General features: G+C 43.0%; 1 protein-coding gene across 1 annotated transcript; it reads right to left on the bottom strand.

Annotated features, from left to right (window-relative positions):
• Positions 1-46,247: 46,247 nt before the first annotated feature.
• On the bottom strand, positions 46,248-143,451 carry LOC126094471 (probable cytochrome P450 6a13). Its single transcript, XM_049908860.1, has 9 exons — positions 143,377-143,451; positions 124,103-124,306; positions 109,968-110,156; positions 92,318-92,442; positions 86,090-86,297; positions 63,207-63,373; positions 56,424-56,645; positions 53,343-53,603; positions 46,248-46,578 (listed from the first exon to the last, which is right to left on the bottom strand). Exons 2-9 carry the CDS (start codon positions 124,297-124,299, stop codon positions 46,409-46,411), a joined length of 1,539 nt encoding a protein of 512 aa, XP_049764817.1. The 5' UTR covers positions 124,300-124,306; positions 143,377-143,451; the 3' UTR covers positions 46,248-46,408.
• Between the last annotated feature and the right edge of the window lie 728 nt (positions 143,452-144,179).

Below are 144,179 nucleotides of genomic sequence, written 5' to 3'. Positions count from 1 at the left end.
ACAGCCTTATTTTGAAACAACGATACAGTTTCTGTGTCTGGCTCGAGATCGAATCTGGTCCGGTTATCCGAGACAAGGGCGGAATGAAACACCACTGTTTCGAAGCAGTGAACCACAGCCGTTCCGAAACACTGAAACAGTTCCACGTATCGATACACTGTATCGAAACATAGAAACAGTGGCCAAGTCTAGTGTAGAACGTTGTGTTGTACAGTTTGTGAATTTCGAGACGGCGGAGTTAGAGAAGTAACGCATGTGCATTAAATTTTGCGTTAAACTCAAGAGAACCTTTATGGAGAGACATCATATGATGCAGGAAGCCTAGGGTGATTAGTGCTTAAGCCATACTCTTTGTTACGAATGGTTCACACTGTTCAAAAAATGGCTGGACGGAAGTTAAAGATGACCGTCGTTCAGGACGCCCTTCGACGTCACCAACGACGCTCATGTCAGGAACGTCAAATAACTTCTAAGTGCCAATAGAATACTGACTGTCCGAGAGATTGCAGAAGAATGCAACACTTCAGTTGTTTCATATCATGAAATCCTGACACAGCATCTTAGAATGCAGCGTGTTGCCGCCAAGTTTGTCCCACGGATGATGAGTCAAGACGAGAAAGACCTTCGCCTCACAATCTGTGAAGAGCTTTTCGATAGCGCAAATGAGAACGAGATGTTCCTTAAGAGAATAATAACTGATGATCAGACGTGGGTCTACTGTTATGATATTGAGACCAAAGTTCAGTCTTCATAACGGGTCGGGAAATGTTCTACACGATCAGAAAAAGTTCATCAGGCCAAGTCAAATGTCAAAGCAATGCTGATAGTTTTCTTTGGCTTTGTAGGATTAGTTAATAATTAATTAGTGCCACAGGGACAAACTGTTAATTGATGATACTATCGGGACGTGTTGCGATGCCTGCGACAAAATGAGAAGGAAAAACGGCCTGAAATGTGGCGAGGCAATTCATAGCTCTTGCATCACGACAACGCACCCGCACATTCATCCCTATTGGTGCGTGACTATTGCACAAAAAACGAAATCATTGTGCTGCCTCATCTTCCGTACTCTCCAATGCGGACTTTTTTTTACGAGGCGTGTTTTTTAAGGACGGTACGTTTGAACATAAGTACACAACGAAAGGTTATTTCAAAAAAGTAAATTTATTTTCTGAAAGTACATACTTCACTCTGTTTTTCGACATAGTTGCCAAGTTTGTTCAAACTTGTATTATACCTCTCACAAATTTTAAAATTCCCTCTACATAAAAACTTGCCGCCAGCTCCAATAACCAAGAGTTCACTGCCGGTTTGACGTCGTCATTATTGGAACGGTTGCCACTGAGGTGTTGTTTGAGGTGGAGGAACAGATGGTAATAGCTCGGCGCAAGATGGGGACTGTAGGGTGGGTGGTCTACAACTTCCCAGCCAAAATTGTCAAATTGCGGGTCTGACCTGCAGTGTGAGGTCTTGCATTGTCATGGAGAAAGACGATTCCCTTTGTCAGCATGGCGCTTCTTTTGTTTTGAATCGCTCTGCGTAGCTTTCTCAGGGTTTGGCAGTATGCTTCTGCATTGGTAGTGGTTTCTCGTTGCATGAAGTCGACCAACAAAACACTATGCCTATCCCAAAACACCGACGCCATGATTTTGCGCTGGGACAGAGTCTGTTTGGCCTTCACCTTTATAGGCGAGTGTGTATGTCTCCATTCCATGCTATGTTGCTTCTATTCGGGCGTGCTATGCGAAACCAATGTCTCGTCTCCAGTTACGATCTGACTCAAGAAGCCGTCACCTTCTTCGTGATAGGAAGTCAAGAACTTCATCGCACACTCAAATCTTTAGTTTTTGTGGTCCTCTGTTAGCCGTTTCGGGACCCAACGGGAGCACAGTTCCCTAAACTTTAGGTATTCAGAAACAATGCTATAAAGCACTGATCTCGGCACGTCAGGAAATTCGTTTGAGAGACCTGTTATTGTGAAGTGCCTGTTCTCACGATTCCTCGCTTCAACTGAAGCCACCATATCGTCTGTAATCAAAGAAGAGCGACCGGAGCGGTCCTCATCCTAGACGTTGTCACGGCCATCTTTGATTTCTCGTACCCACTTACGCACTTTGCTTTCACTCATAACAATATCACCGTACATCTGTCGATGAATTTCTGCAGCAGGATTATTTGTTTTCGCAACCATTTACGCTTTCTGTGGACTCCTGAAATAAATGTTCAAAATGATTTTCTTAGAAGGCATTCAGTACGATTTCGGAGGGTGTTTTATGCTTACCACCGACTTCAAACATGTGTTTTCGCCAGCTTATCGAGAACAAATTGAAGTCACCACCATCAGTAATTGTTTGACACTCAAGTCATCTTCGAACTGTTCAGCAACTGTTTCATCTAACCCGGGGTTGTCAAGTATAATCTCCACCCATACTAACTCACAAGAACTATCTACTTCAATTTCACTACAAGGAAAACTACTTCTGACGGCAGTAAACAGTCCACCACAACTGTATTTAATTCATCTTTTATGAACATGTTTTGGTCCGTTACAAAAATTTTGGCTTAAGTCGTTCCCGGCTTTAGCCAGCTATCAGTAACTGTAACGATTTGAGATTCAATAATCTGTATTAGCGCTTGGTGCTCTGGTTATTTTGCAACACCGCCACGACAATTTACAACTACAATAACTATTGAACCTGTGTCAACCTATCCCTGTGGTCGTCCTGCACTCTTTGAAACTGAAGCCAATTGAGTATTTTCTCGAAACCCTTGAGCCTAAAAAACCGCCCAGTTCCCTCTCCACACAGCCCCCGCTACGCGTTTAGCTGCTTCTTTTGCGTAGTGGAATCCTGACTTCCTCAGCGCAACCTGGAAACCCACCAAGTCGAGGAATTGCCACTTACACGGTCGCGGAATCGTTTGAGTCTCTGATTCAGACCCTCCACTTGGCTCTGTACCAAAGGACCACCGTCGATTCTGACGATGATGCTGCAGATGGTGAGCTCTGCCTTCATCTTGCAAGCAAGACTGGCAGTCTTTACTACTCCAGCTAGCGCCCCGAAATCAGAGAGACACTCTTCTGATCCAAAAGGACACACATCGTTAGTACCGACATAAGCATCCAGAAGCAGTCATTTCACATCTGGAACGACTCCTCCCGGTATGCGCTCAGAGTGCAAACTGGATGCCTAACCCTCCTTCACTGCCATATCCCTAAAGGCTCCATTACGTGCCTACCTTTGGAGTTCCCAGCTACCAGTAATACTACCATCTGCAAATGCGCAGACTACATAGAGCGAGTGGAATGCTCCGAAACAGGACGAGCGATTTCATCTGATGCAGGAACTTCGTCAGGCACATATAGCACCCGCAACCTGTTCTTCAGATAAGCCAGTGAAGCCCTCTGTTCAGCCACTCGGTAAGTCTTCCACTAATGGCCACACCTTGGAGCGACCTCCCACTCGACCACCGTTGAGGAATCAATCTCAGTGTGTACAGTATCCGGGATGACCAAAGTAGTCAACGGATCGGGGGACAGATGGATCGTGCTGGACCTTCGCTTCGTCTGCGTTCCCACAGTGATGCCCATTGGCAATAGCCTCCAGCTGCGTGATCGAAGCCTACATTGCCTGGAGCCGTTAGCGAAGGGTCACCAACACTGCAGTCACAATTTTTACCTATACTGAAGAAGGCCTGATAAGTATTCAGACATGCACGAAATATAGTTGAAGCTAAACAACACTGTCCAACTGTGAAGTAAGTCGCTTTTTATGAGAAGTTACTCACAGTACTCTGAAGAGTTGCTGTGAGAGCTGTCGCTAGACTGTTATGTGATTTTGGTGAATAATTATTACATTTTGATTTCGTTTTGTTTACATATAAAAATGCCCAGAAAATGGACGAATCTTTCTCAGTATACTAGAGGGGCTAAAAGACTGAAGTCTATGTGGTCTCAATAATCCGATAGTGAGACGAGACTTGCTGCGGCTCGAGAACATCAGGCTTCTAATTCGTTCTTTGGAAATTTCTTAAACAAGGAGGGGAACGGGCTTACTAGTCTTGAATATGTACTCTCTGAATTTTAACAGCAAACATGTCCTTGACCAACTACGTCTCTCTTGTAGCCTCTGCCACATGAGGTTGTTGAGTATGTACTCTCTGAATTTTAACAGCAAACATGTCCATGATCAACTACGTCTCTCTTGTAGCCTCTGCCACATGAGGTTGTTGAGCTCTTGCACTTAAACGAACAATAATAAAACGCACCGCACTTCTCTGAATCATCTCTATCTGCTAAATTAAACGTCGTAACGGTCCCAGACTGATGAAAAATACTCGAAAATTGGTGCAACGAGAGTTTTGTAAGCCACTTGATTTAGTGGTACATTACATTTTCTTAGGACTTGTCTACTGTCTTTCATGGTGGCATCTGCCTTTTATATCATTATTTTTATATGGTCATCGCGCTTTAGGTTGCTCCAGTCAGATATTAGCACATATTTTACAGGCGTTAGTTTCCAATGGTTTGTTTCCCGTAATATGATCGAAAATTAGTGTGTCATTTCACCTAGTTTTGTGAAATACCGTACAATTTCGATCACACTATTGGAAATAAATTGTTGGTAACAACTTGACCCTGCGTGTATCATCGATCCTCTGCAACTATTCCTGCATGTATTATAATTTAATGGCATTTCAGTCTTCCTATGGACAAGTGCATCACTGCAAATGGCATCTTGGGACTTCTGGGGCTGTTTATTAGATCATATACGTACTGAAAAAGAAAGTAAAACACTCAGAAAACGTGATAAAATGTCAGGATATCTTAGAACACGTACAGAACATCGGTAGGTATGAAAGTGAGTAGAGTCTAGTTTTCTGTAACAGGTAGAACTGCCACCACAGAACATTAGTGTTGTTATCAAGTCTGGTGGGTTATGCTAGTGTGAAGAGCGTGAGACGTTGAGTGATCACTGTGAAGAGCACGAAGTTGCCGCAAACTCGTGCGGCGCAGTGTTATCAGCACATGATAGAGTTTGAAAGGGGCCTCATTGCGGATCGCCATTAGGTTGAATCTTGCACTATCCAGATTAGAAATAGGATGTAACAGTGTTCCGATGTTGGACTGCTTGGGAAAGTGAGGACTGGCATATCATCAAGGTTCCAGTCGACTAGGCCTGACGACCGTAATGAAGGATTGTTGTCCACCAACGACGTTTTATCCCCTCCACACCTATGCTTACACCCGAGAACAAGTAATGGATTCCCTACTACGCTGTGTCATCCCACACCTCTGATCGAAGACTAGCAGTAGCCGGACTATAGAATTACCGTCCCATGCGTGGGCTACTGTTAGGACCGCAATACAAATGGATGCGTTTGGTGTGGTGCCGTGATCAGGAAGCACCGACTGCTGTTGAACAGCGTTTCAGCGTTTCAACGTGTCCAGTGATGAATTACAGTTCTGTACTATCCTGGCTGTTCATCATCGGTGAATATGGCGACTTAGGGAGAGGTCACATTGTTCCATTGTTTTGGAGAGACACAGCAGTGTTACACATGGCATCATACTTTGGGAAGCCATAGGGTACGACGTCAGGAGATGGCTGGTAGTGACTGAGGCCTCTCTGATGGCCCAACCGTAGACCAGAGGCATCCTGTATCCTCTCAACAGGGCAATGATCGTCCACACATGAAACATGTCTCTATGACCTGTCTGCTTGGTGCTGAGGTACTCACTTGACCAGTAAGACCACAGACATGTTCCCAACAGAACGTTTGTCGCACCAGCTCTAACGTAACTCCGCCCCAGTGCCAGATCCAGGATATTAAAGAGCAGTTACAGTAGTTGTGGACCATATTGCCTCAAGACAGGATACAACGGCTATTTATACTCTTCCCAATCGAATTGGCGCATACGTCCACGCCAGAGGGGGTGAAACGTCATTATGATGCTTAGGCCTATACTGACAAGTTACAAGGGGCGTTCAATAAGTAATGCTACACTTTTTTTTCTCGGCCAGTTTGGGGCGAAAAATCCGTAATTTTTTGTGGGGCATGGTTCAATATTCCTGCTTTAGCGCATATAGTTTCACGAAGTTCCAACAGATGGCGCACTACGTAGTCTTCAGAATGGTGTCTCTAACGAAGGTGCGTTCCAAGCGGAGACCTCTCATTGAGTTGATTTTGGCAGAAAATCAGAGCATCGCAGACAGTCATAGGCGATTGCAGAATGTCTACTGAGACTGGCAGTGAATAAAACCACGATGATCCAATGGGTGAGGAGTCTGTCATCATCGCAACAAGGTCGCGCAGACCTGTCCGATCTCCCACGTGCCGGCTGGTCGCACACGGCTGAGTCTCCTGCAATGTTGGAACGTGCGAACATCTCATTAGAGGTGATCGACGGATCACAAACACCTCGCTACACAACTGCACGTCTCCGTTGGCAGTGCGGTACACTTGTCCACCAGTTGTGGTACTCAAAGGTATGTGCCCACTCGGTTCCTCGACATCCAACACGCGACCATAAAGAGCGACAAAGGACCATCTGTGCGGAAGTGGTTGCGCTTTACGAGGCTGGTGGTGACAATTTTTTGCCGAACATTGTCGCCAACGACGAAAAGTTGGTTCATCACTTCAAACGAGGAGCAAAACGGCAATGCGTGGAGTCACGCCACATCACATCTCCTCCGAACCAAAAGTTCAAAGCTGTACCCACAGCCGGTAAATTCATGGAGATTGTCTTTTGGGACTCTGAAGGCGTTATTCTGATTGATGTCCTTCCTCACAGTACAACGACTAACTCTGAAGTGTATCGTGCTACGCTCAGGAAACTGAAGAAGTGATTGGCCATGTTCGCCGCCACAAAAATACAAACGAATTCCTTCTTCTCCATGAAACACGAGGCCACACCCAAGAGGAGCTAACAAAATTTCATTGGATCGTTATCCTCATCTCGCATCTTCTAATTTCCATCTGTTCAGCCCAATGAAGGATGCGCTCCTTGGGGCGGTTACTGACGTAACAAGACGTTGAATCCGACGTCACCTGTAGAGTGGAAACCTAGTATTTGTAAATTAGATTCGATTTTGCAGTCGTTGAAACATCTCGAAACATGGAGGTTAATTGTTTCCTCCACTCCTTCTCGATGCTTCACCTGCCTTGTCACACAGTGTACTTTACCACAGATCATGTTCCACAGATCAACAACGGCTAGACGTTAGTGACGCAGCTCGAAGGGGATGTAGACGAAATCACTTAGTAAGGTGTACTAGCAGTAAGTACAAATTAATGGCAGTGCAGTGACTGGCTGGGCATACCACAGTTACCCTTTAGTTCCGAAATTAAGACTGTGTACTCTGTTAGTGAATGATTAAATGTTTGTTGGCGACTTGTAATCTAACAAAACAATACGTACTTAGACGTACATCTACATCTACATGCCTATTCTGCAATTCACACTTACATGTATTGTATGGTATTCATCGAACCACTTGCACAGTACTTTTCTACAGTTTCACTCTCGAACAAAAAATGGTTCAAATGGCTCTGAGCACTATGGGACTTAACTTCGGAGGTTATCAGTCCCCTAGAACTTAGAACTACTTAAACCTACCTAACCTAAGGACATTACACACATCCAGGCCCGAGGCAGGATTCGAAACTGCGACCGTAGCGGTCGCGCGGTTCCAGGCTGAAGCGCCTAGAACCGCTCGGCCACTCCGGTCGGCCACTCTCGAACAGCCGGCAGGAAAACCGAAGACTTGAATGTCACTGTGGGAGCTCCAGCTTCTCTTATTTTATTACGAAGGTCATTTGTCTCTGCGTAGATGGGGGTCAACAGAATATTTTCGCGCTCAGACGAGAAAGTTGGAGATTGAAATTTTGTGAAAAGATTTCGCTGCATCGAAAAACGCCTTTTTTTTTTTTAATGACTACCACCCCAACTCGCCTATCATATCCTCTATTTCACGATAATACAAAATGAGCTGCCCTTCTTTTGACTTTCTGGATGTCCTCAGTCAATTCTAACTGGTAAGGATCCCATACCACACTACAATACTCTCGCAGAGGACAGTAAGCATCCTCTTTAGTGGATTTGTTGCGTCTTCTAAGTATTCTGCCAATAAAACGCAGTCTTCGGTTCGCCTTCCTCACAACAATATCTGTGTTATCGTTCCAATTGAAGTTGTTCGTAATGGAACTGATATCCTTTAGATCTGTACTATTAAGTGAAACTGCAGTCACCTCTCTTTCCCGTTCCTAACCACCCAATTCTACCCCCACCGTTCCCGTCGCACAATGGAAGCGATGTTATTATTTTCATGTTTCACCTGCTGTTTCAGATGGAGCCAGACAATTTTGTGGGATTTAGATCGAGTGAGTTAGTGACCCACTCATGGTCCAATAGGGTGCCTGAGTTTTCGGCAAACCAAGTACTTATGTGTGCTGCCTTGTCAACACGGCTGTTCTAATGATGGAAGATGGGAATGTGTATTCAATATTCATCATTTAGATGTAGAAGAAAGGGCAGTTGACTCTCGAGAATGTTGAAATAAACAACCAAGTTCATGATCACATGACTGAGTGGGCTCCGGTCCTGTAAGAAAAATACCCCCAAATCACAACAGAAGCACTCCTGATCAGTAGAAAGGAGATGAGCAGTCCAATAGTAAATGTTCTGCTAAAATCTTAATCTAATCATCTGCTCTGTATAACAGCAAAACTATTTTCATGATTGCACAGCTACGAGACTCACATATACATGTTACGAACACGCACAGGACTAACTCTGCTTCTCCATGACCCATTCTTCGCAGTCAATGATACGCTTTTATTTCCGTTTTTTTCTTTTTGGCCTTCTGCTCTGCTACACCATATAACCTTATACACTTATAGTCCAGAACATTATGACTACCTACTTAAGAGTCGGAATGTCCACGTTTGGCACGGATAACAGCGGCGACTCGTCGTGGCATGGGAGCAATTAGACATTGGTAGGTCGCTGAAGGGAGCTGGTACCACATCTGCACACACAGGTCACCCAATTACCGTAAATTCCGGGGAGGAAGGAGATGAGCTCTGACGCTAGGTTCAATCACACCCTAGGGATGTTCGATAGGGTTCAAAACTAGCGAGATGCGGGGCCAGCACATCAATTGTAGCTCGCCACTGTGTTCCTCGAACCATACCGTAACACTCCCGGCCTTGTGCCGTGTTGCATTATCTTACTGAAAACTGCCACTACCGTCGGGAAAAATAATCGTTATGAAGGGGTGTACGTGGTCAACAACCAGTATAGGATTCTCCTTGTCCGTCATTGTGCCTTGCACGCGCTCCAACCAAGGATGCTCACTAAATGTTCCCCAGCGCATAATGGAGCCACCGTCCGCTTGTGTGCGTGCGGCAGTACAGGTGTGAAGGAACTGTTCCCTGGAAGAAGACAAATTCGCGGCCTCCCATCGGTATGATGAAGAATGTATCGGGATTCATCAGACCGTGCAATGCTCTGCCACTGCACCACTTCCTCTACTGATGGTCAAGTGGCCGTTTTACTCGTAGTTACCATGTTGTGGTTTTAACAGTGGCAGATGCAAGTTCAGTGCTGATGGTTACGTGCCCATTTCAGTCGTAGTTGTCAACATCGTGGTGTTGACATTGGCATGTGTATGGGTCGTCGGCTGCGGAGGCCATCTTTAGCAGTGTCCGGTGCACTGTGTGTTCAGACACACTTGTACTCTGCCAAGCATTAAAGTCTTAGTTCCGCCACAGTTCGCCACCTGTCCTGTTTTACCAGTCTGTCCAGCCTACAGCGTCAGACATCTGTAACGAGGAGTGGTCGCCCAACCCCACTACGTCTGTACGTTGTTTCGCCGCCACGTGTTGAAGACACTAACACAGCACTCCTCGAACGCCCGACAAGTCGTGTAGATCCCGAAATGCTCGTGCGGAGCTCCTGGCCATCACAATCTGCCCTCGGTCAAACACAGATACATCGCGCACCTTCCCCATTCTACACACCGACCGCACGCATGAAGAATGTATCGGGATTCATCAGACCGTGCAATGCTCTGCCACTGCACCACTTCCTCTACTGATGGTCAAGTGGCCGTTTTAGTCGTAGTTACCATGTGCCAGGTGACGCTGCTATCTCCTGGTCGAGTTTATATCGATAATAGTTCGGCAGTCATGAAGTACTGGGTGATCAGTGTATGCTTTTCTAATTGTCTGTTATTTAACCTGAAGTCTATAGCGAGCCAGACTCTGTGAAAATAAGAGAAAATTACGTTTTATCTCAAAGAAATATTACATGTGGGGGAGCACGGTGCTTACAAGGGCAGCAAGCTACTAGAAAGGTGTTCGTAATTAAATATCTCACGAGAGAGGTTTGCCGTACCTGTCCTCATAAACAGTTCTGGAGAAGTCAGTGACGCGAAATCTGTCGGCTGTCAGTGTGAGTAAGTCAATTATAATCTCTGCAGTCCCTCGTTGTAGCATTCCAATCAAGCCGTTCCAAGTCTGGTTCTCGTCCTCGTAGCCTGGTACTTGTTCTGGGTATGCTGCCATCTTATACCTGCAACAATTAGGCAACATGTAAAGTTTGTGATATCTCGAATATTAAAGGATACTACTCAAAAATGGCTCAAATGGCTCTGAGCACTATGGGACTTAACAGCGGAGGTCACCAGTCTCCTAGAACTTAGAACGACTTAAAACTAACTAATCTAAGGACATCACACACATCCATGTCCGAGGCAGGATTCGAACCTGTGACCGTAGAGGTCGCGCGGTTCCAGACTGAAGCGCCTAGACCCGCTCGGTCACTCCGGCCGGCAAAGGATACTACTGTTCGTAATATGGACAGGATTATTCATGCAGATATGCCAGGATTATAAACTGATAGGCGGAAACATCGTTACAAGAATGACAGCTTCTTGTATGAAGCAGACAATTTGCGGATCACAGTACATTGACACGTAAGGACTTGCTTAAGGCCTCAGTGTTCTACGAAACGTGCTAAACATCCTTGCCTACCAAGAATGTTTCTCGAACGATATGTTGGAGAGAACGATGAATGATTACTGGATTGCGTCTTACATGTTACACGTCACTTGGAAACGGATGATTATGGCTTCTTTGTCCAAGAGACCCTGTCTTTCCTAGTTCTTATGCCGTCGTAGATGCTCCGGTGCTTTTCATGATTTAGTTTATTTGATCACTTTATTTAACTTTGTGGTCAGATGCCATCAATGTGGCCACATTTTTCAGCTAACTTCAGAGAGGGAAATCGCTAGAACCGTCTGTCTGTGGATTGTGTATACTTTTCCCCATGTGTTATCGTATTTTAGATGTTTGTGCATCGTATTTTCTGAGAGGGGGATTGGAGATCAGCCCTGTATTTGCATGATAAATGGTCGAAAACTGCCTCAAAAGTGCAGGTTGACCGGCGTACCGCAACAACGATCGTCAATCCTACATCCGATTTCGATCCGGGTCTGGCTCACCATGTGTTGCAAGCTAGCCCGTGGCACATGAATAAGAGCAGATCAGGTCCCACTACATTACTGCACGATGTTATTCAATCCATCTAGCGCAAAATTATAATGTACCTGGCACGAAATCGACTGGAAACTTCCTTTTTGACTTCTACCTACTCTGGATCACGAGAACATTAGATTGTTTGCTGGCATAGGGTTCATCGAATCACCTTCACAATTCTCTGTTATTCCAATCTCGTATAGCCCGCGTAAAGAACGAACTCCTATATCTTTCCCTACGAGCTCTGATTTCCCTTATTTTATCATGGTGATCGTTTCTCCCTATGTAGGTCGGTGTCAACAAACTGTTTTCGCATTCACAGGAGAAAGTTGGTGACTGGAACTTCGTGAGAAGATTGTGCAGCAACGAAAAACGCCTTTGTTTTGATGATGTCCACGCCAAATCCTGTATCATTTCATTGACACTCTCTCCCCTATTTCGCGGTAATACAAAACGTGCTGCACTTCTTTGAACTATTTCGATGTACTGCGTCAATCCTATCTGGTAAGAATCCCACATTGCGCAGCAGTATTCTAAAAGAGAACGGACAAGTGTAGTGTAGGCAGTCTCTTCAGTAGATCTGTTACATTTTCTAAGTGTTCTGGCAATAAAACGCAGTCTTCGGTTAGCCTTCCCCACAACATTTTCTGTGTGTTCCTTTCAATTTAAGTTGTTCGTAGTGGTAATTCGTAGGTATTTAGTTGAATTTACGGCCTTTAGATTCGACTGATTCACCGTGTAACAGAAGTTTAACGGGTTCCTTTTAGCACTCATGTGGATGACCTCAGAATTTTCATTATTTAGGGTCAATTGGCAATTTTCGTACCATACGTATACCTTTTCTAAATCGGTTTCAACTTGTGATGATCTTATGATGACTATAAGTCGATAAAGACAGCGTCATCTGCAAACAACCTAAGACGGCTGCTCAGATTGTCTCCCAAATCTTTTATATAGATGAGGAACAGCAAAGGGCATATAATACTACCTTGGAGAACGCCAGAAATCGCTTCCTTTATACTCGATGACTTTCCATCGGTTACTACGAACTGTGACCTCTCTGACAGGCCGGCCGGAGTGGCCGAGCGGTTAAAGACGCTACAGTCTGGAACCGCACGACCGCTACGGTCGCAGGTTCGAATCCTGCCTCGGGCATGGATGTGTGTGATGTCCTTAGGTTAGTTAGGTTTAAGTAGTTCTAAGTTCTAGGGGACTTATGACCACAGCAGTTGAGTCCCATAGTGCTCAGAGCCATTTGAACCATTTGAACCTCTCTGACAGGAAGTTACGAATCCAGTCACATAACTGAGACGATATTCCACAAGCGTGCAATTTCACTACAAACCGCTTGTGCGGTACAGTGTCACAGGCCTTCCGGAAATCCAGAAATACGGAATCGATCTGAAATCCCTTGTCAATAGCACTCAACACTTCATGTGAATAAAGAGAAAGTTGTTTCACAGGAACGATGTTTTCTAAATCCATGTTGACTATGTGACTTCTTGTCCCAGAATCTCTTCATTCTGAGGTTCCTCCTCCATTCTCCTGTTCAGATTACTTGGTCTTTATACACTAATTTCCTGTAACTCCCTGAATTTTTCAACCTTCTTCGAAATACCTCTTTATCCTAGATATCTTTCCAACTGATGTCAACTTCGTTACTTATTTCCTCAACCTTATGTCCATTCGCCTTTAGTGTGGTGATGTGGTTAAAGATTTTCTTTGTCACTTTCCATTCGCTCTTTGTGAAACAGTGCTCGTAAGATTTCAACTGTCTCTTGCGTATAGTGTCCGTGATCTTCTCCACCGGGTTATACAGACCTCGATTTTTCTTTTTCTTCCATGTATCAGACATTTCTTTTTGCGGTCAGAGGATCTTCCTTAAATTTTTTCTTTCTTTCTTCGCTAATTGTTCCATTTCTCCTTTTTTTATTCAGTATCAGGCACTCTAAATTGTAAATTGCTTATGTCTTAAGTGGTATAGTGAAAAGACGTTTTCGGCTTGACAGTCCTCATTATTTTGATGTGAAACTTTAATTAAGCATCGACTAAAATCGTGTGAGCTGATCAAATTTATTTTTATTCGAGCTGCAATTCAGTAACAGTGGTCGTAGAAGTCAAACCGTATTTTTCTTCTCTGCGCATGTAATTGCAGGTCTTCCTCGACTCGCTTGTGAGGAGAGGATTCTACGAAACTGACCTGGCGTTGAGAAACTGAGGTAATCCCCCGCGCTGTGTAAACCGGCAGCGCTAGGTGAAGCCCTCACCCACGCCATCTCGACACCAGACAGTTATGCCGCAGGACGACTGCATTGTTTGAGTTCTGGCGACGGGCTGATGCCTCGTAGCTAAATTCTTTTCCCTTGGGCTTTTTTAGGATGCAGAACGCAAAACAAGAATGCAGCAAAAAGCTTAAAAAACGGTGTCCATGGACACACGACTGAGCAACTGAATGGAGAGTTTACAGCAAGATGTTTTCTCTTGAAAGCGTTGCCTCTATCCCAGGGAGATGGAAGACAGATTGTATACCGATTAGGTTCCTTTCAGATTACGCTGATACAATAGCTCCCTACTTAGCAATCATATACAACCGCTCGCTCACCGATAGATCTGTACCTACAGATTGGAAAATTGCGCAGGTCGCACCAGTGTTTAAGAAGGGTAGTAGGAGTAGCCCATCGAACTACAGACCTAATATCATTGACGTCGGTTTGCAGTAGGGTTTTGGAGCATATAATGTATTCAAACTTTATTAATCACCTCGAAGGGAACAATCTATTGATACGTAATCAGCATGGTTTCAGAAAACATCGTTCTTGTGCAACTCAGCTAGCTCTTTATTCGCACGAAGTAATGGCCGCTATCGACAGGGGATCTCAAGTTGATTCCGTATTTCTAGATTTCCGGAAAGCTTTTGACACTGTTCCTCACAAGCGACTTCTAATCATGCTGCGGCCTATGGGGTATCGTCTCAGTTGTGAGACTGGATTCGTGATTTCCTATCAGGAAGGTCGCAGTTCGTGGTAACAGACGGCAAATCATCGAGTAAAACTGAAGCGATATCAGGTGTTCCACAGGGAAGCGTCCTGGGACCTTTGCTGTTCCTGATCTGTATAAATGACCTGGGTGACAATCTGAGCAGTTCTCTTAGGTTGTTCGCAGATGATGCTGTAATTTACCGTCTAGGTCATCCGAAGACCAGTATCAGTTGCAAAGCAATTTAGAAAAGATTGCTGTATGGTGTGGCAGGTGGCAGTTAACGCTTAATAACGAAAAGTGTGAGGTGATCCACATGAGTTCCAAAAGAAATCCGTTGGAATTCGATTACTCGATAAATAGTACAATTCTCAAGGCTGTCAATTCAACTAAGTACCTGGGTGTTAAAATTACGAACAACTTCAGTTGGAAAGACCACACAGATAATATTGTGGGGAAGGCGAGCCAAAGGTTGCGTTTCATTGGCAGGACACTTAAAAGATGCAACAAGTCCACTAAAGAGACAGCTTACACTGCACTCGTTCGTCCTCTGTTAGAATATTGCTGCGTGGAGTGGGATCCTTACCAGATGGGAGTGACGGAGGCATCGAAAGGGTGCAAAAAAGGGCAGCTCGTTTTGTATTATCACGTAACAGGGGAGAGAGTGTGGCAGATATGATACGCGAGTTGGGATGGAAGTCATTAAAGCAAAGACGTTTTTCGTCGCGGCGAGATCTATTTACGAAATTTCAGTCACCAACTTTCTCTTCCGAATTAGAAAATATTTTGTTGAGCCCAACCTACATAGGTAGGAATGAACATCAAAATAAAATAAGAGAAATCAGACCTCGAACAGAAAAGTTTAGGCGTTCGTTTTATCCGCGCGCTGTTCGGGAGTGGAATGGTAGAGAGATAGTATGATTGTGGTTCGATGAACCCTCTGCCAAGCACTTAAATGTGAATTGCAGAGTAATCATGTAGATGTAGATATAGAGGGCCCATTTAAACAGACCGCTCTCGTTGTCTCTCCCGAAAACAACAAAATTTTGTCACACTATTTTTTTCGCCACTTGGTGAAAGCGTGCAACATACAGACGCCAAAAGTTTGGTGTGATGGCAGATTACTTCCTTTTCCCGCGTACAAGAGAGCAGCACATTGGGTGTTCTTAATATAGACCACAGATTAACGGAATCAATAAGTGACCCCGCTATGGTGCCAGTCGGCAACCATTATGTTCCGAGGAGCTGAATGTTACATCCTCGCTGCTAATGATAAATGGGTGGAATCTGGCCAGAGGGCTCTGTCGCTGTAGGAATCTGGACAGGCAAGCAAAAAATTAGTTGACACAAGTACATTTTAAATAAATGTATTTCACTCAGCTAACTTGTGGCAGCCATGGATAGCTTTAAGCCAAGGCCCGACACTGGGGTGTGTCTGTATACACTGAATGTTTGCTGCTAGAGCCAACTATCAACAACTCGGTGTAACTTTCGTCTCCAACCAGCAACTCGGAACCAATCTCGAACGAGAGAACGATGCCCAGGTGCCTGCTGCTTATAACAACTTCCCGGCGGCCTTCATTGATCGGCGGCCTTGAGGTTCTCCATTGGTCAGGTCATCCTATTGGTTGGCGATGTTCAAAGCGCCATTTGAGGCGCCCGCAGGAATTTTCATCGAAGCGCCGGCTCCCGTAGAATCGATACGCCACGATACTAAGCAAGCGATGATGGAGCTTCTTGAATGCAGAATTCTCAAGACAGAACGCCAGGAAACCAGTCGACTGGAGATCGTTTTTGTAGGAGTAAAACAGCAATACTTTTACGCCATTGGCTAGCAACGAACGATTTTTTTTTTCATTTGTGGACAATCGTAGGAGGGACGCAGTTCTTCTCGGACAGTCTTTCTCTTCACCTCTTTTTTGGCACGGAGTGCACACTTTCTGCTTTCCAACTTCGGCTGCAGTAAGCAGTGTTGACTTTGCGACCGGAGTGCACACTTTCCGCTTTCCAACTTCGGCTGCAGTAAACAGTGTTGACTTTGCGACTTCTGACTGCTTCAGTGGGCACGTGAACTGTTAGACGAGTTCTGGCGACATCCATCTACGTAATATATAGCTGCTCGGCCACGTTCGGCAACTATGGTGAGAATATCTGGCTTGTTAGTATGGAACGAAGTTTGGAATTTTTCACCATTTTATTAAATTTAAAAAATGGCTCTGAGCACTATGGGACTTAATATCTGAGGTCATCAGTCCCCTAGAACTTAGAACTACTTAAACCTAACTAACCTAAGGACATCACACACATCCATGCCCGAGGCAGGATTCGAACCTGCGACCGTAGCAGTCACGCGGCTCCGGACTGAGCGCCTAGAACCGCTAGACCACCGCGGCCGGCAGTTAGTGAATATCCTTATACTGAATCATGGAAAAGTCGATACCTAAGAGTTAGCGCTTTTCATGAAAAACTTAACTTTATTCCCTCAAGCACCTGAGTTTTGTGGAGAGATCTGTCTCTCAGTGGCCCATCTGATGCAGGTCACGGAACCATGCCAGAGGGGAGGTTCGGCACAACTGGCATTCAAAGTAGGAGGTTGTTCTTTTGCTATATTCGTTCTGTACTAACCTGTACGTTATTACTATCTTTCTGGCTCGTCCTTTGTTTACTTATCAAGCCCATTCATATGGATCAATTCACCAAGTTGCCTGATTATATCCCTTCTCTTGATTTTTCCAAACCATGTATTCAGACGAGTTTCTCCATCGTTTTGTACTCCATGTATTTTATTTTTTTCTTAGATCATGAATTCTGTTTTTCCTGCTATCCACTGCAGGTTTTCGATCATTATCAGAGCTTATTCCCTATCACCTGTTAACAACATGAAATCATCCACTTTCAAACCCTGCTTCTTTGGAACTAAACAGATTCCTTCTACTCATTCTTTCATGGCTACCTTCCATTTTCTCATTATCTTTTCAAGAAACATGTTAAACAAAATGAGCAATTGTCCACGCCATATCTAACTCCTGTCTTAATCTTCAAGTGCTCTGAAATTTCCTAATCTAATTTTACGTTGGAGATGGCTTCAATTAGCGTTTGATTTATAATTGCCCAAAGTTTGCACCGGTTCCGAATTCTTCCAGAACACAGAACAGCTTCTGCTTGTCGATCGTGCCATATGATTTTTCAAAGTCAACGAACACAACTAAAGTAGTTCTGCCTCTTATTAAACTTACTCTGAGAATGGTTTTCAAACAGAAAATCTCTTCCACAAAGGATCGTCCTTTTCTGAAGTCTCCTTGGTATTCCGCTGTTTGTCTCCTATTATATTTAATAAGACATTGGAAAATATTTTGTAGAGAGTTGGAAGTGACGAAATTAGACAGTAGTTGTTTGGAATTTTGCAGTCTCCATTCATACGGAGTGGGTGTATAAAGGCTAATTTCCAGGCAGCGTGTATTGTATCTTTTCCTCAGGTATCATGGATCACATGATGTAAGTTTTCTATTGCTTGTCCGCTCCAAGTTTAAACATCTCCTCTACTATTCCGTCCTCTCTAGTCTCTTTTTTTGTTTTTTTATTTCTTCGCTGAATTAATTAGTTCCACGAGGCTCGGTGGTTTTGACTGTGCATTTACATTTGATTGTCTTATGATGTTTACTCTCTTCAGCAGTTCCTCACAGTTCAGAAGAGTGCTAAAACAGTCGGCTTAAAGTTGCATTCTTCCTTGTTACTTAATGCTAAAGGACAGCCCTGCATTTTGAAACAAAGACTTGTGGGTTGATACTGTTGTAGATCTTCCTTGAAGGTTCTATAAAATTCCCTGTAGTTATTTTTCTTGAAGTCTTCCGCTAGATTTTCTAAATGATTTTGTCATACTTTCTTTTTTTCCTCTAATAATCTTTGTAGTACTTTTTCTTTAATTACAGAAGTCTACGTTTTCTCTCAGAGTGGTTTGAGTACCACCTTTTACAAGCATTTAATTTCTTACCTAGGGCATCATCACACATTTTGTTACACCTTTCGTGTTTCTGATGATGATGATGATGTTTGGTTTGTGGGGCGCTCAACTGCGTGGTTATCAGCGCCCGTACAATTATCCAATCTTTGCTCAGTCCAATTTCGCCACTTTCCTGGATGATGATGAAATGATGAGGACAACACAAACACCCAGTCATCTCGAGGCAGGTGAAAATCCCTGACCCCGCCGGGAATCGAACCCGGGACCCCGGGCTCGGGAAGCGAGATTCGTGTTTCTCTTTGCTTCTTCTTTCCTCTAGGTTTCCAACTGCTTTCGCTTCCTCCCAGCTATTGACCTTCAACAGCGATAGATCCTCTTGGTAAATCTTATTGTTTTGTTTCAGAGTTTGTGTATCGATCCTTTTCTTTTTAGGTCTATTCGGCTGATACTTTACGTTAATTTTCGAAAGATAATGGTCAGAATCGATGTTCAGAATTTTTCTCATTTTCACTTTCAAATTCTCACTTCTATTGTTGCTTGTTATTGCAAAATTGTCTATCTCAAAGTTTCCTATCGATGAATTTGGGCGTGTACACGTTTTTTTTTTTTTTTTCTTATTTGTTAGTGCTCTGAAACGAGTACATGTAAGTTTCAAATTGAAATATTTTCAAAAGGCGATTAATGTTTCCCCGCTTCTGTTCGTTCAAGTATGTGCAGAATACTCTACAATATTTCTTTGCAACGTCTTTTCCTTGGCCATCTGTACATTAAAGTCTCCAACCAAAATTTTCACGGATTTTGGATGTTTAATTTCCGAGTGTTTCTGAGAAATATTCTGATTCCTCAGGATTCCTTCTCTCCCGACACGCTAGTTGCCTCATTTTGTCAACCTCATTTGGGAATGGTCGCCTCTTCTGACAATTTCGCTGAATTAATGATCTTTATCTACAACTTCACTACCGTTTACATCTTCACTGTAATCGTGGTAAGGAGCCATGACGGGTACTTAAATTTGGACCTAGGTGAACCAAGGTTTTTTGACGAGGTTTTACACTTAGATCACTCCTCCTTCGTCCTGGATTGTGTTTTAAAGATGGAAAAAAATATTTTATCATCGTTGCGTTAAATGAAATTTCAATCACTCCTTGTAGATGTTTCAATATTCTTATTTATTGTACCCAGCAGAGGGTTACTTGGGCTAGTGGAATCTCTTGCTGATTTTCGCTCCCTTGTTAATTCTTTGTTTAGTGTTAGGGTGCCAGATTTGATTGGGTACATTCTATTTTAAACTTTAGAATTCTGGGCTAAGACTGATTATTGTGCGTTATTTTGTTTTCCTTTTACTGTTGTGTAAATACACTGATCAGCCAAAACGTTATGGTCACGGTCCTACTATCTACATAAACCCACCTGGCGAGGAATGACGGATAGCCAGACACACGCACTGTGCATGTAGTATTAGTGAGCTTGCTGTCCGTGTGTAGAATGGGGAGGGCTCACAATCTATCTGAGTTTGACGGAGGGCAAATTGTGATAGCCCGGAGGCTCAGCACGAGCCTTTTGGAAACTTGTGTCCGGGGAGTGCTGTGGTGAATGTCTTCAACACCTGGCGAAACCAAGCGAAACTACGTCCAAATGTCTTAGAGTTGGGCGTCCACCGCTCCTCGCAGTTATAGGACATCACAAGCTGGGTAGACTTGTAAAAAGCACAGGCGACGAACTGTGGCGTGACTAACAGCAGAGTGTAATGCTGAGAGGAGTACATGTGTGCCTGAGTACACAGTGCACTGAACAACCCTGACGATGGGCCTCTGCAGCCGCTATGAAAGCATTTAAAAAAATCATGACTCAACCGCCAAGAGCAGCTAATAAATATTTCTTTATTCACAAACAGTTTCCCTCTTAAGATCATCAGGTATCTTGAAATTTATAACAGCTTGAATGACAATATTGAAACTATAGAACCAAGTAGCATAAAAGCCATCTAATATCACTGCTATCAGGTAGTAAAAAATTACATTACCTTGTAAACAATAAAATGTACCAAATGCTGTTAACCTTCACTCTACATATATAGTCAGGTTGCAACATTTCGTGATAGAAAGCAATTTTTGTGACCAGATTCATCCATTGCGACCTGTACTATATGAAGCGATTACATCTTCCACGATGACAATACACCAACCCACATTACCTTAAGGATGTAAGATTTGTTTCATGAGATAGTCTATGTAATAATATCCTACAGTGTGCAAAAATCGCTCAAATTGAACATCATCAAAAACATGTGTCTTCTGTTAGATATATAATTAAGGGCTCGTTACCCTCCGCAACATTTTCTAAGACATTGCAAGACAACCTTTTGAAGAACGGTATGGATTTTCAGTTTCCACCATATTTTGGGTTTCCTTCCTTACAATTACGAGGGTCACTCCAAAAGAAATGCGCACTATCTTTTCTAAAAATAGTTTTCATTCTGCATGTGTGAAAGTTTTAACAGTGTGTAGATACATCCTTCCCGCTTGTATTCAAACTTAGTTCAACCTGTTCCCGTGAATGGCGCCGTCACAGCATGTCTTCAAGGTGGCTACTACACTTGACGTTCGTCAGAAGCAACGTTCTGTCATAGAATTCCTGTGCTGTGAAAACGAGACAGTGGGAAACATCCACAAGACGTTGAAAAAGGTGTATGGAGATGCTGCTGTCGATCACAGTACAGTTAGTCGGTGGGCAAGCAGGTTACGTGATGAAAGCGGGCACGGCAATATTGAGGATTGCCCTCGCAGCGGCAGGCCTCGTACTGCACACACTCCAGACAATGTGCAGAGAGTTAGCGAAATGGTGACTGCTGACAGACGCATCACAGTGAACGAATTGTCACGCTACGTTGGGATAGGGGAAGGAAGTGTTTACAGAATACTGAAAGTGTTGGCGTTAAAAAAGGTTTGTGCCAAGTGGGTTCACAGGATGTTGACAGTGGCTCACAAATAAACAAGAAAAACGGTATGCAGCGAACTTTTGGAACAGTACGAGAATGGTGGACATGAATTTTTTGTAAGAATTGTGACAGGTGATGAAACATAGCTCCATCATTTTTCACCAGAGACGAAGAAGCAATCAATGGAGTGGCATCATGCAAATTCACCTAAGAAAAAAAAATTCAAAACCATACCTTCTGCTGTAAAAGTTGTGGCTACGGTGTTTTTCGCTTCCAAAGGACTCTTGCTTGTGGACATCATGCCAAGTGGAACCACCATTAATTCTGATGCATATGTGACGACACTGAAGAAACTCCAAGCTCGACTGAGTCGTGTTGGACCACATCGGCAAAAGTAGGATGTTTTGCTGTTGCAGGACAATGCACGGCCACATATCAGTCAAAAAACCATGGAAGCGATCACAAAACTCGGGTGGACAACACTGAAACACCCGCTTTACAGTCCTGACCTGGCTCCATGTGACTATCATCTCTTTGGGAAACTGAAAGACTCTCTTTGTGGAACAAGGTTTGAAGATCATCGCTCCTTTGTGCACGCTGCCAAACAATGGCTCAAACAGGTTGGTTCAGAATTTTACTGTATACAGGCGCTGGTTCCAAGATGGTGTAAGGTAGTTGAGAGGAATGGAAATTATGTGGAGAAATGAAAATAATATTCCTAAACGATATATGTACACACTGTAAAACTTTCAAACATGTAGAATAAAAGATGGATTTTAAAAAAGTAGTGTGCATTTCTTTTGGAGTGACCCTCGTAGGTGCGCGTTCCTAGTCTTTTTCTATCCAGCTGCTGTTATTCCATTCCATACAGAGTGTCTCATACCTTCTGGGTCAAACTGAAACGGGTGATAGTGAGTCCACAACAGATTATACACTGAAGCGCCAAAGACACTGATATAGGGACACGTGTTCAGAGATATCTAAACAGGCAGAATACGGGGCTGTGGTCGGCGACGCCTATATGACAACAAGTGTCTGGTGCAGCTGTTGGATCGGTTACTGCTGCTACAATGGCAGGTGTTTGAACGAGGTGTTATAGTCGGCGAACGAGCGATGGGACACAGCATCTCCGAGGTAGCGATTGAGACGTGGTAAAAATTGCTGTTTTGAAGAGCGCGCCGCTGCGCGTACTGTGAAGCAGTCGCCCTCCGTTTCTGGCGGTGGCGCCGCTGTGGCAATCGCAGCTTTCGTGTCTCCCTCTGGTGGGAAAGGGGAAAGGTTGCCTGTTCACGTACATTTAAGAGGCGCTATGAGCTCGCCAGTTGGCCAGTCTGGTTCAGTCAGATTGCTAGTCTGTCTCTCGTCCGAATTTGTGGGGCAGTTAGTGTCTGTCTGTCGTCCGGAGTGTTAGTATGTCTTTCGTTCGGATCAAACTTTAAAGCCCGATAAATGAAAGTCTTTCTACACCGTCAGTAAGAGAACTCAGCGAGTGGTCGCCCGGTCGGGGCTTAGTTCCTGCATCTGAGTCTGCGCGTTAGGCCGCCAGTCTTCTCGAGTTGCTCAGGCAATGGTCATTGGCGGTTGTGTCGATCGGTTGGTCGGTCGCGCACTGAGACACAAGATGACTTGTCCGCCTTGAGCGTCGGCACAGGTGAGGTCGCCACGTGAATCTAGTGGGCCGCGCCGTATAGCGAGGGGTAGTGGCTTCGGGACCGACACGAGAGTAACAGGATTCAACCCACGACATCAGTCTGGCCGGTGCGACCCGCGACGCCGTGAGACGGGAGATCGGCGCGCCTTCCTGCGTCCGTTGAAGCGGCTGGCAGCGGACGGAGCGGGAGAGCGATTTGGGGGTGCTGCGCCAGGGCTTCTCCAGAAATCGCAGTTTATTAGAAGTTAAGTGATTGGGGATATGTTGTTTCATTTACTTGTTAAATTCTGCTTGTTTTCTTGGTGAGGTCACCAGCCGCTTTGTTATGGGGTCGTCCCACCATTCTTTTCCATTTGCCCACCCGCGGGAAGGTGGTTATTTATGCATTGGGTGGTCTGTTTTTCCCTTGTGGAGTAGGGGCGGGTTAGAGCAACCTGCGGTTCGGGTTGTTCGGTAATCTCCCTATCAAACTGCCGTACGTTAATAGCTGCCTCTGTCATGTTTGTCGAATTTGGTGTGTTAACGAATTTATTGCTTGGAGTGTAACGGCCTAATTCCTGAAATATGTTTTTATCTTGCCTATCATCTTGAGAGGCGGTATATGTGTACTGTAGAGCATGTTAACTCGTTTGGCCAACCTTGTATAATTTTACATAAGATTGCATTTCATGGGCTTTTATTTAAATGGTCATTTTAGTATATAAAATCGCCACCCTTCCACCGTAAGACTTTTCTTAGAAGTTAAAATCAAGTTGCACCTTCGGTGGCAAGTTGATCTTTTAATTTTAGTGTTTTATACCATTTCCATCCCTCCTACGGGGTGCATAGTTTGTGTGCTTGTGTGAATTGTTAAAACTTTTACTTTAAGGTAATCTGATTGTTGCAGATTTGCACCAGTGTAGTCGTTCAGAGGTTGTTGTGAGCGGTCGTGACTACGGCCGTGTCAAAAGGGAACGGCAAGGTTCTCAGCCCGAAAGCTCAAACACTTAAAAATTTGTTTCTTTCTGCCTCTGAATAAATTGTAACTTGGTATTTAGAGGGTGCTTTCTGCTTATAATTTTAAATCTGTTTCTTAAAAAAAAAAGCTTTTAGGAATAAAATTCCCATTTGTTAAAAACAATTTGATTTTGATTTCATCACTTACACCCTGGCAACTACTTCCACGCTCACATAGTGTGATTAAATGTGTTAATGTTCTTGATGAATCGCTAGTAAATTAAATAAATTTTAATAATATTGTTTGAAATTAAATCCACGGTTCAGCGATGAAATGGGGTATTTCCCGTACGACCGTTTAACGAGTTTACCGTGGATATCGGGAATCCGGTAAAATATGAAATCTCCGACGTCGCGGCCGGAAAAAGAGCCTGCAAGAAAGGGACCAACGACTAAGAGAATTGTTCAACGTGACAGAAGTGCAACCATTCCGCAAATTGCCATAGATTTCAATGCTAGGCCATCAACAAGTGTCAGCGTGCAAACCATTCGATGAAACATCATTGATATGGGCTTTCGGAGCCGAAGGCCCAGTCGTGTACCCTTGATTTCTCCACGACACTAAGCTTTACGCCTCGCCTGGGCCCATCAACACCGACTTTGTGCTGTTGATGACAGGAAATATGTTGTCTGGTTGGACGAGTCTTTTTTCAAATTGTAATAGCGGATGGACGTGTACGGGTATGGAGACAACCCCATGAATCCATGGACGCTGCATTTCAACAGGGGACTGTTAAAGCTGATGGAGACTCTGTAATGATGTGGGACGTGTGCAGTTGGAGTGATTTGGTACCCCTGATACGTCTAGATACGACTCTGACAATTGACACGTACGGAAGCATCCTGTCTGATCACCTGCATCCATTCATGTCCGTTGTGCATTCAGACTAAGAAAGTGCTATGCGTGCGGTCGTCACATAACACCTTTACTATGAGCTACATTTTGTTCATTATGCTGCTTGGTGATCACGGGTGTATGCTGTTTATCATCAACTGCCTGTTCCAATGTACAACAGACAACCGGGATCTCTGCAAGAATGGCAAAACTTCGTGCGCTCTTTCAATACATGCATTAAGACTGCCGGTCGTCGATATGAACAGTTACTTTGAGCCACTTGTTGTGTGTGTCCATGACACAATAAATATGCTTCTGACCATTGGTTCCTTACCTCAATATAATCTGTTGTGAACCCACTATCACATGTTTCAATCTGACCCAGATGGTTTGAGGTGCCCTTTATACACCTAGAATTATACCTAAATAAGACGTATAAGGTGAAATATTTTGTCAGTTGAGTTATTCATTACATACGTGCTGTTGGCGAGGCTTGTCAATATTTTCAGCACTTTCTCTGACAGATGGATGTTTGCGGAGACAAAAGACACGACCTAGAAAAATAAGTTTGTAATGTACCAGTTATACAAGACCTTTACAGGTGACGCATCTCACAAGTAATCTCACCTGGAATGAGCGGCCGTCCAGACTTGTTCGTCTGCTGTAGAGGTGGCTGTTGAGCGCGCGCAGTCCTTGTTGAGCATTCCAGGTTCCAAACAGCGACGTCACTAGGGGAGAGTTTTCGTCCACCTTGTAAACTTCGTTTATTTCAAAGTCCCTTCCAACGGACTGTACAATGTAAAAAATGCAATTGAACTGGAGGTGGATGTTCTTGAACTCCTTGTCGATGTTGGTATTATCGTCTTCAAACAGTAGCCATTTTGAATTACAAAACCTTTCATTTCTTGACAGCTGAAAGTGGAATATAAAGATGTGATGCATCTATAACATTACTTGTAGTGACGATGGAGACATTTAGTATGTATTTTAATTCGGTGATCACCGTAATATAGATCACTGCCTTTTTTCGTAATTATGTAAATTATAACATACAGATTACTCAATCGTGAACAAATGAGTCGTATTTGTGTAAAGAACTGTTGTAAACAAGTAGAAATGTGAAATTAGTTCGGATTATAGAACACACTAGGCTAAACTTCAGGAGGAGAATCAGTGAACACGTTAATGCTCAAGGAGCACGAAAATCTAAATTAGTACAAAAAAAGGACGTAGATGATGATCTCACTATTAGCGAACTTCAACATTTTCAGGGAGGAGACAGCAGTCGTAATGTAATTTATTAAAATTTTTTAAATATAAAAACTTTCAGTTCCTAGACCGCAATTTTCAGTATACAATTAAAGCACGATGACTTTTTTGTACAATCATCTTCAGATCGCTCAAATCGTAAAAATGCAGTGAACATGCATTGAAAAACATCAACAGTAGCAGTAGTCGTGCAACGAAATGTATTGGTGGTTATGGGCCAGCATGTAGTTAAAAACTTCATCGTTAGTGAGCCAGGTTGTGATCCATGATGTCGCAAGATGACGGTAATAAAGAAGGAAAATTGCAAGATGCATTGCAAAAAACATTTACCTATGCAACTAGACATATTCCTTATTTTTTTACCGTTATATTGCAAGATTACGGTTTACCATCTGGCTGAGGATGAGGTTTTTAATTTCATACTGTCCTAGCCTTGTTGGCACATAATACGAATACATTTCATTGCATGACTTCTGTTAATGATGACTTTTCAGTGCATGTTCACCGCTTTTTACGATTTGAATGATCTGAAAATGGTTGCAGGAAACAGCCGAAACTAGTCATTGTGCTTTAATCACATGCTGAGAACTGCAGTGTAGGCATTAAAGGATTTTTATGATAACAATTTTTATTTAATAACTCATTTTACTATGTTGCTGGAGTTAGTAGCAGATGTTAGAGAACCACAACATGTACTGGGTGATCAAAAAGTCAGTATAAATTTGAAAAATTAATAAACCTCGGAATAATGTAGATAGAGAGGTAAAAATTGACACACATGCTTGGAATGACATGGGGTTTTATTAGAACCAAGAAAAACACCCCATATTGCTAGACGCGTGAAAGATCTCTTGTGCGCGTCGTTTGGTGATGATCGTGTGCTCTGCCGCCACTTTCGTCATGCTTGGTCTCCCAGTTCCCCAGATCTCAGTCCTTGCGATTATTGGCTTTGGAGTTACCTGAAGTTGCAAGTGTACCGTGATCGACCGACATCTCTAGGGATGCTGAAAGACAGCATCCGACGCCAATGCCTCACTATAACTCCGGACATGCTTTACAGTGCTGTTCACAACATTATTCCTCGACTACAGCTATTGTTGAGGAATGATGGTGGACATATTGAGCATTTCCTGTAAAGAACATCATCTTTGCTTTGCCTTACTTTTTTATGCTAATTATTGCTATTCTGATCAGATGAAGCGCCATCTGTCGGACATTTTTTGAACGTTTGTATTTTTTTCGTTATAATAAAACCCCATGTCATTCCAAGCATGTGTGTCAATTTGTACCTCTCTATCTACATTATTCCGTGATTTATTCAATTTCCAAATTTATACTGACTTTTTGATCACCCGGTACTTTACAAAATAATGTTAAAGCATCACACGTTCAAAGTAAAATAGACTTCAATAGTCACAACTATTTCTATAATCTCTCCGAAAAATATTATTTTTCGTAGATCCAAGCGTTCTGTTGAATTCCTCTCTTGTTTCAGGAAACAACTGCGTTTGTTGTAGAGTGCACGCTGCTGATTATATAAATTGTGTGTTTCTTTTATACACTGTGATGGCTTTGGTCTATACACACCCGTTTTTAGCAGGTACGTGTACCTAATTCTTGTGAATGACAAATTCGATTTCTTCAGAATAAAGAGCTGTAAATAAGCCATCCAAAATTCCTCAGTAATAATAGAAATCATTGTACTCTGAACCAAACAACCAGTTTAACAGAACAAACATTCACTTTTAAAACCTAGAACATGAGAATGAAGATACAGGCTTCAATAAAGCGAGATGAGGCGCGTGCCTCACATTAACTTGCTGTGTACACCACAGTTGTGTTTCAGCCTGTATCAGTGCAAGCACTATTTTATTTGAGTCAGTGAACACAGCTATTAACTCCACTGTAAGTATTCTTTCTGCCGTGGCATCCTTCGTGCTCACATGCAGTTTGAATCCGTGGCACTCTATGTAGCACATGTGAACCGCTTACAATACTTTTACAGTATAGATAAAAAAGGTGAATAACACCAGTTTGATGCAATGCATCTCCTGACATGTATTTATGATTTCTTGATGTAGGTATATTTGCTTATTATATACGTGCAGAAGTGAAGTATGACGCAAAGGAAAAGAGGGCGACGGCTTGTTGGTCTTGGATATGTTCCCTTTCTGCAGCACACTGGATTTTTAAATTAATTTTAGGGTTGCGTTACTTTTTTTGAAATAAAACTCTACATATAAACGTCTTTTATTCTAATAAAGATTGTTTGTACATATTTATGAATAATATTGGAGGTTTTGCATGGTTGCATTACTCAGTTATCTTCACCACGAGATGTCGTTGTTGTCGGCCATGATGTGACTGAATTCCAAAACTGTATCTTCTGTTGAGGAATACAGAACAAAATTTGACGCCATCCATTTTTTTGTTATTTATGGGGAGTACAGATTTGTAGGCTTTCTTTAAAGGGAGTTCCAAAGGTTGTACAGCTTTTCTCAGCCTAAAAGTGCCCATCGTCAAGCCAGCAATATTCATGTTGCACATAATACTGTGCAACATGCAGATAAAAACGTCATCTCATGGTATTCTGAATTAGTGAGACTCCTTTTCATGTGTCTAGGAAAGACGTTACCACTCGAATCATCGCTCAGGCAGGTTCTTTTATAAAATTCAGGCCGCCAAGTACCAATAAAAGAATCCACCTTCATTTGAGCAACGAAAAACTTGTTACCGTTCTTTGAGGAATGTTGTACCAACACAGTAACGTTATATACGGTGAAGTATCTTTTTTCCTCCTTTCGCCAACAGGTTCCGGACTAGTTCCCTATCTGTATCAAACGAAAAATTTACGGCGTTACCAGACCAGTTTTATTATGCAAACAGGTTTCCTTTTTGCAGTGAATAATGTATTGATCCACTCAGAACTATAATCGTTAAAAAAACGGAAATTTATAAATTTTGGACTAGTTGCCTTGTTACAATAAGCGATTTACTTATACACGATTTCTTAACAAACTACGAGGGTTGGAACTTTAATAGTGGCAACTATTTATTTACAGCTGGCACAAAGTAGATACGTATTTCAAAGTTTTACTGACCTTCAAAGTAGTCACCAGCATTGAGTATAACTCGTTGCCAGCTATGTGGAAGTCGTAGGATACTCTTAGTAGTGCCAGCTGTGTTGACAGTCTATTGCCCGACGAATTTATAGCAGTTCCGAAGCGAATGCCGTGAAGTGTTTCCTTCAGTTTAGAAATCGAGTTGAATTGTTCATTTTTGGGACAAAACCTACGACCAGCTTAGAGACAGAAGTGATGACACTTTCCGGAGGACCTGACCATCATTTTGCAGGACAATGCTCAAGCACGTACAGTGCAAACTGTTACTGATTTGTTTAACTGATGGGGCTTCTAAGTGCTATACCACCTACTGCACTCCCCTTACTTAAGCTCTCGTGAGTTCAATTCGATTTCTAAACTGAAAGAAACACTTCATTCGCTTCAGAACTGCTACAAATACGTCGGGCAATAGACCGCGCCGCTCGAACTGTCAACACAACTAGCACTGCTATGAGTATCCTACGACTTCCACATCGCTAGCAACGGGTTATACACAATGCTGGTGGCTACTTTGAAGGTCAGTAAAACTTTGAAACACGTATCTATTTTGCACAAGCTGTAAATAAATAGTTGCCACTATTAAAGTTCCAACCCTCGTATAAAGTGGACGCAAGCATATAAGGGTTTCTTACTTGTGACTTGTATCTGTTCTGTGACGTGGTATCGAATATTTGTAAGTACATGAACGCTAATTTTCCTTTATATAGGGGCCTGAGGATGGTACATTGTACCATCGAAACTGGCCGCAAATAATTAAAAACTAGTATATAAAGTTCAAGGTATTTTCATTATTCCACATAAATAAAACAGCCGCTGTCCCAGTATCAACCACGAAATGGATGTACGGATAGTTCTGAGTTCGTTGTTCGTTCCATTGTTGTCCCAGAAGTTTTTTTCATGATTACAAATATTCATAAGGCATAAAATATGATATTTAGACAAATACTTCTTTATCTTGAATTGCATACGGCATATTCAAGTTTTTGTGTGCATATATACAGGGTTATTACAAATGATTGAAGCGATTTCACAGCTCTACAATTAATTTAATATTTGAGATATTTTCAAAATGCTTTGCACACACATACAAAAACTCAAAAAGTTTTTTTAGGCATTCACAAATGTTCGATATGTGCCCCTTTAGTCATTCGGCAGACATCAAGCCGATTATCAAGTTCCTCCCACACTCGGCGCAGCATGTCCCCATCAATGAGTTCGAAAGCATCGTTGATGCGAGCTCGCAGTTCTGGCACGTTTCTTGGTAGAGGAGGTTTAAACACTGAATCTTTCACATAACCTCACAGAAAGAAATCGCATGGGGTTAAGTCGGGGAGAGCGTGGAGGCCATGACATGAATTGCTGATCATGATCTCCACCACGACCGATCCATCGGTTTTCCAATCTCCTGTTTAAGAAATGCCGAACATCATGATGGAAGTGCGGTGGAGCACCATCCTGTTGAAAGATGAAGTCGGCGCTGTCGGTCTCCAGTTGTGGCATGAGCCAATTTTCCGCGGGCTACGCGTGAAACTTGCCCGCACGTGTTCAACCGTTTCTTCGCTCACTGCAGGCCGACCCGTTGATTTCCCCTTACAGAGGCATCCAGAAGCTTTAAACTGCGCATACAATCGCCGAATGGAGTTAGCAATCGGTGGATCTTTGTTGAACTTCGTCCTGAAGTGTCGTTGCACTGTTATGACTGACTGATGTGAGTGCATTTCAAGCACGACATACGCTTTCTCGGCTCCTGTCCCCATTTTGTCTCGCTGCGCTCTCGAGCGCTCTGACGGCAGAAACCTGAAGTGCGGCTGCAGCCGAACAAAACTTTATGAGTTTTTCTACGTATCTATAGCGTGTCGTGACCATATGTCAATGAATGGAGCTACAGTGAATTTATGAAATCGCTTCAATCATTTGTAATAGCCCTGTACTTACTGTTACTTCTTGTGTTACAGGACCTAGTGACGAACCAACAGCGGAATCAGACACAGTTTGAGAACAACGTGTACTCAAACCAGAAGAAAGCCCAATGAGTCCTCTGGCCTCACGAGACACGGCGACGAGAAACAGTCCAGAGAAACTTCCAGATGGCATGTCATAGCCAGTCACCGCATGTTAAAAGTATCAGGATGTGGTACACGAAGTTTAAGGAAACAGGGAGCGTCTGTGATCTCCCTAGAAGAGGAAGGCCTGGACCTAGTGCGCAGACAGTTCAGGCAGTAAGAGATGCCTTCGTGAGAAGTCCCAAGAAGTCAGTCCGCAAAGTCTCACGTGAGTTGCAGATACCGAAGACATCGGCGCACCGCATCCTACAAAGTCAATTTCTTTTCCATTCGTAGCCGTCCGCAGTGGCCGAGCGGTTCTAGGCACTTCAGTATGGAACCGCGCGACCGCTACGGTCGCAGGTTCGAATCCTGCCTCGGGCATGGACGTGTGTGATGTCCTTAGGTTAGTTAGGTTTTAGTAGTTCTAAGTTCTAGGGGACTGATGACCTCAGATGTTAAGTCCCATAGTGCTCAGAGCCATTTGAATCATTTTTCCATTCGTACAAAGTCCAGATCGTGAAGGCCCTCCAGCCAGCAGATTACAGGGATCGTTATGACTCTGCTGTTGCCATGATGGCTGAGATTGAGAATGCTGATGACTGTCTGAAACGCATCCTTTCATCAGATCAGACGACATTTCATTTGAAAGGTGTTGTCAACAGATCTGAGGGTCCGAGTATCCGGATGCCGTGTCTGGGTCCACCAGATATACCCCTAAATTAAACGTTTGGTGCGGTCTGAACCGAAATAAAATCACAGGACCTATTTTATTCAGTGAAACGACAGTCACAGAAAATACCTATGTTGATATGTTGCAGTTCCTTGTTGTGACACAGTTTGAGGACATTTAGGAATCAATTTTCCATCGAGGTGGTGCCCCACCTCGTTGGGGGTTAGATGTTTATGCCTATTTGGTTACAACCTACCTGGGAAGGTGGATCGGGCGCGGCGGTCCCATCAACTGGCCTCCACGATCACCGTTGGAATTTTTCATTAGGGGTTATGTCAAGAGCCAGGTACACCAAACAGAAGTGAACGATATTGCGGGATTACGATGTAGAATTACTGACGTCGTAACATCCATCTCTTACGAGCTATTAACTAACACGTCGGTGGATCTGGAATATAACATGGATATCCTTCGGACAACGAAAGGAGCACATGTCGAATTTTATTGTGTGTGTGTGTGTGTGTGTGTACAAAAACTTGAATATGTTATCTGCATTTCAAGATAAAATATATGCATCTATCTGTCATATTTTTTGTCTTATGCATGTTTGTAACCAGGGAAAGACTTCTGCGACACCCTGTATGTCCTGATGTGTTATATTACATGTTAGCAGATGGTAGACAATCGCTTTATGCCGTAATTGCAATAGCAGATGAAAACTTGTACAGCCACGAGTAGAGACTGACGCTCTTTAAATGCTAGTGTAGTGGTTTCGGTAAGAGCGGACTCATCTTACGCGACTGAGCCACGCCAGATCAGCAGCACCAGGGACGACAACCAGCGCTCCGCCTCTGTCACACGAGATATTGCTGACGTCACTGGCTGCTGACAGCGGCGTCCAGGTAGAGTGTAGCGTTCGAAAGGCGTGGACAACCTGCTGCTCCTTCCACAGTGACAACCCTGAAAGGAAAGTGACCTAAATATTCCTCCAACACCAGAGCACTGAGATTTATGCAACGTATGCTGACCAGTAGCCTCAACCACGCGCCTTTGTGATGTGATTTTAATTTAAGGGTCCCTCCATTTGTATCTACAACATGCCAGCTTGTCTGTTTCAGTGAACCTGGTTTTCGTGTAGAGGTAAAGGACGTGAAGTAAAATTACTTCTTCTTGCATGAGACACATGTATTACTGTTTAGCTCGAGCAACGAAGCGTCAACAGGGAAAATAGTAAATGGAGATATTCTTAAAATTAACTGCTTTTGCATGAATAGGTTATTTTAGACTTTGAAAAAAAGAAAAGAAAAAGAAAAGCAGTTCATAGAAATTTGCATTGTAAGGAATGCTCCACCTCCAATGTTACGCACCAAAAAAAAATAATTAACAGGGGCAACATTTTTAAGTTTGAGTGTGTTTATTGACGAACACAAATCGCAAAAGCCATATAGTAGATCTGCTGAAACGTTAGGTTAGCTACTCTTACCATAAGAATAGTTTTCATCTTTGGGACGTATAAATCATGAGAATATTTGCAGACCGGTATTTTCATGTCCTACGGGATAACATTCTCTGGCTACACCTCACTTAGGAAAAACTATTAATTGAGCAATATAAAGCAATTTTAACTGCATTTGATGTTTACACTTGCTTATCACGCAGACATCTGTCTAAGCAACTAGAATATTAACCACAGCTAGTCAGAAGATACGCTCACTGACAAAAATTTCTTCGCAACAATTTATTATAGCTTGAGAGAAATAGAGGTATTAACAAATACAGTATTAGGAGAAAAAGGATTTGCACTTCCATCTAGAGAATCTAACTTTGGCACAAAAAAGTAGTGAAATACACACACATAAAACTCCTTAACATAAAAAAAAGTTATGACAGGCAACAGAAGCGTTTTTAAATACGGAGTAAAGTTGTTTCTCCTTAAGCACTTCTTCTACATTGAGATGACAATAGTCGTGGGATACCTCATAACGTTGTGTTGGACCCCCTTTTTCTGGCGTAGTTGAACAACTCGATGTGACATGGACTCAAAAAGTAGTTGGGAGCCCCCTACAGAAATAGCGAGCCATGCTGCCTCTATAGCCGTCCATAATTGCGAGCCGGCCGTAGTGGCCGAGCGGTTCTAGGCGCTACAGTCTGGAGCCGCGCAACCGCTACTGTCGCAGGTTCGAATCCTGGCTCGGGCATGGATGTGTGTGATGTCCTTAGGGTCTGGAGCAGCGCGACCGCTACGGTCGCAGGTTCGAATCCTGCCTCGGGCATGGATGTGTGTGATGTCCTTAATTAGGTTTAAGTACACTCCTGGAAATTGAAATAAGAACACCGTGAATTCATTGTCCCAGGAAGGGGAAACTTTATTGACACATTCCTGGGGTCAGATACATCACATAATCACACTGACAGAACCACAGGCACATAGACACAGGCAACAGAGCATGCACAATGTCGGCACCAGTACAGTGTATATCCACCTTTCGCAGCAATGCAGGCTGCTATTCTCCCATGGAGACGATCGTAGAGATGCTGGATGTAGTCCTGTGGAACGGCTTGCCATGCCATTTCCACCTGGCGCCTCAGTTGGACCAGCGTTCGTGCTGGACGTGCAGACCGCGTGAGACGACGCTTCATCCAGTCCCAAACATGCTCAATGGGGGACAGATCCGGAGATCTTGCTGGCCAGGGTAGTTGACTTACACCTTCTAGAGCACGTTGGGTGGCACGAGATACATGCGGACGTGCATTGTCCTGTTGGAACAGCAAGTTCCCTTGCCGGTCTAGGAATGGTAGAACGATGGGTTCGATGACGGTTTGGATGTACCGTGCACTATTCAGTGTCCCCTCGACAATCACCAGTGGTGTATGGCCAGTGTAGGAGATCGCTACCCACACCATGATGCCGGGTGTTGGCCCTGTGTGCCTCGGTCGTATGCAGTCCTGATTGTGGCGCTCACCTGCACGGCGCCAAACACGCATACGACCATCATTGGCACCAAGGCAGAAGCGACTCTCATCGCTGAAGACGACACGTCTCCATTCGTCCCTCCATTCACGCCTGTCGCGACACCACTGGAGGCGGGCTGCACGATGTTGGGGCGTGAGCGGAAGACGGCCTAACGGTGTGCGGGACCGTAGCCCAGCTTCATGGAGACGGTTGCGAATGGTCCTCGCCGATACCCCAGGAGCAACAGTGTCCCTAATTTGCTGGGAAGTGGCGGTGCGGTCCCCTACGGCACTGCGTAGGATCCTACGGTCTTGGCGTGCATCCGTGCGTCGCTGCGGTCCGGTCCCAGGTCGACGGGCACGTGCACCTTCCGCCGACCACTGGCGACAACATCGATGTACTGTGGAGACCTCACGCCCCACGTGTTGAGCAATTCGGCGGTACGTCCACCCGGCCTCCCGCATGCCCACTATACGCCCTCGCTCAAAGTCCGTCAACTGCACATACGGTTCACGTCCACGCTGTCGCGGCATGCTACCAGTGTTAAAGACTGCGATGGAGCTCCGTATGCCACGGCAAACTGGCTGACACTGACGGCGGCGGTGCACAAATGCTGCGCAGCTAGCGCCATTCGACGGCCAACACCGCGGTTCCTGGTATGTCCGCTGTGCCGTGCGTGTGATCATTGCTTGTACAGCCCTCTCGCAGTGTCCGGAGCAAGTATGGTGGGTCTGACACACCGGTGTCAATGTGTTCTTTTTTCCATTTCCAGGAGTGTAGTTCTGAATTCTAGGGGACTGATGACCTCAGAAGTTAAGTCCCATAGTGCTCGGAGCCATTTGAACCATAATTGCGAACGTGTTGCCGGTGCTGAATTTTGTGCACGAACTGAGCTCTTGATTATGCCCCATAAATGTTCGATGGGTCTCACGTCGGGCGACTGGGTGGCCAAATAATTCGTTCGAATTGTCCAGAATGTTTTGACATGGCGCATTGTGATCCATAAAAATTCTATCGTTTGGGAATGGCTGCAAATGGTCTTCAGCAGCCGATGATCGGTTCAGTCCATTCAATGTAAACACATCGCATACCATTATGGAGCCACCGCCAGCTTGCACAGTGCCTTGTTGATAATTTGGGTCCATGGCTTCGTGGAGTGTGCGCCATACTCGAACCCTACCATCAGCTCTTAGCAAGTGAAATAGGCACTCATCTGACCAAGCCTTAGTTTTCCAGTCGTCTAGACTCCAATCGATATGGTCACGATCCTAGGAGAGGCGCTGCAGGTGATGTTGTGCTGTTAGGAAAGACACTCGTGTCGGTCGTCTTCTACTAGAGCCTATTAACGTTACATTTCGCCACACTGTCCTAACAGGTACGTTCGTCTTGTGTCCAACATTGATTTCTGCTGTTATTTCAAGCAGTGTTGCTTGTCTGTTAGCACTTAAAACTCGAAGCAAACGCCGTTGCTCTTGGTCGTTACGTGAAGGCCGTGAGCCGCTGCGTTCTCTGTGCTGAGAGGCAATGCCTGAAATCTTGACACTGTAGAAAACGGAATATTGAATTCCCTAATGACTGCCGGCCGGAGTGGCCGAGAGGTTCTAGGCGCTTCAGCGTGGAACCTCACGACCGCTACGGTCGCAGGTTCGAATTCTGCCTCGGTCATGGATGTGTGTGATGTCCTTAGGTTAGCTAGGTTGAAGTAGTTCTTAGTTCAAGGGGACTGATGACCTCAGCTGTTAAGTCCCATAGTGCTCAGAGCCATTTGAACCATTTTGAACCCTAACGATTTCCGAAATGGAATGTCCCATAAGTCTAGCTCCAGCTACCATTCCACGTTCAAAGTCTGTTAATTCCCGCCTTTTCACAAGAATCACCTGAATACAAATGACAGCCCCGCCAAAGCGCTGCCTTTTTAAGCCTGTGAACGCGATACTGCCGCCAGCTGTATGTGTGCATATCGCTATTCCACGACATTTATCACCGCAGTGTGCATCTTAAAGGAGTCCTCCAACAGTAATAAGTAGTCAGTTATAAACCTGCGAATGGTTATCATCTCTGGATTGCACTTTGTGCTTGGTTTTCAAACAGTGCTGGTTAAAAGACTAAGAGTGCTCCTACGTAATTCCAGACACAGGAATCTTTTTAGTGGCACCTATACAATGGCGACCTTGTGGGTTAAGATATGCTTTGAGAAACTGGACATCACTTCTTCATTGTACCGAAACTCGAAGAAAACAAGTGTAAATGTATACCACACGTTTACCTACTTCATCCATTAAAGTAATGCCAGTGAATGTACACTGATATTTTCTGCTCATTGTAATCACGTTTATGGTTAAAAACAAATTTGCTTGTCACAACCTAGTTTGGAACATATTCCATATCTGTCTTAACTGTTACCATATTTTCAACAAAAATGCTTGTATTCCTATTATTGTATAAAAGTGCTTTTTATCTACAGTGTCAGTGAATTAACCCATTACTGGCAAAAACTCTATCAGTTCATTTTTTGCAAACTTTTGTACATAAATACGTTACATTGAGTGATTAATTTAATAAAAAGTTGTTTTCAAAATTTTCAGCTTATTAGAACAAAAACTACAGACCGTCCCATTTTGGGGACATTGACCAAATGCGCTATCCAAATTCACAACCTTATTCTCCATGCATAATATTGTAAGAAACAACACAAACAATGAATGTTTTAATATTATTGAATGTCTATTCAGTATGAAATGAAGCAAAACACTTGTCGTGTACACCAACATTGCACCTATCACAGATTTTTGTTGTTTTTTCCTTGCAAAAAAAAAATGGTTCAAATGGCTCTGAGCACTATGGGACTCAACTGCTGAGGTCATTAGTCCCCTAGAACTTAGAACTAGTTAAACCTAACTAACCTAAGGACATCACACACATCCATGCCCGAGGCAGGATTCGAACCTGCGACCGTAGCGGTCTCGCGGTTCCAGACTGCAGCGCCAGAACCGTGCGGCCACTTCGGCCGGCTTTTTTCTTGCAATAAGCACTTCTCTTCTGTGTTTTACTCTCTTCTGTGTTTTACTTGGCACAATGAAATGATTTCCTGGATCTAGTCGTACATCTGTGCTCACCCGTCCTTCCATCAATTTGCTTTCTTGTGGTCCTCTGCGTTTTGGTACTGGTTCTGTTTTCTTCGGTAGGTAAAACATCACTATTCTCTGTCGGACATCCAAAAGTGAGAGCTTCTCTCTAAAGAACGGGTTACATCTTGTACAACAGACTCATTGTTCAATACATTTTCGTCAATGTCTTCTTCATCTGTTATTACATCTGCATCGAGTGGAATAATCGCCAATTCTACGTCATCATCTTCATCGTCACTCTCTTGATGGTTCGCTAGTTCTGCTAGAATTTCTTCAAGTGTAAGTCCACGCAACATGTTTGTATCCTATTGGAATCTTAAAATTCGAATATAACATGAAAAAAAGCAGATATGAAGAAAGTAAAATGCAGTTCTTCTCTGTACAATACGTGTATACAAGAATAGGGCACATGAACAATAAATGATTGTGTAACATGCCATTGTCCCATTATTGGGACGCATAAAATATATCGATATTGCACTTACTTGAAAAAATCTGAAGTATACTTAATCTTACATGGATATCCATATGTTCATAACAAACACGCCCAGACAACTAAGTCACAGCTCATTGTCGTCCAGGAACTACCAGCAGACATACAGTGCTGCCAAGTGCGAGAACAAAAAATCGGCAATTTATAACTTTCCTGACGTGAAGTACTTAGAAAAAAGTTATTTATTTTACATTTACAGGCATTACAGCAGTTAGTTGAACCTACACGTGCAACAATAGAGGCTAAAAGCTCCATTGCTTAGGTAGAAATAAGTAAAATATACGCGTCCCATAAAGGGACAATGGCCAGTAATGGGTTAAAAATACATAAATAGTAAAACGTAACAAATATTGCCCATTATGGAAGTTGTGGCCAAAACTTAGTTCCTCAAAAAGTTAGTCGTCAACTAAATGCACTGGTTCAGGAGTATGGCAGAAATCCTATGCCAGTTTTTCGACAACATCCTAAAGGAAGTGCCTTCCTCCACACCTTCAGTCAGAGCTGATCTTTTTAACTGTATCGTGAGGATGAATGTGAGGAGCACTTTTGTAATGTAATGTTCTCTCCCTGTAGAAGAGTGTAGGATAAATGATGGGTGCCGAAACATAGTCTGCAGCACCAAGGTGGCCAGAGCTTTCAATTCTTATCCGATGAGCAAGTAAGGGCAACCTTGTTACATGCCTTCACTTCATGAAATGCTACTGAGAAGTTTGAGATTGCACATTGGCTTACAATGTGGTGATGCCAGTCCATTTCGCGAAAATTCAAATGATTTGGAGTATTCTGCCACAATAAAATTTGGTATCAAGTAACCCCGTGTGAAGCGATTTGGTAGCAGCGTACCTGAGCCATCTCGGTTATAGAGATATTTAACGGTAGTATATCTAGCTGTCACTTGAGAACATGTGTGGTTGTAGCCTTTCCAGTCGGATAACGTCATCCATGTAGTGAACAATTTCAGCAATCTGACTGATTCTGTTTTCGGATGTCACTGACGACATAGTCTATGGATTAGACCTTATACAATGGTGGTTATTAAAATTATAACAGCTGAAAGAGTAGGAAAGACGCAAATTTTCTTATCGCTTGTGTGCAGTAGAGTAGAAAGAATACGTAATTAAATTTGTAAGTGATTTGAGAGTTTTGCATTAATCAATTATTCTGCGGAAAACAGTGAATCGTGGACTGCGGGAAAAATGAAGAGTGTAACTGTTCTGTTTGTTTCATTTTGTATAGAGGATTCCTATTCTTAACTTTCATGTGTGTATGTATTGTAATCTGAACGGTCTCTCAACTGAACAATGCAAGTGATATGCTTACGTAAATGCTATCTGATGAAATGAGTCGCCAAACTGTGTAATTGTATTCCTTTCAACCTTTTCTAAAAATAATTAGAAAACGTACAACTGAATACTAACGAAGCTGTCATGTGAAACTCTGTATTGTGCAGTGCAGTGCAGTAAACCATACTGACACGCACGACGTCAGAGAACGTGTCTTGTAGTTCTAATGCACAGAACCAACAGAATAAAAACGCTGTACAAAATTACAAAGGGAATTTTCAAATAATAAACGCTCAGAATTCCTCTGTTAAAATACCCTGCAAATTTATCTATGCAGACTGGCTAAGTAAAATACCGACCATTAAACGACTAACACGTAAACATGTGACACCCCACTATGAGAGCAAGAATGTCTGACAAAGAAATAAGATCAGAATTTAATTTTAACCTAATTGAACTGGTGCTCAAATGCTTTCGTGATTTACCTTGTGGTAACGGAAATTCTGAACTACTCGAAAGTTGTGAGTCTAAGAATGCAGCGCAGCAATAAACCAGCTAAAGGAAACCTTGCCCAAGTGCTGTGCAAGGAAAAGCAACTATGCTAAGTACGTCATAGTTATAGCTTGAATAACTGTTTTCCGCTAAGTAAAACTGTAATAAGGATATGGTGAAAGAAACTGAACCTACTGAATGATACAGAAGAGGTTAGCATCCAAAAACTGTATTGTGGGACTGACTTGTATCTATTACACCAATCTTCACAAAATTCACTTGTTATATAAAAATATAACCCTGTCATGCAATTCGTTAATGAAATGGTAAAGGGATATAACGCTGAGTCCAAAGCCTTTGAGCAGATACTTTTGCTTAATATCGTCTCGATAGTCGAACTAACAGACCGAAATCAATACAAAAATGATACTGATTCTCTTTCTCAGACTCATTAAGCACGAGCAAGCAATTCAGCGACAACATTAACTGAATATCTTCACACTTCTAAAATCAATCTTTACGAAACCTTATTTCCAAAAACCAACATCCCCGTGTTTGCATCTCTGTGTGCCGCTAATTATTCCCAGACTGCTCACCAGCGTGACCGAAACCAGACTATCTCACTCAATATTCCTCGAATGCTACATAGGCAACGAGAGACTACAGACAACCAAACATCATACTGCTTGTACTAAGAACCTCTGTGGCATAACATATCAACTATTAAAGATTTCCGTTTGGAAAATATACAGTGTACAATTCACTGAATAAAAAGAGATCTCATTTCGCTCTCAACGAATACTAAAAATAAGCTAGAAACCTTGCAGAAGAGAATGGAAGCGTTTGAGATGTAATGCTGTAGAAGAATATTGAAGATTAAGTGGGTATAAGATAAGCAATGAAGAATCAACGAAGAAACGGAGGTACAGAAAATACTGAGAAGTAAAAGGGAGATGATGATAGGACTAATGTTAAGACATCAGGAAGTAACTTCCTTGGTACTACAGGGAGTTGTAGAATGTAAAAGCTCTAAATGAGGATGGAGACTGGAATACATTCAGGAAATTATTTATGACGTATGGGATCTGAAAAATGGCCAGTTTGAGAGTCTTTTCGTCCACACAAACAGTAAGACGTCTGGAGCACCACACGTTTACTACTTCTATAAGGGCATTGCCGTGTGGTACACATAGCTCATCAGTAACAATATATTCTGCATAGTTATCAGACCAGTAACTACGGTTTATTCATCGTCAAATTTTCATTTACTCACATACATCTTTCCCTGTTTCCTACCACAAAATTGTCTGTGGTGACGTTACTCAGTATCAGATATTCGTCAGACAAGATGGCAAAAGTGTACAGTTGGATGATGTAGGAAATCCAGTGAGTAGTTTACGGAAGTGAATTGATATTCGCGGACAGACTCAAGTACCTACATACAGCAGGAGTTAACACTTACCATACACACAAATGGCACAGGATTGGTATTTTACTTGTGTAACACATTATTGTCGAGCGAGAATACCAGCAGGTTAATTGAAAGAAAGACATACGAAGTAGGTCTTACCATCCGTGTGATTCTGTGGTGAGAAGGAAAGGTATACGCAACTGCAATGGAACTTTTTAACAAAATCGGTCAGAATTAACGATTTTTCTTGAATGTTGAGATGTCTGCTGCGAGTTCCACATGTTTTAGAACAACACTGAGCCATTACTAGTAAAATGGTCACCAACTGAAATGATTTCATCGTGCCAAATTTCTTCGCGGTACTTCCTTCTGAACAAAGTAGATACTGTATGTGTGATACAGCATAATAATCTCCAACTTTTCGCTTTGTTGAGTCCTGCTCCTGTTTTATAGTTGTGGATACTGTAAGAATTTCTAGAGTTGGCGTGTAGTTAACGGTATGCGCGAATAGAAAGTAGCAATATAGGTCTGCCAGCTGTTGTCTAGATGAAGTATTCAAATATAAGCAGGTCCTGAGAGGCCACTGTCAACTGTGACGCCTTACAGTTAAGAGCTTTCATGTCCATACGTGTTATGGCAGCTTGCGTTGTTTCAATATAGTCTCAAAGCGCCGCTATACGTCTTGAACTGTGCTGAGTCAACAAGTAAACACTGTTATATCGCCAAAGGGCACTGGCTTGCATCACTGCCAGCCCATAGAAACTGCTGATAATGGGATAAAGACAGTGCTCCAAACATCCCATAATTGCTATTCCTTTATATGTCGTTACTGGGCTCTTCTCCTCCATTATAAACTTTCGTCTTGCTTCTGTCTTCAAATTCTTGTGAATGGGTAGCACCGACACGAAACACACTGGAGCTAATATCCATTCACTACTATTGATGCGGCATGTTGGTACCGTACACAGTTCGATCGGTGCCCTTTAAAATAACGAAAGAACAAATTTACAGGGTGACTCAACTTATGGGTTTTATGCAACACGCTTCAGAAATATTCATATTCTCACTCGAATGTGCAGACTGTTTCACCCACAGAAAAAATTAACAGAACGTTTTTGTAGGAAATTTAATGTAGTCAAATTTTGTACTGAGTTAAATTTCCTACTGAGTTAAATTTCCTACAAAAAGGCATACACCTGAAAACAAGGTTTTCGACAGGTTGCAGTATGAACAAAAGTCGCAATGTATTACAAAATCAATATTATGTTACGTGGACGTCTTCGACTTTGCGTTTTATAAACTCTGTGCCTCTAGTGTCGTTCAATAGCAAGACTGGTACGCCGTGTTTTTGGATGCTGTAATCATCACATGTCTATCTATTAGCTACAAATTATTTTACATCACTACATATGACACAGGTGTGGTGATTTTGTTGTAGCCTATGTCTGTGAGGTTAGGAGACAGTGTTTTGCCTGTAAAATTACTGTAAAACAGTATTCAAAAATTTTTGTTCCTTCGTCATTTATTCTATGAAAGTACCCATTAATTACATGTGGTGTAAATATCAGTTCCAATATATGAAATATATAGCACTAAACAGAAGCAATAACAACGGTCGCACTTCCACAGAGCTACGTCAATAACGAAATCGTACATGGATGTACTGATAACATGCTGAACTGGAAAATAAATGCACTGCCTGACAAAAAATGAAGCATCCAGTAGGGGAGGAAGGAAAGAAAATGAAACTTTACGGATTGAGAGAATATTTGTTGTAATTTTGGCGATTACAAAATCGTGTCAGATTAACAACGAACTGGGCGGTATAAGTCCACGTGTCAGAATGACGTTCCATCCCCTCTGGCCTGGGTGTAAGCACTGATTCGTTTTGGAAGGGTTTCATAAAGTCTTTGTCGATTCTGCTGGGGCAGTCTGGTCCACAGCTATTGTATCTTGACACCCCAGTACTGTCACTGTGACAGTGAATGTCGGAGCTGGTCCCAAGCATGTTTTATTGGCGACAGTTCTGGGGATCTTGTTGGCCACAGATGTACCTCAACATCACACAGACAGTTCACGAAGAGGCGTTCTATGTTTGGAGGAGCTTTAACTTACTCGAAAGTGTCACCACGATTTTGTCACATTAGAGGTAGAGCTGGAGCATTGACATACGAGGGTGGCCCAGAAAACAAAATGGTTCAAATGGCTCTGAGTACTATGGGACTTAACATCTGAGGTCATCAGTCCCCTTGAACTTAGAACTAGTTGAACCTAACTAACCTAAGGACATCACACACATCCATGCCCGAGGCAGGATTCGAACCTGCGACCGTAGCAGTCGCGCGGTTCCGGACTGAAGCGCCTAGAACCGCTCGGCTACCGAGGCCGGCCCCAGAACATAATGCACCGCATTTTTTTCTCAGCCGAAAACATTGCTACGAATGGGAAACGTTACATATGTATTATCTGAAGTCTCCTGAGTGAGTGCGCCAAGTTTCCGTCACTTCCGACAGATAGCGTAGCTGCAGGATGGTTTCAAAGTGGCGTCTGTAGGTGATGTACGTTACAAGCAACGTGCCGTCATTGAATTTCTCACTGCAGAGAAAGAAACTGCGGGGAATATTCACAAACCCTTGTGCTAAGTCTATGGAGCACCTGCTGTCGACATAACTACAGTCAGTCACTTGGCATGGAAGGTGAGGTCATCAGAAGTCGGTTCGGCGGAACACGATTTGCAGAGGTCGGAGAGGCCATCGACGGCTGTCAGACCTGACATGTTGCAGCGAGCTGATATTGTCATTCGCAAGGACAGACGTACTATGACTCGGCAGTTGGTGCTGCATCTGTCAATCAGCAAAGGAAGTGTGGATGCAATTTTCCGCACTCTCGGATATTCAAAAGTGTGTGCAAGATGGGTCCCGCGGTATCTAACGGTGGATCACAAAGCGCACAGAAAAAACATTTCTCTTGAGTTTTTGCAACGTTTTGAAGCTCAGGGGTAGGGGGGGAGGGGGGGGGGAGAGCTTCTTGTCCCGGATTGTGACAGGTGATGAAACCTGGGTTCACCATTTTGAGCCCAAAACAAAACGACAGTCGATGGAATTGCGACATTCCCACACCCTCCGGAAGAAAAAATTCAAAGCAACTGCTTCCGCCATTAAGGTCATGATCACCGTGTTCTAAGCCACGAGGCGGTACCATTAATTCAGAAACATATGTCAACATATTAGCAAAACTCAAGACGCGCTTCCAGCGACTTCGGCGCCACAGCAACCCAGGAGATGTTTTGCTGCAACACGATAACGCTCGGCCCAACGCAAGTCCGAGTACTGCTGGACACATCGCAAAACGGGGTTGGACAGTGTTGCCCCATCCACCCTATGGCCCTGACGTAGCCCCCTCGGACTTACACTTGTTCGGGCCATTAAAGGATGCCATTCGCGGAAGACATTTTGAGGACGGTGAGGAAGTGATTCACACAGTGAAGCACTGGCTCCACCACGAGGACAAGGATTGAAACCTACAGGGCACAAACGTCCTTGTTTCGCGCTGGAAGAAGGCCACAGAACGGGATGGAGATTACGAGGAAAAATAGCGTGTGTAGATAAAACACCATTCTTTCGAGTGTATAATTCTCATTTCTTTCAATAAAGAATTGTTCAAGGGAAAATGCTGTGCATTACTTTCTGGGCAACCCTCGTATGAATATCTTTTGCGTTATGGAAAGCAGACAGGTCTCTAGTATTTTTGGTTCAAATGGCTCTGAGCACTATGGGACTCAACTGCTGTGGTCATAAGTCCCCTAGAACTTAGAACTACTTAAACCTAACTAACCTAAGGACAGCACACAACACCCAGCCATCACGAGGCAGAGAAAATCCCTGACCCCGCCGGAAATCGAACCCGGGCGTGGGAAGCGAGAACGCTACCGCACGACCACGAGATGCGGGCATCTAGTATTTTTGTACACCGAATATCGTATTATAGGCGAAGCACAGTTTCATATTTTTTATGCTGTCTTCCACAGTTTGTGATGCCAGTGAAGGTCCACGAAAGTTCATATGAGCTTAGAAAGACACCTTCGCACTTCTTTCACGATCAGAGTAACGCCATTTTGTTAACATTTGTACAGAAATAGCCGGCTGGGGTGGCCGAGCGGTTCTAGGCGCTACAGTTGGAACCGCGCGACCGCTACGGTCGCAGGTTCGAATCCTGCCCCGGGCATGGATGTGTGTGATGTCCTTAGGCTAGTTAAGTTTAAGTAGTTCTAAGTAGAGGACTGATGACCTCAGATGTTAAGTCACACAGTCCTTAGAGCCATTTTTTGAACAAACGACTAGAAGGTACGTATGTCCACGACAGTTGTAGATTTTGGGTCTATTTTATTAGTATGTGGTCGAATGAACGCCTTTTAAAATGAGCTACGGGTAGGTCTCAGGGATATGATCACAAGTAGGTCTCAGGGTAATGAATTTTTAAACGATATGGTTTATCAGAGTTTTATTTATTAAGATTGTGTATTTGAATTACAAACTAGTTAACAATTGGATTTTTAAACTTGTCTGCGATTAAATAAAAATCCTTGTAACATTTATAAGAAAGACGCGTTCCATCTTCCACGCGTCGTCAACGGTGAGGAATGAGTCAGTGGTGCAGTGGTTTGAAGTTGAGCCACAGCCCGTCCTTGCAGAGCCGGAGGAGTGACACAGGATTGAGCCTGACGGTCTTCGGGGTGCGCGCACTGCAGCGGATCTCCGTGTTGAGCACGATGGCAGCCACGCCCATCTTCACCTGCGACAGCGCGAACCGCTGACCTGTCATAAAGAGAAAAGTCCCTGTGACTGTGTTGTCCAGCAAGTATCGAAAAGCTTCAGTCGTAAGTGAACAACTATTTCGTGACTACAGCGCGTCCAGCGAAGGAGCCTCTGATTTCAAAATTAAATACTTCGAAAACTAACATGGCAATTGTCCAGTCCGACATGCCGAAACCTGCCCTGAAATTTTTCACGTAGAAAGAGAATACCGAAAGAAATTCACTGTCAAAACTTTAGCTGCTAAGGCGTACTTCAAGTATTTGTGAAAAAAAAAAAAAAGTAAACACACTCATTTTTGCTATATGAAGAACCGTTTATAGCAGCAGTTTGTACAGCCCTTGCTACCCAGCACGTGAATCGGTGACTAAGCAGACGCAGCTGTAAAAAGGCAACGTGGTGCCGCGTAACGCTAAATCCAAAGTGCGCACACGCTAACTTTACGCTCTTAAACCATACCAAAATTTTCTCAGCTTATTAATTTTTTGAGTGACTTACAATTCATATTGTCAGTTAAATTGTTGCAGATGTAATTGTTACCAACAGAAGAGAGAAAATCAAGGCAGTGTATAATTTAGTTCATTCCCAAACGACTTTCATCAGTCGGACCTTAATTTCTTGACATTAAATATTTTACAATCATTCCTGTAGCACAATCCTTCAGATAACTCTTCAATACTGCATATTTTGCTAACAATGAAACAGTTTCTTGCTTATTCCCTGTAGTCGTCACAAAAATACCAAGTGCCTATTGGATGACGAAAACCAGGCACACGTGATAAAAGAAAAATGGATGCATTAAGGCACTTCACAGTAATTGCTAGTTTTATTTAGACAGAATTGGGATGGAGTGAGAAATAGTCGTGGCCATTGTTCTGCATATTGTGCTGCATACCAGGTACACTTGATCAAATTAGTAAATCGTGGAGATGCAAACCGACAATGCACGAAAGACAGTGTAACAATACTGCTCCGTTGATAAACGTGAAATCATAAAGAACTATTGGAAAATTGACTGTCTGATAATTTCCCGAAAAATGCTTTACGCTGTCGAAACTTCTTTATAGAGAGGCTGAATCACGCTATTTGTTCCGGATAGAGTCCGAATTATGTTAACAGTCTTTCTGCCGTCCAAAAGACAGAGGTCAAAGAGTCCAACAAAAGTAGTGAACTGTTTTTTTTTTGTTTTTTTTGTTGAATTGTTGAAGCCGGTAAAAAGACGTTTTGGGTGATATTCTGAAAATTTTTCTCGCCCATTTTTTCAGATTTTACTACGTCGACTACAAAATTTTTGCCACTAACCAGACCTTTTTATAAATTTTTTGGCCCTGATTTGCTTTGAGGTACCTGAAGACACGTACAAAGCTGCAAAAACAGTAATCCACTGATACGATCACTGGTATTGTTATATACGAATACGTCATAACATTCACCGACTGCAGATGCGACTCTGTATTTTTCCTCTCAAAACGATTAAGTGCACGAAAGCTGACTTGCTTCATACACAGCAAGAAACTTCGAATTCTTGCATAGTATTAGCTTCTACAATATTAGCTATTATTCTATAGTATTAGTTATTAATGGCGTCTTTTATTTATAATTTATAAAAATCTTATATTTATATACTTCATAATTTTCTGTGTAATTTCCTGAATCTGTTTAACAAGTTGAGGAAGCCTGTACATCAGTGATGTTCATCTTACTTACAATTCAGGAGACTGAGTCTCGTACACCTCCTTCAGCAATGGTGGATTGACTCTTACGAACTGTTCTAAACCTTTCAAATAGTTTTTCTTTCAAACTTCTGCGAGTTTCATTTTGGTGCATAATTTGTATATGATGCAAACCTTTCTCCCATTTATACAGTTCACGATCAGATTTTACTAAACGAAACTGACTTTGAACACTGCCTTACTTTAAGCGTTTACTCCCAAATTCACTTAATCAAAAAATGTACAGCGTTATCTTTGTCAGTGAAAACTGTTATTGCGCATGTTTCCTTTGGACTAGGGAGATACTGTGGTTTTGTTCTGGACTATAATTAGTACAGCCATAATTGTTTGAACAACAATTCATAAAATCGTTCAAGCTACTTCCGGTTTCTTCTACTGTTTCCATAGTTTTTAACGAAATATCGACATCATTCGAATGAATGTCCTAAAAATTAACTAGTAAGTAACATGCAAGTAGGTCTTCAGGAGAAGTAGGCGATTTCGGTTGTATACCACCTTCTTTGTATTTCTTGTAAGTTTGGAAACCTCAAACATTAACTGGATTCCATATTACTTGGAGCTCTGAAACCTGTACAAAGAGAGATGTTACTAGTATTTATATACGAAGAAGCAAAAAAAAAAAAATTCAGCTTTATTGCCATTTTTAACACTTAATGATACCACTAAGGCAGCCGATAATTGTTATGGATATACAGTGAGTTGCCGATTCGAGCGAATAAGAACTTGTAAGGTGCCCGCAATTCCTTACCAAATGATAAACACGTCTTTGCCTCAAACAATCGATGGTAGTCAATGACGACTGTCAAGCGCCATTGGCGCTAAATAAGTGAAGTTTAAGCGGGTTTTCGAGTTTGGGGTCCATCGTTTTTGACTCTCACCAAAGCTTTACCGACTCGTGACAAATTATAACCCCCACAATCTTTTATAAAGGTTTACAGTGTGGCGTATATTCGCGTTCTCGTCAACCTCGCCGGCCACCCACTTGAATGACAGTGTGGATTGTGTGTGTTAATCATTGTTACAGCAAGTGATGCAGTACCAAAAATACTGCACTGTGATGAGATTAACCGTAACTAGAAGAGTGAGACGAGAGTAGTGTCTGCCTCAAAATTGTGTTTAATCAGAATGTATCAGTCAAACAGAGTAAAACTTCCTGGCACTGGTTATTGGAACACCCTTTATCATTGTGTTGTTGAGCAGCCACATCCTGATTACAAACAACTCCCGAAGCTTCTAGATCCGATTAGCACTTATCTATTAGGTCACAGTCACATCAAAATTAAAGTCTGTCTGCTATTTTGGTTTGTAACAAACTACGTCGTATTTAATGGGAGTGTTGCAGAATGTGAACAATTGTGTGGGAAAAATTATCAATGGAAACTGAAATTCGCTTTACAAATTACGATCGTATTGTGCCGTATTATCTGGTTACAGATGTGCCTCAGCTAGGGGTATGAGCCTGCCGTGATGCTCTGTCTGCTACGGCTACGTCAGGGGTATATATTTCTCTATCCTGCTGGCTAGCTTCGAACCTGGCAATTTGCAACATTAAAAAAATACTTTCGTGCTGTCTTAGCGATTAAAATTGTGACATTTCTCTCTTTCAGTATATTTTCCGTGTATAAAAATTTCATGGCAGGTTTCGACATGTTGGACTGGACAGGTCCCTTGTCATATCGACAGACAAGTACATCAAAAAGTATGTTTATTGTAAAGCTGTAAGAATTTGATTGAGTAGTTATGTAGAAATTTCGAAATAGTTTGAAGAGCTGCTAACAGATGGCATTTTATGCTGTGCACCTTGTACAGGATCGTCGTGCATTATTAAACTTGTCCTCTGCAAAAAGTCTTTGCAATCACATCACAATCTTTTCAAAATGTCCAGCATTCACAGTATGGGGATGACGCAAAAGAACTACGAATTAGCCATCAAATCCGTTTAAGGTTGTCTAACATGGGACGGTTCGGTAGACCGTGTCTTTCAATGTGCCCACGAATAATAGTGACAAGCAGTCAGACTGGGCGAATTTGGAGGCCAGTCAATCCCTACGCCAGTAAATTTGCAGTGATCCAACACAGTGACTCTATTCATCAAGAAAGAGGAACAACTGTTTGGTGCAACTTTGTTTGGACCCATTTTGCACGAACCACTCGGTGCCTGCAACGAGCAGTCTTCCCAGAAACACGTCACAAACTTTACGGCCTGATGTTTCCCGCAAAGTCATGCTGCCCCACTAAGGGGCTTCACCTGTTAGTGTAGACTATTCGTTTTGCGTCCACACTTCAACACCTGACCTTACGCCTAGGAGAAAATAAGCATTAATGGCTTGCCCTCCCCCCCCCCCCTCCCATATACTTGGAGGTATTAACCAACTTAAAAATTATAATAATAATTATTAGTCTGCAGATGACTTAAATACCGATGTAATGTTCTTCTGTACACTGTTCTCAGTCAACAACAGAAATATCTGCACTTATACCCATTACATCCCATATAAAAATACATACCATATATGAAGGGAAAACGCTGTTGTCAAATATCTCGAAAAGTTCTTGACCTATTTACTTCAAAATTTTAGAAAATAATCGAATAAACAGTTAGACGGAAATAGGCTGTGCAATGAATAGGTTTTCTGTTAAAACTGCCTGCGAGAAAGAGAATGTACTGTGCTGTGAACATGTACAACTTATCTGCGCGGAGTGGCCGCGCGGTTACAGGCGTCATGTCACGAACTGCGCTGCCCCTCCCACCAGAGGTTCGAACCCTCACTCGGGTATGGGTGTGTGTTGTCCTTAGAGTAAGTTAGTTTAAGCAGTGCGTAAGTCTACGGACCGATGACCTCAGCAGTTTGGTCCCTTAGGAATTCACATGCACACAATGTACAACTTAGTTTTATTTCTCATAGTTAGTTTGAACTGTGATAGCAGGATACTTAAATCATTAGGTAAATTGTTTCTTCTACATATATTCTTTCTCCTTATATACAGGGTGATTCAAAAAGAATACCACAACTTTAAAAATGTGTATTTAATGAAAGAAACATAATATAACCTTCTGTTATACATCATTACAAAGAGTATTTAAAAAGGTTTTTTTTTCACTCAAAAACAAGTTCAGAGATGTTCAATATGGCCCCCTCCAGACACTCGAGCAATATCAACCCGATACTCCAACTCGTTCCACACTCTCTGTAGCATATCAGGCGTAACAGTTTGGATAGCTGCTGTTATTTCTCGTTTCAAATCATCAATGGTGGCTGGGAGAGGTGGCGGAAACACCATATCCTTAACCTACCCCCATAAGAAAAAATCGCAGGGGGTAAGATCAGGGCTTCTTGGAGGCCAGTGATGAAGTGCTCTGTCACGGGCTGCCTGGCGGCCGATCCATCGCCTCGGGTAGTTGACGTTCAGGTTTCATAACTAACCTTTTTCGTAGGACTCTCCATACAGTTGATTGAGGAATTTGCAGCTCTCTGCTAGCTCTGCGAGTCGATTTTCCTGGGCTGCGAACAAATGCTTGCTGGATGCGTGCTACATTTTCATCACTCGTTCTCGGCCGTCCAGAACTTTTCCCTTTGCACAAACACCCATTCTCTGTAAACTGTTTATACCAACGTTTAATACACCACCTATCAGGAGGTTTAACACCATACTTCGGTCGAAATGCACGCTGAACAACTGTCGTCGATTCACTTCTGCCGTACTCAATAACACAAAAAGCTTTCTGTTGAGCGGTCGCCATCTTAGCATCAACTGACGCTGACGCCTAGTCAACAGCGCCTCAAGCGAACAAATGTACAACTAAATGAAACTTTATAGCTCCCTTAATTCGCCGACAGATAGTGCTTAGCTCTGCCTTTTGTCGTTGCAGAGTTTTAAATTTCTAAAGTTGTGGTATTCTTTTTGAATCACCCTGTATAATTTGAAACAAAAATTGCATTCACACCAAAGTGCTGTTTTATTTTCTTTCTCACAGTCAGTTTTAATACAAAACAGGAAATTTGTATTTATGTTATGTTATGTTATGTTAACCGGGGACCTAGAAACGCCGGAGAGGCTCCGTCCCCGCAGCACCGCAGTGGTCCGCAGCCCCACGACGACTACCACAGCCCACTTCACCCCTCCGCCGCCCCACACCGAACCCAGGGTTACTGTGCGGTTCGGCCCCTGGTGGACCCCCCTGGGAACGTCTCACACCAGACGAGTGTAGCCCCTATGTTTGCGTGGTAGAGTAACGGTGGTGTAAGCGTACGTGGAGAACTTGTTTGCGCAGCAATCGCCGACATAGTGTAGCTGAGGCGGAATAAGGGGAACCAGCCCGCATTCGCCGAGGCAGATGGAAAAACGGCCTAAAAACCATCCACAGACTGGCCGGCTCACCGGACCTCGACAAAAATCCGCCTGCCGGATTCGTGCCAGGGACCGGCGCTCCTTCCCGCCCAGAAAGCCGTGCGCTAGACCGCACGGCCAATCGGGCGGACGATTTTTATTTATGGTTTATCACCCTACGATTAGAATACTACTACAGAATCTGAATGACACGAAAGTTTGTAACCCTACATGTTAACAGATTAAAACTACGTGAAATACTGTCCCTGAAGCTACTGTCCTCACAAATCCAGTAGTTACAGGGGTCTCTCTCTGATCCGCATGTACCAATGATCCCAACCATTTTATCCTCCTATTTTAATCTACTGCAGTTTCCTATCAAGATTTTGTTTGCTGTAAGAATAAACAAGGCTCGAGATCAGAGAGGAGGGAGAGGAGATAGACAGAGAAGAGGATGAGGAAATGTACATAGAGGGGGAGGAGGAGGAGTGGCCAAAGAGAGAGTGGGAAGTAGGAAATTAGTACATACATCCAATTCCAATTCATATTTAGGACCTGAGACGCATTGCCGGCTTCCCTATTACCAGACAGGTTCTAAGGTTGCCAGATATATGCCTGCCTGCAAATCATATTTTACCCATTTCCCTTACATACACCGTTCTCGCACAGCAGCCGCCATATTTAAGGGTAGCTCCGACTACTTACCAATGCATGCCCGGGGTCCTGCCCCGAAAGCCATGTAGGCCAGCTTGGCTGTGCGATCTTTGTTGTCGGGCGAGAAGCGCTCTGGGTCGAACACGTGTGGGTTGGGGAAATACTGCGGGTCGGCGTGTATGGAGCTTATGGGGAGGACCACTGCCGTGCCAGGCGAAATCGACACCGTCTGTCCCGTGGGCGCCGTCAGATTGTATGGGGCAGTGCAGATTTTCTCCAGTGGGGCGAACGGTGTGTGCAGTCTCAGGGACTCTGGAACAGCAGGCGGAACCACAGTTGATTACTGTGTACCATCAAGTATTTTTCCAGATTTGCATTGTGCAGTGTTCTCATTTACACTGATGGAACTGTACACAGTTACACCATGAACATCTTGACCGAATGCTACAAAACCCATACTCCAGTGTTGCAGTGCATGTGGGACAAAAATCAAAGTAGTGCCATACTAAAGGATTGAGCTTGGTGGGGAAGAAATCGTGCATCTCCGTTCTAGGCAATGTCCTATGGAGCTAGTTTGCTATTGCTTTCCTCCGACCTGTTATGACATGTCAAGTGTGTGTGCCGTGTAGATGACTGTGGAGTGCTTGTATATTGCAGTGTTGGGTTTGTGTTACGAATAAAGGAAGGGGAGAGGGTGAAACCTGGTGCCAGCATAGACTATAAGCCTCTTGAATAGCATCAAGGGGGTCACCAAGCTTAACGTCACCATCCGAAGGACAGGTCAGAATCAACAAACACATGCCTTCACTTCATTAGCCACCGCAAAGAGAATTGGAATTTAATCCAGGAAATTGGGCCAAAGTCTGACGATCAGAAACTCTACAGCATCACACCTCCTTCCATTTGATGTAAAGGCAAAGGGCAGCAGTACATGGCGTAGCCAGGGCTCACCCAATCCCTTACTAGACATGGTCAACATTGCTTAACTTCGATGATCTGACGAAACAGCTGTATTCAGTGAGGCAAGTAGAGAAAATAACCCATTCCAAAAGATGAAGAAGGATATGATTATCTGATAGCTGTAGTGTGTGCCTAATGTTGCTGGAACTTTGCAGACAGAGACTGCAGCATAGCATGTCCAGAAGATGACCACGTGCTGGTTGTTGTCATCTTTTGGATTTTGAGAAAGGTTTACTCATTGGGATGAGGGACAAGGAATCATCATACTGACAGATCACACAGAGAACTGGCTGTAGTGCAGTGACAGGACAGAGAATGCTAACAAGAAGGTTTCAGGGCTATAGTGTAGCATAAAGATAAGGGTCCGGTCCTTCAAGAGCGTCTACATAGCGAAAAGATTGTGTGGTTGTTCGACTGGCTCTGATGAATAAACACATGACAAAAGCTAAAATTGAGGCAGAGGTTAACTGCAGAGCTCCACCACGAACCTTTGAGAAGAAATAACTGGAAACTGAGTTGAGGTGTAGAGTTGTTATGCAACGTTTAACGCTGACAACAAAAACGTTGAGTGTCAATGTATGGTATTCAAAGATGATTCGCGCTCTTGTCTGTGGAGGTCAGATCGATGCCAGTGTGTCCACAGACAGGTCGGATGAAGCAGCTGTTCTCGAGACCCCTACTGCTCCTTCTCCTGAAATCAGTGGGAGGAGAGCTATTGAGTACGACAACAAGACTTTTTCTGCAATAGTCGAAGAGAGAGAGAATGGTCGCCAGTAAATGGCGACCGCGGTAAATCCTGTTTTGTATCCTGCATGACCTAGGTACCAAACAGAATATTCCAGCAGGACAATGCTAGACCCGCACACTGCAGTTCACACGAAAACACTTTGAGGAGTGTATGGATCCGGGATTGGCTTTTAAGGTCCCCTCATTTGTCACCTACAGCTGACCGGGGTGCCATGGGACGACATACCCTTCTTTCTTACCAGCCTCAAGCCAGCAGACATCATGAAATGGCACAGCATCCGTTTCAGGCATAGTAAGAAGTATTTCAAAATGACGTTCAGAAGCTGTTTCATTCCAAGCCACAGCATCCGTTTCAGGCATAGTAAGAAGTATTTCAAAATGACGTTCAGAAGCTGTTTCATTCCAAGCCACAACATACATATATTCGTGCTCATTGGGGTCTCACATCACAGGGATGTTGATGCTGGACATCAGTTCCGAATGAAATGAATGTTTAATTTTTTAATACTCATTATGTAATGAACATTTCCATAAAGTTTGATAATGATTCATGACGTAATATTTTCATTGCAGTCGAGAAGCCAGTCATTGTACTGATAGTGGACAGAAACGAACCCAAATACCTTCCTATCACGTGCAGTCCTGTTCCCCACCACTCCCCTCAGCCGCCCACTTCAAATAAAACAAACTCACTCACAGAATCAACTGGCTGTAGGCCTGCAGGTCAGTGGCTTGATCATAAGGGTACTTGCTGGAGATGAGTATCTAAATATGAGTGGTAATGTGGTTCGCAGTTTCGATGTGGCACAATTGATCATCACTTAGTTTTTTGGGAAAGTACTATGTAGATGAATTAGTGTGAAACACTTACTGTTCACTATAATTGATTAGCCAATCGTAGTAGGACCTCAAGAAGACTGTGGAAGTTTCAACAAGTTCACGAAGAAAGAGAAGAAACAAAACTGACATCCACTAAACCCCAAGGAATTGCTAGCATATGGAGAGTGACAGACTCGATGAAGGCAAGATATCTGATGAACTTACAAATGTTAATTTTAATGTTACACAGGAGTCCACAAATTTTTGACTGGATATCAATGGGCTAAATAGCCCAGTATTACTGCGTGACGATTACGTTGTCCCATCGATAGCTTTAACTAAAAGGAAATTTGTCGAGTCACAGAGTTGATTTCACTATCATCAAACGAAAGCTCTTACTGCAATTACACCAGAATCAGCAATTATTATTTACAGTGCTATGTCTCCTGAGGGTGACAATTTTTTTGTGCGGTGTGTTTATCATGTTCACTGAAGAAAAGGGTTATTATTGCATGAATAAACCATTACTTAAGAAGCTTCTTTTGCTCTGATAGTAGTATGTTGCAGCGTTTTAGTGACAGTAAACGAGATGCGCTCCTCGCCCACCTGAGACAACCATGTCGAGGTAGGAGGCCTCGTTGATGACGTCATAGCCGAGCTGGCCGCCATGCTTGTTCACCGCCTCCTGCAGCTCGCGACGCAGCCGCTGTTGGATGTCTGGGTGGAGCGCCAGCTCGTACAGCATGTAGGACATCCCTGTGGAGCTAGTGTGGATGCCGTCAGCCACGAACGTCATCACCTGCGCCGCGATGTCCAGGTCCGTAAAGACTGTGTAACAATAGGAGACATTTTCTGACTCCAGAACTGACTTTCGTGTTAGTGGTCTCACTGGAGGTAACAAGTCTGTTTAATGTTACTGTGTTCTTACCAAAATTTTAGTTTCTCTCTCGTTATTGAGTTTATCAGACAAAGTTTCCTATAAAATCTGTATGCTGTCTTGCATCCCTACACAACTGCTCAACAAGAAATCTACAATCTTTAATAAATCTACAATTGTTACAAATACAGTGAGATGCATAGCCACCACGATAATTGATTAACTCAACAAAGCGACGGCCACAGACATACTGGCATCCACATTTTTGAGACTCTATACTCTAAGAAAAAACGAAAGCATAGGTGTCCCACTCATAAATGGCCCATGGAAAAGTGTTATAAAAATTTTGGTGAAGGAGAATATGAAACGAAATATGTACGTGACATACCTTTGTGGTTGAGAAATGAGGGGGCAGAACTAGAGACACTGGAAGTAAGCCACCTCCATGTGGGCACGCAGTTCAATATGGCGCTATATGTTCGTGGACGTAGCTGCCAGATTATTTGATTTCACGGCGGATGTTCTCATGGAACTCGTTGACTAGGAAGCATTTGTGAAATGTGGCAACACTGAGGTTCTGAGATTTTGTGGGCAACGCTGACAATCGTGTCTTTACCTCACACACCCTTTCTTCTGATAACTGCGGGCGCCTCCCGCCGTGCAGATCTAAGAATGTTTTCTTTATCTCCATCTTCGTCACCGAGTCTTGAATCTAGTATTTAAATGGTTTATGTCGATCACCGAGTCGCTGACATGGCTTAAGGGAACAACTTACCCAACATTGTTTCACCAAGAAAGATTCGCTCCTCCACAGAACACCGATAAAACGGCAGAATGAAACATCAATGTACGAAGCAAATCGCACAGAACGCCATGAACAGTAAACCAAGCTACTCTAAACACGATACCTACTCGTAGCTTGCAGAATGTCGCTGTCGCCACATTCCACAGATGCTGCTACGATGACAATTTATATGAGAACATCCTCCGTGAAATCCAGTACTCCGGTAGCAACAGTCACAAACACGTAGCACCGTGTTGAACTGTGAATACAGGCGGAGGGAGGTCACTTCCAGCACCTTTTGTAATGTACCTACATTTCTCAGCCATGAAGGTATGTCATTTACAAATTTGGTTTCAAATCCTCTTTTATTAAGGTTTTTATAACACTTTTCCCAGGGCCTTTCACGAGTGGGACACCCTGCACTGAGTCTGTGCTTTATAACCTGCTCTAAAAAGCTTTACACCAACTGTATATCTGCTAAAGTCTATACGAGGTGCATTCAAGTTCTAAGGCCTCCGATTTTTTTTCTCCAGTCTGGAAAGAGATAGAAACATTCACATTGTTTTAAAATGAGGCCGCATTCATTGTCAATACGTCCCAGAGATGGCAGCACCATACGGCAGATGGAATTTTACCGCCAGCGGCGAGAATGAGAACTGTTTTAAATACTTAAAATGGCGACGTTTTCCTTACTTGAACAGCATGCAATCATTCGTTTTCTGAATTTGCGTGGTGTGAAACCAATTGAAATTCATCGACAGTTGAAGGAGACATGTGGTGATGGAGTTATGGATGTGTCGAAAGTGCGTTCGTGCATGTGACAGTTTAATGAAGGCAGAACATCATGTGACAACAAACCGAAACAACCTCGGGCTCGCACAAGCCGGTCTGACGACATGATCGAGAAAGTGGAGAGAGTTGTTTTGAGGGATCGCCAAATGACTGTTGAACAGATCGCCTCCAGAGTTGGCATTTCTGTGGGTTCTGTGCACACAATCCTGCATGAAGACCTGAAAATGCGAAAAGTGTCATCCAGGTGGGTGTCACGAATGCTGACGGATGACTACATGGCTGCCCGTGTGGCATGTTGCCAAGCAATGTTGACACGCAACAACAGCATGAATGGGACTTTCTTTTCGTCGGTTGTGACAATGGATGAGACGTGGATGCCATTTTTCAATCCAGAAACAAAGTGCCAGTCAGCTCAATGGAAGCACACAGATTCACCGCCACCAAAAAAATTTCGGGTAACCGCCAGTGCTGAAAAAATGATGGTGTCCATGTTCTGGGACAGCGAGGGCGTAATCCTTACCCATTGCGTTCCAAAGGGCACTATGGTAACAGGTGCATCCTACGAAAATGTTTTGAAGAACAAATTCCTTCCTGCACTGCAACAAAAACGTCCGGGAAGGGCTGCGCGTGTGCTGTTGCACCAAGACAACGCACCCGCACATCGAGCTAACGTTACGCAACAGTTTCTGCGTGATAACAACTTTGAAGTGATTCCTCATGCTCCCTACTCACCTGACCTGGCTCCTAGTGACTTTTGGCTTTTTCCAACAATGAAAGACACTCTCTGTGGCCGCACATTCACCAGACGTGCTGCTATTGCCTCAGCGATTTTCCAGTGGTCAAAACAGACTCCTAAAGAAGCCTTCGCCGCTGCCATGGAATCATGGCGTCAGCGTTGTGAAAAATGTGTACGTCTGCAGAGCGATTACGTCGAGAAGTAACGCCAGTTTCATCGATTTTGGGTGGGTAGTTAATTAGAAAAAAAATCGGAGGCCTTAGAACTTGAATGCACCTCGTATATTTAGATTAAAGAGGAGCAGAGAATGAAATAATAAGTACCATGAAACAAAAAATAATGAAGTGGACTTCTGTATGAAATGAATATAAAACAAAAATCAAAATAAAGACAGTCTCTTCGAATGTACACATCTGTGAAATAAACGTCTGCTACTGGGTAAATCAACACTGTGGTATTAATCCTGTGAATTGCAGATTAAGCCTGTTCCGTCCTGTGATGGCAGCCTCCTCAGGTCACGCAGTGTGTGAGGAGGGTTCCTGCGAAGATGTTGGCCCCAAGAATGATTATGTAAGTAGACATCGCTGTCCGTTCCAATTATCTGGTTCCTGCCTCCTGGAGGAAGGTGTGCACGAAGTGAGTGCGGTGTCCTCGTGCATTGTCGAATTCAACGACGGGTACAGCACTTGAAATGTTTATGGATTTGGACAATAGGGTGAAGGATTCTGTCTCAACACAGTACATCAAACTATCCTCAGTGGCGACCGGACAAGTTGGATATCCCTGTTAACACAAAATATGACTGACCAAGCTCTATAGTTAATTTATGGGACTGTAGACCATAAATGTCCATTTTTACCTAGCCGCCTCCACTTCCATCTACGGTCAGATAAATCCTCTTCTTGTTGTGACGCGTACAAGACATAATTGATCCAAGTTCTCTTGCAGGTGATCCAGTGTGCACTGTGCCCGCATCACATTGCTGGGTGTTTTTTTACTGTTGAGTGTAATGGACAATAAACGCCAAATTGATTGTGTGGAGGTATTTGCGTACTGCCTAGGTAGGTATAATTCTCATATCTTGTGGTTACCACACCCCACTCTCGCCCACAGCTCTTGCAATTACGAACGAAAATGAAATGAGCTTGCCCCAGTTTGTGGGTGCGGTAAACGTCAACAGGCTTCTGGTAATTTAAACCTATCCAGTATTTGATCATCTAAGACATCGGCAGTATTCTTACTTGTAGGGAATCCACACTTGTTCGATAGTGGGAAACGTGGGAGGATATCACAGCTCTAATAAGAGAGAAATAAGGAGTAACAAGAAATTAATGCATTTTCAAATTAGTATTAAGCAAAACACACTTCTAGAATGAAGGCTTTCACGGCAGGTGTTGTCATCACTTAACACTTCCGGGCTGAAATGCCGTGGCACATACATAAGGCTCTCCCCTGACGTTTTGCCTTCGACTGCGGAAGGTATCCGCCGAGGACAATCGGCGAACTGCCACAATATTTCGCTGAGGGCAGGCATCAGTGATATTACGCAACGAAAAACGCCACAGAGCACATGTACTGAAACCGAGTACACAGACAAAGCTGGAGTGTTGCCAAACACATGAGAAGGCAAGGACCAAAGCATAGCTGCTGAGACGTTGGAGATGACACTGTCTTTCCGCCAACAGAGATTGCCTACTTTGGGTCAGTTCCAGTCGTCGAAAAGCTGGTGCCTCCTTTATCCTCATACATCCAAATGAAGAAAAACGACCGTTTAAACCTACTCCTGGTTTAAACGGTTGCTGTCATTTTAAATATACTACCAACTCCTCCCGAAATGATGGCAGCCGCAATCTGTTTTCAGATTTTGGTCCTTCAGTAGGTTGGGAATCATTACGTGATAAAGTCTTTTTTTCTAGGAAATTTCGTCAAAGGTCTAATTCGTGATTAAATTTCCAAGGAATTTGAAATAAAAATGGTAGGGAAAACATGGATGCTTTGGTGGGCTGTTTATTAGCAAAGATACTGAATCTATCGTCTGACTGCTCAGAAAGTTCTCGCCTCTGAGTTAGTAAAACCAACTTGTAGTAATTTAAGACGAACGAGTGCAATACTCGTTGTCACAGGACAACAGTAAAAGTAAATCGTACTAATGCAGCACGAGCAAGTGGAATGCTCGTTGCTTGCACAAAACAATGAGTAAATTATCCCTCTATATGGCCTCTGTGCACAGCGGCAACATCAACACAGTGAACCAATTGGATAAACAGCAGGTTATATTTATTTTTACCCGGTCGGCTTTTCAGAACAAGTTGTAGAAGAAGTTAAAGAACCCTGAAAACTAAACCAAGAGTGAGACTCACAGTTATTTGTTTGTTCTACTGACATATAAATCACAGTGACATTAACAGAGCAAAGGTCTATACAACTCATTAATCAAATTACAAAATGATGCTAACATTGTGGGGTGGTATGGACGACTGTATGGAATACACGGAACAGAATCTACGTATCTGGGCAGCTCCTGAAATTACATTACAACAAGAAGCCACAAATTACAACCAAAGTAAGCAACACAAGTTGCGCGGCAAAGTAAGCAAGAAATGAGCTTCAAAATTGGCTCTGAGCACTATGGGACTCAACTTCTGAGGTTATTAGTCCACTAGAACTTAGAAGTAGTTAAACCTAACTAACCTAAGGACATCACACACATCCATGGCCGAGGCAGGACTCGAACCTGCGACCGTAGCGGTCTCGCGGTTCCAGACTGCAGCGCCTAGAACCACACGGCCACTTCGGCCGGCGAAATGAGCTTCACAGAATATGGATCACACTGTCACAGCTACAACATTTACATTATCCTAAACACTTGTGTGCTCCAGTCAGCATGAGACAGCTGCCAAATATAATCCTCTCTCTAAGATGGCCTGAAGCAGAATGCCCAGACACTATGTTCACAGCCCTACTTTCAAAAAACTCTGTATGGAGGGAACGACTCCATGCTGCTGCCATTGTGATGGGTGAGAAATGTTGTTAAATTTACAAAAAAGCAGGGGCAAGCGCACGTAAGTTCCCTCGGGACTGGGTATTAATGATTGGTAAACTTTACGTCCCAAAAAATGCTGTCCAGAGCGATGCAGTACTATTGCTTGAACTAAATGTTTAGAGAGAATGTAAGTGATTCTCGCACACTGCTTGGACCACGCTGTGGCGTCTAACTCTCTGAAGTACATGCAGAAAGGCGGAAACGCCGTGCTCAATTATTCTCTGCAGACTGTGATGCGGCCACAGCATTCATTGACCACAGGGGTTGCAGGTGACTGCCTGGCATTCGATAACTGTGGAGCAGGTCACTTCCCAGATCCCACGAAACTGCCCGTATCTCCAGAGAGGGCCTTCTTGACGTAATGAAATACACGGACTGTCATCTGCCAACAAAAGAGGCGGCAGAGACGTTTCCGAGGTCACATCATCCCTGCGTGGCATGTGTAAAGCTGCCTTTCTAATATTCTCACTAAAATGACTGAAGTAGTGGCAGAAAATGAATTAATATCGCGTAGAGATATGTGACAGTAACATTACAGCTCAGTACAGTAACGTTACAGCTCCTTTTTTGCTTGCGGCATTGCGTGGCCGTCCTCACAAGCGTCTCACCACTTGGCGGTTCTGGGAAGGTCTGTTGTGTGTCCAAAACGCCATTTCACTATTCTATTGCATTATTTGTGGGATAGTTAGAAGCCATATTCTGTAGAATGGAGACATCAGCTGATTTATTGACTGCAAGGTCACCACTTTGACACAGATCTTCAATGGTTTACCTCTTAAGATAGTGAATGAATCTTCGAATGGTTTAACAGTGGTCTACGTCTATTTGGTGGGCGACTTTTTTGGTGACAACAAAGGCACATCATTTGATTCACTATTGAAAACATAGTGCGCCTTACGGAATTGGTCTGAGAATGTGGGTATGCATAGGTGGTCATAGATGACATCTTACGGTGTAAATAATATTGGGAAAGACGTTACCGATGAAAAAGACAAATGGAAATTATGCATGTGAGTAGTGCAAAACACTTTAGATACATTTAGTTAAGTTCCAGGAATGAGTTACGTAAAACATAGCCTTGCCCTACTTCACCACGCGTGGGTGGTAAGCTAGTGCCACTGTAGTTGAGGAAGACGCGTGTCCTTGGCGTTACTCACATGCCTTGCCAGCGAGCTCCTGCCCCGCGCCGTCCAGGTAGCCCTTGGTCTTGAGGTCGACCAGCATCTGCAGGTAGTCGTTGCGGTAGACACCCTCGTGCTGCCGCTGCGCCACAGTCCGGGACACTACGTCACACAGGAAGTTGTGCACCTCCAGCGGCAGAATTCTGTAGCACAACACCACCAGGAATACTTGAGCAGTCCCCACATGGAACGAAGAACGTGGCGTCTTGACGCTGAATTTCACGTAACGTAGCATTTTTGAGCGTCAACAGATCAACGTCGGATTTTCTAAATGTGCTATTGAACTCGAACTTAAGTGGTGCAAGATCGTTTTCTACATTACTGATCGAACCAAGTAGGTGCTACATCAGAAGACACCAATACCTCGTCCCCATCACTGATTCCTTTAAGAATCAAACTCCTATGTATAAAACAACTAGTTACGTAATGAAATGATAGCCTACTAGTTGCACGTAAGAAATGTATTGTCTTGACTGGTTTTGCGCATTTAGTGCCAGTCTTCAGAAGGTTATGCCTATCGCATTATTTGCGAATGTCAATAATAATGTGCATACAGCTAAATGCCATGGTCCTAAAAATACACTCCTGGAAATTGAAATAAGAACACCGTGAATTCATTGTCCCAGGAAGGGGAAACTTTATTGGCACATTCCTGGGGTCAGATACATCACGTGATCACACTGACAGAACCACAGGCACATAGACACAGGCAACAGAGCATGCACAATGTCGGCACTAGTACAGTGAATATCCACCTTTCGCAGCAATGCAGGCTGCTATTCTCCCATGGAGACGATCGTAGAGATGCTGGATGTAGTCCTGTGGAACGGCTTGCCATGCCATTTCCACCTGGCGCCTCAGTTGGACCAGCGTTCGTGCTGGACGTGCAGACCGCGTGAGACGACGCTTCATCCAGTCCCAAACATGCTCAATGGGGGACAGATCCGGAGATCTTGCTGGCCAGGGTAGTTGACTTACACCTTCTAGAGCACGTTGGGTGGCACGGGATACATGCGGACGTGCATTGTCCTGTTGGAACAGCAAGTTCCCTTGCCGGTCCAGGAATGGTAGAACGATGGGTTCGATGACGGTTTGGATGTACCGTGCACTATTCAGTGTCCCTCGACGATCACCAGTGGTGTACGGCCAGTGTAGGAGATCGCTCCCCACCCCATGATGCCGGGTGTTGGCCCTGTGTGCCTCGGTCGTATGCAGTCCTGATTGTGGCGCTCACCTGCACGGCGCCAAACACGCATACGACCATCATTGGCACCAAGGCAGAAGCGACTCTCATCGCTGAAGACGACACGTCTCCATTCGTCCCTCCATTCACGCCTGTCGCGACACCACTGGAGGCGGGCTGCACGATGTTGGGGCGTGAGCGGAAGACGGCCTAACGGTGTGCGGGACCGTAGCCCAGCTTCATGGAGACGGTTGCGAATGGTCCTCGCCGATACCCCAGGAGCAACAGTGTCCCTAATTTGCTGGGAAGTGGCGGTGCGGTCCCCTACGGCACTGCGTAGGATCCTACGGTCTTGGCGTGCATCCGTGCGTCGCTGCGGTCCGGTCCCAGGTCGACGGGCACGTGCACCTTCCGCCGACCACTGGCGACAACATCGATGTACTGTGGAGACCTCACGCCCCACGTGTTGAGCAATTCGGCGGTACGTCCACCCGGCCTCCCGCATGCCCACTATACGCCCTCGCTCAAAGTCCGTCAACTGCACATACGGTTCACGTTACGCTGTCGCGGCATGCTACCAGTGTTGAAGACTGCAATGGAGCTCCGTATGCCACGGCAAACTGGCTGACACTGACGGCGGCGGTGCACAAATGCTGCGCAGCTAGCGCCATTCGATGGCCAACACCGCGGTTCCTGGTGTGTCCGCTGTGCCGTGCGTGTGATCATTGCTTGTACAGCCCTCTCGCAGTGTCCGGAGCAAGTATGGTGGGTCTGACACACCGGTGTCAATGTGTTCTTTTTTCCATTTCCAGGAGTGTATATGCAGGACCAATAAGTATTACTCATTGCTCCTGCATATGTATTTCATTATACACTGAAGAGCCAAAGAAAATGGTGCACCTGCCTAATATCGTGTAGGGCCACCGTGAGCACACAGAAGTGCCGCAACACGACATGACATGGACTCGACTAATATCTGAAGTAGTGCTGGAGGGAACAGCCACCTCGAATCCTGCAGGGCTGTCCATAAACCCATAAGAGTACGAGGGGGTGGAGATCTCTTCTGAACAGCACGCTGCAAGGCATCCCAGATATGCTCAATAATGTTCATGTCTGAGGAGTTGGGTGGCCAGCGGAAGTGTTTAAACTCAGAAGAGTGTTCCTGGAGCCACTCTGTAGCAATGCATGGCTGTGTTAGAAGCCGCCATGTTGTTGAGCAAGCTGGGTGACCTTGAAACGGACTTAGTCGCTGACGAGGCTGCCGCGCAGGATCGCGCTCCGGTTTTATCTGAGCGCGATCCGCTGCTAAAAAGCACTTCCGCTGCGGCAACGCCCTTCCGGCGCTGCGCTGATTGGCTGGGCAGCGCTTATCAGTAGCAACTTCCGCCAGCAGTGCTCGTGAGGCAACAGCATGCTCATTCGACTCGAGGCAGCCGCACAGTACACACAGCCATGCCTTACCGCGGCAGCAGAAGAAGATACAGAAGCAGGATGAGACTGCCAGTATACAAGAATGTTGATACGTTTGATATTACTCCAAAGCCAACTGCATAAACTCAACTACTTGGAGCACCAACTACTTTTGTAGGATGTAAGATTATTTTTTCGTGTACAACTACAGAGGTTGTCAGTGGTAATTCATGGTTGACGATTGCCATATTACGAGGAGGAGAGACATGCCTTGGAGGACTTGAGAGCTATAACGAGAGGGATATTATAGCTTTTCGTACCATGTCAATTGGTGTACTTCCAAATAAGAGTTATGGTACCTGTATTCTTACATCAGAACGTGTGGGGGTGTCGCATTGTTGTGCTGGAATTGCCTACGTCTGCCGAAATGCACAATGGACATGAATGGATGCAAGTGATCAGACAGGATGCATACGTACGTGTCACCAGTCAGAGTAGTATCTAGACGTATCAAGGGTCCCACATTACTCCAACTGTGCACGCCCCACACCGTTACAGATCCTCCACCAGCTGGACAGTTCCCTGCTGACATGTGGGGTCCATGGATTCCCGAGGTTGTCTCCGTACCCGTACCCGTCCATCTGATCGATGCAGTTTGAAACGAGACTCGTTCTACCAGGAAACATGTTTCCAGTCAGGCTCCAAAAGCCCATATGATGATGTTTCGTTGAATGGTTCGCACGCTGACACTTGTTGATGGCCCAGTAATGAAATCTGCAGCAATTCGTGGACGGGTTGCACTTCTGTCACTTTGACCGATTCTCTTCCGTCATCGTTGGTCCCGTTCCTGTACGATCTGTCTCCGGCCACAGCGATGTCGTAGATTTGATGATTTGCCGGATTCCTGATATTCATGGTACACTCATGAAATGGTCATATGGGGAAATCCCCACTTCATAGTTACCTCGGAGATGCTGTTCCCTTCGCTCGTGCGCCAAATATAACACAACATTAAAACGCACATTAATCTTGATAACCTGCCATTATAGCAGCAGTTACCGATCTATCGACTGCGCCAGACACTTGTTGTCTTTTATAGGCACTGTTGACCGCAGTGCCGTATTGTGCCTGTTTATAAATCTCTGTATTTGAATACGCATACCTATACCAGTTTCTTTGGCGCTTCAGTGCATAATACTACAGTTGCTGAAGATGGGCAGGGAACATCTAGTTAGCTAGTTCTGACGCGTCTGAACATTTGTGACGTGATATCTCCTGAACTATGTGTCTTACAATAATATGCACAGCTTGACATTTGCTAAGGAAGAACTGAGACTTGGTAAGAACAACTGTCAATTGCTGTGGAATAAGCGACAATGGTTATGGAACAGCCAACCAACGATAGTAAAAGGAGTTGTAGAGGCGGAAAGTATTAACTGCAGCGAACTCTGTGCACGAACGTTCTGTACGCATTCGACAGTTGATACTGTACGGTATCTGACGAAGGTTGTTGTGGAACTGAAGCCCGTCAAAGTGTTACTATTGTGACCACAGTTTTGGCTGTGTCCAAAAAGGTCATCTCACGATTAAGAAAGACGCGGAAGGTGGAAACGATATACATAAGCATTCTGGACATCCTTTGCTGCCCACAACTCCGCTAGAGGATCGATACGTAGCCATAGTGGTGTAAAGGAAAAGACATCTCAGTTGCAGACTATGAAACCGCTACCTGTATACCTGTCTCTAAGCTAAACATTTTGCGGCACTAAAATCAAGCTGGTTTGTATGCTTAGAAGCCTGTTAAATGTAGCCAACTTCACACTAGCCACCATCGAGAAAGAATTCGTTGGTGTAGGGAACATGCTGGTTACGGTCAGCAACCGTGGTCCAGAGTGATGTTCTCCGACGAATCGTCTTTCACTGTGGCAAGTGATTCTGGCCACCAGTTAGTGTGGACAGAGTGTGAGTGAGTGAGAGAGAGAGAGAGAGAGAGAGAACACTTTACCCGTCGCAGAATGTTCATCAAAGTCGTCTATATGGTCTAGGTTTAATGGTGTGAGCAGGCATTATATAAAACGGTCGAACACCGCTGCGTATCTTTTCGCGAGATACCATTACAGCACAGCGATATTGCATTCTGATCATGTCCATCTATTTAGGGGTGCGGTAGGTCCCGACTTTCTGTTTATGGATGACAATATCCGCCGGCACAGAACCGCTGAACTGGGAAGTGAAGATATTGAGCTTATTGAACGGCTTGTATACTTCCCGGGACCGAAACTCTATAGGGCGTGCCAGGGATGCTCTTTGCAGACGTGTTTCCTTACGAACACTCCTTCCCTGAAACGTGCAAGAACTGAAAACCGCGTTGAGGGAGGAGTGGTACAGTACCCCCAAGTTATCCTCAACAGTTTAGTAGCCATGTAGAACAAAAGGTGCAAATTTTCCACTAGTGACCGAGAAGGGCATATTCATTTCTGAGAGTCCGATATCGACTTTTATATTGCGAGTCTGACCTTTGTCACACATGAACTTTATTTCTGTCTGTTCTCCTTCTTTTCCATGTGGTGACATCTGTACCATTTTCCCTGTAAATACGCTGTAAAATGCATTGCGAATAGAATTGGTAGTAAAGAAGTAATAAATTAAAAGTCATGCCTGATACTGACGTTTTCATTCATGAATCGTGAAGCTGTGGTAAGCCTCCTCGCATTATATTGTGAGAAAAGGTCTCGAAAAGGTTTGAAACTATGTGTAATACTTGTTCTAATTCACACTGGATGATTATAGTCTCGGCAGGTTGCGAGCCGTGAGTTTAAGAGGAACGCACAATTTCTAACTTTGATACTTGACTTATAGTGTTTAATCTTTAACATAAGTATACAGCGTGTTTCAAAGAGAATATACATATTTCGAATGCATGTATTTATTAAACTTTAAGACATACGAATGTGAAACTTTACACACATATTTACGAACCTCTCAAGTTCAGATAACAGATGTTCAATATATCCTCCGTCAGCGACATGAACGATATCACATCGATACTCAAATTCCTCCCATACTCTGACAAGCATGTGCTTCGTATAGATCTGGTTCCTCAACTTTTCCAGGCTCTGTAGGAGTGGTGGTACATAAACGTTGTCTTTAACGAAATTCCACGGGAAAAAGTAAGACGGCGTCAAATCCGGTGACCGCGAAACCCAGCTGAGACACGCTGAAGTCGCCAGCTCCGTTACAACCAATCCAACGGTTCGGTAGAGTTTCATTCAGATATTCACTCTCTTGGCGTCTCCAGTGAGGAGGTACCCCGTCTTGTTATTATTTATTTAACCTGATCAGATTAGGGCCATCAGGCCCTCTCTTACATCGGACCAGTGTTTCACACATGCAGCATTTCACACATCAGAGTTACATCATGACAATACTTTAAATAAGAAAATTAGATTACTCTAGTCACAATATGAATAAAGTATAATGACTAATACCTAATAAAGTAAGTACTGGCAGTATTTTTACAACAGGTGCTATACATACAAATTATGATAAAAGTAATAATAGTAACAGTAAAAAAATTAAATAATAATGATAAACATGAGAAAAATCGGCAATAGTAATGAAGATTTGTGCAGATGTACATTAATATCTTGGTGTGTAAAGTAGATATTTACTAGTATAGCGAGTTTTGGGGGAGGGAGACTTAAGGGGGGGGGGGGGGGGAAAGAGGGAAGTAATGAGGTGAAGTGCATTCGAGTACAAAGGAAAGCATTACTGTTGCTTAAGTAGATACGTCATTAACTGTTTTTTGAAGCTGGACATGTTTTTAAGTTCTCTAACATACCGAGGGAGGTTATTCCAGAGTCGGGTTCCCGCTACTGTAAAGGACTTGGAGAAGGCGACTGAGCGATGCAGTGGAACAGAGAGGATTTTATTATGATCGGAACGTGTGTTTCTGTCATGTTGTTCAGACATAAGCCTTAAGGACGAGGAGAGATATGAGGGACAGTGTACATTTATAAGGCAGTAGATGAGACAGAGTGTATGGAAATCTCTGCGTTTGTCTGCACGCAGCCAGGACAATTTTGCATATGCTTGTAAAGGACACATATTAAGCACTTTCTGTTAAGGGATTTGATCTCTATGAACATATATTCCTCTTGTTTATCTACATTGTTGTCGGATGTGTGTAGTTCAGTAGGTGACAAATCAGAGCGTATGTACGCCCCTACTCCGCCCCCTCGTCTGTTGCATCTGTCGTGCCTGAGGAAGATATAGCCATCTAGGTTTACGGAATTTGTAGGAATACTTGGTTTCAGCCAAGTCTCTGACAAAAGTATTACGTGTATATCAGTAGTCTGAAATATATATTTGAACTCGTCGAAGTGAGCTGGCAGAGATTGGACATTTGCATGTGCAATAAGCAGCTTGGTGCGTTCGGGTGTTGATTTCCCGAGGAGACTGCCGACAGATGTTGGCGTGTCGTGGTTAGCGATGACAAGAGGGTCTGGCATGTGGAGTGCGGAAGGCGTGTGAAGGAGAGGGGGTGAGGGAGTGTCCTCCCAGTTCTGAGCAGGGAGAGTGGCCGAGAGTGGGAGGGGGTGGGTCCCCGGGGAGGCAACTTGAACTGCGGCCAAGGTCAGCGAGGTCTGCAACGGTTCTGGAGGTAGCCGTGGGCCGGCAGGGGAAGGAATTTCGCTAAACACAACGGGAGTAATCTGCACGAAACGGTAGAGTGTGATATTAATTGCATTTATGAGGATAACAACTAAAGTATGATGGTGGGTTGCTAATTAAAGATGGAAGTGAGACTACCTTATGTAATAATTAACAAAATTACATGAGAAAACAATTATAGATTAAAATAGTTATGTGGAGAAACGAAAAGTTGATAATACAAATAATAACAAAATTACATTAGAAAGCAATTAGAGATAAAAAATAGTTATGTGGAGAAACGAAAAATTTGATAATACATTAGTTAAGTTATGGTTGACAGTGTAAACAATATAAACATACAGGTTAGTGGCAGCAAGATTAAACTGATTTAGCTTCTAAAGCAAAGGCTTTCGAGTTTCTGTCAGAAACAGCAAAGAATCTGGAAGAGCAGTTGCACGGAATGAACAGTGTCTTGAAAGGAGGATATAAGATGAACATCAACAAAAGCAAAACGAGGATAATGGATTGTAGTCGAATTAAGTCGGATGATGCTGAGGGAATCAGATTAGGAAATGAGACACCTAAAGTAGTAGATGAGTTTTGCTTTTTGGGGAGCAAAATAACTGATGATGGTCGAAGTAGAGAAGATATAAAATGCAGACTGGCAATGGCAAGGAAAGCGTTTCTACAGAATAGAAATGTGCTAACATCTAGTATAGATTTAAGTGTCAGGAAGTCGTTTCTGAAAGTATTTGTATGGAGCGTAGCCATGTATGGAAGTGAAACATGGACGATAACTAGTTTGGACAAGAAGAGAATAGAAGCTTTCGAAATGTGGTGCTATAGAAGAATGCTGAAGATTAGATGGGTAGATCACATAACTAATGATGAAGCATTGAATAGAATTGGGGAGAAGAGGAGTTTGTGGCACAACTTGACTAGAAGAAGGGATTGGTTGGTAGGACATGTTATGAGGCAGCAAGGGATCACCAATTTAGTATTGGAGGGCAGCGTGGAGGGTAAAAATCGTAGAGGGAGACCAAGAGATGAATACACTAAGCAGATTCAGAAGAATTTAGGTTGCAGTAGGTACGGGGAAATGAAGAAGCTTGCACAGGATAGAGTAGCATGGAGAGTTGCATCAAACAAGTCTCTGGACTGAAGACCACAACAAAAACAGTGTTTATGTCTCTATCTGCTTCCAGACCTGAGGGAAAAAACTCGGAAACCTCAGAGCTTGAAAGCACCTCTATTATATGATACAAGAACGTACTAATGAAGGCAAGATGACATTAAACGTCTATCTAAAGCTCAGTGATTTTATTATGATATTTTATTAACTTGTAGGAAAGAGACAAATTAGTGATCAAAAGTGCCGCCGTATCCCTGACTGCAGTGGTATCGGTGGGAATAACTCGCTCCTGAACTTTTGCTTAACCAATTGCCGTGTGGATCTCCACTTGATATTTAGGAATGAAGAGTTCGTTTCAAATGAACGTGGAAGGTTTAGAGAGCAACAAAAGAAATGTGTAAGCATTTACCAAGTCGGTAATAATGTTTTACTGTTATCCAGATTTAGGTACTCGTGTTTGACGGTTCCCCAATATTATTCGGTGTTTTCTCCGTCCTTCTCAAACAATACCTAAGCAATTTACTCTGCTAATTAAAGCGTGTATATTTTCGCAATCAGCATCTGTGTGACTACCGTGCCAGATGAATACAAATTCTGTTGAAGTCTCAGGTCACGTTGGGAAGCATCATAGCTTCCGTAAAAGTTGATTCTAAAGGAGCCGAGAATCAAAAATGGTAATTTTTTTATATGAACGATTCGGTGATTACGAGAACGTGTCGCACATACGAACGCAGTTTGGCATCAAATACACAAAAGTTCTTGCATTTCAAACACTTGATAACCATCTACTCAATACTTTTCGAAGACAGATTTCTTTTAGACCAAAAGGTAAATATATTTCATTCCTATATGCGACTCATCTTTTGATATTAGTGATCAGGGTATACATGTCACTACAAAGGAGCTGCAGGAGAAATACCGAGCGCTGGAGGGAAGTACTATTTTAAACTGAAACCTTCGCTCACACTTTTTCTTAATATTAAGTGGAGGACCTCGAACCCACACACTGAAACGCTTACGTTTCATATGTATTCATTACCAGCGATGGCAAGGCATGACAGAATCTCTGACCAGAGAGTTATTTATCGTTGCTAGTCTGCGCTTGACCGCGCGAAAGTTCAGTTCGAGAGCAGTAGCGCGCGGGAGACGTAGTTGTGTGTGAGGAGTCGGCGGGCGTCGACGTGGGTCTCTGGTCACGGTTCTGGACGAGGTATATTGTTATAGAAGGTAATGAAGCAGCATTGCGCTCAGCTAATAACATATGTTAATTGTAATTAATTTGTTCAAGAATTGCCCCAATAATAATTTTCTTTTAAAGTAATTGTTTTAAACAAAAGATTCATTTCAAGTCAAGTAATACTTCCTATGCATTCCCTCCAAGAATTAAAATTAAACATGGGCCAACATTGCACGGAGCTGTGCCGAAAAACAAGAGCAGATATTGATGGAGTTTACTGATGTAAGAATTTTGGTTTTTGTGATCAGGTTTAATTGTTGCACAGGGGTGAGGGTCAGCGCCGCTGCCCTTATAAAATTTGTCAGGTTTAATTATTTGTGTTCAGATGTTACAGTGAGTTCATGGTTCATTGTTTAATTAACATTATTGAGGATTTTACGAGCAATGTTCATTTCTTAACGTTAATTCTGTTTGGGAGTTTAGATTTTTAGTTCATTCACATTGACTTCTTATTTTTGCGGGGAGGTTACACTTGGCTCATTTTTATTATTCACTTTTGTGGGAAGACACCATATGGCACACGTTTACATTATCCATTGCCATTTAATTTCACACGGGGAGGTTACACTTGGCGACATTCGAACCAGGATCGTATTTCCTTGTGAATCTTTTGAGAAGTAGTCAGATATCTGCTCTTATTTACTTAATATAATTAGCATTTGGCGCAACGCTTTTACTAATTTTGTGACTTTCTTTCACAGATCATCGGCAATTCGTTGCTCTTTGTTGTATTTGTGTTTGTTGCTTTTTGCATTGTGCTTATTTCATTTGTGATTAATTTTTTTTGAGAAAAATGCCGCGAAAAACTGTTAATAGTACATCGCGAGGTAAAATGAGTGAAATAACCGACTTAAACAACTTGACCGATAGTACTCGCGACATGCAGTGTAATGATGACAATCATCCATTTTCAGACAATCAGTGCGTACCGACCACTAATAATGATTTTTATCTTAGTGATGAACAGACGAATTCAATTGTGTCCTCTGTTAATTTGACGTTAATTGATGACGCAGGGCGTTCTGTTGTAATGAGCGCTGCCGAGCTCAACACAAGCGGTGTGCAAAATTTAAGTAATGAACAGACAAATTTGTCTAATGAAAATGAACAGTGTAATCAGAGTGCGTCGGATTTATTTAATTCCGAGGTAGGGACTAACAGTGCACATCCGATTAGCAAACCTTTTCAATTATCACAGAATATCCAGATGGATACACAAAACGTGACAATTTCAGATACACCATCACCCAGCACAGAGAATAGAAATGTTAATTTTGGCTCGGATCAATTTATGACAGTGTTGCTACAATTTAGGGAAGAATTCAAACAATAGAGTGAAAAACAAGACAACCTTAGTAAAAAATTAGACAACAATTCCAAACAACTTAAAGAAGATCTCAAACAACTGCTTAATGAAAATAACGAAAATCTCAAACAACAGCTTAATCAAAAATTAGACAACAATTCCAAACAACTTAGTGAACAGATTAGAGCCGTTGCCGCGCAGTGTCATGATACTAAAGAACAATTACGTGAAGATATTGAGGCTTGCGCTAGGAAAAGTAGTGAGGAAATTAGATATGTTGCTCAATAATTAAGGGATATGCAAACCGCTGCAACAGAATCAGTTAGTATCGAAATTAGTGCAGTCGGCAATCAATGCTCTGAAAAAGCAACACAGTTACGCGACGAGTTTAAAGTAATGACAGCAGAACTTTCGCGCGCACTGGATGCAAAAGTAGACGAGAAATTCGAACAACAGAACAGTCAAATTGACGAACGTTTTAATCTTCTCCTACAAAACAGTGATACGCGTTTCCGCAAATTTATACAGGATCAAAATAAAGTAAAACGTCAAGTCATGGAAACAATCACTGCACAGAGACAAGAAGATAAACGTAAAATGTTTGCGAAGGCAAAAACATACGTAGATAACAATATTGCTACAATGTCCGACGAAATTAATACCATCAAGCGGTTGAACACAGAATTACGTGATGAAATTTCCGATCTTAAATCGAAAACAGATACACACACAGTATATTTTCAAACAGTGACCGACAGACTCGGACAATTAGAACTAACACAGGATTTCGATGTCGTCAAAGCTGACGTTAAAAAATTGATCGAAACCACACGTAAATTACAAAAACAGATTAATGCTTCTGACACTAAGAACGATGATCAGGTAAAAATACTGACTGAAAAATGTGATGAATTGGCCAGTCGTATTGATATTACTGAAAGTAATAATGACAGAAAATCGGACGATACTGCACCGATTTTGTTTAAGCAAACACCTGAATTCCAAAATTTACTGCAGACAATCAATGAGATCGATTCGTCTAATAACGCATTGCGTAGAAAATTGTCAAGTTTACAGCAAGAGGTAACAGAGATAAAAAAATTTTTTCAGTTAATAACACATCACAGCAGACGCCACTTTGCGAACATTTGTCAGACTGACGCAGCGCGTATAATTTAGGTAATCTACAGAGAGTATGTGAGTTAGATTCCGAACAGTCACAGTCAAACAGATTCTCATACAATCCTGAACCTGTTCCGACATACAGAGACGATAATTTTGATTACAAACATTTTCTATCAGTGAGAAAATTTAAAGTATTTAATAATGACAGAGCACAGGTATACGCTTTGAACCGTATACGGCAATTTGTTTTTGTGTTTTCAATAGCATTGCCTATAATGCAGTAACTGGCATTAGTATGGATACAGCAATTTATTTCTGAATTTTTACCGCTATTGCCTGTAACACAAAAACTGAAGTTTATTTGCAGCGCGTAACAAACCTCAGGGGATTCATTACGCTTTAATGAATATGTGCCGTAGCGTGCATAGGGCCCCGAGCCGTAGTAGTGCTGTTTCATCTTTAGTTTTCTGCACTGCTGCCTTCTATTCTACTATCCTTTATTTCTATCAAAACAGCTCTTCAACTATCGCTCTATCTAGGATTAAGAAACGTATAAAAAAAACCCGATACGACAAATTTTACCGAAGTGACAGTTCTATTTAGACACTCCCGAAATGACAACTGTCGCCATAACTTTAATAACAGACAAAAAAAAAATTTTTAAATCATCAGTATGTGTAAAATTATCTGCAATAGCGAACGTATTTTGGCAACATTAGAGGTTTTTCTCCGCAACAGCATCAAAACCAGCCGGTTAGCATAACTAACCAACAATGTAGTCTACAAGGTCAACCAAGCTTTAATGTTTCGCCGCGTGCACGTATAGTCTCAGCTCCAACAAATAGTAACGCACAGCAACGAGGGAATCAGTACGTACAGAAAACACACTATTTCAATTCCTATCGCAATGCGCCGTATAGAAATGACTATCATGACAGACGTAAAAATAATGAGCACAATTTTCAGCGTACATTTAATAACAGTCGATCTTATCAGCAGCAAGAACATCAGCAACAACATATTATCATGAATGTACCAGACAGTAGATATCATCCAGAACGTAATATGTCAGGAAGAAATAATAGAACAGTACAAATAGTTGAAATGCCACAGCATCCTCCTGAAAATAATAACACGTCTGTTAGAGTTTGACTAGATACAGTACAGGTTGCATATTCCAGTAACGTAAGCAATATTTTTGACACACAGAATCTTGTTCACGAAAATGTTATTTGAAACATGCTTTGTTGAATGCACCACTTTTATCTTACCCAGATCTTACCAGAAATTTTTCCATTGCCACCGACAGTTATATCACCGCTTTAGGCGTACATATTTTTCAGGAAATTGAAGAAAATGGCTCTACAGTAATTAAAAACATCGCATTTGCAAGTCGCATTCTATCACCTACTGAACGTAATTATTCTGTCACAGAACTGGAAACATTGTGTTGTTTGGGCTTTCACGAGATTTCGGCACTTTCTTTATGGAAGACATACCACCGTTTACACAGACCATAGAGCAATACAATTTTTACTTTCGGCTAAATTTACACACGACAGATTAAGTAGATGGAAACTTTATTTACAGGAATTTAATTTTACAATTGTTCATATTCCCGGCACACAAAGTATTGTAGCAGACACACTATCTTGTTCTCTCGGCAACAATCAGCAAGACATCGCAACCAACTTCTGCAAAGCAAATTTCAGCGTCATGTACATTCAACAAGTTGCATTTGAAAATTTTATTTCGTCGTCATTGCAGGACATAGCACAAGAGCAGAGTAAAGACAACGTATGGAAAGAAATTAAACACCTTTGGCAAGACAGGAATAATGTTACCATTAGAAACCATTACATTATACGGCATAATATTCTGTTTCGCTGCTCTCACCCTGACAGCAACAATTGGTTATTATGCATTCCTGACGAACTTGTTAACAAATTAATCTGGTACACTCATTTAAGTTACGCACATTACGGAGCCAGAAAATGTTTTCTTATACTGAGACAGAACTGTTATTTTACGAACATGGAGAAACGTATTCGACGAGTTTTAGCGTCATGTAAAATCTGCCAGAAAGCTAAGTCAGACACAACTTCACATATTTCTCCATTACATCCCATTATACCTGTTAAATTGAGACATATGGCAGCTGTAGACATTTTTGGTCCAATTCCCAGAACTAATAGAGGTTATTGCTACATCTTTGTCGCTGTTGAACTCACTTCAAAATTTGTTACCTTCACTCCGTTACGCAAAGCTACTGCTAAAACTGTTTCGAAAGCATTCGTAAAACATTTTTTATTTCATGTAGGGCATATGTTGAAAGTAATTTCCGACAATGGACCACAGTTTCGATCTGCTATATGGACACGTATGTTACGAGCTAGAAACATTTCTCCGATATATATATCCAGGTACCATGCTTCTTCGAACCCTTGTGAACGATTAATGAAAGAAATTGGTAAACTGTGTAGAATATACTGCCATAAAAGACATATTGATTGGGACACACACATACACTCGTTCCAGGATGTAATGAATTCCATACCAAATGAATCCACTATGCTATCTCCGTCTGTTATACTGAAAAATGTTGAAGAACCTAACAAAATTAAAGAATTAGTAAACTTTCCTACATCTCGTCGACTATGACACCATGAAATAATTGACATTGCGCTGAACAACATCAAACGTGCCGCAGAGCGCCGGAGAAGACAACATAAACAGGTTTGTACACGCCGAGACTTTCACGTTGGACAGAAGATATTAGTACGTACACACTATTTATCCAACAGAGGAAAGAGTAGATGCAGTAAGTTTGAGGTTCTATACGCAGGTCCATATCGGATTCGCAGCATTCCTCACCCCAATGTTGTACACGTCGAAACTGTGAGAACCAGAAAATCGAAAGGAAACTACCACTGGTCAAACGTCAAACATTTTATTGAATGAAGATACTTTATGGTTTAACATGCTATAATGCCATTTGCTAATTTTATGATCACTTACGCAATTATATTCACATGACTACTTACTGATGATTATCGTATGTTTTCTTAGCAAGTTCCCGGCAAGGTAAGGTTAGCAGGTCGCTTTTCTTGTCGTTACACATCAGACCGTGCATATTTTTCCAGATAAACTTACGTATCTTATGAATGATTATGCAATTTTATCTAGTGACATATTAATTTTATTAAATTATCTCTCCATTAAAGTCTTCAATTCTCGCCTCTATTAACTACACAACATACAAGCTGAACACAAAGAAGGTCACATTTCTTGTCATCATTTTTTTATGTATGTATGATTGTTTTCCTGTTTTGTTTGTATGCACTATGAAATATTTAAGATATAACAAACACCAGTTGACTTTAACATTTTTGCCCTATGCTATCTCAACATCGTGACTATTTTACATTTTTTTGCTGCTACATTGTGATACACGGTGTACATTTTTGCCTCTGAACACTATGTTTTTGACATATTAAGTTTTCTGTCATGTTATGCTGTATGCTTAATTATGTTACCATAAACCAGTCATTATTTAGTGAGTATATGATTTAAATGCAAGACATTAATCTTTGTTCATCATTTTCAGAAAGAAATAACGTATAAAGGAAATAAATTAAACATAAATGGGAATTTCACCTACGGAATAAACGAAAGAAGATGCAAAAACCTTATGAGGAAGAGTAAATGGATCAGAATTAACAAGCATTAACAAGAATATACTATACACATCGTAGAATAGCAGTCTTAATTAATTTTTTCTTTCAGAATACGAGGCGATTGATGCGGGCTGTCAGACAGAACTACACATCTTAGTTTTAGTGATGAATTATGCTAGAGATAAGGAATAGTTGTATAATGAGTAATGAAGTGATTTTTTGCAGATGATAATCAATGCTGATGAATAATGATGAAGAATATGCTACTATGGATAATGAAGTTTTTCTTTACAGGTGATGATGATAATGGAGTTATGATAATATAGATAATGAAGTGATGGATAATGAATTTTTTTCTTTACAGATGAGGATGATGTTGAAGTTTATGTATTTATGCTATGTAGTTATTTAAGTATTTGTTGCAATTCGTTTTGACAGTATGTGTTATATTGCATAGTAGGGTGACTGAAGGTTTTGGAAAGGACAGCTAGGGAACACATTTTATACACGTTTCACTACCTGTTAATTCGAAGTTCACTACTTTTCAGCATAATATGCGTTTCTTCTTTCAGCTCAATAATCCATTTTGTATTTTTTCCAGGAGAAGCTTTTCATGATACTTACTAAACCTGTTACTTATTAAACGTGTTCTAGTACTTGCATTTTTTTTACCCAGTTGTGCCTATCATTTATGAATGTGATCACATATACTCTATTTGTTTCATAACCTTGCTACAGCTGACTCATGACGAATGATGTTACACATCTTCATTTGCAGCAATAACTCAAAAGCAAACAAAGTAATTACCAGTCCCAAATAATGCTACTAGTTTAAGAGAGTTATGAATAATACTGATCAGCTCTGAATAGTATGTCACTTCAATAATGACTTCAAAGAATAATACCAAAAAAAATGCCACTGTTTATTATAATAAGATTACTTATAATGCCTGTGATTACTAATTGTGTATAATGCTATGCCAATAATTAACTCGTTTTGAATAATGACTTGTGTAGAATAAAAGAAAAAAGGAAAAAATGCTTTGTAACTGGCCAATGAATGCCACTGATTATTGTAATAAGATGGCCGATGAGTGCCAATGATTAGTATGACCAAATGAATTTTGTAATACTATAATGACTTCTGATGGTAATTAGGCAATGAGTGCCAATGTTCTCTGTAAATGATTTGTAATTAAGCAATGAATGCCAATGTTCTCTGTAAATGACTTCTGATGATAATTAGGCAATGAGTGCCAATGTTGTCTGTAAATGGTTTGTAATTAGGCAATGAATGGTTCTCTGTAAATGACTTGTGATAGTTTGCAATTAGGCCATGAGTGCCAATATTCTCTGTAAAACGACGCATGAATATTATTCTGTAATATTACATACATGGTACAGAAATGTTCAATAACTAGGCAATGAGTGCCACCAACTACTAATGTAATTCTCAGTGAAGACTAGTATGTAACTTAGTGTCCTTCACCTTCTTGCCTAACTACCCTGAATTACTGCAATATCCGTTTGTCCTGTATATCCTCTAGATCATGGGGCACTATATTTGGTTTTGCACTAATTCTACGTTGGTGTACCTTACAAGAACGTGGTGTTGACACGACATGCTGTCCACCACTGTAAGCGATGGAGATGTTATTATGGTCCCACTGTTTGGTGTACCTAATGTACTGCTAAAATGATAACATGGAATATTACTACGACATTTCAGTGTCTTGGCTACGCTGATAAATACTTCTGGGAAAAGAACTGCAGATTGTTTCACTTGGTGTTGTGCTACAGTAGAAAGATATGGACTTTCAGTGCAGCTGCGTGCAACCTTAAGTGCTACAACCTTCCCTTTCCTATCGTAATTCTTGAAATATAGTGAAAATCATTTTTTTGCTAATATGTTCTGAACTTCAGTACATGTGCACTAATGTCATTTGTCAAGAGATTTGTACTCATTATGTCCATTTGTTGCGAAGACTTTGAAGAATTTTTCAGTGCATGTGCACTTATGTCATGTGTTAATATGTTTTGTGCTGAACGTCAGTAAGTGTTCACTTTTGTCATTTATCAATATGATTTGTATATACATTTTTCTGATTTTCTGATACGTTCTGTACTCATTGTATATATATATATTTGTCATTGTCTAATATGTTTTGTACTTGGTGCATGTGCACCATATTTACTTCATGCTCTACATCTGAATATTCTCTAATTGTAAAGTAAATTAATTAAGAAAAAATTTGTTGCTCATGGCAAGTCCAAATGACTCACCATCGCTGCCAAATTTTTGCCCCCCCCAGTGGAGGGTTATGAAACGCGTACGTTTCATATGTATTCATTACCAGCGATGGCGAGGAATGACAGAATCTCTGACCAGAGAGTTATTTATCGTTGCTAGTCTGCGCTTGACCGCGCGAGAGTTCAGTTCGAGAGCAGTAGCGCGCGGGAGTCGTAGTTGTGTGTGAGGAGTCGGCGGGCGTCGACGTGTGTCTCTGGTCACGGTTCTGGACGAGGTATATTGTTATAGAAGGTAATGAAGCAGCATTGCGCTCAGCTAATAACATATGTTAATTGTAATTAATTTGTTCAAGAATTGCCCCAATAATAATTTTCTTTTAAAGTAATTGTTTTAAACAAAAGATTCATTTCAAGTCAAGTAATACTTCCTATGCATTCCCTCCAAGAATTAAAATTAAACATGGGCCAGCATTGCACGGAGCTGTGCCGAAAAACAAGAGCAGATATTGATGGAGTTTACTGATGTAAGAATTTTGGTTTTTGTGTTCAGGTTTAATTGTTGCACAGGGGTGAGGGTCAGCGCCGCTGCCTTTATAAAATTTGTCAGGTTTAATTATTTGTGTTCAGATGTTACAGTGAGTTCATGGTTCATTGTTTAATTAACATTATTGAGGATTTTACGAGCAATGTTCATTTCTTAGCGTTAATTCTGTTTGGGAGTTTAGATTTTTAGTTCATTCACATTGACTTCTTATTTTTGCGGGGAGGTTACACTTGGCTCATTTTTATTATTCACTTTTGTGGGAAGACACCATATGGCACACGTTTACATTATCCATTGCCATTTAATTTCACACGGGGAGGTTACAACACGCATGATGACCATTCAAAAAGATCTATCACAATCTATGATTTGCTTAGTATCTAAAACGAATTTCTTTGAAAATGTAGCGATTTATTCTCGCCTGGTTTGTTAACCAATTGTAACTTAAAGAGAAGTGTCATGAGTGGCGAATTTTGAATAAAACCTACATGTTTCTCTTGTTGCCATATTACAATATCCTTCTTTTGCCAAAACGCAGCTACGTTTACACAGTCTCATCTCACTTACGTGTTGTACAGACACAATTGTGACAGAATTCTGAAACTGTGGTTTATTAAGTTTATTGAGTGAGGAACTGAGGAAACGCTAAGTCAGTATCTGATGAAAAAGAACACCCTCGGTACAAATTAAACGTGTAAGTCGTCACCTGCGTTGTTCCAAAACCCATAGCATTCCTCATTTCAACAGACATCGATGGCCCTTCATCGCCTTTTATCGAAAAACTCAGTGGTTGGTGGAGTAACACGGTAGGTAATTAAGTTTTTCGTGATAACTATATGGCAAAATACTCTCCTATTTGCATGCTATCATTTACTAAAATCTCATTTCGATATCTCAAACCGTTCTTGAAATATTAGAAATACGTTGACTAATTCACTCTGGCTTTATCAATGGCAAATCACAAATGAGTGTTCTACATCAAATGAGTCATCTCGAGATTGGCGACAGACAGAGATCTCCATCCAATTCTAAAGAAGAATTCAGTATGTTAGCTGAATTTCATACGTAGCAACATATTATGTAACATCCACCAAACACAAAATCATCGCGACCCCTATTTTTCATTGTACACTTTTTTAGAATTTCGCGCAGTATCTTACTTCCACAGAAATATCACAACTATGACCATTAACGAAATGATGGGCCCATCATCATCAACCTGACATACAAAGCTATAAGTAAGGCAAAAATGAATTTATTTTACTGAATAGTTTCTGTAAAATCGTTCGAGAAAGATTGCAGGGCGTGCCCCGATTCTGTCATTGCCGACAGGACGAAAGGTAGGAAACATTCATGCCATTCGCTTCTGAACAAACGAATGAACTCGCCCAGCGCTTTTGACGAAAACTGGCCACTGCGCCAACGATGACAGAGAAACCAAGTGTTCCAGGCTCTGTTAGCTGGAGTCATGTGTAAGACATGAACGGGTTGGCTCGCTGTTAGTAGCACTACACGTTTCGGTGTAGACAATGCTGAATGAGATCTTATTTGTTCACCAAGTACGTAAATACTAATGTACCGTGACTCTGCGTACAATGCACAGCAGATTGCGTAAAAATGAAGTTGTTTTAATATGTATAGTATACAAATTTTGTTGTCTGTTTCAACTTTGTTAACTGCTTGAATAGCGTGTGATTCAATGGTCGAACATTTATTTAGAGAGCCATTCAGAAACTAAGGCCCGATCGGTCGCGAAATGGAAACCAATGACTTATCTGCAACGCTTAGCTGCACCTTCCGGCTGCTTCTCTACATAATCGCCGCTCCGACACAGACATTTGGTGTAGCATTGTAGCAACTTTCCAATACACTCGACATAGAAGACAGCCGCCTCTGTTTTCCACCAGTTATCTACGCTGGTCAACAGCTCGTTGTCTGTGCCAAAATGTTGTCTTCACAGCCAGCGGATCGAGTGAACAGAGATGAAACTCAGGGGAAGTCCATTACGGGCTGTATTGTGGGTGACAAAGCACTTCCGATCGAAAACACTGCAGGAGCATCTTCATTGCCCAGCAGAATGCGGCCAAGAATTGTCGTGAAGAAGGAAACGCACGACAGTTATGCTCGCTGCATGACATCAGGTGAAATCTCTTTCCAGGCCCTCATACCTGGCGAGAGACACTGTTTTCTAGGCACCTTTACGTGCTTACTGTGAGCTCGGAGCTGAAAAGAGGGATGTGATTCGGTCGACGGGCATACTAGAAAACTGTCCAAGACAGACATGTATGCAAGCTTCTTCGGATTTTCACCGTGGTTTCCATTTTGCATCCAATCGGACCTTATTTTCCGAACAGCCCTCGTATATCAGTTTAAAAGGGTTTACAGTTTTAAGTGGTAATTTATTTCATTTAAGTACAGCTGTTGGCAGACCTGCACATTAAATTGGACTTCTCAGTCGGTAGTTAGAGAGCCTTAGCTCACTCACTAGTAACATTCATTACAGCCTCACGCCAAGAGAACAGTCAACGTGGCCTAATTGCCGTCACTGCACTGGAACATCTATCGAGACACCTCGGTGGTGGACAGTCAGAACTTTTGTGTTTACTGCCTTGACTTAGTAGAATACAGCTATGGCCCCTCGCATGCGCTGTCTGGACCTGGTAGATTACAGCTATGGCACCTCACATGCTATAGAATCAAAGTACAAATTTGAACAGGCGAGTGTTGGGTTGGGTTGTTTGGGGGAGGAGACCAAACAGCGAGGTCATCGGTCTCATTGGATTAGGGAAGGATGGGGAAGGAAGTCGGCCATGCCCTTTCAAAGGAACTGTGATGTGCGTAGTGTAAGACCTTCAGTACACACACCATCAGATTATTTGACTTGTCGCTCTAATGAAGTAGGCGAGCGTCAGCAATATGTCTCGTGGTCTTATTGTGGCGTGTTTATCTTCTGCCGTTAGGTCAGACGATAGAAATGCCACTTGCACGCTTAGAGTAGCAGATTGACGATGACCAACTTTAATCTGAACTTAATTAATTTTCACACATATTTATTAAAATAATAAAAATCATAGATATTACGTAACTTCATTCTGGGTGCTGTTTACAATTGACAATCTGAAGTTTCTTTGGTCTTGGTACGTTAATCTTATTCTCACATATCTCTGATACTTGACAAAGTATCTATACATTTCTCTTCATGGCTATGTACAGGAATATGATAATCTTATTAGGCGCAGACTGAAACTTGACAGTAGATTGGTACAGACTAAAGCAGACTGATGCAGACTGGTGCAGACCGACTAATCGGAGGTCTGTACACTCGTTATAATACCTCGCGCGTTCAGATATCACTGCGCGAGTGTGATCCGCGAGGAGAAAAGGTTCTACGTTAGCAGCAATCTCATTGGCTGCGTTACATATTAATACGCGGATCGGCGGAAGCAGAATTTGGTCCGTCTCTAAGACAGCACCATCTCGTAGTGCGGAGAAGGACGAGCGCTGCGCCTGCGCTGTTGTGCTTAGCGGCGCGCGCTCTAGTGGGAAAGTTGTGTACGCGCTGACTACGCGGAACTATGTACACAACAGGAACCATCCCAGCATTTACCTGGAGCGATTTAGGGAAATCACGGAAAACCTAAATCAGGATGGCCGGACGCGGGATTGAAGCGTGCCGGCCGTGGTGGCCGAGCGGGTCTAGGCGCTTCAGTCTGGAACCGCGCGACCGCTATGGTCGCAGGTTCGAATCCTACCTCGGGCCCGAGCACGGGGTCCCGGGTTCGATTCCCGGCGGGGTCAGGGATTTTCACCTGCCTCGAGATGACTGGGTGTTTGTGTTGTCCTCATCATTTCATCATCATCCAGGAAAGTGGCGAAATTGGATTGAGCAAAGATTGGGCAATTGTACGGGCGCTGATAACCACGCAGTTGAGCGCCCCACAAACCAAACATCATCATCATCATCTACCTCAGGCATGGATGTGGTCCCCCCGAATGCGAGTCCAGTGTGCTAACCACTGCGTCACCTCGCTCAGTAACACACGAATGTAATCGATAGCAATATCGAGGAGAGAATACGCAGGAAGGACGCTACGACGCTGATTGCGAAGGACATTGCTACTTGTTTGCGTCAGGATGCAGAGGTTTATTAGTTTCCGAAACAATTAGTGACTGCCTTTGCTGTATTGTATCTGCTATATTAATCTCATACTTATTAGCAATTGAATTTTTACAGTATTTTGTCAGATAAGAAAGTTCTACCGACGAACGGATGACGACTTCATGTCAATAGATATGGCAGAGGACCGAATTGGCAGAAAAAAAACTGCAGATAACCTACCTGAGACGGAACAGACCTCCCAGGAAAGGGAACATGGTGGCCAGGCTGAAGGAGGCGGCACTCAGCGTCTCCGGGGCGAGTATCTTGCGGAGCTCGGCCAGCATGTCGGACCTGGAGTCGTCGAGCGCACCCCCCCTGATGCCCATGGCGCACGAGGACACCACGTCGGTCGTGTAGCGCATGCACAGCTCCCGTGCCTCGAGCTCTCCTGGAAGCAGAGTGAGCAGGGTGCACGGAACGTGAATAACGTGCTGCGTGAAACCTCCTCTGGACAGGACAAACAGTTGGTTTGTCATTAATAAAGGAATGGTGGCATATAATTCCAGTATTATTGTCGTCGATAGACTTTGAGATTTTTCTTTTCTATAGCTGTCTGCCTTTTCTGCTCGTCGTTATGTATCACAACAATGGGGTATCAATAGCTTACACTTGAACAATTTCACACAAAACTTTTGTATGAATATTTCAATGTGCATGTTTCAATTGCAGTTCCTTCACATTTATTTACTTAGACTAAATGAATATAATAAAATGAAATAAAAATAGACTAAAATGAACAACGGAATTTTAAAGTAAAATAATGTTTGTTTTGATGTGATTGTCCAGCTTTGACTTTTATGGTTCTTCAATTAGTAGACAGATAGTAATACTTTGTTTCGCATTTGTGTGGAGAAGTGTATAAGTGGACATGGCGTTGTGAAAATAATACAGTCTCGCAGTAGTATAGTTTTCGGCAGTAGATATATTAATTGTGCATATTTATGAATTACATTTTAATGTTTCCGTGGTGATCTGTGGGAGAGCTTCTTTGACTAAAAACCAGAACGTCCTGGATCTCCGTTTCGATTCTGGCAAGAGTTTAAATTTGGAATTAAAAAATCAACAATAATGGCAGCTGAGGACATCCACTGTAAGGAGTCACCCATATTCTGCCTATGGCGCTGTCAAAGGGAGCGGAGGATAGGAGAGTCGCCCAGGGCGCCCTCTTATCCTTGGGACTGGGAAACTCATTCTAAAATTGGAAGAACAAGCAATGATGAACGGCATGAGGATGGGGAAGATGGTAGAAACCACTGCTTAAATACACACATGATGTGTAGCGACAGGATATGTGGCCTGCAATTGAAAGAAAGCATCATGGGGACCCTTTCATTGACAAAATATTCCGGATTGGCCTCCCATTAGGATTTCCAGCGGGGAACTACCACGAGGGAGGTAACAATGAGAAAAAGAAAGCATCATCAACGAAAGGGTAACATTCTAAGAGACGCAGCCTGAACTGACAAAAGTCTAAATGTGTTACAGACACTACAAAATCTGAAAGAGAAAAATGCGAGAGCTCTACTGTCAGGTAGTGGGGATCAATGAAGAAACAGAAAGAAGACAAGGATTGCAGGTCAGATGAATACTGGGTATTGTGAACAGCAGCAGAAGATGGTGCAATGAGAGTAAGTTTTGTTATCAACAAGAACTTGGGGCTGACAATCACTGTGAACAATTAAGGAATAGAACTATTCTCTTTAGAATCGCCCGAATCTCAACCCCAACATCAGTATCTCAGATATAAAAGCCGACGTCTCAAGCAGAAGAAAATTAATGAAGACATTGAATGGGTAACTCTTATGTGGAAGGAGATGAAAATCTAATAATCATGTGGGACTGGAACACTGAATTAGGGAAAGGAACAGAAGATACAGTTACGGAAGATTATGGACGTAGTAGTAAGAATGAAAGAGTAGGAAGACTCACAGAGCTCTGCAATAAATTTCAACTTATAATAGCGAATATCAAGAGGAAGAGACATATTTGGAACAACACAAGATACCAACTGCAGCACATTTTCGTAAGACAGATTCCAAAATCAGAGGCTGGTTTGTAAAGTGTACCTGGGAGCACATATAGACTCAGAAAAAAATTTAGTATCGATGCCTAGAGTGAAGTGACGTTTAAGAGAAACGCCAGGAAAAGTCAATGTTTAAAGAAATGCAACACTGAAGAATTGAGAATTGACGACGTACATTAGAAGCCCTGTGACGCCGTAGACTCTGAGATAATGAGTACCAAAGCAGACATTTCTGTAGAACCCGAATGGACATCTCTAAAAAGAGCCATCACACAAGTTGTACACACAACACGGGTAACAGGAGACATACTTCAACTGATCAACGAAAGAAGTTCAAAATTTTTCAGGCACAAGGTAATACATATCATACAGAAATAAAATAAATAAGAAGTGCAGGGAAGCTATGGTGAAGAGGTTGCAGTAGAAATGTGAAAAAAATCGAGAAGGAAATGGTTATTGGAAGGACAGAATCGTCATATAGAAAACCCAAAACAACTTTCCGTGAAATAAAAAGTAAAGTAGTCGACATTAAGAGTGGTTCAGGAATTCCACTGTTAAATGTAGAGGAGAAGACTAACATGTGACAAGGGTACACTCTACGAGATGCAGGAACTGTCTACTAATGTGATAAAAGAAGAGAAAGGAGTCGATTTGGAATATATAGGAGCTCCAGTGTTAAAGTCATAGTTTCACAGAGCTTTGGTACACTAGCGAAGAACTAAGTTAGACTGAAGGGTTTACATTCCATTGGAATTTCTAAAACTCACTGGGGCAAGTACCAACAAAACGACCATTCAAGTTGATGTGCAGTGTCTATGAGCCTGAAGACATAGCATCAGACTTTCGGAAAGATCTCATCCAAACAATCCCGAAGACAGCAATAGGCAAATGCAAGAACTATAGTACAATCAGGTTAACAACTCATGCATCCAAGTAGCTGAAAAGAATAATATACCTAACAACGGGAAAGAATACTGAGAATTTGTTCAATGACGCCGCGCCTGGCTTTAGGAAAGGCAAACGTACCACAGAGGTAGTTCTCCGTTGCACTTGAGAAAGGAGAGAATACTTTTTAAGAAAATAAAGGCACTTTCTTGGGAACTAGAAAAATTTCCCAACAATGGTAAATGATTCCAGAACGAAATGTTCACTCTGCAGCGAAGTGTGCGCTCATATGAAACTTCCTGGCAGGTTAAAACTGAGACTCAAATTTGAGACCTTGGACTTTCGAGGGCAAGATGCGACTGTGGACTGTGAAACAGTGGTGCATGATGTTTGAAATTCTCTGGATGATTGATATTAGCTATGGGGAAAGACGCGTAATATACACTACTGGCCATTAAAATTGATACACCACGAAGATGACGTGCTACAGACGCGAAATTTAACAGACAGGGAGAAGATAATGTGATATGCAAATGATTAGCTTTTCAGAGCATTCACAAAAGGTTGGCGCCGGCGGCAACACCTACAACGTGCTGGTATGAGGAATGTTTCCAACCGATTTCTCATACACAAACAGCACTTGACCGGCGTTGCCTGGTGAAACGTTGTTGTGATGCCTCGTGTAAGGAGGAGAAATGCGTGCCATCACGTTTCCGATTTTGATAAAGGTCGGATTGTAGCCTATCGCGATTGCGGTTTATCGTATCGCGACATTGCTGCTCGCGGTGGTCGAGATCCAATGACCGTTAGCAGAATATGGAATCGGTGGGTTCAGGAGGGTAATACGGAACGCCGTGCTGGATCCCAACGGCCTCGTATCACTAGCAGTCGAGATGATAGGCATCTTATCCGCATGGCTGTAACGGATCGTGCAGCCACGTCTCGATCACTGAGTCAACAGATGGGGACGTTTGCAAGACGACAACCATCTGCACGAACAGTTCGACGACGTTTGCAGCAGCATGGGCTATCAGCTCGGAGACCATGACTGCGGTTACCCTTGACGCTGCATCACAGACAGGAGCGCCTGCGATGGTGTACTCGACGACGAACCTGGGTGCACGAATGGCAAAACGTCATTTTTTCGGATGAATCCAGGTTCTGTTTACAGCATCACGATGGTCGCATCTGTGTTTGGCGACATCGCGGTGAACACACATTGGAAGCTTGTATTCGTCATCGCCATACTGGCGTATCACTCGGCGTGATGGTATGGGGTGCCATTGGTTACACGTATCGGTCACCTCTTGTTCGCATTGACGGCACTTTGAACAGTGGACGTTACATTTCAGATGTGTTACGACCCGTGGCTCTACCCTTCAGTCGATCCCTGCGAAACCCTACATTTCAGAAGGGTAATGCACGGCCGCATGTTGCAGGTCCTGTACAGGCCTTTCTGGATACAGAAAATGTTCGACTGCTGCCCTGGCCAGCACATTCTCCAGATCTCTCACCAACTGAAAACGTCTGGTCAATGGTGGGCGGACAACTGGCTCGTCACAATACGCCAGTCACTACTCTTGATGAACTGTGGTATCGAGCTGAAGCTGCATGTGCAGCTCTACCTGTACACGCCATCCAAGCTCTGTCTGATTCAATGCCCAGGCGTATCACGGCCGTTATTACGGCCAGAGGTGGTTGTTCTGGGTTCTGATTTCTCAGGATCTATGCACCCAAATTGCGTGAAAATGTAATCACATGTCAGTTCTAGTATAATATAGTTGTCCAATGAATACCCGTTTATCATCTGCATTTATTCTTGGTGTAGCAATTTTAATGGCCAGTAGTGTACAATATGTACAAGAACCGAGAGGAACAATAAGAATGAAAGACCAAGAAAGAAGCGCTCGGATTAGAAAAGCGATGCAGTCTTTCTCCTGTACTGTCCTGTTTGTCTGTTGAAAAAAGAATGACAGAAATAAAAGAAAGTTTTAGGAGTAGGGCTAAAATTTTGAGTGAAAGAATATCAATGATAAGTTTCCGTGATGAAATTGCTGTCACAGTGCCTGTCGAAAGGAATCAACAGACTAATGACGACAAAATATGAACTGATAGTAAACCAAAAAAAGTTTTAAAGTACTAAGGAGTAGCAGAACTAAGATTAGCAATCAAGTTAACATCAACATTTCAGACCACGAAGTAGACCAAGCGAGAGTGCCCTGCTAACTTGTCCGCAGCTCGTGGTCGTGCGGTAGCGTTCTCGCTTTGCATGCCCGGGTTCCCGGGTTCGATTCCCGGCGGGGTCAGGGATTTTCGCTGTCTCGTGATAACTGGGTGTTGTGTGATGTCCTTAGGTTAGTTAGGTTTAAGTAGTTCTAAGTTCTAGGGGACTGATGACCATAGATGTTAAGTCCCATAGTGCTCAGAGCCATTTTTTTCTGCTACCTTGGAAGCAAAATAACGCATGACGGGCGAAGCAAGCAAGTTCATTCGTGACACATAGGATAAATATTAATTTTCAATATAGTGTGCCTGGAAGTCTTTGGTTACCTTTTTACTTACTGTGAGTAATTCCGTTGAGTTTTGGAATAATGCACCATTTTCGCTATTGGAGTAGCCAAAATTTAATGGGAACTTAATGAAGAAGATTTGTAGTGACTAGCACAATATGTCATAGTCAACTCAGTGTTGGACTGCAACGACACATTCAGAGTTATCTCAGAAACTGGGAGGCCCATGTTTTCTGGACCGTTCCCGTCTCTATCATGATATACTCTCACGCGTTCCAGTTTTCGTGACAGATCATAATATACTCTGCATGAAATGTGCTGCGTCTTATACATATGGATGTAAATATTTAGTTGTTTTTTCACCTATGTTATTTACCACTACTAATTTTTCCAAAATTATAAATAATCCGAGAAGATATATTATGAAAATTTATGTAAAATCTATGGCACCAACTATTTCAGTGCAAGAAACAGTTTTTCTTCTGCTGAGTGACAGTTGTTTACCTCTTTATTGATTTTATTGATATATTATGAAAATTTATGTAAAATCTATGGCACCAACTATTTCAGTGCAAGAAACAGTTTTTCTTCTGCTGAGTGACAGTTGTTTACCTCTTTATTGATTTACACTGCAACTTTTATGCAGCCAGTCAGCTCGTCCTATGTAGATTTAGATACTGAAAAGTAAATGAATAATTTTCAATCGGCTGCACTTTTTTTAAAACATCAAAACATCAAATCGTATAATCATCTTGTATATGCAGGAAATTTTTCCGACCTTTCGTTGGTGTTTAGTATAAGGGTAACTGGTTCTTCAGGGAATGATATAACGATATTATCTAAGTTGACTAATGAGAAGTGAGCAGTCATTCAAAAGTTGCAAAACCATCTGACTGTTTTATGAAGTGCCGGGCAATTATTGGCACCATTGTCGCCACTAACTGCCAGCAGCCTAAGCGATCGAGCGTACTGTGGAGAGGCGGTGGTTACCTCTACTCCCTTCCTTCTGCAGCACCTGCACCAGGTCGTCGCACACCTCCTTCATCAGCAGGAACATCGGCTTCAGGCGGCTCGCCGTGAAGGATGGACTCAGCTGCGAGCGTAGCTTCCTCCACCTGTGGGCAGAGTCAACGTCAGGTGTTTCTGTGAAAACTTTTACTCTGGACAAATAACTTACCAATAGTAGTAGCTGCCTGCCACTGTTGGCACATCACCACCTGACCTAGTGTCACTTCTGAATTTCTATCTCTTGTGACGTTACAAGATCGCACATCTGGCTCGATTACCCTAAATTAAAATACACTCCTGGAAATTGAAATAAGAACACCGTGAATTCATTGTCCCAGGAAGGGGAAACTTTATTGACACATTCCTGGGGTCAGATACATCACATGATCACACTGACAGAACCACAGGCACATAGACACAGGCAACAGAGCATGCACAATGTCGGCACTAGTACAGTGTATATCCACCTTTCACAGCCATGCAGGCTGCTATTCTCCCATGGAGACGATCGTAGAGATGCTGGATGTAGTCCTGTGGAAGGGCTTGCCATGCCATTTCCACCTGGCGCCTCAGTTGGACCAGCGTTCGTGCTGGACGTGCAGACCGCGTGAGACGACGCTTCATCCAGTCCCAAACATGCTCAATGGGGGACAGATCCGGAGATCTTGCTGGCCAGGGTAGTTGACTTACACCTTCTAGAGCACGTTGGGTGGCACAAGATACATGCGGACGTGCATTGTCCTGTTGGAACAGCAAGTTCCCTTGCCGGTCTAGGAATGGTAGAACGATGGGTTCGATGACGGTTTGGATGTACCGTGCACTATTCAGTGTCCCCTCGACGATCACCAGTGGTGTACGGCCAGTGTAGGAGATCGCTCCCCACACCATGATTCCGGGTGTTGGCCCTGTGTGCCTCGGTCGTATGCAGTCCTGATTGTGGCGCTCACCTGCACGGCGCCAAACACGCATACGACCATCATTGGCACCAAGGCAGAAGCGACTCTCATCGCTGAAGACGACACGTCTCCATTCGTCCCTCCATTCACGCCTGTCGCGACACCACTGGAGGCGGGCTGCACGATGTTGGGGCGTGAGCGGAAGACGGCCTAACGGTGTGCGGGACCGTAGCCCAGCTTCATGGAGACGGTTGCGAATGGTCCTCGCCGATACCCCAGGAGCAACAGTGTCCCTAATTTGCTGGGAAGTGGCGGTGCGGTCCCCTACGGCACTGCGTAGGATCCTACGGTCTTGGTGTGCATCCGTGCATCGCTGCGGTCCGGTCCCAGGTCGACGGGCACGTGCACCTTCCGCCGACCACTGGCGACAACATCGATGTACTGTGGAGACCTCACGCCCCACGTGTTGAGCAATTCGGCGGTACGTCCACCCGGCCTCCCGCATGCCCACTATACGCCCTCGCTCAAAGTCCGTCAACTGCACATACGGTTCACGTCCACGCTGTCGCGGCATGCTACCAGTGTTAAAGACTGCGATGGAGCTCCGTATGCCACGGCAAACTGTCTGACACTGACGGCGGCGGTGCACAAATGCTGCGCAGCTAGCGCCATTCGACGGCCAACACCGCGGTTCCTGGTGTGTCCGCTGTGCCGTGCGTGTGATCATTGCTTGTACAGCCCTCTCGCAGTGTCCGGAGCAAATATGGTGGGTCTGACACACCGGTGTCAATGTGTTCTTTTTTCCATTTCCAGGAGTGTATATACACTACACAAAAGAATTAAAGGGTCACTTTTTTGAAATCCCATCATGTTCCCTCATTGCGAGACAGAGGTTTGAAATTTGGCTCAAAGATGCCTACAACACTCATCTGTTAGTTAGTTTCATGTTCCGCGAATCATTTTCACGACAAATCGTTATGATGTGGAACAAGTCATATAGAAATTCTTCTTCGAAATAGGAGCTGCCAAGGAGAAAATTTTTTGCTTTGTTTTGAAATGTTACTTTGTTGTCTGACACACATTTTATGTCTCTGGGTAAGTTATCAAAAATTTTAGTTGCACCACTGTGCACTCCTTTTTGTGCTAAAGAAAACCTCAACGTGGAGTAATGAATGTCATTTTCCCTTCTGGTACGGCAAATATGTACATCATTGTTTATTTTGAGCTGCAGTAGTTATTTACAGCAATTTTCATGAGGGAATAAGTATACTGTGAATCAGTAGTCAGAATGCCCAACTCCTTAAACAGATGTCTACAAGATGGTCATGGGTGAGCACCACATATTATTCTTGCGGCACTTTTCTGCGCAATGAAGACTTTCTTTCTTAAAGATCAGTTACCCCAGAATATTATTGCACATGGCATTACTGAATGAAAATATTCAGAATTTGTCAGCATACTGATTTGTCTCTCCCCACTATTTACAATGATTCTAAGCGCACATGTGGCTGAACTAAGTTGTTTAGAAATTCCAAATTGTGCTTTTTGCAGTTTAAATTCTCATCAACAGGATGAGTTTTCACCCTGTTTATTATTTCGCCACAATTAGTTACACATAGCACTTGTGTATTACCTCTAGATGTGCATAACTGAATATGCTGTTTCTTTTTGAAGCTGAAAGTGATACCATTTGCAGAAAACCAGTCAATGACATTTTGAGACCATTGTTTACCGTTTCTTCTGTTTCTTTATGAATATTCATATCGATTACAATACTAGCGTCATCTGCAAAAATAACTAGTTCAACTTGCTGTATATTAGACAGGAGATCATTTACACACATGAAAAACATGAGGTGAGGGTATCATCTGGAGTGCCCCAGGGAAATGTGGTAGGTCCGCTGCTGTTTTCTATCTACATAAATTATCTTTTGGATAGGGTGGATAGCAATGTTCGGCTGTTTGCTGATGATTCTGTGGTGTACGGGAAGGTGACGTCGTTGAGTGACTATAGGAGGATACAAGATGACTTGGACAGGATTTGTGATTGGTGTAAAGGATGGCAGCTAACTGTAAATATAGATAAATGTAAATTAATGCAGATGAATAGGAAAAATAATCCCGTGATGTTTGAATACTCCATTAGTAGTGTAGCGCTTGACACAGTCACGTCGATTAAATATTTGGGCGTAACATTGCAGAGCGATATGAAGTGGGACAAGCATGTAATGGCAGTTGTGGGGAAGGCAGATAGTCGTCTTCGGTTCATTGGTGAATTCTGGGAAGATGTGGTTCATCTGTAAAGGAGACCGCTTATAAAACACTAATACGACCTATTCTTGAGTACTGCTCGAGCGTTTGGGATCCCTATCAGATCGGATTGAGGGAGGACATAGAAGCAATTCAGAGGCGGGCTGCTAGATTTGTTACTGGTAGGTTTGATCATCACGCGAGTGTTACGGAAATGCTTCAGGAACTCGGGTGGGAGTCTCTGGAGGAAAGGAGGCGTTCTTTTCGTGAATCGCTACTGAGAAAATTTTGAGAACCAGAATTTGAGGCTGACTGCAGTACAATTTTACTGCCGCTAACTTACATTTCGCGAAAGATCTCGAAGATAAGATAAGAGAGATTAGGGCTCGTACAGAAGCATATAGGCAGTCATTTTTCCTTCGTTCTGTTGGGAGTGGAACAGGGAGAGAAGATACTAGTTATGGTACGAGGTACCCTCCGCCACGCACCGTATGGTGGATTGCGGAGTATGTATGTAGATGTAGATGTAGAAACAATACTGGACCAAAGATTCAGTCTTGGGGAACCCTGTACGTGATTTCTCCCCAGTCAGAATAATTTACATCGATTAAATTGGTTGAATTACCTTCTTTTGCTGAGATATGACATTATCTATTGGTTGGCTGTACCATCCATCCCGTAAAACTTCACTTTATCTAGGAGGCTACTCTGATTCAGAAAGTCAGTTGCCTTAAATAGGTCGCAGAAGATACCAGCCGGCGCTATTTTATTATTTAATAATTGTAAAATTTGGTGAGTGAACATGTAAACGACATTTTTAGTAGAGCAACTCTTCTGAAATCCTAACCGTGATTTGCTGAGGATAACATTGTTGCTCAGGTGAGATACTATTCTAGAATACATCAATTTCTCAAAAAATTTGGAAACTGATGTCAGCAATGAAACAGGTGGGCAGTTACTGACATCTGTCCTATCGCCTTTCTTATGGAGGGGTCTGACAATGGCAAATTTAGTCTCTCTGGAAAAATGCATCGAGTTAGTGATGCGTTACCTATTTCAGATTAGACAGGGCTTACTACTTGGGAACAAATCTCTAGTACTCTATGTAGTACAGCATCAAAATCAGATGAATTTTTAATTTTGAGAGAATGTATAACTTTTCTTAATTTCAGAAAGAGCAGTTAGTGATGCATTCATGTGTGAGATTTCATGAGAATTGCATTTTCAGCAAACTACTGTGATTCGCCCCTAAACTTTCTTCTGTATGTAAGAAATGATTTTAAAATGTATTTGCTACCTGTGATTGATAATTTATAAACCTTCCATTTAGTTCAGTAGTGATGTTATCTTGTGCTGTGGCTGGTTGTCCTTTGTCCTATCGTTTCGCTATATTCCACATAGCCTTAAGTCTGTTTTTGGAATTACTGATTTCTGACATGAGTATGTTTCTTGCTTTTCTTAAAAAAATTAGTAATTTTGAGTAGCTTCTGTAGAGTGCAAATACTGCAGGTTCTGTACTTGACGTTGCTAACAAATACATTTCCCTTTTCCTCTCGAAGGCTTTTTACATGGTTGTTTAATGGCCTATATGTTTAGATTGTGTGGAAAGCTATATTCAAGTACTGATATGAATTTATCATGGAATAGATTAAATTTTATCTTTGATTCACTATAAATTTCATGTCAGGTCATCTCTTGTAGACTATTCTTAAAAACATTTGGCCCGAAGTGATTAATTATTCTAACTGATTTCCACTGAGGAGGAAACATACTGTAAGACACTATCTTATCTATCTTAACTAAGTGTGCATCCTGATCAGGGACTGCATTCGTTACTGGGTAAAAAGTTATTTTCTTGCTTTGAGCCTCACCAAAGAAAACATTAGCAGTTAAGATTTTTTGTCTTTATCCAGCTGTGTTGTAAAGTTAACTACTGAAATCAAATTGTAGGATCAAAATAAGATTTTCAGATCATTTTTCCTACCAGAATCCCTCAGAAAATCTACCTTGAAGTCACTACAGGCTATTAACTGATTGGTTTTGTCTGACAGATAGAGTAGTAATAAGGAATCCACATTCCTTAAAAACCATTCATAAAATTCCATTGGGAATGTAGAGTAGTAATAAGGAGTCCACATTCCTTATAAACAATTCATAAAATTCCACTGGGAATGTATATACTGGGTGTCCCGCCTAACTCTGCCACCTCATATACGTAGACTGGAACTTAAATAGTGGCAAAACTCTTGTGGAGACACTATGCAATGGAATCTACTATTGTCGCTGATAGCACACGTTGTTGACATACCTACCTTACCTCCGAGCAAATGGACTCGCCCGTCTCACGTCACCGGCGTACACACAATGGAGGGAAACACAATCACTTGTGGGCGAATGGTCTAACGTAACAGTGTCACTATTTTTTCGAAACAGGAACAACGGAGTTGGATCAAGAATGAATGTGCCAAAGGTCGTACAGCACGACAGTGTCATCAAGGTCTTCAAGAGACTTGTGGCGAATCGGCATTACCGTACAGAACAGTGGCATGTTGGGTGAAACCCTTCAAGGAAGGTCGGAAATCTGTGGCAGACATGCATCGGGCAGGTCGTCCTAGCGTCTCTGAAGAAGAAGTGCATGCTGTTGCCGCTTTAGTGGACAGTGATCGACGCCATATGATTCGTGAGCTCGCCCACGAAACCGGATTAGCGCATACGACTGTGCTTCGCATCCTGAAAGAACGCCTGGGCATGCGAAAAATTGCATCATGGGTTCCGCATGACTTGACGGAAATGCAGAAATGGATGCGTTGCGACGCTGCTCAGACGCACTTGGAGCGCTATGAGTGTGAAGGAGAGGCTTTCTCACGCCGTATCGTAACACTGGGTGTGACATGGGCCACATCGTACGAGCCAAAACTGAAAACGCCAGTCCAACGAATGGCGTCATTATGGGTCGCCGCGAAAGTCGAAAGTGCGTCAGAGCCTCAGTACGGTGAAAGTTATGGTGATTCTCGTGTACGACTGTGATGGTGTTATCCTAACGCATTACGTTCCTCCACAACAGACCGTCAATGCACAGTATTACTGTTCGTTTTTGGAGCATCACCTGCGACGAGCTTTGCGAAAGAAGCGGCGACACTTTCTGCACAACCCACCCATAATTTTGCACGCCAATGCGCGGGCGTATACAGCGCAAGCTGTGGCCGCTCTGTTCGGTCCATGGGACTGGGAAGTACTGTACCATCCACCATACTCCCCGGACTTAGGTCCTCGTGACTTTGATTTGATTCCAAAGGTGAAGGAACCACTTCGTGGCATTCGCTTCAGAACTGTTCCAGACATTCGACAGGCAGTAGACCGCTCCATTCGCACCATCAACAGAACAGGCTCTGCTAACGGTATACTGCGCCTTCCACATCGCTTTCAACGGGTTCTACACCACGCTGGTGACTACTTTGAAGGACAGTAACAGGTGCAAACATGTAACACTTTTGTATCGGTTGTGAACAAATAGTTGCTACTATTTAAGTTCCAACCCTCGTATTTCCGAAATGAAGCAAAATATGAAAAATGCTATTAGCCAGGGATGCACATACCTCAGGGGCTCACATAATTGGCAGAAATGCATAATAATAAAGGCCGACAAACACCACCTTAAACACAAACGTAGGTTTATTTAAATGGAACATGTATGATGTTTCTACAAAAATGAAAACTAGTGGTACAATTAGTGATGGAAAACTGGGTTTCACTGTCCTATAACTCACACACTCTGAAATATCATACTTGAAAGGATGGCAATGGGGCAGCGGTTTCTGCCGCAAAGCTCAGGATAGGGTTCAAAATGGTTCAAAAGGCTCTGAGCACTACGGGACTTAACTTATCAGGTCATCAGTCCCCTAGAACTTAGAAATACTTAAACCTAACTAACCTAAGGACATCACACACATCCATGCTCGAGGCAGGATTCGAACCTGCGACCGTAGCGGTCGCGCGGTTCCAGACTGTAGCACCTAGAACCGCTCGGCCACTCCGGCCGGCTCAAGATAAGGATTTGCTTTACTGTTCTGCAGCCTGCCATGAGGGCCTCACACAATGGGCAGGAATGCATGATACGAGCATCACTCTCAACGCAAAGTTACGTTTATTTAAGTGGTACATGTAAGCTATAGGTACAATTTAGTGATAACGCATGGTTTCAGTACCATAAACACAATAATTAATGGCATGTTGCCCACGGAAAGGTCGAATTTGCGCATGAAATCCAGCACAGAAAAGCACAAATAACTGGTAGCGTCACGTACGATGAAAGTGAGTCACCTCGACAGATGTTCGAAGTGTCCACCATTTGCGCCAGTACACTTGTGGAGTCGGTGAGGAAGTGAGCGTTGTACAGAATATAGTGTTTCCGCAGATACTGCTGCGCACAGTGCGGTAATACGTTGTTGCATGTCCTATGGAGTCGTTGGTGGTTCGTGGTACACACACTCTTTTACTGCGCCCCAGAAAAAGAAGTCTGATGACATCATGCTGGAGGTTCTCGCTGGCCAGCTCACAGTAGCTCCCTCTCTTGTCCACCTGTCTGGGAACATTACCTCCACAACTTCCCCTCAAACAAGTGCGTAGACTGCGGGGCATCCGTCATGCTGGGACTACACTGACAGACTAGTATCTAGTCTCACACCCTCCATGAGAAGGAGTAGAGTGATTTGCAGAAATTATGCATATCGTCGTCTGGTTAATGTTCCCTGGTACCTACAATACCACACACTGGCAACCCGCTGTCGTTAATGAGCAACCGCGCTAAATTGTGTACGGACCAGTACTGCATGTTCCGCAGTTTCACATGGCCATGATTTGTGAACGAAGCATCATCGGCAAACAACGTATAACATAGGAAGTCAGGATGACCTTGCAACCACTGAAGTGCACAACAACGGAATTCAGTGTGGGATTCAGAGTCATTTCCGTGCAGTTCTTCTTGAAGTGAAATATGGTACGCTGAAACGTCACCTATGCAAAATTCTCCACTTACTACTATGGCTTATTCCAGAACCGCGTGCAGTCTGTCGCACACTCAACTTAGGATTGTGTAGCCAGAGCATCAACTTTGATGTTAATGTTAAGAAGTTCTCTGTTCGTACGTTGCCACTTTCTGGGTACTCGTATGCCTGTTTCCGGAACTTGTGCAATTGTTGGAGATGGTACGACGTGAAGTACGCCACCGATCTGAGTAGCGTTCAGCGTACACTGCTACAGCTGTGTGACATTCGGCGTAAGTTATCTACCATGGTTATCTACTTTTTCTTCATTACTGAAGATCGGCATGTCGACGAGACGGTCGCAAATGTCACAAGCCACACCAAAACAGGGAATGCACTCTCCGAAACGTACGTGAAATGCATCACAGTGTATTTCGTCGTTTGACCCGACAACAGTATAGCACTAGTACAGGGCTTCACAACATACGTGCTCGCGGAGCAAGCTGTGAGCAGCAAGGCGCGAGCACAGAGCAGCGCGAGCACGCTACCCCCACTACCGGACCAGAGCGGAGAGTTGGGAGAGTCATGTGAGGCACACAACAGCTGCCGCCAGTCAATGTAAATCCGCAGCCACCTGCAGGGATATCACTCACGAATTATTACTGCAACAAATGAAACAAATAAAGGAGAATGTACACATGCCACACAGTTTTATTAGCTTAGTGTATGCCTCTACATTCGTATTAATTTGTGAACTGTTACACAATAAAAGGTGTCACTGAAGTGTGGGATTCTCGGTTATCTTGTACTTTTTGCCATTTACAATTGCGTTTATGTTCGGAGTAATTGTTCTTGTGCATTGTAGGCGCAGCGTGCAGTTTAAATTTCGATCAGGAAATGCGTTTCTCAGGCGCGTCTTGTTACATTTCATTGGAGGGAACAGTTGTTCACAAACATACGTGGAACCGAACATTGATATTATTGTAGCCGTCAGTTTGTGCAAACGAGGAAATCTATGCTGAGGGAAGTGTCTGTAGAATTCCAAAATGTTTTTCTTGTTCTGAAATTTGTCTCTGTATTCTCTGTCACACTGCAAGTCAATAACTTCAAGTTGCAGCTCAGGACGAATCTCTTAAATATTCGCTGAATATGGAGAACAGATCAAAATCACTGTCTAGTGCTGTCTTTACCTTGTAGTGAAATGTTCAAAGCATTCAGATGGCTAGTTAAATCTGCTAAGAACGCGAGATCACATTTCCATGAAGGCTCTTTCAATTCAGGAACACACATGTTATTTATTTCCATGAACATGTTTATCTCATCTAATAGGCAAAAAAATCGATTTAATAATTCGGCACGACCTCGCTGTAATAAGGCAGGCTACCATACTGGTTTTCTACATCCTCAAGAAAGCATGTAAATTGTTTGTGTTGTAGCCCATGCTTCCTTATATAATTGGTTGTACGAACAACAACACTCATCACATTTTTTAGAGTGATACTCTTTGCACATAAGTTTTCCTGGTGGATCACATTTCATCCGGCACGGTCACTTTTTGCATTTTCTCCTTCAACAGCGCAACGAAACCTGATTTTTTTCCCTGTCATCGCTGGTGCACCGTCTGTAGACACTGAAACTAAAGAATTCCACGACAATCCTATATTTTCAACACTTTCTTCAACACTACTTGAAATATCACCTCCAGTTGCAGTGTTCTTCATGGCTACTACATCGAGGAGCTCCCCCCTCACCTGAAGATTATTAACACCTCTAATAAATATGGCAAGCTGTCTGTTCCAGTGATATCAACTCTTTCGTCCAGAGCTAGAGAATACGCCATAAAATCTTTACAGATATTTGTAAGCTGGCTCTGGACGTCGTCTGCCATGTCCTGTATGCGACGCATAATTGTCATGTTAGATACTGGCACAATCAGAAACTGTTCAACTTGAGATGGACACAAATGTTCCGCTGCAGCTACCAAACATTCTTTTATTAAAACGCCATCAGTGAAGGGGTGCAGGAATTTTGCTAAAAGCAAAGCAATTTTGTAACTCACTCTGAGAGCTGCCACAGTTGATTTTTCTTTGTCGTCCAGATCTTCTTCGGATAGCATCCTTTTAAGTTTAATAACTTCCTGTGCACGATCTGGTCCATCACATTTTCCACTTCCGTAGTCTTTCGCGTGGTACGAAATATAATGTCGCTGCAAATTAAATTTCCTAAAAGAATTCAGCGTTTTATGTCATAGTAAACATTTTGCAACTCCATCTTTTTCTGTAAACAGATACAATTCCTCCCAATGGGGGTTGAACTGCGAAAGCATGGTTGGGGTTACACAACAGCGACTTGACATGATTCTTAACCAGCGAAGTGACTGTTAGAGCTAATCGTAGTACTTTAAACGTTACACAGTCGGTGCGAATTCAATAGGCATGCTGCGTCCCTATTCAAACGCGCGCGCGCATTTCCCCTCCCTCCCCTCCTTCCCTACTCCGCGACCTTGCACCTGCTCGCGAGCACATGCCTGAGCAGACGCGAGTACTCGCGCTCAAAACCGGCCAGTTGTTAAGCCATGCACTAGTAGATAGTGGTCCGTTTACAGCAGGTTGAAGGACTGTGGAGGCAACTATAGAGCAATGAAACCATGTCTGCCATCACTAATTGTACCTCTAGTTTTCATTTATGTGGAAACAACATAAACGCGCAATTTAAAAAACGTAACTTTGTGCTGAATGTGATTTTCGTTTACCTTTGTGCAGTATGCATTCCTGCCAGTTGTATGACCCCCTGACATAAGTGCATTCCTGTCCAATTACATTTTTCACATTATTTTTCTTTTTGGAGACTATGAAGTGGCAGAATTTGGTAGGATATCCTGTGCACATACAATTAAACGTGAACTATTTTTCAGTATTAATTGACAAGCACACAGTTCTGTCTGCTGATCACTACATAATCTATTGTCTCCATGCTTCTGAACTTGTCTCCTTTCTTAATGTATGTAAAAACTCCACCTTTTCTCATATTAGTTCTGCATGAGTAAGCTACTAGAGTGTAATCTTTTATATGTAACTTATCTATTCCTTTGCTTACGTGGTGCTCAGATAGACTCAGTACGTCTATCTTTTTAGAGTTCTCTAAATTTTCCAAACAAACGAGAAGCCATTCTATCTTATCACTCTATCATTTAATATTTTCATCAAATAAGCTAACCTTCCTTTTCTGGACATTCTTAAGCATTTGTGGGGCCCTTTCGTCATTTCGATTTGTTTGAAAACATTGAGCCTAAGTCCTAACCCTAACCTAAAAAAAGTACATCTACATCTATGTGATTACTCTGCTATTCACAATAAAGTGCCTGGCAAGGGGGTTCAAGGAACCGCCTTCAACCCGGCAAACACCTGTGATACCTCTCTGACACCAGTAACAACAGGAATGGTGTGATGGTGGCCCCCGACATATTTTCTGTAAAAAACTCAGCCAACCTTTCTTTCCCTCTCCTGTTCATCTGTAAGACGCACATAGTACTTTCTCATCTCCCAAATGTAGCAGTAGCCACTGTACATATATGTGATTTCATTTCAGTCACCAGCAACTTGCTCAAATCAGTGTTCACACAGCTCACAGCACTTTTAACACAGGACTCGTCATGGAACTGTACAATCTCTGCAAATCTCACGTTTGCGTGTGTAGTTACTACTCCTGTTTCATCCAGGCCACCTCTAATGAAGTGATTTCTATCTTTAGACAGGCCGTTCCCCACTCCACCACTGCTATAATCTGATCCTCTTCGCCAAAATATTTGCACAGATTCCCTATGTACTCTGTCACCAAGCCAAAACTTGGCTCCACAATACCTGTGACCTGTTACCCTTTCCCTAATTTATCCTGTACCATCTGGCCTAGCCCCCTCCTTACTTACGTTTATGCTCAGAAAGAAATTGAACACGTTCAACGAGTAGAGATAGTATGTTCACATCCACAGGATATGTACATTACTATGTTCTGCAGAAATGATTAGCATTTCAGTCACCTCGGTTCAGCATGTGTCCTGTTACCTAGTAGCCAAAGGGTACGCCAAGGGCTCTGATGACTTGGTTCATGCATGGTGGCATCGACACGTATAAGGCGCAAAGGCGTCCTGTGGTATAGCCATCCATGCTGCATACACCTGGTTCTAAAGTTCATCTGTGATGATTGGCATTGGCTCACAGCACTGCACCTCTCGTTTCATCATATCCCACACATTTTCGATGGGCGGCGAGTCTGGTGATCTGGCGCCCCAGGGCAAAAACTGTCGTCCTGTGACACCAAGAAGGCAACAAGTAGTCGTGCATTACTTTGCTGGAAAATGGCATATGGGGTGTTGTGCAGAAAGGTGTGGCTACGGGTCGCAGGATGTTATTCAAGTCGCTCACATTGGGCACAGTGCCCTGGATATGCACCATAAGGCCTTCAGCTGGCGCTATACTTCTTGTGTGAATGCAGTCACTGACTGCGCTCCCCCTGTCTGAGGCGAACCAAAACGCGCCATTTTCAAACAAACAGAACCTGTATTCATCCGGAAACACTATCTGATGCCTTTCCTGTCCGCCGTGATATTGTTCCACCTACCACTGCCGTGTAGCATGTTTCTGCACATTCGTCAAGGGTAGGCAGAGAAGTAGACGACGTGCACGCAGCCCACGTCGTAATAAACGGCGACGGGCTGTCACTCCTGATAGTGTATCATGCGTTACACTGCTCCACTGTTGCGCCAGAGCCGAGGAGGACGCAGATCTATCCTGGAATGCCATTCGTATGAGGCGTTGATCTTCTCGTGGTATGGTCTGGTTGGTGCGACCTGACCCATCTCGTCTTGTTCTATGGCCTTCCGTGAACCATTCGGCACTCACTCGTTGCACTCCCGAAACATCTCTTCCCACAAGAGCAGCAATTTCGCGGATGGAAGCATCACATTCTCTCGTGCCAATAATGTGCCCGCTTTCTCTCCCTTCAACCTATGTAGTCCAGATTTCGCATGTTTTAATACAGCCTGAAGGGCACAAACCTTTGTCTTCTGTTTAGCGATTATCTTGTCTTTTTTGCAGAGCTTACAGTTCAGTGTGAAAGCCTGACTAAGTTTCCCATTCCATTCCCCACTACGGTCACCCAAGTGAAATCCGAACCCGCACTCTATATATACCGCACCCTGTTTGACTATCCTATGGCAACATCCAACCCAGTCATGCACTGCAACACGAATTACACCCTTAAAATGGATTCAAATCACTAAACACACTTTAGAATACACAAATTATTCTCATTTGCGATCTGCAGGTTAGCGCTACAGTGGTATGACATAACGTAAAAAGTTAATTATTTCCCTTAACAAAAAGAACCCAGCGCTCACTTAACTGCAACATCTGTTAACTAACTTATCCACAATTGAATTAACTTTTAATCTAACTTCAATGTAAGCAAAGGGTATGTAAACAACGACTAGTGCAAAAGTTTATAAATTAAACAGCTTAAGATTTATGCTACTTTCCAGAAATATGAACTCAATATTGAATGGGCATTACCTCCTTAAATTGCTGGAACGAAAAACAGAACAACTGAACGGGATTCTCTAAATTCACTAGGTCAAAACTTGAACAAAAATACTACTGTAACCCGACATTGCGAATTTATTGCATTTTATGGAATAATATGTAAAGAAAAGTGAGTAGTAACCTTAAAAAAAACTCGAACACACTATGTAATGAGTAATTTGTTGTAATCTACCTTTAGAGAGAGATGGTCTTTGTAGTCCGGTCCCTTCAACCCCCACAAACCAACCAACCTAATCTACCTTTAATTACAATCTAATTAACTTATCTTTACAAAAGCACAAAAATCTGTACCTCTAGCCCGATGCGGTGCTGCCAATCATAAATATGAAACGTCAGTTATAAACTTTTGTTAAGTTGCTCACTGCCTATATTGTTAACCAATGTGTGCTGTTAAATCTTCATAATGGATAACAAGCAAACTGACCATCGTGAGTACGCTTAACAATGATACAAAAGTATGCCGCCCTGCATCGTCCCCCTCGGATTCGGCAACACTTTAGACAGCAAGGTGTTTACACATGCGAATAGAAGGCTAGACCTCAGACGTTCATGTGAGGTGTAAGCTGGGCTAACTATGTCACACTGGCACCAAACTTTACCACAATTTTGCCCAACGCCCCCGTGGACACGTCACGAGATGAGAAAGCCGTCATACCTCGCTGACCCACATCTCACCCCTCCTCTTGACACATCTTCGATTGAGATCAGAACAGCAACGCCCAGTGTTGAAATCACGCGGTATTCTTACTGGTGGCTGAAGAAACCATTTCAGACACACCGCAGCTCAGAATCAACCACATAAGGGCTCACACCTTAGGCCGTTCTTTTACACACATTTCCCATTCAGGATGAAGACTTACAGTGCGATGTGCAACAGACTGATATTCTTGACAGGCTTTGGGACTGCTGATACCCCCTGACCATTCAACCCCTCTCTAAGGACGTTGTGGGGATGCAACCTCATGATCTGATCGCTTTGGACTGTAATGCGACCACAATGTATGCTCTGGTATACAGGGTGGAACCACTACCGGCCGTTCAGAACCATTCGAAGAAATCTGAACGTGATCCAAAGTAGCGAAGGGTGATTATGCTTCTTCAGCACTCCTGTTTCCCGCCCATCTGCGGAGTGATCTGTTGAGCACTTTAAAAATATACCTGCACAGAGACAATCCTTGAACGATTCCTCTCGTATTTTTAGTAAGTAGCTGGAATATGGGCCATGTCCCGACAGATATTGTATCACTCCCTTGTTTAGAAAAGGTATGCTACTCACGACCTTTCTTTTATCTTAGGAAGCAACAGGTAACAACAGCCATCTCCTTGACAACCTTTAGCAGTATGGCACTGCCCTGCTGTTCTAGCGCCTGATTGCGGGAGTTTGGAATCTACACACTTTGGTTTGTTTTCGAGGTGATTCCGTCTATTTTTGTTATACAAAAATAGTTGCCTGTTGTATCGTCTGTTGGTTTCACCCAATTACTGGAAAAGCAGAGGACATGTGACATGGTCCTTTTTACCAGCCTGTCAGGAGAGTAGTACAGCATGATGTAGACAAGCCATATATAACAAAACTATTCTGATGCCTCATAAATCTCACAGACCTTCTATCTCTATCTACGATAGTGCAGTGCCTGTGCTATTCAGAAATACGATACAAAATTCCTTTGGACCTGAACAGATGTCCAAACAAACAGGCACTGTGGCGGCTATGGCCGTTATCAAACACATTAAATGTATTCGCAATTGCGAATGTAGACAACCGTTAGCTGTAGAATGGAATGACGACAATGAAACTTTGTGTCGGATCGGTACTCGAGCCTGGATTTCCCGCTTATCGCTAGCGGTCGCCTGGCCATTTGGCTGCCTGTGCACAACTCATGGCCAGACCCGAACTTCTACACTCCTGGAAATTGAAATAAGAACACCGTGAATTCATTGTCCCAGGAAGGGGAAACTTTATTGACACATTCCTGGGGTCAGATACATCACATGATCACACTGACAGAACCACAGGCACATAGACACAGGCAACAGAGCATGCACAATGTCGGCACTAGTACAGTGTATATCCACCTTTCGCAGCAATGCAAGCTGCTATTCTCCCATGGAGACGATCGTAGAGATGCTGGATGTAGTCCTGTGGAACGGCTTGCCATGCCATTTCCACCTGGCGCCTCAGTTGGACCAGCGTTCGTGCTGGACGTGCAGACCGCGTGAGACGACGCTTCATCCAGACCCAAACATGCTCAATGGGGGACAGATCCGGAGATCTTGCTGGCCAGGGTAGTTGACTTACACCTTCTAGAGCACGTCCCCTCGACGATCACCACTGGTGTACGGCCAGTGTAGGAGATCGCTCCCCACACCATGGTGCCAGGTGTTGGCCCTGTGTGCCTCGGTCGTATGCAGTCCTGATTGTGCTGCTCACCTGCACGGCGCCAAACACGCATACGACCATCATTGGCACCAAGGCAGAAGCGACTCTCATCGCTGAAGACGACACGTCTCCATTCGTCCCTCCATTCACGCCTGTCGTGACACCACTGGAGGCGGGCTGCACGATGTTGGGGCGTGAGCGGAAGACGGCCTAACGGTGTGCGGGACCGTAGCCCAGCTTCATGGAGACGGTTGCGAATGGTCCTCGCCGATACCCCAGGAGCAACAGTGTCCCTAATTTGCTGGGAAGTGGCGGTGCGGTCCCCTACGGCACTGCGTAGGATCCTACGGTCGCAGTGTCCAGAGCAAGTATGGTGGGTCTGACACACCGGTGTCAATGTGTTCTTTTTTCCATTTCCAGGAGTGGATAAGTTTTCAACCATACGTCTACGATCTGTACTTGTACGTCCATTATGTATATTCCCGTACAGGTGAGACATTTCATTTGAAGCCGGCCGAAGTAGCCGAGCGGTTCTAGGCGCTACAGTCTGGAACCGCGCAACCGCTACGGTCGCAGGTTCGAATCCTGCCTCGGGCATGGATGTGTGTGATGTCCTTAGGTCAGTTGGGTTTAAGTAGTTCTAAGTTGTAGGGGACTGATGACCTTAGCAGTTAAGTCCCATAGTGCTCAGGGCCATTTCAACTATTTTTTTATTTGAAAGTCGCTTGCCCGGTGTATGTAAAATGTCTGACCGTTACGGGAATGTACGTAATGCATGCACAAGTGCAGGTTATAGGCGCATGCTTGACGACATATGGATGTTTGTGTACGGCCGTGAACGGATAGCTAATGCTAAGACGACTGCTCGTGATAATCGGGAAATCCGGGTTCGAGTCCCGGTCCGGGACGAATTTTTCACTGTTGTCTTTCCATTCTACATCTGATGGTTGTCCATTTTCGCAACTGCGAATAAGTTTAATGTGTTCTACCGCTAACGGTCTGGTGGTTGAAAAAATGGTTCAAATGGCTCTTAACTTCTGAGGTCATCAGTCCCCTAGAACTTAGAACTACTTAAACCTAACTAACCTAAGGACATCACACACATCCATGCCCAAGGCTGGATTCGAACCTGCGACCGTAGCGGTCGCTCGGTTCCAGACTGTGCCGCCTAGAACCGCACGGCCACTCCGGCCGGCGCCTGGTGCTAACTAGCTATTTTAAACAGGATCGAATTTTGATGAATAGTAAATTTACAATATATTTCATTAAAGAAAATATTTGAACATGAACTACTTGCACTATTGTCATCAGCTGTCTGTAAAATATACTCTGAATAATAGAGTACCAAAAAATACAGCTTCAGTAACAAAGTGGAGTTTCCGTATATTCACAATACATAGATCACGAATGAATTAAAAAGGCCAAAAGAAGAAGAAAACTAATTATTTAGGGAGTGATGCTATAGCAAGTGAGGCTGCGTCACTTCACTATTTTACACGGTTCCTTGACAATACAAAGTTGTACTTACGGTTCACCTCTCATAAAGAAAGGGTTCCTCGCCAGAATTGGGTCGAGCTCCTCGTTGATATAGAGGTTGTTGTCGTGGAATGCTGCAAAGTCTCGGATCATCACGGCCCGTGCCAGCTCTGGATCCCTCACCAGCAGCACCGGCTGCCGCACCCGGTAGAAACCGCAGAAGGGCTGGCCGTCCATCTGCCTGTACAGTCACGACATACAGCGCTCGACACTGCACCCACTAAAACCAAAGGACCCTAGTCATATGCAATTTTCAGGCTCTGCTTTACAACTCTCCCGCCCAAACACTCCACCGAGTCTTTGAGGAATTGGACCTTCAAGAATAAAACGACATATGTCCTAAACTATGTTTCATACAATGATATAATTTTGCTGATACATTCAGTGAGATGTGTGGATACCGTCTGCAACATGTGTTGCGAATAGAATTAGTAGTAAAAATTATAAATTAAATGTCATGACTAATGTTTTACTGCAGGAAATAGAAAATGGAGTAAACGATTTTCATTATTTTGTATGGGTCGCCAGTGAGAAAAAATTTCAATAAAGTTCGAAATTATGTGTAAAATTTTGTCGATTATATCATTCTAAAATACTTGATAGATATGGTCTGGGCAATTTGTGCAGCCTGAGTTACACTTGTAGTATCAAGTATCGATACCACCCTATCGACGTAGTTATGTTGGCAGTGGAATTGCAGCCTTCCGTGAGACATCGACAACGAAGGGACCCGATGATGCGCGCCCGCTGGGCCATAGATCCAGCTGCTTCGTGCTACGAGCGCCCAATACTGTGCAATATAGCAGGGCCGAAGAGGGTCGGCGGCACACACACACACAGCCGACCTGCGCTCAGATTTCCACTTCGACTTGCGAGGCAACACTGAAAGATCTTCATTCGTGATTAATCAGGGAGCCTCCTCCTTGAGATACTGTAAAAGCTGCAGTCTGTTTCTTGACGCTTTATTTATATTGAAGTCTTGGTTTACTTGGAGGTTTATAAGTTAATCTTGCGTTCATTGTATTAACTTGCTCGCTAATCATTTCTGCTCCCCTCCAGCTCCCCTATGACGACAGTTGCTGCACCACCCTGTAGCTCAACTCGTCTTACCATTGTGTATGATGTGGTACACAACAACACTTGGCTGGCTCTGATCACTATGCGACTTAACTTCTGAGGTCATCAGTTGCCTAGAACTTAGAACTAATTAAACCTAACTAACCTAAGGACATCACACACATCCATGCCCGAGGCAGGATTCGAACCTGCGACCGTAGCGGTCGCTCGGTTCCAGACTGTAGCGCCTATAACCGCACGGCCATTCCGCACAACAACACTACCTAGAGATATACAGGGTTGTCCACTAACAGTGACCGGGCCAAATATCTCACGACACGAGTATCAAACGAAAAAAATTACAAAGAACGAAACTCGTCTAGCTTGAAGGGGGAAACCAGATGGCGCTATGGTAGGCTCGCTAGATGGCGCTGCCATAGGTAAAACGGATATCAACTGCATTTTTAAAAAATAGGAACTCCCATTTTTATTACATATTCGTGTAGTACGTAAAGTAATATGAATGTTTTAGTTGGACCACAATTTTCGCTTTGTAATAAATGGCGCTGTAATAGTCACAAACGTATAAGTACGTGGTATCACGTAACATTCCGCCAGTGCGGACGCTATTTGCTTCGTGATACATTACCCGTGTTAAAATGTACCATTTACCAACTGTGGAAAAGGTGTATGATGTATGGCTATTGTGATCAAAATGCCCAACGAGCGTGTGCTTTGTATGCTGCTCGGTACCCTGAACGACATCATCCAAGTGCCCGGACCGTTCGCCGAGTAGTTACGTTATTTAAGGTAAAAGGAAGTGTTCAGCCACATATGAAACGTCAACCACGACCTGCAACAAATGTTGATACCCAAGTAGATGTTTTAGCTGCTGTCGCGGCTAACCCGCACATCAGTAGCAGATAAACTGCGCGAGAAACGGGAATCTCAAAAACGTCGGTGCTGAGAATGTTACATCAACATCGATTGCACCCGTACCATATTTCTATGCACCGGGTATTGCATGGCGACGATTCTGAACGTCGTGTATAGTTCTGCCACTGCGCACAAGAGAAATTGCGGGACGATGACAGATTTTATGCATACGTTCTATTTAGCGACGAAGCGTCAGTCACCAACAGTGATAACGTAAACCGGCATAATATGCACTGTTGGGCATCGGAAAATCCACGATGGCTGCGACAAGCGGAACATCAGCGACCTTGGCGGGTTAATGTATGGTGCGGCATTATGGGAGGAAGGATAATTGGCCCCCATTTTATCGATGGCAATCTAAATGGTGCAATGTATGCTGATTTCCTACGTAATGTTCTACCGATGTTACTACAAGATGTTTCACTGCATGACAGAATGGCGATGTACTTCGAACAGATGGATGTCCGGCACATAGCTCGAGTGCGGTTGAAGCGGTATTGAATATCATATTTCATGACAGATGGATTGGTCGTCGAAGCACCATACCATGGCGCGCACGTTCACCGGATCTGACGTCCCGGGATTTCTTTCTGTGGGGAAAATTGAAGGATATTTGCTATCGTGATCCACCGACAACGCCTGACAACATGCGTCAGTGCATTGTCAATGCATGTGCGAACTGTGGTGTCACCGCCAGACACCACACTTGCTAGGTGGTAGCCTTTAAATCGGCCGCGGTCCGTTAGTATACGTCGGACCCGCGTGTCGCCACTATCAGTGATTGCAGACCGAGCGCCGCCACACGGCAGATCTAGAGAGACTTCCTAGCACTCGCCCCAGTTGTACAACCGACTTTGCTCGCGATGGTTCACTGACAAAATACGCCGCGACGATAGTTAGCATAGCCTTCAGCTACGTCATTTGCTACGACCTAGCAAGGCGCCATTACCAGTTACTATTGAGATTATGAATAATGTACCGTCAAGAGCGATGTTCACCATTTATGGATTAAAGTTAAGTATTCCACCAGCTACGTCCGTTTTTTGCTAAAGTCTAATTTCCTTGTCCTGTTCCAGACCTCACGCCAGCCTGCGTGAGCTAAAACGCGTGCCTTTCGGCTTCCTCTAGTAAACCGGTGTTGGCTCTCCTGCCAACCCACAACTCGAACATTACGGAAGGCGAACTACTCGCTGTTGAGAGGAATGTCGTTACACGTATTGCCAAATGCATTGAGGTTGACGGACATCATTTTGAGCATTTATTGCATTAATGTGGTATTTACAGGTAATCACGCTGTAACAGCATGCGTTTTCAGAATTGATAAGTTCACAGAGTTACATGTATCACACTGGAACAACCGAAATAAAATCTTCAAACGTACCTACGTTCTGTATTTTAATTTAAAAAACCTACCTGTTACCAGCTGTTCGTCTAAAATTGTGAACCATACGTTTGTGACTATTACAGCGCCATCTGTCACAAAGCGAAAATAGTGGTCCAACTAAAACATTCATATTTCTTTACGTACTACACGAATATGTAATAAAAATGGGGGTTCCTATTTAGAAAAACGCAGTTGATATTCGTTTCACCTAGGCAGCGCCATCTAGCGGGCCAACCATAGCGCCATCTGGTTTCCCCCTTTACGCTAGACAGTTTCGTTTTTTGTAGTTTTTTCGTTCGACGCTTATTTCGTGAGATATTTGGCTCGGTCACGATCAATGGACCACCCTGTACATTCAGTTCCTAACTTTTACACTCGCCTTATTGCGTGAAACATTTGTCATAAGATTTTACCGCAAAATAACTAGATTATGACGGTGTCTTAAATTTTTATTACTGGTTAGTAATTGTATAAAAAAATTGAAAAGCAAACATTTGTTGCGCTTGGAAGACGATAGATAGGCAACCTGGAGATGAGAATGTGCACTGTCCACCGTTTTAGCCCTTCAAGAATACAGCTCCCACAGAGGTCACCTAAACAGGTTGTGGTGAATGCGATACTCAACAGCTGGCGCTCTCGTACAGCCTTCAACAGGATTGTGAAACTCTGGGGTTCGATTTCTTAACAAATCCTGAGAATTCTATTGCACTTGAGCAGTTTCTCTTGCATCTACGTACGAGTATGTTGTACAATTGTGCAAAAGATAAGCAAAAATTGGTGAACCGGGGGAAAACGTATTAGATCTTCCAAGGAGAAGGTGCACAACATTGGCTAAAAAGGATAAATATGATATGATAGAGGAGATATTAGTACAAGAGCCATATCGAGAAAAGGGTTGTGTTGTTAGAGAATTAGGAGAAGGGTAGAAACAGGTAGGAGAAGTTACCTGTTCCTTCCTACCGTAAGAGAAATAGCCAGAATATCATACTTCCTTCCAACCAAGGGGGCTAAACACTACCTGTCGGGTCGTGGTCCATGATCCATGTCCCAACTGCGTATTAATAATATGAAAACGCTCCACAAACATTTCTGAATGTGGAACAATCGGCACCCTGGACCACATCATGTGGGACTCGGCCATTACAGAAGATGTTACAGATCAGAACAGGAACGTTTTTGGTAATACGACGGTCTATAACATAATAAAGAATGAGAAACTGAGATATAAGCTGAACTCGCTGACAGCTAAAATATCAGCTTATGAACTGCAGGCCTTCGTGGCTGAGAGACAAGCAAGAAAAGAACAGTACAATATACGACACCTAATAATGAACCAAAAAAGAAAAGAAAAAGAAAGTACTAGCGGAAAGCTTTGTCGTCTGTCTTGCCATGAAGATTGTTACATGGAAAGTCATAACAACCTTCATATGTCTGAGAATGTTCTAGATATGGAGTACAGATTTTCGCCGAAGTACGCAAACGAGCGGGTAGTTTTTGTGCAATTAACACCAGAAATATTTTTATCTAGTTCTGGATGAAAATATGTATTTGTTTCAAGGGCAGTTCGCAATTTTGGAATGGAAAGGTCCCGTGCTGTTAAAGGCTGCCTCACATTCTATAGTGTTAAATGATCAGTATATAATTATCAAATTGATTTAACACTTTTCTGCTATGTATTTATGGCCTTCCACCTGTCCTTTATTCTGTAACTTCATATGACTAAAACGCCTGCTGTCGGTTTGTTTACCTATTTTGTCACGGACAAAAGATCTGGTAAGCTAGCTTTTAACTGGAGATAGGGAACCGATAAAAATTAGTTCTTGACTCAAATTCAGACTCACCACATTTCATTTAATATTTCATACGCCACAATGTGATATCTGATGTATTCATATGTTGCTAATTATACCATACTATAAATTCATCATTAATATTGATGTTTTAGGATTGATTATTATCAATTATCGAAGTACAGACGTCGAAGACGAAATAGGAATAGACGCCGGTGATTTGTCATCGTTGTACATTCGAAGTCTAGGTATAGTGATGTGTTAGTGAACTGAAATCAAAAGAAGATAAGGATCTCTGGTCTGATGAATGTAAGTTAATGTCAACAGCAGCAGAAAATGATACACCAGGTGTAGGATTCATCATGAATGGGAAGGTAAAGTGGAGAGTAAATTACTGTGAACAGTTCAGAGATAGGATCATTCACAGCAGAATCAACAGAAAATCAACGCCAACAACAATAGTTCAAAAACAGATACCGACGACACAAACAGAAGACGAAGAGATGGATGAAATATGTGACAATACTGAACATATGTTTCTCTATTTAAAGAGAGATGAAAATCTAATACTCATGGGTAACTGGAACACTGCAATAGGGGAAGGAATAAAAGACAGATATAATGGAGAATATGAACTCGATAGTGGGAATGAAAGAAAAGACTAATTGAATTCGACAGTATAAATCAGCTGCCAATAGCGAATAAACTGTTGAAAAATCACAAGAAGAGAAGGTATGCATTGAAAAGCCTTGAAGACACGGGATGATACAAGATGGATTACATCATGATCAGATAGAGACTCTGAAATCAACTATTGGATCGTATGGCACACCTAGGAGCAATGTAGACTAGGTTAATAATTTAGTAATGACGAAGAGTAGACTAAGGTTTAGGAGAGTCGTCCGGAAGAATCTATGTGCATAGAAATGGAATACCGGATTGCTGAGAAACATGAGTTGCTTTTGAAGTTATCAAAAGCTATAGGTAAGGCTATTGGGGAGCAAAATAACTGATGATGGTCGAAGTAGAGAGAATATAAAATGTATACTGGCAATGGCAAGGAAAGTGTTTCTGAAGAAGAGAAATTTGTTAACATCGAATATAGATTTAAGTATCAGGAAGTCGTTTCTGAAAGTATTTGTACGGAGTGTAGCAATGTATGGAAGTGAAACATGGACAATAAATAGTTTAGACAAGAAGAGAATAGAAGCTTTCGAAATGTGGTGCTACAGAAGAATGCTGAAGATTAGATGGGTAGATCACATAACTATTGAGGAGCTATTGAATAGAATTGGGGAGAAAAAGGAGCTTGTGGCACAACTTGACTAGAAGAAGGGATCGGTTGGTAGTACATGTTCTGAGGCATCAAGGGATCGCCAAGTTAGTATTGGAGGGCAGTGTGGAGGGTAAAAATCGTAGAGGGAGACCAAGAGATGAATACACTAAGCAGGTTCAGAAGGATGTAGGCTGCAATACGTACTGGAAGATGAAGCAGCTTGCACAGGATAGAGTAGCTGCATCAAACCAGTCTCAGGACTGAAGACCACAACAACAAAAACCACATGGTGAAATGGCTGCAGCAACAATGCGAAGAAAGCGAGCAAGAAGTGATTGTCCGAAGGATTCATTCAGCATATAGAGAAGTCAAAGCAACATTCTCCGAAATTAAAGACAAAGATGTTAACATCAAGAGTGCAAGAGGAAAGAGCTGATGGATGGAAAGAGTATGTTCAAGGCCTCTATGAGAGTATAGAACTGTCTGATGACGTGATAGAAGAAGACATGGGAGTCAGTGTGAAAGACATATGGAATCCTGTATTAGAGTCAGAGCTTTACAGGAATGAGGGAGGGTTGCGATCAAATATGGAGGAAGGTATATGTATCAATTTCTAAAATCATTGGGGAAGAAGAAATCAAGTCAAGGGAAAGATGGATAATATACTGTACAGTATGTTGAAGAGACAAGTGTAAACAATAAGAATGGAAGATCAAGGTCGAAGTTCTCGGATTGGAGAGGGTGCAAGGAAGGGACGCAGTTTTTCATCCCTACTAATCGACCTATACATCGAAGAAGTAACGACAGAAATAAAAAAAAATGTTCAAATTAAGTATTAAAATTCAAGGTGAAAGAATATCAATGACTATACACCGAAGAAGAAATGACGGAAGTATAGAAATGTTCAATTTAAGTACTAAAATTCAAGGTGAAAGAATATCAATGACTAGATTGGTTGATGACATTGCTGTCTGCATAGGAAGCAAAGAAAAATTAATGGACCTGTTAAACGAACAATTTAATAAGTACAGAATATTGGCTAAGCGTAAAGCGAAGAAAGACTAAAGTAACGAGGAGTGACGGAAATGAGATTAGCGGTAAATGTAGCCTCAAGCTCTTAATCACGAAGTAGCCAGAGTTATTGAATTTTGCTGCCTTCGAATCACAATAACATGTGATGCAGGAAGTAAGGAGGACATAAAAATGCAGAGAAGTATAGGCAAAGGTGACCTTCCTGGCCAAAAGAAATTTACTAGTATCAAATATCGGCCATAATTTGAGGAAGAGAATGTAAGTTTAGAGCGTAGGAGTGTGTGACAGAAAATCATGTGTTATAGAAAAAACGAGAATAGAAGAGAATCGAAGCATCGGACATGTCGTGCCATAGAAGGATGTTGAAATCTGAGTACATTGATAAGATAATAAGTGAAGAGGTTCTCCGCAGAGTCGGCGAGGCGAGGAAAACGTGGAAAGCACTGACAAGTAGAAGGGATAGGAATATAGTGCTTGTGATACGACATAAAGGCATAAATCCCATGGTAGTTGAGGAACCAGTGGAAGATAAAAACTGCAGGACAAGAAAGAGATTAAAATATATCCAACAAATAATACACTGAGATGAAGAAGTTACCACGGCTAAGGAATTCATGGTGGGCCGTGTCAAACCAGTATGAAGTCTGATAAAAAGAGAAAAAGATAAGCTGTTTGTCAGAAGACATTCGACGTCTGCTAAGTCTAAGGTAGCTAGCCCAGAGCTACGTACATCTTCATTAAATTATTTTACTCAATATTCTATTTGAGTCCTCTACCTGTAATTTTGGAATATAATTTTGACGTTACCTCTGTCCCCAGCGCGTCTCAGACTCTTTCTCCCTGTCCTCAGGAAGAATTCTTGTGTTCTAAAAACAAGGAAGAGTTTTTTGGGACCAACGATAAACCCCACTAACCATCCACACATGGACTTCATAAACACCTGACTAAAGAAGGAAAAAACCTAGTGGGGCTGGTTATGTCAAAACTCGGCCTGCTACATCACTTTATTGAAAGGCATACGACTAGACTTGTATAACTTGTCTTCAGAACTCACTGACATTTGTGACCCATCACTTCGAGACACAAATATTCAAACACTTTCAAGGTACACAAACTTGTGAGCTTCAACCAAACATTACTGCTCATTGACTATTCGATCTAGAAATAGTGAAACTCTGTCAACAGCCACACGCACTAAAAAAACTTACACCGTTCGGATCACAACTTTTTGTTTACCGACTACCACTTCAATTGCCAACGGCCTTGCTGTAGTGGCAACACCAGTCCCCATCATATCACTGAAATTAACCACTGTCGGTTTTGGCTAGCACTTGAATGGGTCAACTTCCGAGTGTGCCGAGAGGTGTTGGTAAGTAGGGTGCTCTCAGTCCTTGTGAGAGCAGTTGAGGAGCTATTTGATTGAAAAGTAGCGGCTCCGGTCACGAAAACCGACAACGGCCGGCATAGCGGTGTGATGTCCACAAGCCTCTTCATATCCACATCCAGTGACGCCTATGACATGGCGGCCGGTCGGTACCGTTGGGCCTTCCGAGGCTTGTTCGGACAGAGTTGCCAGTTTCAAGCTGCGTTGCACATCATCAAGCCACAAAACAACGATAGCCTAACTCCAGGCTTCTCCCTTCTCTTTCTGACCTTATCTGCTGGGGTCGCGCATATCGAAGAAGCTATGTTTTCAATGTTCTGGAAATAATAGCATTCTTCCGGGCTTTACCAAAACTGACATTTCTCACCTTCCCACATTCACGTTACTAAAAACAAATTCTGTCGATGGTCCTACACTACAGTGGATCACATCTGTCTCGTGTCTTCTGACGAGCGGCGCACAGGGCCTGTTATTCAAAGTAAGGCCGGCTGACGTAGTGGCACTGACCTCGTCCACTGCCGGAGAGACCTTCTGAGAAATGTCCCTTAGGGCAGTCTCCCCCGGCGGCCTAAGTGACCAGCTGCATCCATGTGCTTGCAGGTCAGCGGATGAACCATTTTAACTGCGTTAATTGACTACTGGCAATCAATGGTATTGAAAGACATCTCATTTATCGATGGGGATTAATTATTTCGATTTGACTGTTTTTTCAAATCTGGTTTCCAGTTGTGGGACAATTTTGGAAGAAAAAGAAACGGTTGCGTAACACAAACTAATTGAGAAATGCGCATCAAGCTCAGTATCTTTTTTTCCTAGATCAAACACAATCAGAGGAAGCAACGTTGCAGGAATCATCTGACAAGAAAAGAAAGAAATTTCATCTCAAACACAGCGTGGATGACATCTGTCTCAATGTGAATACCAGATAAAAGAACATAAATGATGCACTGGAGAAGCTTATTAGGTCTTAATTGGTATACAGGTAAAGTTTGAGTCCTAATCAAAACATACAGTCTGTGTAAGCTCTGGCTCTGAGCACTATGGGACTTAACATCTGAGGTCATCAGTCCCCTAGAACTTAGAACTACTGAAACCTAACTAACCTAAGGACATCACACACATCCATGCCCGAGGCAGGATTCGAACTCACGACCGTAGCGGTCACGCGGTTCCAGACTGAAGCGCCTAGAACCGCACGGCCACACCGGCCGGCACAGTCTGTATAGCTTTCGTAACTTCATACATCATACTAATACAGTGCTGTGAAGAATCTTGCGGTCGATTTTTCAAAGTCCGTTGTGATAAAAACAGGCTTGCAACATAGAATTCCAAAAATGAATGTTCATGGCATAATTTTATAAGTTAATTGAAACTGATAAATAGTGAGAACAGAGAATTGTAAAATTACGTGCACCACCCATCATTAAGCTACTAATAGTTTTAATGACTGCATATTAATGAGATAAAAATTCCACTCATCATAATCAAAAGCTTTCTCTAAGTACGCTGTAAACTTGGCAGTTGACAGATCCGTTTTAAATTGTTATAATGTATACTGTGTGATCGTGTCCTGCTCTTGTTCTTGAGATATGACGTGGTAACCTATTTCTATTTGTTTAATTGTGAGTATGAAACCAATTAAAGCCAACAAACAATTTAGTATGTGTTATTCATGACAGTGAGCGACTAATGAAAAACTACATAACGAGTGCATTGCACATAATATCGCAATATTAACAAAATTGGACCATGGCTGATTTAATCATTTCATTTGAGACGTATATGACTGGACATGTGGAAGCGGCATCAAACAAACTGGGAAAACACAAGTTCTGTGGAAGTCTTTTCATCACTGTACAGTTATTCGTAATGAAAGCTATATCCATATGAACCTACTTGCTATACTAAGTGCTTGGTCTCCCTAGTCAATTTTTCCCCCGAGGCTTTTGTCCATTAGTAGATTAAAAACTTCTTGATGCTTCAGGATGTATCCAACAAACTATTTCTCCTTTCAGTCAGTCTGTGAAATAAATTTATTTCCTCCTCTTTTTCCTTCAGTACCTCTTCATTACTTATCCCAACTACTCATCTAATTTTCAACATTCTTCTATAACTCCACATTCCTATGCATTTATTGTCCTCTTGTCTGTGCTGTGGGTTTTCCAGCTTTCCTTTCTACATGAGGCTATCCACCAGACGAACACTTCCAGAAAAGACTTTATAACATTGTAATTTATTTTTGGTATTAATTTTTTTCAGAAAAACTGATCTTTCTATTGTAGATCTGCATTTTAAGTCATATATAACCCTTTTCCTCTCAAATAACAAACCTCTTACTATTTTAGCGTTCGTTTCCTAAACTAATTGTCTCTGCATCACCTAGCTTAATGCGACTGCACTCCATTATCATTTTTTGAGTTTTTCTAGTTCATTTCATAACCACTTTAGAAGATACTATTCATGTGTTAGAAACCGTCTTGCAGGTGCATTATCGTCTCTAACAGTGTAACTACGTAATCGACAAGTTCTAAACGTTTACACCTTCTCGCTAAACTTAAATCACTTTTCTTAAATTATTCACGTTTGCTCTACTGATTGCTCAATGAACAGAATCAATAACATGAAAGATAGACTACTACCTACCTTTCATGTCCTTCGACTTTTATATCTGAAATCATGTTTTTGTACAAGTTATAGATTAGAGAGTCAGCTCGGTAAGCACTTCGCACGTCGTCCTTTTGTTATCGTACATTTTCTCCTGTGTAAATTTTCGCTGTTAATTATGATAGATGCTGCTTGTAGGGTAAGTGGTGGTAAAGCCCCGCCATTTTCAGTATTTATAGTATTGTGGTCAATGAGGGGTTGATTTTCCCGCGATTTCATGCTGAAGTGATACAGTATGTTGGGTTCTTACCTATAATCCATTCATAGTTCAGCTCTGTCTCGTTATTAATACAGAGAAATTTAAAAGTTTGCAAGAACAAAAACTTTGGGGTTTTCCACCACAAAATCGGGTAAAGCCCCATGATGAGGGTCTTTGCCGGCCGAAGTGGCCGTGCGGTCCTAGGCGCTACAGTCTGGAACCGCGAGACCGCTACGGTCGCAGGTTCGAATCCTACCTCGGGCATGGATGTGTGTGATGTCCTTAGGTTAGTTAGGTTTAACTAGTTCTAAGTTCTAGGGGACTAATGACCTCAGAAGTTGAGTCCCATAGTGCTCAGAGCCATTTGAACCATTTGAGGGTCTTTGAGATAAACACAGACAAAAGTGGATGGCTGAATAATAAAAATAGTTGAAATGACCCTTTGCAACATTGTTGTATTGTTGTAGCCAAGTACCAAAGATAATACTGGACTTAAATGTCTCGCACATTTGAACATAATGCTTCAAAATACTTGCGCGAAAATGATACTTTCTTCTCTAAGGAAGGAAGATTAGTAGCTTAACTTGAAAGAGTTCAATTACTGAGACTAAGCCATCTAGGTACTTAGTAAATAGTGTTCTTTGTTAGGTGCTCGGATTCTTCCTTGAAGTTCTCGTGTTCTTCTTCTTTGGATAGTTCTTCGCCAAACAGGAAGTTCATATCTATGTCTGAGCTACTGTCATGATATGAAAAGTCTAAATATGACTCTGAAGAATAATCAACCGACTGTTTGATCTGTTTTCTTTCTTTTTGGCATTAATGTAATGAAATATAGCTTTCGTCGTTTTGTTCCTTTAGCAATATTTCTGTGGCACGTCTTTCCTTCTCAGTAGCACGCTTTTCTCTTCCTACGCATTCTTCTTCCATTCGTTCTTTATTAGGTGTCAACGGTAGAAGCACACATTTCAGTGCTTTGCCAGAAAGTTTCCCCTAAATCAGTATTTTAGGCAGAGGAATATTATCTTCAGTTGAGAAAATCTCACACAGTGTCTGCTAAAATGTAAATGTCGTGTGACTAAGGCCTCCCGTCGGGTACACCGTTTGTCGGGTGCAAGTCTTTCGATTTGGCGCCACTTCGGCGACTTGCGCGTCGATGGGGATGTGATGATAATGATTAGGACAACACAACACCCAGTCCCTGAGCGGAGAGAATCTCCGACCCAGCCGGGAATCGAACCCGGGCCCATAGGATTGACGTTATGACGTGCTGACCACTAAGCTACCGGGGGCGGACACAGTGTCTGCTGAATGTCATCTTTTGACAGGTTATCTTGGAAGGATTGTTATCACACTGTTGGACTTACGGGGATTTACTTCATCATATCTGCGGGGATTTGCCCCGTTTCACCATTTTCTGAGAAATGTTGCATTGTTGAATTGGGGGACCAACTGGAACAAGTATTTCCACGCTAAAGTAAAGCTTAAATACAGTAGTGTCAAATAGTAAGTCATTGATGCTTCTTTTCAAATACTACATTACACAATGTTCAAGTAAAATATCGGAAAAGTCATATGTAAGTAGTAAAAAGCAGACTTGCCTCATTTCCTCACTTCTGGAGCATCTGCTGGGACGAACATGGAACAATAGGTTACAATAAGACAAACTGGCCATCTGGTGGCCGACTCTTGTATTGGCGGCAGTCAGCTAGAAAACTCGGTGCTCGTTTTTGTCCCAAGTGGGGCTTTACGCCCACCGACCCTGTTCCTCCCACCTTTCAGTCACCCCTTCTTACACTTTTTACTGTGTCACTGTCTGAGCTAATGTTATTAATTCAATTGCTTTTTCTGAAGGTTCCTTTGCTTTTCCTACATGTGACACCAATTTTTATGAATACACACACACACACACACACACACACACACACACACACACACACAAAGAAACCAGTAATGAGTTTCCAAAATCTGATAGTTTTTAGCTTCACAGCTTTGAATTTCTCTTGTAGTCATTTTCCACTTTCTGCCAATCTCATTTTATTTGAGCATATGCTTTAAACATTTAAGAAAATGCATCACAACTTAACGTTACCACTTACTGCCTAGTTGTATTAAAACATGCACTCACACACACACTCTCTCTCTCTCTCTCACAAAGAAACCAGTAATGAGTTTCCAAAATGTTATAGCTTTTATATGTTATCTAACCTGGAAGAAAGTGTTCTCACACAGCGTTACTTTCTAATGTAAGAACTGGAAGAAACTGAAAGATGACACGAATGGAGAGTTATCAAATGAAAACGGTTATGCTGGCACGGACCATTAAATGGTGCAAACGTTTAGGACACTGAAACAAGTAACAAGACAAGCAAAGATAGGTTTAGTACAAAAATGTTGTGAGAATCTTACCGATAAATATCGTCAGTGATCTCTGAGAAGTGCTTCCGGCCGAGCATGAGCTCTTTGACGTTCCCAAAAGGTACGGAGGGCTGTGGACAGGGCACGCCCAGGCGCTGCCAGTGGCTGTAGCTCCACGTGAGGTACTTCCACAGCAGCCACGCCGCCACCACCACCAGGCAGCCCGTCATCCACCAGTCGAAGGCCATGACGGTTCTGTACATAGCCAATACAACACTTGTTGTTAGCTACCTCTGTGGTTGGGCAAGAATCTACCCATCACTTTTCCTGTAAACTGTGGTGACAGCACCATAGACTTTCTCTGTCTACACGGAACTGCTGCTTGGATGAAACTCTTACTTGTTCACAAATGGTTCAAATGGCTCTGAGCACTATGGGACTTAACTGATGAGATCATTAGTCCCCTAGAACTCAGAACTACTTAAACCTAACTAACCTAAGGACATCACACACATCCATGCCCGAGGCAGGATTCGAACCTGCGACCGTAGCGGTCGCGCGGTTCCAGACTGTAGCGCCTAGAACCGCTCGGCCACTCCGGCCGGCCCTCTTACTTGTACTGTATGCTGAACTTGCGTCTGTCTGGTCGTTGTGATATGGCCACTGGTCGGTTTTTTCCTAGCTATCCCTGACAGATATGGCACGCATAGGCTGTAATAGATTTTCACATAGGTACATCCTCTTACAATTGCTTGACTTATAACTTGCGAACAGATGTTGCGCATGTGCTAAATGACATACTTCAATACTTCTAACATCTCATACTCAATACACTTCATTACACATAACTCCCTCAACTTAATAGCAACTTCAATTGCAAATTAATATATATCTTCAACCTACATCAACCGTACATATTCGCTGCAATAACCACATACAAATACTACTCCAGGCTTCTTGGCCTCTGCCTACATCATATCTCGCATCACTTATTCGAACAAGTATCTCCTCATGTATGTGTTTCTTTATATGTTCATCTACTTACAAGCTGATACATTACTTCAATTCTCTTACATTTGCTTGACCTTTTTATGCCTCATAAAACAACTCTGTAAGATTGCACAAACTCTTGTTTGACCAATTAGCTTCCAACCACATTTTATAAACATTAAATTTCTGATCTGGTTCTCCTTTTATTACTTCTGGCACTAATAATTTTGTAATGTACTAACACTAAACTGATTTTTAAGTTATTGATTCTCTGACATCCCACACTCTACATTAACAGTAACTACTACAAATTTACTACATGGTTCCTGACTGAATTATTTGGACGACCACTACTTATTCTAACTACTATACACTAACTTTCTTAACCTACGGATAGAGAAAGATGGTAGAGGAGTGAAACTTGAAATGAGAAATAAAGTCTCACCCGGCTGGGAGTGTACCAGTCGCCACTTGGTAGACCAGCAAAAGTGTTGCTGGCTCCCTACAGCAACATGATGGGTTATGATGCCATCATCACAAAAACAAAAAAAAGTTGAAGCACCCGAAAGCGGAGGAGGTACGAAATGAAACTTCGCGGTTTGTGAGGGTATGTGATGTCATTTCATTGATTACACAAGTCAGTTTCACAAAGAACTTCGGACTATGGGCCCACGTATCAGATTGATAATACACCTCCTCTAGCCGGATGCACGCACTGACTGGGTTGGGAATGGTGTCATAAACCCACTGTATCATCGCCTGAGGCAAGCTGGCCCACAATAGTTGTAGCTGATCCTTGGTATCCAAGATGCTGGCACCGGGACAGAGTTGACATATGAGCTGGTTATATACACATTCTATTGGGGACAGATATGAAGCCGTTGCTGCCAATGGAAGTATCTCAGCATCATAAAGGCAGTTCACACAGACACATGCCATCTGCAGACGGGTACGGTCCTGTTAACACAACGATACTATCGCATAAGAGTTAACACACAAAGTCACATGACCTGCCATTGTACCATCAAATATTCTTCAACCACTACATGATTAGAACCGCAATCTCTACGAAAAGCAGCAGGCACTAGAGTACATTAGTATTGTTCGTGTATATTGTTGTTACCATATATGGTGGACTATATGAGGAGTGTAGCCAGCGTCAGATGGTGAATGGTCACTGTGAATCATATGGATGCGCCTTGTAGTTGTGTGAGACAGCACTAACGGCACATGGCATAGTTTGTAAGAGGATGTGTCGGAGGGGTTTTGTCCCGATCTTGGGCTACACGGGAGCGTGCACTGTTACTCCATTCAACTTCCACCAAGCATCAGTGGAATGCTATGTGTGCACATCCCAAGTTACACAAGGGGCTTTTCAACTGTATCGTTTTTATTGATGACAACTGTGATCCTGAAAAGGATCAAGATGATGTTTCTGGTGTGAAAGGATCAGCCGCCGGAGAAACCTGACGCCCAAGGTACGCCCGATTGCAAGTCTTATCTTGGTCGGAAATCATTGCAATCTTCGTGGGGGCTCCTTTCATGTACCACTGAATATGCTTCTCCAGTCTGGTACAGGTCATCTCATGCCAGACAAGTAGACATTGCTCTCAACGAAACCTGCAAGTTGATCACAGGTTGCTTGAGACTTACCCCTACTGATAAGCTCTACTGCCTAGCTGGAATAGCGCCACCATGGATACGCAGAACAGTGGCTGCCAACAAGGAGAGACTGAAAGTGGAACAGGACAGTGCCCATCCACTGCACGGACATAATCCACCACAGCAACGGCTGAGATCGCGAAAGAGCTTCCTGAGAACATCCGAGAAGCTCACCATTTCACCAGAGAAGGCAAGGCTGGAGTTATGGAAGAAGTCGACGCCTCACCTGCAGACGCCAGAAGCTGATGAACTACCACCTGGACACAACGAGAGCTGGCTGGTGTGGAAATCTTTAAACAGATTACGATCAGGAGTTGGACGATCCAGAGACAACCTGAAGAGACGGGGCTTCATAACAGAAGATTCGTCCTGTGATTGTGGACAAGAACAAACCACAAGCCACATGCTCCAGTGCCTTTTGTGCCCTACATCCTGCACGAAGATTGATCTCCTGCAAGCCACTCCAAGCGCCTTGGAGGTTGCAAAGTACTGGGCACATGTAATATACGTAAATACAATTTGTGTATATACTGGGTGTTACAAAAAGGTACGGCCAAACTTTCAGGAAACATTCCTCACACACAAATAAAGAAAGGATGTTATGTGGACATGGGTCCTGAAACGCTTAATTTCCATGTTAGAGCTCATTTTAGTTTCTTCCATCTACGCTCAATGGAGCACGTTATCATGATTTCATACGAGATACTCTACCTGTGTTGCTAGAACATGTGCCTTTACAAGTACGACACAACATGTGGTTCATGCACGATGGAGCTCCTGCACATTTCAGTCGAAGTGTTCGTATGCTTCTCAACAACAGATTCGGTGACCGATGGATTGGTAGAGGTGGACCAATTCCGTGGCCTCCACGCTCTCCTGACCTCAACCCTCTTGACTTTCATTTATAGGGGCATTTGAAAGCTCTTGTCTAAGCAACCCCGGTACCAAATGTAGAGACTCTTCGTGCTCGTATTGTGGACGGCTGTGATACAATACGCCATTCTCCAGGGCTGCATCAGCGCATCAGGGATTCCATGCGACGGAGGGTGGATGCATGTATCCTCGCTAACGGAGGACATTTTGAACATTTCCTGTAACGAAGTGTTTGAAGTCACGCTGGTACGTTCTGTTGCTGTGTGTTTCCATTCCATGACTAATGTGATTTGAAGAGAAGTACTAAAATGAGCTCTAACATGGAAAGTAAGCGTTTCCGGACACATGTCCACATAACATATTTTCTTTCTTTGTGTGTCAGGAATGTTTCCTGAAAGTTTGGCCGTACCTTTTCGTAACACCCTGTATATGTACATATTTATTGATGTGTATGGCTATTGTAAATTTGTATGTTTCTGATTCGAAAATAAATAATTGATGACAAACCTGTTTTTATTTTTAACTGATCTTTGTGGAACGTGTTAGATATTATAAAGAATAATGTAAAAATAGCAGGTGTAGTACAGTGTAAAATGTCCGACTGCGGCCAATTTCGCCAACGCGCCGCAAGCGGCTGAGCCTGACACCCTGGGGCGAGCCCCCGGATGCAGTCATTCTGCAGGGACACAGCGGTAAGCCGAGCGGACGCCCTCGCCTCGCTCAAGGAGCGAGGCGTTGCGAATGCCCGCCTGACAACGAGAAGCGCGCCGTGCGAAGAGCTGATGGACACCTGCAGCCATTAGGACGGAACACCATGGGGGCAGTCATTTTACCTGCCTTAGAAAGCGGGGATGTGCCGGAAATTTCCAGCGCCCCATGGGCACAGGGAGGAGCGTACAAAAGCGCGGGGAATTGGCACAGGGAGGCGTGTGGAAGACGCCAGCATTCTTAAGAAGATGTTTTTCTCGACAGTGAGGACATTCATGACGGGCACCAGCAGATTTTGAGACGGAGCCCAGGCATGCGTCTATCCAGGGCTCACGCAGAGTGAGTGGTTATAAAGTAGCATTGTGTAGCTGCTCTTTTAACAGCCTCGGAAAACAGGAAAACATCTTAAGAATTTGAAATCTTGAGGAAGATGCCAATCCACGAGCCCACGCCAGGTACATTTCCATCCCACACGAAGAGACGTGGCGGTGGAGCGGCAATGTGTCATTGGGCTGCATTGAAAATTTCGTCCGCTGATGACAGCGCCGAAAGGAAGAATATTTCGAAGAGGAGTTGAGTTGGGAGATGGAGGAGAAGCGAGAGAGGATGGAGTCTCGGAGACATCGCAGAAGCGAGAGGACATGGGCACTCTTCCACCCATCGCCATCACTCGCCATCCGACGCCGTGATAGCACAGCTTCAGCCACACAACCGACAATGGGCAGACAACGTGGAGATCGTACCTGGGACTCTCCACAAAGCCGCGGTTGCTGATGAGGGCAGCCAACCCGTTCAGCACAGCTCAGAGGCGACGCGCCGTACCGACGCAGCGCCTGCCGCCGACAGCAGCATACGACGAACGATAATGAATAATGGTGAGACGATTCGTTCCCTCCTCCTTCCCCTTAATAACTGAGTCGTGTCTACGCCCAGTCAAATCGGCCCTGAGATTTACGCTTCTGTTCTGGTTCATGTAAACAGAACGAAAATAAATACATTTCTTTGATGTTTTGATCATATAAGCAATCTTTTACATTCATATGTGAACACCTTAACTTTGTACCATTTGTGTGTGATTTCATTAATTTCTAGAGTTCACTACATTTATGGCGCCCAGCGTGGGGTGATCTCATTGGAAATTTTCATGGTACCTGAAGTCACAAAATAATTTCTCCAGAGTTCACTACTACAGTCATAATGGAACAGGACGTATAACAACAAGTTTTTTGAAGATCAGAAGATGAAAGCCTCAGCTGTTGAAACCGGTCGTAGGAATAAATAATGTTGAATGCGATCTTGCCTATTAAAAGATTTTTTGAAATCTCGATAAACAGATCCTGAATTTCCGCGCTGCAATGCACAACCGTTGCAAGTAACAATGATAGAGTTACAGCGAAAATCACCAGGAAAGAGCTCTTTGATGTTGCCGTGGCAGGTTCATACACTACGGTCATAAAAGTCATGGGATAGCAATATGCTCGTGTACAAATAGCGACAGTGTCGCGTGCACAAGGTATAAAAGGACAGTGCAATGGCGAAGCTGTTATTTTTTCTCCAGTGATTCATTTCAAAAGACTTCCCATGTGATTATGGCCACACGACAGGAATTAACAGATTTTGAATGCGGGGTGGTAGTTGGAGCTAGACGCATGGGACAATCCATTTCTTAAATCGTTAGGGAATTCAGTATTCCAAGATCCACACTGCAAAGAGTGTGCCAAGAGTACTAAAGTTCAGGCATTACCTCTCAACGCGGACAATGCAAGTGGCCTACGGCCTTCTCTGAACGACCGAGAGGAGCGGCATTTCGGTAGAGTTGTCAGTGCTAACAGACAAGCAACACTGCTTGAAATAACGGCAGAAATCAATCTGGGACGTACGACGAAAGTATCTGTTAGGATAGTGCGGCGAAATTTGGTGTTATTGGGCTATGGCAGCAGACGAACGACACGAGTGCCTTTGCCAACAGTACGGTATCGCCTGCAGCACCTTTCCTGGGCTCGTGACCAAATCGGTTGGACCCTACACGTCTAGAGAACCGTGGCCTGGTCAGCTGAGTCCCACTTTCAAGTGGTAAGAGCTGACGGTAGGGTTCGCGTTTGGCGTATACCCAACAAACCCACAGACCCAAGTTATCAATGAGCAACTGTGGAAGCTAGTGGTGGCTCCTCAAAGGTGTGGGCTGCGTTTACGTGAAACGGACTGAGTCCTCTGGTTATGTTTGGCTACTTGGGGACCACATGCAGCCATTCATGGATTTCATGTTCCCAAACAACGGTGTAATTTTTATGGATGACGAAGCGTCAAGGCATCGGGCCACAGTTGCTCACGATTGGTTTGAAAACATTCTGGACAGTTCGAGTAAATAATTTGGCCACCCAGATGGCCCTGCATAAATCCCATCGAACATTTATGGAACATAATCGAGAGGTCAGTTCGTGTACAAAGTCCAGCACCAGCAACACTTTCGCAATTACGGAAGGCTATTAGAAGCAGCATGCCCCAGTATTTATGCAGGTGATTTCCAACTACTTGTGGAGTCCATGCCACTTCGAGCTTCTGGACTACACGGGGGAAAAGGAAGTCGGACACGAAGTTAGAGGGTATCCCATGAGCATTGTTACCTCAGTGCACAATTGCCGGCAATGGAGGATGAATCTTTGAGAATGTCTACCACTCGTGCTGCTGAAACGTCAGAAAAATTATCAAACAAATGCTGGCCAAAGATCTTAAGAGAAGTTTCGTATGGGTTGTTACGCTATGCGTTTTTCGATATGGAGAAAATCCATGACCGTTCGATTGAACATTGAAGTTAATTTAAGAGATGCTGAAGAATATTTAAGGAGATGTAGGTCCATCTTTGTGGTGTAATTTAATCGGGTGTTCCTTTCTGTAGTTAGCTAGAATCCTGTTTCTATTTGACTGTTACTCGGTCCATTGAAATATCGTAAGTGGTGCTTACAACTTCGTGATGAGTCGCGTTGTTATTCTGATATGTGACATTCTCTTGTTCGGGCAGCAGGGTCGTCTCGTGTTGATCCGCCGCTCTGTTTACTTGTCTGCGAATGGCGGCCTGTCTGGCATCGGAAATTTCCGTCCGCTCTAGGCTACTACAGTGTGGACTTGGCCACTGTTTCTATGTTTCGATACAGTGTATCGATACGTGGAACTGTTTCAGTGTTTCGGAACGGCTGTGGTTCACTGTTTCGAAACAGGGGTGTTTCATTCCGCCCCTGTCTCGGATAACCGCACCAGATTCGATCTCGAGCCAGACACAGAAACTGTATCGTTGTTTCAAAATAAGGCTGTTTCAGTCCACCTGTGCTTGGAACGGAGTAATTGTATCGAAAGAGTGATGTATCATTCCGCTCTGTGTCGGACGAGATTCGGGCTCGGCACAGGTACTGAAACACAACATACCATTTCGTGAAACACTTTCAAGAGTGTCGAAATCTTTTTGACAAGCAATAGCATGAAGCTTAAGATATCCGAAAATAAAGCTTCGTTTCTAGCTGACTGTCCTATCCCGAAATGGCGTAACATCTGCTTTATAAACACTAACCAAACAATAAAACAACGCATACTATTCACATTCAAAATAATAAATATGTGAAAATCATTCAGTTAAATTACACTTTTTTATAACATACGCTTCTCTGTTCATGTGCAGTAATCATATTAAGAAACGCAAGTAAGCCTACAACATTGTGAATAAAAAAAGGCGTAGAGTGACAGTTATTAGACATATATACAAATTTGATGTAGGTATAATTGCAAGCAATCTGTTTGACATATCACTGATAGTGTAATGGTGAACGGGAAGGGCTGGGAAGCATGGTGAATTTATAGTAACAGTTCGAAACACCTTGAAAGACAAAATTTTCTTCTGTTATATTTTGTTATTTATTCGAATTATTTGGCATTATTTGTGAAGCTATAGTCACTGTGCCTATTATCCACAATGATTCCCTTTGTGTGCATGGAAATTAGCAGGATGGGTATATTACCCATACTAATGGAATGTGGGAATCCCAGTAGCATATCCGTTGTTTCTGCAGTTTGCTCGCACCTCCAGTTCCGTTCGTGGTGGTTTTTCTGTCTTCAGCTATGGCTGTCCTCAGCCAATTGAAAAGTATGAAAGTCACACGACACGAAAGCAGCGCATTTGCTGCATGAAATACGAAACTGCCAAGACGCCTAAGTGATAATTTCATACTTTCTGTGATATGGTTAGCGCTCTCGAACCTCATTCGTGTTTACATGGATATACACTCCTGGAAATGGAAAAAAGAACACATTGACACCGGTGTGTCAGACCCACCATACTTGCTCCGGACACTGCGAGAGGGCTGTACAAGCAATGATCACACGCACGGCACAGCGGACACACCAGGAACCGCGGTGTTGGCCGTCGAATGGCGCTAGGTGCGCAGCATTTGTGCACCGCCGCCGTCAGTGTCAGCCAGTTTGCCGTGGCATACGGAGCTCCATCGCAGTCTTTAACACTGGTAGCATGCCGCGACAGCGTGGACGTGAACCGTATGTGCAGTTGACGGACTTTGAGCGAGGGCGTATAGTGGGCATGCGGGAGGCCGGGTGGACGTACCGCCGAATTGCTCAACACGTGGGGCGTGAGGTCTCCACAGTACATCGATGTTGTCGCCAGTGGTCGGCGGAAGGTGCACGTGCCCGTCGACCTGGCACCGGACCGAAGCGATGCACGGATGCACGCCAAGACCGTAGGATCCTACGCAGTGCCGTAGGGGACCGCACCGCCACTTCCCAGCAAATTAGGGACACTGTTGCTCCTGGGGTATCGGCGAGGACCATTCGCAACCGTCTCCATGAAGCTGGGCTACGGTCCCGCACACCGTTAGGCCGTCTTCCGCTCACGCCCCAACATCGTGCAGCCCGCCTTCAGTGGTGTCGCGACAGGCGTGAATGGAGGGACGAATGGAGACGTGTCGTCTTCAGCGATGAGAGTCGCTTCTGCCTTGGTGCCAATGATGGTCGTATGCGTGTTTGGCGCCGTGCAGGTGAGCGCCACAATCAGGACTGCATACGACCGAGGCACACAGGGCCAACACCCGGCATCATGGTGTGGGGAGCGATCTCCTACACTGGCCGTACACCACTGGTGATCGTCGAGGGGACACTGAATAGTGCACGGTACATCCAATCCGTCATCGAACCCATCGTTCTACCATTCCTAGACCGGCAAGGGAACTTGCTGTTCCAACAGGACAATGCACGTCCGCATGTATCCCGTGCCACCCAATGTGCTCTAGAAGGTGTAAGTCAACTACCCTGGCCAGCAAGATCTCCGGATCTGTCCCCCATTGAGCATGTTTGGGACTGGATGAAGCGTCATCTCACGCGGTCTGCACGTCCAGCACGAACGCTGGTCCAACTGAGGCGCCAGGTGGAAATGGTATGGCAAGCCGTTCCACAGGACTACATCCAGCATGTCTACGATCGTCTCCATGGGAGAATAGCAGCCTGCATTGCTGCAAAAGGTGGATATACACTGTACTAGTGCCGACATTGTGCATGCTCTGTTGCCTGTGTCTATGTGCCTGTGGTTCTGTCAGTGTGATCATGTGATGTATCTGACCCCAGGAATGTGTCAATAAAGTTTCCCCTTCCTGGGACAATGAATTCACGGTGTTCTTATTTCAATTTCCAGGAGTGTACTTATACAGTAGACATTCAAGATGATAAAATGTGTAGGTTTATTAAATTACAAAACACAAACTGTTTCACTGTTTCGAAACAGCGTATCGAAACATTACATTGTACTGTTTCATTTGCTTCCAAACAGTAACGTGTTTCAGTTTGCCCATCTCTACTACAGTGCGTACGGCGGGGAAGAGCTCTGACAGTTGACGCGGCCTTGGCGCACGTGCTTTGCGCATGCACTACGGCCAATCAGAACATGAGCTTTTGTTTTACGTTACCGTGGCAACGCCCCAGTGTTGCCGCAGTGCTGGGCTACGCTGCTGGCTCGCTGCCCGTCCATGTCGAATACTGGCAACTGCGCTGCCAACTGTCAGAGCTCTTCTCTCGACATACGGAATATAGTTTTTATGATTACACTTACGCTCTCGTAAGGCACCAATCATTGTGGTGAATGGATTTCTGTAGTAGGAGCCGTGAATAGATGCTCGAGCAGGTTCGATTTACGGACACGTACCTTTTAAATGGTCACCAGCTCTGATAATCATGGTGAGTATACCGGAGTCAGTCCAGTGCCCTGACTCCCTTTATGATTATATGCACTATATGCTGCTTAGCAGTTAACTGTGAGCACAGGAAGTGATTCCTCATGTACTCCTTAAGGAAATTTACTGTGAAGTTTCCATTTATGTATGGTTATATGACACCGAAAATTTGAGAGATTCCTACATCTACATCTACATCTACATCCACACTCCGCAAGCCACCTGACGGTGTGTGGCGGAGGGTACCTTCAGTACCTCTATCGGTTCTCCCTTCTATTCCAGTCTCGTATTGTTCGTGGAAAGAAGGATTGTCGGTATGCCTCTGTGTGGGCTCTAATCTCTCTGATTTTATCCTCATGGTCTCTTCGCGAGATATACGTAGGAGGGAGCAATATACTGCTTGACTCTTCGGTGAAGGTATGTTCTCGAAACTTTGACAAAAGCCCGTACCGAGCTACTGAGCATCTCTCCTGCAGAGTCTTCCACTGGAGTTTATCTATCATCTCCGTAACGCTTTCGCGATTACTAAATGATCCTGTAACGAAGCGCGCTGCTCTCCGTTGGATCTTCTCTATGTCTTGTATCAACCCTATCTGGTACGGATCCCACACTGCTGAGCAGTATTCAAGCAGTGGGCGAACAAGCGTACTGTAACCTACTTCCTTTGTTTTCGGATTGCATTTCCTTAGGATTCTTCCAATGAATCTCAGTCTGGCATCTGCTTTACCGACAATCAACATTATATGATCATTCCATTTTAAATCACTCCTAATGCGTACTCCCAGATAATTTATGGTATTAACTGCTTCCAGTTGCTGACCTGCTATTTTGTAGCTAAATGATAAAGGATCTATCTTTCTGTGTATTCGCAGCACATTACACTTGTCTACATTGAGATTCAGTTGCCATTCCCTGCACCATGCGTCAATTCGCTGCAGATCCTCCTGCATTTCAGTACAATTTTCCATTGTTACAACCTCTCGATACACCACAGCATCATCTGCAAAAAGCCTCAGTGAACTTCCGATGTCATCCACCAGGTCATTTATGTATATTGTGAATAGCAACGGTCCTATGACACTCCCCTGCGGCACACCTGAAATTACTCTTACTTCGGAAGACTTCTCTCCATTGAGAATAACATGCTGCGTCCTGTTATCTAGGAACTCCTCAATCCAATCACACAATTGGTCTGATAGTCCATATGCTCTTACTTTGTTCAATAAACGACTGTGGGGAACTGTATGGTTGTTTGAGACTGATATGCAATACGGTTCCAATATAATTTCCTTGCGAATGCAGTATATGTCAGATGAAGAGATGAGAAAATGTTTGTTGATGTGATGTTGAAAACAATGCATTGCGAACTCCACTCATGCACATAGCACCCCAGTGAGAAAAGTGATACAAGTCAAAAAACGGCAAATATTATACTGTCATAGAAAAATTCATTTGAAGCATCCCATCGTGTAAGTAAAACGTCACATCTCTATCTCGCAATTTTTCCACTTCAGGACATTTGCGTCAGTTTTGTTGTAGGCTACTTCACGACCCGCCACAGCAAGAACAGTGTCATATCAAAGCTTCTACTGCCAGGTGTGAATGGGTCATTCAAGAAGTGCGGCACATTCTGAGCTGTGATACTTTTCACGTATGCGGAAAGTTGAATGTAATTTTAAATATCATTGATTATTACAATTTCTGTGCTTATAACGTGTCTGTGTCTTACATTACAATGTCCTTCTGATGTACATGCATGTCTCGTCAAAACAGACATTGTTTTGTCGATTACAGCAGTAGTATATATATTACGAAATTCGTGCTTTGTGGCGCTCAAGGAAAAAAAAAAAAAGAAATTTCTGCTGCAAAGAAAGTTCATATAAGTTCATATTGACTCCCTTTTCCATCGAAACGTATTCCTACATTATATAAGACCATTCATGATTTTATCTTTTCGTACATTGTGTTCCTTAAATTGCACCTAAAAATGTTACTTCCTAAAGTACAGCAATTTTCATGAATTACAATTTTGCACTTTGTATTTTATAATACAACAATTTCAACCTGTTTTTCACTTGTTATTTTAACATAAGTACTAAGTTTTTTTCATGAAGAATCGACTGTCGTATTATATTGCAGTAAGTAAAAAAAAAGTATTATTTGGGGTACAAAATGGCAAAAGTATTACATGAGGGGTAATAACAAAAACAAATACATTTCTAGAAAATCAATAAAAGCAACAGAACTCAAAGGATTAATTAATAATAGCATGATAGCAGTTCATGTTCGACGAGTATAGACCTAAATGTCCATATTACTGGCGTGTAGACTATAATGGAATTTACAGCCAACATTATTTTCTTGAAATTTAAAGGATGGTCATAGTATTTCATCATAAGTTTTGTAGAATTCTGAAACGCGATTTTTCTCAAGTATTCCATTTTTGAGAAGTGGCACAGTGTTTGCAGGGGTGAGATATGGAAAAGTACACAACTTTTCAGTTAACTACGTTGTCATTACCTTACATTGGTACGCTAATGCTCGTGTAACATCCCATTTGTAATGGAAATCGAACGAATAACTAAGCTTCCGCGCAGTATTGCGGAGAAGCGTGTGGGGAACAGTCGATTTAATGTTCAGTACTGAACTGAAACTCTGCTATCCCTCACTGTATTGCAATCTTATCGTCTGACAGAATCACCCGTCGATATCTGAAACTTCAGGCCTCAAATAACCATAATTCAAGGTAAAACTTCAGTTCAGATTTCTTTAAGATGTTGTCAACTCACTGCTACTACTGTGTATTATTATTATTTTTTTTCCTTTTTACGTTACTGCGTTACAGTTTAACAATGAGTAAACGTTTGTCAGTTCATGTGTTGTTTAGTAGTGAGACATAACTACGGAACTGTTTACGTTTCGTGCAGATCTTAACAAAACTTACAACCAAGGAAAAACTGCAGTGCGAGGGGGACAGAGAGCGGTAAAATATCGGTCGTTGACGGACAGGGAGTGTAGGGTGAGACAGAGAATGTATGGTCTAATCATGGCTCCCACATTAGATTACGGGCCCTGGACCGTCGATCATAGAAGTTTCGCTTTCTCTCATTTTACAGTAGCTTGATACATTATAACTGGATGGTTATTTCGTAACAGTACCAATTTTAGAATGCAATTTAAACTGAAAATGCAGGATATAATTATGGTAACCATTTTATAAGTCCGAACTAAGCTTTATTTATAAAGTAATTTTACTCAAAAATTATCACAGGAAGTATATTTATTTAAGGTTAAAATAAAAACAGGTTCAAAAACTATGATCTATGTCAGTAATAGGTGCTGCCTACAAAGTAAGACTGCTTAATAATAGTCTTCCCACCTTTCTTCTGACTAAAATGATCATTTACATCAGAAAAAGTCAAGAGTCTTGGGCAGCACATTCTCAACATCTAAAAGCCTCAGATGACTTTGGCCTATCGTGCACTTTGCCAGTTTTCAAAAAGTTCGCCATTTCTCTAAAAGAGCTTTCAGCCGTAGACAGTCTTACCGGAATCGAATCGCAAAACTGAAGCAAAACTGGGGGTTAAAAAGATCACAATTTTGTTCACAGCTTCAAAATCTTGTTGTCAAATCTGCCGTGACAAAATAAAAAACAGGATGGACAACAAAAGATTTGAATTCATTTGATGCTTCTTGCTTTGCAACTGTCCTGGGTTTCCTTTTGATAATAAACTGTAGTCGGATGCCAACTGCTTCAGCAACTACTTCTGCTTAATTTAAAAAGATTTTTCATGAATCGCATAGGACTTGCATGTCATGAAGTAAGTTTTTAATTAATTGCGTCTCTACATTGAGGAGAATTCCTTTGTTCTTTATAATGATAATTAATAGAGGCCAAGACCTTGTGCTGCTCGTAAAATGATGGTATCGAGGGGCCTTTGATAGATCCAAAGTACTACCTGAGCCCCAAATCAGTATTTATTGCCGAAGAGTTAATGTGGGTGCCTAAACCACCAAAAACAGATCTAAGACCTTGAGGATCGAAGGACAGTGCTTCAAAATTAGGCGCACAGCTGGTAATCTTTTATCCCAATGAGTTTCAGAGAGGCTTTGCACAGACAAACGAACACGCTGTTTCAACAATTCCTAACGATTGAGTCTGTTAGAGAGTTAAGAATAAAAGCTTTTAAGGTTTCCAAAAATATTCGTAACATCATAATTCAGTTTCGCGGGACTGACACCAACTCTGTGCAGAGAGACTGTTCCGCAGGAAGAAAAAAATGGGAAATTTATTTTTTTGCTCCGTATTCTTGACTCTTTGCTCCAAAGTTTTTGGTTTTCTCTTCTTATTCACATGTGATTATCTTTTCTAACAGACACCATTGCGGAATTCTACAAAATGAAAATTTAGTGCAAGCCATATTTTTAATACTTTTTCGGCAAAAGGACCAAGAGATAAAAATCTCGTAGCAGCAAGTTTTATTATTTCTTTCCATTGCATCTCATCTCTTCAAATTGGAGCTGCAAGCCCGCTCTTCGTTTCGCAGATCTACTGAAGTGACTGCATATTTTCAACATTAAACTTTCTGCATTCACTTCCAGTTTGTAAGTGCTGCATTTTGTAGCATTGTGGAGAGTATTGGTGGGGCAATCAGCTCTGACAGTTTTGCCATTTTCGGTTAACAAGTGTATAAACTGAATGGTTGCTGCCTAAGTTTACTTTAGTGTTGTCTGTGGTGAATGTCGAAGGTTTATTTAAAGACAATCCATTCTTCTCCAGTGTGTCTATTAATAACTTCGAAACTTGATATGCGCATTCATCGTCACATTCTACAAATTCCAGTAGGCGGTTTACAACCACAGTGTCATAAAAAAAGAATCGTAAGCAAAGAAACATTTTTCTACTTTATTATTTGCATCTTTCGGTAGAGAAAAGTACAGATTTTTTTCATCAATGGTCTTTAAAATATTTTTAACATATTCTTTGGCCAATATTTCGCATGCAATAGCTTCCGCTTTTGTTCTTTCGCAGCTAAAACTTTGACTGATTTTTAAGTCACTGCAGATATATGGTACTAATTTGTGTGAACAATCTTTGCTATTGTAACTTGGAGAACGCTTTGCCGTGAGATAAACAGATGCGAATTCTCCAGCTGTAATCTTGCCCGTCTCCGAGGAAGATAAATGATTCAGGCTTCGAGAAATATTTGGATAAGGTACTTGGTGCTCTATTGCTAACAAGGGAACCTCCCCATCGCACCCCCCTCAGATTTAGTTATAAGTCGGCACAGTGGATAGGCCTTGAAAAACTGAACACAGATCAATCGAGAAAACAGGAAGAAGTTGTGTGGAACTATGAAAAAAATAAGCAAAATATACAAACTGAGTAGTCCATGGTCGCCGGCACGGTAGCTTAGCGTGTTCGGTCAGAGGGTTTGGCTACCCTCTGTAATAAAAAAAACTGAGTGAACGGATCAACAAACAACCTGAACAGGTGTCATTAGACGTCCGCCACGAACAAATCCAACGAACAATATAGAACAAAATGAGATTTAAAAAAAAAATTTAAAAAAAGGTCTCGTGGTTAGCGTGAGCAGCTGCGGTACGAGAGGTCCTTGGTTCAAGTCTTCCCTCGATTGAAAAGTTTATTTTCGCAAAGTTATGATCTGTCCGTTCTTTCATTGACCTCTCTGTTCACTGTAATAAGTTTAGTGTCTGTGTTTTGCGACCACACCGCAAAACCGTGAGATTAGTAGACGAAAGGACGTGCCTCTCCAATGGGAACCGAAAACATTTGATCTCAAGGTCATAGGTCAACCGATTCCTCCACAGGAAAACACATCTGATATATTCTATACGACACTGGTGACGGCATGTGCGTCACATGACAGGAATATGTTGTCGACCCACCTAACTTGTACACTTGGCGAATGGGCAAAAAGATTCTTCTACCTTGCCCGATATAGGTTTCCTTGTGGATGTGATAATCACTCCGAAAAAAGTGATGAAAACATAAGAGTTTGTCAGATAATAATTGTCTGAAGATAAAAAATTAAAGTTTTCACTCGAGGGAAGACTTGAACCAAGGACCTCCCGTTCCACAGTTGCTAACGCTAACCACGGGACCACGGCGTTCCTGACCTCCCAGTATCCTTGATGTTACCTATCTTGCCATGGACTACTCAGTTTGTATAAAAAATGGTTCAAATGGCTCTGAGCACTATGGGACTCAACTGCTGTGGTCATAAGTCCCCTAGAACTTAGAACTACTTAAACCTAACTAACCTAAGGACATCACACACATCCATGCCCGAGGCAGGATTCGAACCTGCGACCGTAGCGGTCGTGCGGTTCCAGACTGTAGCGCCTTAAACCGCTCGGCCACTCCGGCCGGCTCAGTTTGTATATTTTGCTTATTTTTTTCATAGTTCCACACAACTTCTTCCTGTTTTCTCGATTGATCTGTGTTCAGTTTTTCAAGGCCTATCCGCTGTGCCAACTTTTAACTAAATCTTAGGGGGGTGCGATGGGGAGGTTCCCTTGTAAGAACAGTCTTGTGAGATTTAGCAGATGCATGTTGTTTTACGTCAGCAACGCCTCCAGGGCACACGAGAGATCTTTATTCCGCACACGACAATACGCCTTGTACGAGTTTTCTTTTACTTGTCTTAACCAGGAATAACTATTTTCCCAGCCCGGATTATACTCAGTAAGCCTTTTGGCTTTCTTAGAAGGCATCCCACTACTTCTAGACGAATAATCTATGTCACTGTCACTTAAACCACTCATTTTGTCTACAGATTTAGAAATAATTCACGAGCATAACACGTTCAACACTCAACTGTTCTCGCAAAACAATGAAGTTTTTAACTAGAATGAAAATCAAGAATGGAATTATATAAGTCTTTCCAGTTTGTTAACACGCGTTGACGTAGCATTAAAACGAGTTAGAGAACTAACGAAAATGTTAAACACAAAACTGTTGTAAGAAAGTGAAATGGACAATAAACAGATAGAAGAATGTAAAACAGACAGAGGCGAACAGAGACGCTCGGTGCCGTGGGAGAGGTTGGTAACCGGATTATCGGTCTCGCCCGACACTATGTTCATGCAGTACGTGCATAGATAATAGTTACTTGCCAGCTGTAGCGCGTAAGGTTTCCAATAGTAATCGAACAAGGTTAAAATATGACAGAGCCTGTCCGGGAGGGGCATATAAAATTATGCCGGGAATCGGGAAATATAGAGATGCGCTACAGAGGCTTAGATCTCGATGCATTTCACGCTTACCTACAAAATCCACCACATACACCATTTTCCTACACCATTTTGCGTACTTGTTAATAAACAGTGTACTCACCATGCAAAAGAATCCTCTCTGAATATCAGAGTTGAATCCTGTAACGGTTATTATCAACAAAAAACAATACCGCAGCGTTATCTCGTGTTCTCCACTGCTCTTTCTAGTATAAACGCTTGTACACAGACAAAAGCGATCGATAGTGATCATCACGGAGGCGAAAAATATGAATACTGACGAAATGTCTGCGAATGCTCGTTCGGCAGTGTTCGCTTCCGTTTGTTACTGTGTAAACTAAACTTTACAAGACATCAGTCAACGCGCACAAGCTAAGCAATTTTAAAACCTTCCAACTGTCAAAAATGTACCCTTAGTCTAGTGCGCAGACAGGGTGGTTGCAGGCCCCAACTGTCCTCCTCCTCACCAACCCACGGCTATCACTGCCGCGGAGGCAGAACCAGCTTTCATCAGAAAAACAACAGACCTCTAGCCTGCTCTCCAAGGAGCTCTCCCTGGACACCACTGAAGTAGTGGTTTGGGCCCATTGGCATGTACGCTGCAGGGCGTCTGGGTCAAAGCTGACCCTGAACTAACCGATTTGAAACAGTTCGTTGTGTCACTGTGGTGACAACTGCTGCTGCTCAAACTGCTGCTGCAGATGCTGTACGATGCGTCAGAGCCCAATAGCGAACACAATGGTCGTCCCTTTGGGTAGTGCCGCATGGCTGTCCGGAGCACCGTCTTCTTGCGACCGTACACTCTTGTGGAAACCGCTGCCAGCGGTTATGTACAGAGGGTACATTTTCGCCCTGTCTTTATGCATTATCGCACAAAGTACACACAGCTTCTCTTAGCCCTATTATACGACCTCTTTCCTACTCAGTGAACTGTTGATGGTGGCGTCTTTGTCGCCTTACAGGCATTCTTAACAAACATCAATCTGCCACGTCTAGTCCCACGACCGTTACAGCGTGTGTTTAAAGCAAACCTGATACACATCCCCATAGTGGCGCTAAGAGCGCCACTCTCATACGACTGGCTGAAAATCTGAATAGACATCATCTTTCAGATGTACAAACACGCTCACCAACTTTCGTTTATGTCTTACAACTCCTCCTTAGTATTGCGATTTCATTTTCTGTCACTGAAATTTGAGTTTAAAAATTTTAGTTCCGAAAATAAATTTCATTCGTAGTAGTGTTGATATGTGACTCCGACGACTAATGTGTTCGCCAACGACCGGCCTAGAACCTTGTAGGGAAACTTCGGACAACCTAAATCAGGGTGGTCGAACGCGTATTTGAGTCGTTTTTCTTTAGTATCGACATTACGTGAGTACTAATCGTAGTCGCTACTGTGTACGCACTTGTTATTCGCCAGCTAAGCTGTGTCAGTACAAATGGTTCAAATGGCTCTAAGCACTGAGCTCACCAGTCCCCTAGACTTAGAACTACTTAAACCTAACTAACCTAAGTACATCACACACATCCATGACCGAGGCAGGATTCGAACCTGCGACAGTAGCATTACAGGTGGAAACGTTCAATAATTGGCAGAGCTGGGAGACTTACTAAAGCTGGCCGGGTCTCGGTAGAGAAGCAGCGACGCGGCGTGGCGGACGAGCGGTCGGTCAAAACTCAGCGCCGCACACTTGGAGCGGCGGCTTTTATGAGCCCTCGTTATAGCCAATCAGAAACGTCCTGCCGTCTGCAGGAGCATCACGGTGACTTAGCATAGTACGCATAAACTATCAACTAAATAGGATTCGTGCTGATTCATCCCTCATAGAAATACGTCAGCAATCGCATCTGAGGCGACGTTCTCACAAAAGCAACCACAGGACACAGATTATCCATCCCAAGAGGTTATGGAGCTTAAACATCTTCTGATCATCATTAACTGTGTTACATACTCCATAGCATCATTTCATAATGTGTAATGCAAACTGTGACATAAATCTAAATACTAAGTGCTGTGACTGCTCGAAGGACGTGTTCCAGTACAATAATCTGTTTATTTACCACTAAAATACTGTAACGGGTTCTGTTTGGTACAAATATACTACTGTTTAATTGATTAGTAGAACATGATAATACAGCAACAATGAAAAACTCTCAGGTATAAATAATCTGAACTATCGCTTTCGCCTGCGAGACCGCAGCATTGTAAATAACATCGTTGGCTTGTTAGCGTTCCGTGACTCTTAAGAGACTTGTGTGTGTATTCCGTGACTTTACTAATGGTTTTTTTTTCCTGATAGTAGACCTGACTACGGAAGTACGTACTTTCGAAGGAGGTGTACTTCTATTGTTAAAAAAAGAAACGACAGCCGCTATTGCTGCGAGATATCAGAAAATATTAATTTTTGTCAATA

This window comes from Schistocerca cancellata, chromosome 8 (genome assembly GCF_023864275.1).
Source record: "Schistocerca cancellata isolate TAMUIC-IGC-003103 chromosome 8, iqSchCanc2.1, whole genome shotgun sequence".
NCBI lineage: Eukaryota > Metazoa > Arthropoda > Insecta > Orthoptera > Acrididae > Schistocerca > Schistocerca cancellata.
This window is presented reverse-complemented; position numbering and strand designations above follow the sequence as displayed.

Bases quoted from the DNA above. Each gene is read 5' to 3' on its own strand.
- LOC126094471 (XM_049908860.1), bottom strand. From the start codon at position 124,299: ATGGCCTTCGACTGGTGGATGACGGGCTGCCTGGTGGTGGTGGCGGCG. The intron at 92,443-109,967 runs GTAAGTACAACT...CTCTGCCCACAG, and splicing joins TTCTTTATGAGAGGTGAACC to GTGGAGGAAGCTACGCTCGC. The intron at 63,374-86,089 runs GTAGGTTATCTG...GTTGTGCTACAG, and splicing joins GGAGGTCTGTTCCGTCTCAG to AATTCTGCCGCTGGAGGTGC.